The sequence below is a fragment of the Pleurodeles waltl genome, chromosome 6 (genome assembly GCF_031143425.1).
Source record: "Pleurodeles waltl isolate 20211129_DDA chromosome 6, aPleWal1.hap1.20221129, whole genome shotgun sequence".
Taxonomy (NCBI): Eukaryota; Metazoa; Chordata; class Amphibia; order Caudata; family Salamandridae; genus Pleurodeles; species Pleurodeles waltl.
The window spans coordinates 1,520,374,552-1,520,518,730 of record NC_090445.1 but is presented as its reverse complement, the minus strand read 5'-3'; positions in this window follow the sequence as shown (position 1 = coordinate 1,520,518,730).

Here is a 144,179-nt window from a genome sequence, read left to right as displayed (position 1 = left end):
TCTTGTTCTCTCTTGCTCCAAGGGATCTTCAGGCTCAGAGTATCCCTGGCCTCCAGCACTTTATCCTGTCAAGAACAGTCTCCTCTCTTCTGCTCCAGCAACGTGGGACTCCTCTCCAGGTGTGCTGACTGCAACTTACTGTGCCTGCTACCAGTGGGCTGCCTGTGGGGGTTACGACGGTCAGCCCGGACTCCCCTCCGAGGGCCGAGTGCCCTGGACCTTGCTGGTCCTCTTTAGCCTTGCAACTCTTGCCTCCTCTTGCATTTGCCAAAGCTTGTTGGTGGTTCTCCTAACCACTGACCATCTGCATCCAGACGACCCACATGGGGCACCATCTGCACTGCCCCAAGGACTCCTCTGCAGCACCTGGACTCCACAGCTGGTCTTGTTTCCCCCGTTGACCTGGATCTCCAGACACAGAAGGATGGGTAGTGGCTCCTGCCAGACTGGACCATCCATCATGAACTGGCCTCAGAATCCACCTTTGGTTTCCTCTGGTCTGGTCCTGTTCTTGCACAATTCATTTTCTAAGTCCTCTTGTTAGTCCTTGGAAAAACCAGGTACTTACCTCTGCTCTCCTGGTCGCCTGGGGCCACTAAGGTACTCACCTCTTTGGGTACTGAGGTCTCCCAGCTCCCCTCTAACTACTCCATACCTTTGGGTGGGGGCACTTCACATTCCACTACTTTAGTATATGGTTTGTCCCACCCCTTGGGCCCTCACTATTTTCTACAATTCCTGCCAATGCTTGTTGTTGCTATGCTAATTTTCTAATTGGGCTGTGTCTGACATTCCTAATATTAATTTTAATTCCAATTTCAGTCCATGCACATTCACTGATCTTTCTCTGGGGTCTCTTCTGTTCTCTCATTGCAGTTTGGTTCCTGAAGGTGCAACAGATATAACAAATTGTTTAACCATTCATTTAGCTGCAGTGAAACCTCGAACTCACAGGATTATTTTACAGTATTTCTGCTCTTGAAGAACCTACAGTCTGCTGACTCAGAGTATTAAGAATAGTCATGCTCTCTGGTGTGTTAAATGGTACTCCTGCTTGTGGAGTACTGCAATTAACGTTCGGGATCTGCTCAGGTCACAAAATAGGGTGAGAAGCTGTCTGAGGAAACCTCACATCAGGGTAAATCCTGTCTGACTTTTCATTGAGGTTGGGGCTGCAATTTGTTTAGGGGGTAATGATCTCAGTAGAGAACCTGTTCACTCCTTCTCTGAGTTGTTAGAATATACTGATCTCTGCATACCAATTGCTGACATCCCAGCAGATGTAACTGATGTACCAGGAATTGTCTGAGCACTTCATGGATGTGCATTGCTTCTAGACATACCTGGAGCATACAGGGAACAACAGGACCTATAGTCACTGGAAATGTTAATGCATTTGGACCAATATGATTATGTGGAATTATCATTCCTGCACTATGTCTTGTTAAAAGAGTACTGAAACTTTGTCCTGTTTGGGTTGGCAAAACATTTGGTATTGACTGACCTGAACATTTGCACAGGCTGATTCTCTATGAAATTCGGCACAGGCATATTTGCATAAGGTGTCTGCACTATCTGATTCGCAATAGGACTTGGCACAGACTGAATTGTGTTAAAGCTCTGATCTGATTGGTTCACTTCAGGAATTTATGGTACTGAATTTGCTGACATACCTATTACTATCTGATTCGGGGTTTGACCAACTGGAGCAGCAGGCACACTCGGGTTACATTTTGAGAAGCTTCACTTCTTACTCCTGCCTCAACTGAATGGTACGGAGGCAGACGATTCAACAAGCTATGATTTATAAAATCATCATCGGAATCACTTTCAGATGTCACAGCCTTTTTACCCTCAGTATGTGTAGCCTGCTTCATTTTTCCTTTCTTTTTTAATCTTGGGTTCAGTGCTTTCTCCATCTTCGCTAGAAATAGCTGGATACATTCTAACTCCTTCAATTATGTTTGCTCTCCAAGCCTTCTGCTTTTCAACCAATCCTCAGTTTTTTTCTCTAAAGCTTTCTGTTCTCTTGTCACATACTTGTTTTTCCAATTTCTGACTTGCTATGTGTTCCCAAATAAGTGCTTCAAATTGTGCAGGTATAGAAGGTGGTTTCATCTCATAATGCACTTGCCTCTCACTGTCTAGAATTCTTAGATTAAAAACTCTATAATGGGAAAATGCTAATGCACCTTCTTTTTCAGTAATCTTGCACCATTGTTCAAGTCACACATAAGAATTAAAACCTGTTTCAGATGCTACATAGTGACCTTGAGTACTTTCGAGTGGGGCTTCTATTCTCCTTCTAACTTTGAACTTTTTAGTGCTTCAAAGAACTTAGGCCCTCATTACAACCCTGCCGGTCGGTGATAAAGCAGCGGTAATACCGCCAACAGCCTGGCGAAAAAAAAAATTGAATCACAACCATGGCGGAAACTGCCAACATAGACAGCCACTTCAACACTCCGACCGCCACAGCGGTAGAAACAAACACCACAGAGGTAACCGCCAACAGACAGGCGGAGGACAAAGTACCGCCCACACTATTACAAGAGGCCAATCCGCCACCTTTTCCGGGGCGGTACCAACGCTATCAAAAGCATGGCGGAAACAGTACACAGAAGGGAAACCACTCACCTCTCGACACCCAACGAGGAACCAGGACGCCATAGAGCCCGAACTACAGGTCCTGCCCATGCTGATCTTCCTCCTTCTGTATCAGGAGCAGGAAAGACGCCGTCGACGACCACGGTGAGTACTGTACCTACAACACAGGGGAGGGTGGGAGGAAAAAGAGAGTGACACACACATGCAACACGCAATGCCCCCACCCCCACCCTCACCTACAACACCATACACACAAATACATACAGCAACATTACATATACTCCCTGTCACCCCCTGGAAGAACGCAAGGACAAAAGAAAATGATTGTAATGATTGTAATCTATTAAATATCAGATAGTGCATTTTCAAAAATCAGTATATACAAATAGGTACACCAGCTACACAAGTCTGGATATTACTCAAACATCGTCCGTGAATCAGGGTCCCAAAATGCATGGGCAAAGCCCACACAAGATACCTGACTTGAAACAGAGAGAACACTGCAGGGGCATCACCCTGCTGCAACTTCGCCTGCCACCTGCAGGTACAAACAGTGCTGAGAGTCATGCCTCATGGACGCTGGGCAGGGTCCAGGACTTCTGCAGCCTAGGGACGGCTGCCCACTGGGGATGATTGCCATGTCAGCTATGGTGGCACTGTCTGAGTACGTCGCAAGGCTGGTGCCGGTGCTTGTGGCGGAGGTGGTGGCGGTGGTGCATGTGTCTGCACCTGTTGAGGGACACAGTGGGACGTCTCCTGCAGCCTCGGACAGCTGCCCATTGGGGATGATGCTGGGGACTGTTGCTGAGGCAGCAGACGTGCAGGTGGGGGTGCTGGTGGCGGTGCTGGTGGCTGTGTCCACTGCCGTACAGGTTGGTGTAGTGGTTGACAGAAGGTTTGACTCTTGTCCCTCAGTCGGAGCCACCGTGCCCTGTCCTGACCTGCTCTTCGGCTTGTGTCCCTTCCCCACCTTTGATGTTGCTGCTGGTGTCTTGCCACTGTCCCCTTTTGGATTGGAGGAGCCCTTGCTTGCTGGTAGGTGCGGCTTCTCCCTCCGGCATGTGGGAACCTTCTTCACCTTGGCAGGTGGCAGAATGGCCTGCTCCTTGGCCTCGCTAGGTGGCACACTGGCAGCCCTGATGGGTGGCGCCTGCGATGAGACCGGAGTTGCTGGGACCACTGTGCTTGGGGATTTGGTGGCTGAGGTGCTGGGCTGGGACCTGGAAAGCCTGGCCCTAGGGGAAGGATGGGGTGGAGGTGTAGGTCAATGTTAGCCAGGAAAAGTTTCTTAGACACACTGGGACGGAAAGATGGAGGGGGTTTGGGATTTGAGGAAGAAGTAGTGGTTGTAGGACGTGTACGTTTGCTGAATTTGGGTGAAGGTACATGGGCCGGAGGCTGTTGTGAGGTAGATGGCTGTTGGGTGGGTGTGTGCCTACATTTGTGTACTTTGGGAGGAGGGCTCACAGACACACTGGGAGAGGACACAGGGGATGTGTGAATGGTAGTGGAGGTGGTGAGTGCACATGAGCAGTGTGTGGTGATGGGAGTGCTGGTGATGGAGGTAGTGGCTGAGGATGTAGTGCATGCAGGTGTGAGTGGAGACGAGACAGGGAGGGAGGAGGAGGATGTGGAGGAGGGGGACACAGTGGAGGCAGTGGATGTTGGCGTGTCTGCATGGGGCTGGTGCTTGTGTGAGTGTCTGTGGGATGTGTGGTGCTTATGTTTGCCATGTCCACTCTTGTGTGTTGATGAGTGTGCATGCTGGTCTGATGGTGTGCTTGGGATAGGCTGAGGTACAGGGGATTTGGTCTGGGTGGAGGAAGTTGGAGGGGGGAGCCTGGACACAGGGACAATGGCTGCCATCAGTGCTGAGGCCAAAGCCTGAAATGCTCTCTATTGGGCCGCCTGCCCAGAATGAAGGCCCTCCAGGTATGCATTTGTTTGCTGCAAATGCCTCTCAACACCCTGGATGGCAGTCAAAATGGTAGACTGCCCAACAGTGAGGGATCTCAGGAGGTCAATGGCCTCCTCACTGAGGGCAGCAGGGCTGACTGGGGCAGGGCCTGAGGTGCCTGGGGTGAAGGAGATGCCCACCCTCCTGGGTGAGCGGGCACGAGACCCACGCTGAGGGGCTGCTGGGAGGGCGGTGTTGGTAGGGGTGGTGGTGGCTGTACCTGTTGATGCGGTGGGCACAGAGGTGCCCGCCACCACAAGGGAGCTCCCATCAGAGGAGGAGTCGCTGTCGCTGGTGTATGCTCCTATCCCCGTTGTGGAGCTCCCCTCGCCCCCGTCCCACTGGTGCCTTCAGACTCCGTACATTCACCCTCCAGGGCCATGTGGGATGCAGCTCCCTCCTGCTCCGGTGCCACTGCTCCTCCGCCAGATGATGCTAATGCACGCAAGAACAGGGTGACAAAACAAAAAGGGGGGGAAAGACAGAAGGGACACATGGTCAGTGCATGCAACACAACTACCGTTGGCAGACACAACACACAGGGAGCAGCCCTATGCACTAAGCCATGCACTAACAGTGCAGGGGAAAAGCACATGCCCAACGGGGACCCGTTTCTCGACCCATTTAATGCACAGCTGGCACCCATGGGAGCCTGACTAGGTGTAGAGGACAAATACCACCTTTGGGGCTGGATTGGGAATGAGGCTGCAAAACAATGGATCTACCTTTGCACGTATGCCCTTGCCCAGGGGAACCCCCAGGCCACCACCCCCACCCAGACACCTCGTGAAGCGCGCAGAGTCAGCTGAATGAGAATGTACTCACCCCCTTGAGGCTGCTGTGATGCCCTCAAGCGCCCATCCAACTCCGGATAGGCCACCGCCAGGATCCGGTACATCAGTGGGGTCATAGTGTGATGGGCACCCCTTCCACGTTGGGAGGCCATCCCCAGCTGGGCCTCCGCCGTCTTCTTGCTCCAGCCGTGCAGGTCCTCCCATCTTTTCCGGCAGTGGGTGCTCCGTCTATGGTAGACCACCAGGGTCCGCACTTCCTTGGCGATGGCACGCCAAATACCCTTCTTCTGGTGGGTGCTGACCTAGAGGAAAAGTGAAGTAAGAATGGATGTTACTAAACCGTACTGTTCTTCTCACACATTGCCTACAAACCTCCCACCCTGGCCCAGACATACATACACATACACTATCCTCACATGCTGGCCTGTCCCCCTCCCCTCCCTCTTCCATTCACGACACTCCATACAATCATGTGCCATCTACCATGCTCACAGTGTACTCACCTGTTTGTCTGGAGGACCGTACAGTTGTGTGTACTGGGGGAGGACCCCATCCACTAGCTTCTCCAACTCCTCCGAAGTGAAGGCAGGGGCCCTTTTCCCAGACCCTGTAGCCATCGTCGCTTCCAGTCACAGGTCACAGCAGCACATGCAGTGTAGGTCCTCTCCTGTTGAAGGTCAGGTATCAAGTGAGTGAACAGTTAGAAAATGGCGGCCATGTCCGCTGCGGTGCGTACCGTCACCGCCGGCGTACATCGTCATTGGCTCCTGGAACCCATAGGGCCCAATGTTAACCAATGCTGAATTGCGCCGTGGTCTTCGACCTCCTACCGCGACGGTGTACAACGCCTCATTTCCCCTTGTCCCACCTTACAGGTCAGGCAGCCGCCATTTCAGGGGGCCACATGGCAGGCCAAATAACCGCGTCACACCTATTTAGGCCAGGAATACGGACAGACAAAGGCACATGGAGAAATTGTAACGTTTTTGCAAAAAACACTTTGTGATACGTAAGTGTTGTATGACCCTCAGCTCACCGTTCTCCTCCATAGGGCACGTCCGCTGGGGCAGGTGATGAGATGGCGGCATCCTCCGGTATACAGACCCCTGGTGGGCCTGTCGACAATGGAAGAGAGACACATAATTATCACTTACAGACTAGATCGTGCAACAATCCAGGAACTGTGTTCCCAGTTGGGGCCAGACCTGATTTCAGCTATCCGCCATCCCACAGGAATACCCCCTCTAGTGCAGGTCCTCTAGTGCAGGTCCTGTCTGTAGTCCATTTCCTGGGCAGTGGGTCTTTTCAAACAACAGTGGCCATGGCATCAGGGATGTCCCAGCCAATGTTCTCTAACGTGTTGTCCAGAGTGTTATCTGCCCTGCTGAAACACATGCGCAGCTACATTGTTTTCCCTCAAGTGGAGGATTTGCCCACAGTGAAAGGTGACTTTTATGCCCTGGGACATATCCCCAACATCATTGGTGCCATTGATGGTACACATGTGGCATTTGTTCCCCCCCCCCACAGGAATGAACATGTGTACAGAAACCAGAAAAGCTACCATTCAGTGAATGTGCAGATGGTGTGTTTGGCAGACCAGTACATGTCCGATGTGAATGCCAAGTATCCTGGCTCAGTGCATGACGCTTACATTTTGAGAAATAGCAGCATCCCTTATGTGATGGGGCACCTCCAGAGGCACTGTGTGTGGCCAATAGGTGAGCCTAAAGTTCCCACACAGTTTCATATGGTGTCTGGTATGGGAGATTCCCTAATGTTTGGAGGATGTCTAACAGTTGTCCCTCAATATTTGCAGGTGACTCTGGTTACCCCAACCTGTCATGGCTACTGACCCCAGTGAGGAATCCCAGGACAAGGGTAGAGGAACGCTACAAAGAGGCACATGGGTGAACTAGGAGGATAATAGAGCGCACCTTTGGCCTCCTGAAGGCCATTTTCCGGTGCCTCCATCTGACAGGTGGATCCCTATACCACTCACCGAAGAAGGTGTGCCAGATCATCGTGGCCTGCTGGATGTTGCCTTTTCTGCAGGAGGATGGGCCTGATGTTGGTCTTGGGGCAGCTGTGGAGCCTGGGGACAGTGAAGAAGAGGAGGCAGAAGAAGAAGATGTAGACAACCGAAACAACATCATCATGCAATACTTCCAGTGAGACACAGGTAAGAAGATGGAACTGCTTCCCACATCTCATACTATTGCAGGAGCTAACATGAGTCTGCCTTTTTCACTCTGTGTATGGACCCTGACACCTAATGCAAAAATATTGAAAGAAAAATAAATCAACAACTACACTACATGATAGGAACTCAAACACTTCAATGCAGAACAGAGATACGCTTTCTGACTATAGATTTCACAAATACACAAAGAGTGAAACTTGACCAGCAAATCTCACTCTAGTTGCCTCAGATCCTCCATGGGCCCTCAAGAGTCACGTATTACCAACCACAACCAACAATAACTACAGGGAAACTATTAGCACTGTCAACAACGTCTCATGACCTCACTGCAGACAATAAATTAACCAAGTATCTTCTACACTTGTGAGTTACCCTGGGATCTTAGGCCATGATGGACCCGTCAACAGCAGCCGCTGACATTTTTAGCATAAAGCACCTCAATCACTTGAGTGCAACGACTCTGCCAAACACTTCACAAAATCATACTTTACTGCATTCTTCAGGCCAAAAGCAATGCAAGTGCATAACCCTATTAATACTCACAAATCCGTCTCTCACCAGAACAACTCTAGAACTTCATCAGTCTTCTAAATGGACCATGGGACAGAATTCGGGCCAAACACAATTTAAACTGGGCAATCGCATGAGACCAATCTCATCTCCTTAACACTATACTAAAATGGTCATCACCCCTTGTGGTACATGCCATCACTCTGCTGCCAGATTTGCTGGAGCATTTCTTCCTTCACAGGACTCAAAGCCTGACTAGGTCAATGGATCTTTGGACCCAGCATGAGACTGTGGAGAACAAAACAATACATTTCAGTGCAAGCCAATTCAATTACACAGCATGACCAATGTGGCCATACAAGGAAAACTCCTGTCGGGAATAAAGTTAAGGGGTTTTATTACAAATCTAAGCTCAAAGTCCTGTAGATAATTCTCAAGACAAAGTTATAAAGATACAGTATGACTATGGGTTGACCAAAGCAATGTAATAGGTTCAGGTGAACTAGCATTAAGAGAACGAGGCACACTACACATATGATACAAAACATCATCAGAATTACCTGATGAACAGAAAACATACATTGTTCAGTTTTGATAAACACTAGGGCAATTCAAAGCTCCAAGGATTAGCTTAATTTGAACAAGTGAATACCCTAGAGATTAGTTAATCAAGGATTAACATGCGGGCAAAAGACAAAAATAACAAAAAGGCCAAAAAAGAATTTGGGAAAAGTTAATCTCTGAAAATAAGTTGCTTACTAAGGTAGTGTACTGCCATTTGGCTTAGTTTTGTTTTGACCAATGACTTTGTGTTTCACCACTGCGCATATTAGTTGCTCAATGTTCACATTGTATGTTTTGTTCAGTTTAGCCGCCTATGGGCTTTGACATTGCATTAGCCATTACTTTCTGTATTCAGTTTAGCCGCCTATGGGCTTTGACATTGCATTAGTCATTACATTCTGTATTCTGCCTATTGACTTTGACATGCTATTAGATATTCCGCTGCCTATTGGCTTTGACATGATATTATACATTGCATTTTGTTTTCAGCTCAGCTGCCTATTGGCTTTGACATGACACTAGACATTGCATTAGATATTTAGGTTAGCTGCCTATTGCCTTTAACGTGGAGTTAGACATTGCAGTTGAGAATCCAAGCTGTATTTTTCCAAGCTGTGTTTTTGCACCAGATGAACCAAGATGTTTTTCTCACAGTAGACTAGACCTGATAAGAGAGGGTACATGGGTGTTGTTTTTCTTCGCTTGAGCTTGGGAACAGGAGTAGTCTTGGAGACCTGGCCAGTCTCCAAAAGGCTTGCTCAGTTTCCCAGGTCTGAGAGGAGGGGGCACACCTTTGTAACGAATGTAACAGGCTGCAGAGAGTCAGATTCGAATCTGCCGGACCTCGTGCTGGAGCTTGGCGCCAGCTGCCAGCAATCCCGTGTGGATAGATGAATCTCTTTCTCGCGGCTGACAGGGGGTCATCAGCTTGCAGACCTTAGAAAGATGAAGCTGTAAATAGTTTCCCACACGGTGAAGTATTTGTTTTGCTTTGCATTCAATATCTTATAAATATAACCTGCTGTGTATATTGCAAACTGATATATTTTGTTTGATTAACGCGGGCTTGAAAGCTACTAATTCGTCATACATAAAAATTGTGGTTGGGGAAGAATTAACAACAATAAAAGTCTTCTTTGACCTCAGAAGTGCATTTCTGGTGTGTTATGTTAGTGCTTAGAAACTAGATAAGAGGAAAGCACTACAATTGGTACCAGAAGTGGGGTCGGTCATTAAGAGGTGATTAAGAGGGTGTTGACGAGTTGGTAGATTTCTAAGTGCACACTTTAAAAGTGTAATTGTTTTTTTGTTGTTTGGAGAATTCCAGAAAATGTTTTTTTGTTTGGAGAATCACAGTAGCACGGCAGACCATGTCTGGGAATGCATGTGTTGTTAAACTGCCTGATAGTGCTTGGATAAATAATTCCTGTTGTACATATGTAGAAAATGTGTCTTTTGGAAGTAATGATGACAGAAAGGTCTGGATACCTTTATCTGCTTACAGAGAAATGCAGGAGAAATGTAGGAAGCTGGAACATGAAAATAGGAATTTACGTGAGCAAATTAGCCAGGATACAATAATTCAAAATAATTCTGAAAGTTATAAAACTGCTGTTGTAGAAGAATCTTTCTTTTCCCATTCCAGTAATGAGGGGGTTAAGACAGCTCCGAGCTGCTTTGAGCCGTGTGAGCCAGGGTTTTTGGCAGTGAAAGCGCATTCCTTAACTGATAACACGAAGAGAGACCAGAATGTGATTTACGAGTTACCGTTGCAAAATGCACAAGTAAAACGAAGGATTTTAGAGCAAGACACCCCGAGTTTCATTAGCTTGTTTGATTTTTGGAAAAAGAATAGCCCTCATTTAAGAGAAATCCTAACACTTTTGTATATGGTCACTGTGAAAAATTATATGCAGTTGCGCGCTTGTGATTTGGCAAATGAAATAATGCAGACTTTAGGTTTCTGCGCAGTGCAAGAAGGAAATATTTATGTACATGTAATTCAAGAACAAGGGAAGAAAATAGTGCCCCTAGCTAGAATCATACAATGGATCTGGTACTTGCAAGACAGGGCTAGAGTACCACAGGTAAAAGAGTTATCAATGAAGTTGTGTGCACCATTTGAATTCGTGTCTACTGAAGATAAAAAGCATGTTTGTTTTACTAATGATTCATTGACTGAAATGTTGCTTTCTGGCACAGTAGAAGGAACAGCGTTGTATAATGTGTGTCAGATTTTAAAGCAAGAGCTACGTGAGATGTGTCATTTTTACGCTGATTTTTGGTTCATTGCTAATGTTTTAGCACCTAACTGGTTCAATTACCTTGCAGATGTTAATGAGAAAAATTCAGAGAGAGAAGTGTACACCCAGAATTCTGCCTTAGTGGGGATGGCTAAGTGGGTGCCCCAGAAATGTGAACAGCTGAGAGAAAAAGCCATTTACAGGTGGGCAGAGATGAGAGAGATGCAAATTCCCCTAGATTTGATAAAAACTGTGCAGTACGCCCAAAAGCAATTTGTCATGCAAGCAGTCACAGAGCAGTTGGGGAGAGGAAAGTTACCAGGACAGAAATGGCAAATTGATCAGGTTTTAGGGAAAGTGATTGCTGCAGATTACCAAGGAAAAATCGAAATTATGCTGATACTTAGAAAAGAATCTGATTTATTCATACAAATTGGAGACAGAATGGCCCAAATTGACAAAAATGCAGTGAATGGAGGTTTGGTAAAGAAGGAGTCTGCCCCAGCCCTTCTGACAGTGCAAGAAAAGGGAAACTGTGGTGCAGCAGATAAAAACCTCAGTGCTGATGTGTGGGCTGACCCCCAAGTGATCCTCCAAAACCTGCAGAAATTATAACAAAGGGCCCCAAAAACGTCCTGCTGATTATAAAACAGGGAAAGAAAGAGGAAGGGTGCAGTTTAAATGAAAAATGTTATTTGCAAGAAAAGTCATACTTGTTTCTTTTGCAGATCCTACCACGTTTCGCCACTGTCCCTGAGTGTGCTGTGTGGTCCCCCTTCCGGTGTGTGCATGTGGGGTCGGGGAAGGGACCGAATCCCCAACCTGAACCTGGCTGAGTAAAGTGCCAGCACCATGGATCCATTTTGCGCAAACTGCGCCTTCAGTTCAAGTTCAACTTGTTTGATTGCATTCTTCCACTGGAACTAAGCTGTGTTTTTTTTTTTTCCCTTCTCGTATGGAACTCTGACTTTTGCTTACCTTCCAGCAAACCTTTCAGGTGGACCGTGCATCTTTTACATGAGTAGAACTCATGCCACATCAAATTGCTAACACTGTTGAATTAGAGACTCATTCAGAGTATAAAAATTGCCCAGTCTTTTCTATGTAGATGTATCTGATGTGAAAGGTTATGAAATCAATGTGTTAATTCACTTCTATTGCTTTACAGGGATTGCTTTGATCATTCAAATCTGACTTGCTGATAATTTTTTTTTTTTGTTCTGATGTTTTTTTTGTTTTTGTTTGAAACAAGAGATATGTGAAACAAAAATTCATTGGTCAAAGGGCGGAATGTACTGCCATTTGGCTTAGTTTTGTTTTGACCAATGACTTTGTGTTTCACCACTGCGCATATTAGTTGCTCAATGTTCACATTGTATGTTTTGTTCAGTTTAGCCGCCTATGGGCTTTGACATTGCATTAGCCATTACTTTCTGTATTCAGTTTAGCCGCCTATGGGCTTTGACATTGCATTAGTCATTACATTCTGTATTCTGCCTATTGACTTTGACATGCTATTAGATATTCCGCTGCCTATTGGCTTTGACATGATATTATACATTGCATTTTGTATTCAGCTCAGCTGCCTATTGGCTTTGACATGCCACTAGACATTGCATTAGATATTTAGGTTAGCTGCCTATTGCCTTTAACGTGGAGTTAGACATTGCAGTTGAGAATCCAAGCTGTATTTTTCCAAGCTGTGTTTTTGCACCAGATGAACCAAGATGTTTTTCTCACAGTAGACTAGACCTGATAAGAGAGGGTACATGGGTGTTGTTTTTCTTCGCTTGAGCTTGGGAACAGGAGTAGTCTTGGAGACCTGGCCAGTCTCCAAAAGGCTTGCTCAGTTTCCCAGGTCTGAGAGGAGGGGGCACACCTTTGTAACGAATGTAACAGGCTGCAGAGAGTCAGATTCGAATCTGCCGGACCTCGTGCTGGAGCTTGGCGCCAGCTGCCAGCAATCCCGTGTGGGTAGATGAATCTCTTTCTCGCGGCTGACAGGGGGTCATCAGCTTGCAGACCTTAGAAAGATGAAGCTGTAAATAGTTTCCCACACGGTGAAGTATTTGTTTTGCTTTGCATTCAATATCTTATAAATATAACCTGCTGTGTATATTGCAAACTGATATATTTTGTTTGATTAACGGGGGCTTGAAAGCTACTAATTCGTCATACATAAAAATTGTGGTTGGGGAAGAATTAACAACAATAAAAGTCTTCTTTGACCTCAGAAGTGCATTTCTGGTGTGTTATGTTAGTGCTTAGAAACTAGATAAGAGGAAAGCACTACAGGTAGGGAAAAAATAAGTAAAAAGGGAAGGCGTCAGCATTCAGCAATCTCTAAGTCACAGCATGGCATTTCAAATGGCAAGGGCAGAGAGGGCAAAACCTCTCAGGGTCCAAGGGACTCAGCAAGCAGTATTGGATGGGGTAAACGGCTAGGACAGAACAGCTCTTCTCCTGCATTTGGCCATTCTTCTCCTGGTTCTGCTCTTTCAGGAAGCAGATTCTGACCAACGTCCAGCTGGGGATCAGTATATTAAAGTGCAAAGGACAAAATGATTCATCAGCCCACCTGATGTTGCAGGGGCAATATCCAATAGACACCAATTATGTGACAACTTGAAATATTGGCGTGGTTTCTCAGGTTTGTCATGCGAACAGTATCCATCTGTACTCTTTGTTGCAAGATTGCAACATTTGGATCAATTGTCAGTCCACAGTCCTAAATGTTCCATCCTGAAGGACCACTTCTTAAACTATGCGTAAAACAATAGACATCTGTTACCAAACTAGCATTCTCATGTGAACTAAATCTGGAAGAAAGGTTCATGTTAGCAAGATGACTAGACATTTTCTGCACAGTCATGAATGCAGGGCCTAACAGGCCTCACTTAGGCTAATGTAAGTGAATTAAAAAAGGACATTAATCATTCAAACAAAACACATTTTAATATGCAAACTAAAGTCAGCATTAATAAACTTCCATTAGCATCCAGGTCACAGTAATTTTAGACAAAATAACTCTGTTAATACATTTACATTCATGTGACGCAGAACTGCATTTTAATGCAGAATATTAGTTTAGACTAAAATATAACATAATGACAGATTCATTCTTCAAACATGTAATTTACTCTCAATACCACAACCACCTAGGATTCGGTAACTAGGTGATTTCTCACTATCATGGCTTCTCAGTGCATCATACTACAATAAAACTATTAGTACTTTGATCATCATAATGCATGAGCTGCCACGTATAGATGATCCGTGTGGCATGAGGGACAGTACTAATATTTCTGTTACCTCAGGTTCCTTGCTACTTTTAGTAGGATTGTGCTACACATGATACCGAAAGTGAATGAAAGCCAGTCATTGTTATAATAATTAAGATTGTTATTATTTTCCTAATGGCCAAGGATCATGTCTTCCTTATATCAGTTTGTGTAGCTCACTGCAAGGTCACTTTCCCATTTTGTTGCACAGGAGTACATAGGGAAGATGTTTTTTGTTTGTCTTGTTGGGTATGGTTTTATTTTGTGAACCAGAGAGCAGGCAAAAAAAAGTATACAGATTAAGATACAATCTATTTGTTATGTATATGTTTACAGATTTCCATTAGCAGGTCACCATAAATGAGTCTTTCAGTTTATGTACTAAATCTGAAACTTTACATATGCAGTCTAGTTTATTCGTTTGGGCTTCCTTGCTATTTTTAGCAGGATTAGGCTACATATGAAGGCCAAAGTAAATGAAGGCAATCATTGTTATGACAATTGTGATTATTATTTATTTCCCAGTGGTCAATTGTCACTTCCTCCAAATAGTAGACTTACTGCCAGGTCATGTTTCTATATTTTGTGCACAGGGGTGCATAAGAAAGATGGTTTTTGGTTGACTTGTTGAGCCAGTTTTATTTTGTGAGGCAGAAAGCATGCAAAGAAAATGTATGTAGATTAAGATGTATTCTATTCATTATGTATTTGTTTATAGGTTTCAACTTGCATGCAACTATAAAGTGATCTTTTAATTGTTCATGTAGTAAATCTGAAACCTTACATATGAAGCCTAGTTTATTTTTCGGGCTTCCTTACCACCTTTAGTAGTATTGTGCTGCAAGACATCACTAAGTTGAAAAACCTTATAACTTACGAAATACTTACTGTACTCACTTGCAGTACCCAAAATAATCACCTGGTCATCCTCATATCTAATGCAGTGAAATTTAAGCAAAATACGACTTGCTGCTTTTGTGCTACATGAAATACAAAAACTATGTAAAATGCATTGGATTTTAAGCCCATTTTGGGACCCCCCTCTTTTCTTTACACCCCCTTGGCCAAACACTGCAATACTTTCAATACTCTGACAATGAAATGGGGCAGAAAGTCTGCAAAGTTTCACAGTCATGCGTCAAACAGGTGCAAAGTCATCAAGAGACAAAAATTTTAAAACATCCCTATTTCTGATTACCCTAACTGTAACTACAGAGTGGCTATTGCCACTCTGTAATATATCAGTAGTTGCTCTGAGGATTCCCAGAGATATGATTTTTTTTTCATTTTTGCTACCATTTGACAAATCTCCATAAAACGTAGCAGAACTGTCCCTTTTTCTAAATTGCAAAGTTTTGTTGTGAATGGTGATTCATTAAGGGAGTGAAAAGAAAAAAAAGGCAGGTCCCAAAATGCGTTTTTCCACTAATAATTAATCTTTGACTTTTTACACAGATGTAGCAACAAAATTGTTGAACGGATTTTAATGAAATTGGTCATTAATATAGATTATGGCTTGGAAAGGACCATTCAGTAGTTTTGCAAGAAGAAGAGATTCAAATTAAAGGATTTATTGGCCTGCAGTATATCCATGTACCTTCCTGGTATACTGTGGTGCAGAGCAATGACTAAAATGATAACACTATTTTATTGGGCAAGGATAGCCTTTACAAAATAATAATGAAACCATATTGTTATGAACACACTTCAGCTTTTTTGTGGGTTTCTACATAGGATATAGCTTATTAGTATGTTTTTAAAATATTTAATAAGATGAGTCAACTTAAAATAGTGTGTGAAGGTAGGTACATTTTTTAAAATTGCTTTTTATTTAAAGCAAAATTGAAGTAACAAAGTGCTCCCTCAAAAGTATTGCTGTACTTAGAAATGTTTAACAAAATAAGGGATACAAGAAGAGGGGTGCTTTATATAACACACCAATGTACCACTTCACTGTATGCCGCAGCATTGTACATTATTGAAGTACAATGGTGTACAGAGGATATCTCAGCACATCTTGCATAGAAACCCACTAAACAGCTAAAATGTGGTTTTAACAATATGGCTGCCTTTTTAGGTCATTGTACACCACTGTATTGTATGCCACTGCAGTCCAAGCCACTGCACATGAGTGCACTCTACACCATTAAACTGTATGCCACTGAACTCCATTGTACTGTACACTACTGCACTGTATGCCATTGTATACTGTGGACTACTACACTATGCCTCTTCACTTTACTCTAGGGCACTGCACTCTATGCCTCTCTTCTATACACCACTCAACTTCACCAGTCCACACTATTCCACTCTACGCAGCTCTGCTGTACACAACTTGATTCCACTGTACAACACTCTATGCTCTCCACCGTACGGACAGCCACTCTATGGCACTTTACTCTACCCCACTCAGTATCTGTTCCCTGAAGAGATAAAGAATGAACCTCTGCAACTGGAAATGGAAATGTTTGATCCTTATTGGTTCTCTACAAGGAAACCACAGAGAATTGTTTTTCAGTGTGAAGATTTATATGTTTCAAGCCTATATGTGAGGGTGTTGGCCAATGGCCGACAACCACACCACCTCCCCAGTGTGTGTATTTGCCAATACTGGGGAGGCACCTAAAGTCCCCTCTGGTGCTTAGCACCAGTGGGAGTCCTTTATTTATTTTTTTAAATCAGGCTGCTCGGGAAGAGCTTACAGAGCACCATGATTTTCTTTTTTTACTAAACTGACGAATGACATGCAGGGACCGCTGACATCATTGTAGTAAGAGGAAAATTAGCAAATACTTTCACTGAGTCAGTGTTCAGGTGGGCTATCTCAGCTCCCCCCAGCACTGATTATGATGGGAGAGGTATTGTTGGAAAAGGGAGAATGTCCTCTTTCCAAAAGGTACCTCTGCCCAGTAGAGAGTGATTCCTAAGCAGGGATCCACGTACTAGCCAATAGGGATGGAGGAGTGACCCTTTGGACAAGGGCTTCTGCGTCCCCTGGCTTTAATTTTATAATACAGTCTTTCTGCCTCCTCCCCCCAAGGAGGGCAGATGGGACAATAACCCCATGATCTGCGTCCCCCCACCAAGCAGGCAGAAAGACCATTATACATAGAAATATAGGGGTGCCCATCATGGGCACGGTAATGCCCCTACCCAAAAAAGGTGAACACTCTTTCTGCCCCCTCATCTCATCTCCCGGGGCAGTGGGGGTTATTACCCGTGATCTGTACTCCGGGGCCAGAATGTCCACTAGAACTGATCCCCTGATCAACTGTCCAAGTTCTCACGTCCTAGATTTTTCTTTTCTTCCTTTTTCCTCCCCTCCTTAAGAACTGCATATCTAATGTTTTGTATAGTTCTGAAAAGAAGACATCTGGGGATTCCATTTCCCAACTCACAATGCCCTGCAAACCTCAAATGTTGACTAAAAACACACATTTTCCTCACATTTCTGTGAAGAAAATTTCCACAATCTGTGAGGAGCCACAAATGTCCTACTACACAGCATTCCCCAAGTCACCTGATAAAAATGGTACCTCAGTTGTGTGGATGGGCCAAGAGACCTTGACACCAAAGACCCTAAAGTGGAATGTGGAGAGATCAGCTATAAGGGTAGTTGCTGGATTTGGGGCAATGCTCAGCTGCCAATCATGGAAACCTGGCAAATGCTGTGTGGTAGGACATTTGTGGCTCCAAAAGATTCCAGGAGTTTCCATCACAGAAATGAGAGGAAAATCTGTTTTAGGCCCAACTTCCACAGCAAATCTTGAAAATTGCCTTCTATGGCATTTTATCAGGTCAAGCTCGCTATTTTCAGGACTTACTGGCCCCTTCTGGGAAGTTGACAAAGAACAGGTGTTCTGTTCAGTAAGAACATGCAGTATCAATAAAGATGCCCTTGTCACATTAGCTCTGTGTTCAGAAACAGAGGTCAAAAGTCAGTTTCTGTCTCAATTAATTTTCCTTCAAAGTTGTTTCTCTTACAATTAATTTTCCTTCTGACTGCAGAGTCCCTGGATTTTGTAAGGCTAACACTCTGACCTGCTGTAGAAAGCTTATTTAAATATTGTGTGTGAAAGCATTTCAAAATATATGTCAGTAGTTGTGAAAGCCCATTTTTGTACTTGTGTGAAGAAACAAATATTTGGTTAAATATGGAAACAAATCACAACACTTTGCTTGGTGATTTGAAAATGAGAAATATGTTTTCTGAAACTAATTTTTTACAGATTGTTAATACACTATACAGTTTTATCAGTAAAGCTGCAAGTTAGTGGAATGGTTTTTGGATATTTCTTGGAAATGTACTGTCTGTAAATAACAGTGTGCTGCCACATCATGCTTTAGTAATATATTTATGTATTAAAAGTGAGCATTTAAACTGAGAAACAATCCTGCATTGCTGGCAATGCTATTAGTCAAATAAGAGGCAAGTCAAGGGTCATATATCCCCTATATGTGGGCTAGATTCTTACATATGAAGCAAACATTTAGGGGGTTATTCCAACTTTGGAGGAGGTGTTAATCCGCCCCAAAAGTGATGGTAAAGTGACGGATATACCACCAGCCGTATTAAGAGTCCATTATATCCTATGGAACACGTAATACGGCTGGTGGTATATCCCTAACTTTACCGTCACTTTTGGGACGGATTAACACCTCCTCCAAAGTTGGAATAACCCCCTTAGTCTGTTTCACCAAACAAAAGAGTATGTTTGTACAGCAGAAATGCTAAGCTCACATATTCGAAGGTGCACTCATATGTGAGAATGAAGAAAAAGGCAAATCTGTAAACTAAAATATTTGCCTACAGTCACACAATTTGAGATCCATTTACGGGTCAAGTACATTATAATCAGGTTGAGTAGATTATTCAAGTTATTGGACCTGCAGGTCTAGTGACATTTTAAAAAATTTTGAGGCTTGCACAGCTAACAACATTGCAAAAAACAGGTCTGTTTTGAGTGGGAAAACGTGATGTGCCCATATTGCGTTTTGGCCCTTTTCCTATTGCGGGAACTTGGCCTACCCACACAAGTGAGGCCATCATTTTAAATCAGAAGATACCATGGTTTCCGCCAGTCAGCCCAGTGGGAAAGTCATATTAGGCGGTTGGGGAGACTGCCACTTTGATGGCGGTCTCCTAACCACTGATCTGCCGATCAGCAAAGCTGACCGCCAAACTCGTAATCATGCCCTAAGTTTCTTTGGGAAAACCTTTAGGGATCTACATATATGACCACTTGCTGAATTTAGAACTGTGTCCACTTTTCAGAAATATACAACTTTCCTGGATCACCTATGAGTTTCACACTTGTTTCCACCACAAACTGGTAGTAGGTTGAAAGCACAAAATAATTGTCCAACCACTTTGTAAAATGCCAAAACTGTGGTATAGAATAAAAAATAGTTTTTTTTATTCAGCTCTCCGTGTTCCTGAAAGATGGTGACTCTAGCACAGCAAACCATTTGTTGATCCCATATTTTAAGAAAATGAGCAGACATTGTTATCTAGAGTACGTTTTTACCAAGTCCCAGCCCCCCCCCCCAAAAAAATAGCTAGGTTTTGGGTATTTTTTCAGTCCTCTCCAGAAGAATCCGCAAACCATGGGTGCCTTTAGAATCCCCAGGATGCTGGTAAACAGGGACACAAATTTGCCATGGATACCTTATGTGGACAAAAAGCTATGGAAGCCCAAAAAGAAACAACCCCAATAACCAAACAAAGAGCTCATCACTTGAAGGCCCAGCAGCTAATGGGTTATTTATGCATGGCCGGGCCAGTAAGATTCAGATGCCCCTTCCATCAAATGATTAGATGCTCTTCATTGCCATTTCCCGATAGAGTTAGGCTCTTAGACATATCCATTCTCACTTACCTGACTGAATCATTATTTGATTCTACCTATAGCGACTTTCTTGCTGACAATTTAAGACTTTTCTCACAAATTTCCCAATGTTCTCAATGGCAACTGTCAATAGTATTTTATATACCAGGTCATGATGGAAAGTTGTTGGTCTCTCAAAGTCTGCTTTGTTGGTGGTGGGAATCCAAGGCAATAGTGTTTTTCATACTGGGTCAATAGTAAAATACAGCTTCCTTGGCAGTGAGCGTTTGGTGAAACATCATCAGCAAAATAGTTAATTCCAGGTTTCAATTAACTCCTAAAACAGCAAGACGTAAATAGTAATAACCATAACACATCTGAAAGGAAAAGATGACAGCAAAACATCCTATCTAGCATAATGCACAGGGTACATAAAAATAGAAGCGCTTTCATAAAAAATAAAAAGAATAATCTTTCCTTCTATGCATTAGTTAAAGTGCTTGTGCTTCTAATAATCAATCAGTGCGATATTATAAACATTACCTAAATGTTGCAATAAAGTTAAAACAATCCAAAAATAGAAGTGATAAAATCAAGACCACTATAAAGTAAGTACTTAACACTAATTAAAGTAATAAGGAAATAAGACCCAACTTTCAAGTTTCATGGGTCTTTGAAGCACACAGATAATCAAATCGGAACAATGAGGTAGCTATTTAAAGTGGTATACCTAAACGTTTTCTTATGAACCAAACTGCATATAAGTATGAGCTAAGAGCAAATATAAACCCTTCAGTATTTGATCTTATTATCCTTGAGGCTGATTGGTAGCTTATTAGCCTAAAGTTATTGCAGGATGTGATCCATTTGCCAAAAGGATATTTGTACAGGGGAAAAAAATACAAAAGATGATCAGTGTCCTGACAGTTTATCCACACAGACAATACCTGGGTGTGGCAATCTGGAAGTTGGTCCAGTTGTTGGTATGGTGGCCAATCTGTAGTACACCTAGTCCAAATTTAGCATAAAGGGTCCTCGCTTGGCCAGATTTTATTTCGTCCAGGGAATGCTCAAAGGCTGGCCTGGGTTTGAGCTGAAGGAACGCAGATGTCAACAAACTCTATCCACTGTTACACTGATACTGCTCCAACACATAGAACCAATATGCTTTTTTAACAGCTAATATAGCACCAGTAGTAATTGCAAACAGGGCTATCCAAAGATGGCTCATAGTTATTGCTAGAAGGGTCTTTATGTGCTGAAGTCACTTTATGCAATCAATATTAGGGATAATCATAATCTCAGATAGCTCATTATGGTAATTTGCTGGGTGGGCCACAGCCGTACCCACAATAACAGTGGGCTAAGGTCTGCAATGTTGACGATCCACTTAAGGCCAGTTTCAAAATCTAAAGGGATAGTGGGTTGTTCTGTGGAAAATTTGTCAAGGATCTAAGATACAAGTTTTCCTTGCTGATCAACTCCTTTTTCCGCCCCCAGATGTCCCCATGTCTCTACTTCATACAATGCTGCACTCTGGATCTTGGTGTGATATATTTCAATCGCCGGAGACACATATTTTGGAGTTGTGCTTTTATAGCCTAAGAATCCATGAGCTCCATGTAGAAGGGAAGTATTTATTTTATCCAAATGGGATACCTAGGATCCCGATTTCACAACTGAGATACCCAAGTAAACAAATTTAACCTCCCTTTGAAGGGGGATCCCTTCCATCTAAAAATCACCTCTATAGGATCTATGGGGGTTGATTAATTATGCTGGCAGCAAGGCCTCTCTGCCTCCAGTGCCTCGACTTCACATGAAACCCTGATGGGTGTATACATATCTAATTTACGCCAGTGTCAAGAAACTTTTCATCACTTTATAATTTAGTGTTTGTCTTTATTTAATTGCATCTGTAAATCCTCTACTGAATATACATTAGAAGGATCCAACAGCTTTTTCAAAATCTGCTCATGATATAATTCACACTGTATTGTGAAATAAATAGTGGTCAAAACATTCTCAGACTCCCATCCCAATGCATTTCAGGTAGAGGCAACCCCTCCTCAGTGATATCAGAAACTACAACAATAACCAGAAACAGTCTCACCGCACTGGATACGCCTTAGAGCTGACCATAACATGTGTTCAGAGTGCAACATTAAAAAAAAAAATGTTGGTGAGCGGGGTTGATTTAAATTAACATACCTATGGACCGGTGGTTCAATGTCCTACGCGAGTGTATCCACGAAGCGACTATAGCCAATACAAAAAAAACATAAGCATGAATTAACCTGGCATGCTTGTGGGTCAATAATGCATTGCGTTAACCAAATGCAGTGTTGACACACCAAAAAAGTGTGGTGTCATGTCTCCAACTGTTGTAATTTCATTATATAGGTACTCAATGCATTTCTCTGCCATGTAATTGGTACAACGTGTTGACTCAGAGGGTGAATTCCCAGTCCCAAGCGTGATCCCCACCGGTAAAATAGAAATAGTACAAGCCCTTGGCGACCACTCAAATACACTAATATCCGAACGCAACCGGGATGTGATGACGTAAAAAGCGGTTTCTATCACCCAGAACATGCAAACAACACTTACTCTGGAAAGTGTTTACCCTAGGGAATCGGATTAACCACCCAACACCTTGCTCATAATGAAACGAGTATGTGTAAAGACGCCAGTGTTCGCTCAGTTTTGCTTAATACACAGGTACCCGAAGTGCTTTACAAAAGTGAACGCCCAGTCCTATGTAGTGGGAAACTTAAAGGAGCCATGTTTCACTCCCTAAATGTCTGCCATCAACGAGTATGTGGCCTTCGAAGTGCAACAAGAATGTTTGTGAGGATTATAAAAGGTATATCTTCCTTATGCAAATCCATTAAAATGAAACAATGCAGTCCTAAAGTCGGTTAAGTAATAAATGAAATTAAACACGAAACGGTAAAAATGTCATAAGTACCCCACTGAACACTAACATTATCTTACATTAGGAGGTATAAAGTAGCACCTCTACCACAAACATAACAAATAATATGTGATGATTAAAATACCAAGGTCCTCATTAAGAGTTTGGTGGTCTTTTGGAAAGACAGCTGCGGTGGCGGCTGCCAAAAGGCTGCCATGTTGGCGGTAATGCGACCGCCGTATTATGACTCACTCTGTGAAGACTGCCAAAAAAACAGCCAAAATTCTGAAACCGCTAGGTCAATGGAGTACGGAAAAGAGGCCATCCCACCACCAGCACCGCCAGCCTGACAAAAATCCACCCATCAGATTACGAGCCGCAAATCACCACAGCAGTTCTTCCTTGGCGGAAAACCATTGGCGGTGCGAACCGAGGAGGTCCCAACTCACTTCAGTCAGAACAGCACACCACATTGGATAGTTTAAATACCCCACACTTGACACATATCCACACACCCTACACACCTACTCACTGTACTATGTAATATACCCCTACACAACCCACAATCCGCAAGAAGCACAAAAGAGAAGATTTCGGACTTTTACACTATAGGCATACATACACATCACTCAGCACACACTCCACATCAGCACAACTATCACTGTACACACATCACTAGCACACAATCAACAACTACCATCTCCAAATCACATTGCAGCCCCCACACCTCACAAATTACCTAACACTGCACCTTTACTCTCACAACACTATCACACACCGTCTACACAACCACTACCATGTCCCCCAAAAAATATCTACGTTTCACTGATGACGAGTTGAAGGCCATGGTGGATGAAATTGTCAGGGTAGAGCCACACCTATTCAGAGCACAGGTCCAACAAACATCTATTGCTAGGAAAATGGAGTTGTAGCAAAGGATAGTCGACGGTCAATTCTGTAGGTAGTCATCCACACACAAGGGAGGACATCAGGAAGAGGTAGAATGACCTACGGGAGAAGGTGCATTTCATGGCATCTAGGTACCAGATAGCCGTGCAGAAGACTGGTGGTGGGCCCCACCTCCTCTCTGACAGTTCACGTCTTGGGAGAAGAAGGTCTTGGACATACTGCATCCTGAGGGCCTGACTGGAATACCAGGGGGAGGTGTAGTCTGGTAAGAACCCACAACATTCATGTCTCACAATTGACTAGTCCTGCATGCTTCTTTACCACCCCAATCCTCCCTAACTCATCTAGCCACTACACCTCTCACATAATCACCTAATGCTTCTCCCTTGCATGCCACCATTCCTCTGTTAGCCCAACTGTCCAGACAGCCTTTCCAAGTGGCACGTTCACTATAGGCTGATCAGATCACTATAACTCCCAGAAATCACCCACCCATCATTGTGAAAACCTAGGTAGTGCTCATCACGTGTTATGCATGTATAACCAAGGTACTGGCTACACCATCTAGATTGCCATGTGCTGGTCTTCACTAGAAGAATGACAACAATGCAAGGGCACACCCACAACAGCAACCAAAGCAAAATACAGCTACAGCTCAGTGACCATTCCCAATGGCCACAGATACCAATGCAGAGGTAGCCAGACCTGGGTTGGAAAGGAAGAAGGCAGAGTCAATGCACGTGTACATCACATAATTACAGGAAAATTACTCCTGCATACTCACATGCTGTGTTCCCACAAAGACAACATTGTGCATTATGAAGCTATAATGTGTGACATCTGGCAAGCCTGTCTCTACACTAGGTAAGATAGCAGAACAGTCATGTCACATATCAGACATCATCAGATTGCATCTGCACTAGAATTTGTACACAATTAGTTTGACCGCTCCCAACATGAAGTGAGGGAAATAAGTCACCAACTCATATGCACAACTAAGGTATGCTGTGCAGCAGCTGTCAATGTCATTGCAGGGATCCATGTCAAGCCACTGTTTGCATCTCACTCATTGGCACATGGTTAACTATCTACAAAGCTGGGGCACACAGATAGGGCTTCTGTATAACCACGTAGAGGCTCTTCACTCACATATCCCATGGAACACACAAAAAACGTAACAGAGGAACCCAGTACTGAAAACATACACTAACATTGGCTCCATACCTGTAGGACTGTCATCCACCTATGTGTAGTTACATGCACATTGGACTGCAAAGTTAGAACACAAACACAGCTAGGTTCCATGACATTCACAAAGTACTCCATCCATTGTGAAGCGAGAGGCCACGATCAAACCTTCACATATGTTCCAGAAACGTCACCTGACATGTTATACACCATTCTACATCCTCCTCAACCCCACAGGTAAAAGAAAAGGACTAAGCATGTATCACCCCACTTTTATGAAGAATAAAATAACAAGGTACTACCCCACTCAAACTCATCTTATGTTACTTTTTGTCTGTCAGATACACCTCTCATGTCTGTCAGCAATGACTATTGGTTACTTACACAGAATACCTCAAGCCTAGGTTGCAGAGCAAAAACAGGATCTAGCTAAATCAGTGAGTGGAAGGAAAAGATGATAAGAGATTGCAAGAAACATACCACAAATATAAGAGGTTTTTACCAGAAGTGTATGTTAGCATCTGCTGTAACAATACATGAAAAAGCAGAACAATCTGTCCTGTACACATTACAATCTATCAGTCTGCATCCACAACTCACACAAAGGCATTAATGTCATTATACCCCCACTGATGAAGCAAGAAAGGAGGTGTAATAACAGCCATCTACTTCTTGTTGTACACATTCATCACAACAAAAAGGCCACTTCACATACCTGTATGTAAGCTGAAGTACTGATTGATGAGCTCTGCCCTAGCGCCACATGCTCCTTCATCACTTGCTATATCAGCATTTCCAGCCACAGGTCCAGCTGCATCCCCCTCATCTGCTATCATTGGTATCTGTCTTCTCAGGGCTAGATTGTGGAGCGTGCAGCAGGCAACGATGATTTGGCAGACCTTGTGGGGCGAGTAGAGGAGGGCTCCTCCAGATAAGTCCAGGCACCTAAATTTTGCCTTCAGGAGTCCAAATGTTTGCTCTGTAACACACATTGCCCTCCCGTGGGTCTCATTGTAATGGAGTTCCCCTGGCATGGTTGGGTACCTCACTGGTGTCAACAGCGAAGGAAGGTTGGGATAGCTGTGTCACCTGTGAACACAATGGTTGAACACCACAAACATGTATGTTGGACTTGCTATTTTGTGATCACAAGAGACAAACCACAAACACACTCTACAATGGAAACTTACCTAACAGCCTGTGTGTGCGGAGTTGTGTCATAAGCTGTCTGAAATTGCTGTTCTGCATGATGTAGGAATCATGCACAGATCTAGGATACTTGGCTATGATTTTCGAGATGTACTGGTCTGCCAGACACACCACCTGAATGTTGATAGAGTGGTAGTTTTTCCTGTTCCTATACACCTGCTCACTGGCACTGGGAGGGACAGAGGCTTCATGGGTTCAGTCAGTGGCTCCTACCACATGAGGAACGTGTCCCATCTCATAAAAGTCTGCCTTCACATAGGCCAAATCCACTCGGTGGGGAAATGTAGTGTAGCTGTCCAGGTGTCTCAACAATGCACACAGTACTTCCTTCAAAACCAGACTGAACATGGGCTGAGACATCCCTGCTTTTAAAGCCACTGTATTCTGAAAGGAGCCTCTGGTCAGGAAGTGTAGCACTGACAAGACTTGAACGATGGGAGGTATGCCATAAGGATTGAGAATCTCAGGCAGCAGATCTGGCCCCGACTGTGTACAAAGATCCATGATGGTCTGACAATCTGTCTGGATGACATGCCTTTCCTCCATGGTGTCCCGGTCTACTAGTGGATGGTACACTAGTGGTTGTTTCACTCTCCTGATGGCAGAATAACTGTGTGAAGACAAGTGAAAATAGTCTGAGTTATGCAGTAGCCACACATTATGTACACCTTGTTTATTTCCTCATACCTGACATCTGTATAAAACACCTAGCACATCTGACATATACAGTGTAGCCCACAGATATGCATAAGATTTCACCATCCTTAGTGCACATTGCCAACTATGACAATGGGATTGTACATATGATACTGTTAGAGTATGTGTGTGTAAGACTTGGCTGTCCTGCACTAATCACACATCTTTTTGGATGCGATCTAAAATTGTCTGTGAACTAAGAACCTCTGAGTAGCTGTACATAGATATCACCATATTTTCTCATTCAATACAGCTTTTACTTCACATATGCACAATATGTGATGCAAACATAATGACACTACATACAGATATAGAGCACTTTAGAGGAGTAAGTGAATGTTGCAGATTACTAAACACTCATCTATTAAATGTGCCTAAAATGGCAGGCACCAGACCTACTGTACGGGACTGGTGAAAATGACCTAAGTCCGCCGGCGTAGTCATCATGGAGGTAGGAGGTCGCAACCACCATGTAACTTGCCATTGGAAAACATAGATGCCTTTGGCGGACTTTGGCTAATAGCAAAGTCTGCCAGTGGTGACAGTCAGGTAAGTGGTGGCCTTAAACGCCATCTTCTGCACTATTGTTCACTTGACTCCTGACACTGTTGCCAGCAAGACCTCCATGACGTGAGCTGCTGTGTACTGCCTCTGGGAGCCATCACGCAAAGTCCTGCAAGTGATAGGACTCCTGCCGTCACCCTGGAAGAGCTTGAAAGGCTAGTGGAGGAGATCCTACCCCTGGGTGGACAGCTATATGGGACACCAGAGGAACAGGTGAGTCCAATGTCTTAGCTATGTGTGATAGGTGTACTGTGTGACGTTGCACCGGGCATGTGAACTTGTGAGGGTGAGGGAGTGTAGCCTATATAATCCATATTAACATAAAATGATTATGAAATAATGTGTGATAATGCTGCATAGAAACTGTAATAGTAATTTTGCTTAAAACGTGCACCTAAATTGTGACCACGGGGAGTGGCCACCAATGTATACGTGGACTAATAAAAATGACTAAAATGTTTATATTATGTCTAAATAAGTTTGTATCAATGATTACGTTATTGAATCTGTGCTGAAATCCTTATAGGCCTTAAGTTAGCATGAGCCAAAGCTTAGCTGCTTGGCTCTCATATTAAATGCATTTTTCTATTTTGCAGTGTGCTGACTCACAAAAGGACACGACCCCGTATGTTCTTTTTCTTCAAACTAAAAGATGAATGTAACCATGTTAGATCCGTTCTCATAGCCTTTCCTTGCTTGCAGAATAAATGTTAGAAATTAAAATGAAACAGTGTAGATTAATGAAATGTACAAGGTCATTCAAACCGGTGAAAACAATGGAGTTACTGACCAAAAGATGTTACAGAAGGATGAAATCATACCGGACGTGCCATCTCTGAAGACGTCAATTATGGAGACCAATCAAAGACATGTAAAATAATATGGGGTGAAGAGTTAGGTGACCTAATGTATTTTTTGATAGGTTAAAGATAGTGGGGTATAACAAATGTCCAATAGAATTTTGGGGGAATGTACAACGAAAAAGGATAAAAACCCATGTCACGGGGAGTCACTTAGGGGGGTTAGGGAATGCTATTGATTTTATCCAGAAACTCTGTCACTCTGTTTGGTGACTGGTTGGTTTACTTAAAACCATCCTCGCTCTTAGACTGTCCATTTTACACTTTACCTCCTTATGAGGGAAGTGCCCTTTTTGCCCCGGAGCTAAGTTCTGACTGATGGCGATTTGACTGATGTCCTGAAGACGAAGACTGAACCTGGGTGCTGATCTAATCCTTGGAGGGTAATTATGACACTGCATTTGTAATTTGTCTGTTTGCTTTTCCTTTCTAGGTACCAACTGCTTACTTTTGACAGAGACCTTAGAAAGATGTTTTCCAAATTGGTGTTCTAAATTGTTTTGCATAAAGCCCAACATGCGGATGCTAATCAGTGGTTAGGACAGGTGTTCACCAAACTGACGCAAATAGACAAACGACCGAATCTATGCTTTGTTGAACTGACGCATTATTGACACTCTGCTAAATTTGACCTATGTTCACGCCGTGTTATGTTCTGATGTTTGTGATTCTCGCCTTAATGAAATCTTACCAAAGTTGCCACATCGTGACTATGCTATTATGTTTCTTGGCGTTGAGATTAACGCATCTGCTTTTAGATTGTAACTAATATGGAATAAACCTTATAAACTTCTACTAAACCGGTGTGGTTATTCATGGATGCAAGGTCATGGTAGAATCTTGAATTGATTAATGACTTTGACTGAAGTGAAATGTATTGTTGTGATAAATCTTGATGAAATCATAGATGTATTGATTAACGGATTGATTAGCTATCTCGTCCTAAGGTGTCTCTCAACTGGGTCAAAAGATTCATTGGCCTAAAACGAGTCCTGATGAGTAATAAATTATCATAAAGGGACGTGTTAATAAGGGTGTAGATGCATGTAGATGGCATATTGTCAAGGCGTGTGTGCAGAGACGATGGGTGTGTGTGCCTACTTGCTGTGACTGATGTGTACTGACCACTTCTCTTGGTATAGCATGTGTCCATGACTTTCTCCTTTTGTCTGCGTCATCCATGCAAGTGGATCAGATGCAGATGCAGTCCACCCATCAGAAGAAGGGGATTTGGTGTGCTATCACCAAGCACGTACAGAGCCTGGGGATCCACAGCTGGCGGAGCACCCATTGCAGAAAGCAGCGGGAGGACCTGGGCCGCTGGGCCCGGAAGACCGCTGAGGCCCAGCTAAAGATGTTCCCCCAACAAGGGAGGGGTGCCCATCAGACCCGGACCCCCCCTAATGGTCCGCATTTTGGCAGTGGCCTACCCCGTGGTGGACGGCTGTTTGAGGGCAGCACAGCAGCAACAAGGGGGTAAGTACCGACTGACTCCTTGTACCTTCCTCTGGCAGTTAGGCATTTTCTGTCACAATTTAGCAGCTGTGACACTGTAGTTGGTGTTCCAAGTATGTTGACTACTGGCAATACATAGTACTCACGTTGCCTGACTAAAAGATGGAGATCTGACCTTAGGTTTGTACATGCGGATGTTTAGATCACTTGTGTCAAGGAATTTCTATGACTGCATGTGGAGATGCACACTTGACAGTGCCACATGTGTGCCTGTACCCTGCCATATATATGCCTGTAAGCTGCTGTAGCATTCGACCCATCTAGTATTTCCAAGTCTATTAATCAGATTACATGATAATGTAGCTCTAAGGTGTCAGACCACTCCCATTTGTAAAGATCAGCTGTATTTGCTACATAGGACCTGACATTAGGTACAGGGCCTAGTTAGCTTGTGTCCTGGTACAGGTGTTGACTCCATGTGAGGCTGGCATCTCAATCAGTCAATAAGTATGGCCAGTACTGGACTGTTAAAATGGGTTAGTGGAGGTGTCCCCATTGTTCCTTCATATTCACACTTTGGCATATAGGTGGTCATTCTGACCCTGGCGGTCTTTGACCGCCAGGGCGGAGGACCGCGGGAGCACCGCCAACAGGCCGGCGGTGCTCCAATGGGGATTCCGACCGCGGCGGTAAAGCCGCGGTCGGACCGGCACCACTGGCGGGCTCCCGCCAGTGTACCACAGCCCCATTGAATCCTCCACGGCGGCGCAGCTTGCTGCACCGCCGCGGGGATTCCGACCCCCCCTACCGCCATCCAGATCCGCCGGGATCCGGATGGCGGTAGGGGGGGTCGCGGGGCCCCTGGGGGCCCCTGCGGTGCCCATGCCACTGGCATGGGCATTGCAGGGGCCCCCGTAAGAGGGCCCCTACATGTATTTCACTGTCTGCTGCGCAGACAGTGAAATACGCGACGGGTGCAACTGCACCCGTCGCACAGCTTCCACTCCGCCGGCTCGATTCCGAGCCGGCTTCATCGTGGAAGCCTCTTTCCCGCTGGGCTGGCGGGCGGTCTGAAGGCGACCGCCCGCCAGCCCAGCGGGAAAGTCAGAATGACCGCCGCGGTCTTTCGACCGCGGAACGGTAATCTGACGGCGGGACTTGAGGGCCATAGTAAGGATGTTACAGAAGGACAACTAACTGTAGGGCTCTGATTTTGTCTATTTGCCCTTACCATGCATTCCCATGCCATTGACATGTGGAAGAATCACTTTTATTCTACTGCCTTTGTTGTAGAGGAGGTAAGTGTCTAAGCTGTCCTACCCATTGACCATGTGCAATGTTCATGCTAGATGTGCCAATGCCCTACCCAATAAGAGTGCAACATATGGTATTAGCTACCTACATCATGTCTCAATGGATACTTGCGGGCAGATCGTGTAGAGTGGGACAATCGTTGCTACCCTCACTCTAGCTGATGTTGGAATTTTTATCAGGAATTGGTATTGGCTCACCTCATATTTCAAGATGTTATGGTTTAGCTGTACTACAATTTCTCAGACAGGTGTTGTTGTTGTGGGATGTGTTTTCAGTGCAATGGCAGTCATACAGGTCCATTTGTACATTGTGTTCACATGTCTTTTCAGTAGGATGTGTGTGTTGTCTGGACTTAGGGCCAGATGTAGCACCCGGTTTGCATGTCGCAAACTGCGAAAAACGCAGTTTGTGACATGCAAAACGGCCATTGTGATGCAGAGTCACATTTTGCGAGTCGGTACAGACTCGCAAAATGTGATTCCGACTCGCAAATAGGAAGGGGTGTTCCCTTTCTATTTGCGACCGCATCGCCATGCTGAGTTGCTTTGTGACCGCGAAAGCGGTCGCAAACCAACTCGCAGTTACCACCCACTTGAAGTGGGTGGTAACGCATTCGCAAACGGGAAGGGGTCCCCATGGGACCCCTTCCCCTTTGTGAATGTCGCTGAAAATATTTTCACAGGGCAGGCAGTGGTCCAATGGACCACTGCCTACTCTGAAAAAATGAAACCAAATGGTTTCATTATTTTTTTGAATTGCAACTCGTTTTCCTTAAAGGAAAACGGGCTGCAATAAAAAAATTTAAAAAAACTGCTTTATCAAAAAAAGCAGTCACAGACATGGAGGTCTGCTGTCTCCAGCAGGCCACCATCCCTGTGAGTGCATGGACTCGCTATGGGGTCGCAATTTGCGACCCACCTCATAAATATTCATGAGGTGGGTCTTTGCTACCCCATAGCGAGTCGCAGAAGGTGTCTGAGACACCTTTCTGCATGCACTTTTGCGAGTTGCAATTTGCGAGTCGGTATGACTCGCAATTTGCAAGTCGCAAAAAATTTTCTTGCTACATCTGGCCCTTAACTACTGGAAATCACACAGGAATGCTGAGACTGATGTTTGTATACTCATATTGTAATGTCGTGGTTCTGAATCAGCATTTCAGTTGGAATGTAATGTGCACTCCTAGGATTTAGTTGGCTGACCTTTGTTTAGAAGTTGTAACTATGCTCTCTGTGATTGTCACTGGATGTCTGGTAGGCCACAGTAGCAGTACATGCATTTATGGTGTGATGTTGAATATCTGTGAATAGTGACTGCACCTATTCCTCTAACATTTGGTACATGTAGTGACATAGCTGTTCTCCAACATGAAATGTAAACATGTAATGGCAACTGTAAGGCACTGCCATATGTTTTGTTGTCATCAGGGATTGTTGCCATTGTGTCTTATGTACAGGAGAATCAGCTAGGAATGTGATTGGAATGGCAAGTGCTGTGTGGTTTTTGCCTTTAATTGCATAGAACATAACTTAAGTTCAGGGACTGGCCAGGTGTAGATTCGGATTAGGCATGATATGGTGGTATCAGTCAACTTCATCTCCTTAAAGTGATAAGAATATGGAAAGTATGGAGCTGGAATAGAATTATATATTAGCTTTAGCCAGGGCACGATGGGCATGCTGACTTTGATTTACAGGTGATTTAATTGGATGCTCCTGTTGTGCTCCCTTACATGGATTATTATGTCTGTGAGAGAGAAGACAAATTGGGTAGATAGAATAACAGGTTTTTAAATGATGTATGATATGAGGGTTTGAATATGGGATTACCTTGCCATGAGATGTATACCTACAGTTGTGCATGTTGTAATGTGTGTATGTGAAGGAAGTGATATTCCTCTCTCTCCCTCTCTATCTCTCCCTCCCTCTCTCTCTGTTAGTGTGCATCAGCATCAGCAGGCGAGGGAGACAGGACACAGGCGAGTGTGGATGCTGCGGGCCACAGGATCTGGAGTGCTGATACCACTGACAGCGAGGGACCCAGTGGCCCGGAGAGTGAGGGGAGTACCACAGGGTAGACTGGATCCAGCACATCATTTTCATAATCCTCCTCCAATGGACACTACCTGGTGGTGGTGGACCGATCTGGGACCACCCCAGCACCATCTTTGACTGCCAGCCCCCCCCCGTTTCTACCACCACCCGCCCTGTAGCTCTCCACCCAGTTGTCAGTGCCTGCTCATTCAATAGGGTAGGCGTCTCTTCTGTCGCAGGCACCTCTGCACCTGCCCCTGTCAGCCCTGCTGCCCTCAGTGAGGAGGCTATTGACCTCCTGAGGTCGATCTCTGTGGGTCAGTCAATCATTGTGAATGTCATCCGGGGACTGGCAACTCAGGTACAACGGAGTAATGCGTTCCTGGAGGGCATTCATGGTGCACTGGCTGGTCTACAAAGATCCTTTCAGGCTTTGGCCTCCACACTGATGGCAGCCAGTCATCCTTTGTCTTCTGTCCCCTCTCCACCTTCCTCTTTCCAATCCCAAACCCCTCTTTCTGACCCAACCACAGCATACAAACAGACAAGCATGCATCCATCTCAACATCCAAGGGTAACACTGACAAACAAGCACCACAAGACCCACCACAGGCATGAACACAAGAAACATTCACCTGCAGATACATCAACAGTCACTACCTCCCCTGACACCCCCACCACCACATACACCACACCTGACACACCTGCAGTCACCACACCAACATTCACTGATAAAGCCACAACACCTATCCCACAATCAGCACAATATCAGACCCTCAGACATCCACCCCAGTCACCACATCCAACACAACCACAGACACACCTACATGCAGCACATCCACCATGCCTACAGTCACCACTTCAACAGAGTCACCCATCCACCACAGCATCTCTCAGCACCTCTACCTCCACCTATGACACAAATGCCCACACTCACCCACTGAAAAGACACCCAGCACCCACACGCATACCTTGCACACAAATGCACCCAAGATATTCAACAAAACACCTCAGATAACCACTCTCTCTCCTGCCACACTCAAACCCTTTTGCTACGACTGTCTCCGTGTGTCAAAGAAAGGTTTCCTCTTGGAGTTATACATTTTTCTACTCCTCTCCCCCTGTGTGACTCCAAAAAGCTCTGTGTGCCTCCCCAATTCCAGCCCTTCCACCTCCACCACCTCACCTGTCCCCTCTGCAAGTACCCATGCCCCTCCCTGCCAAGAAGTCTGCCCCACCCAAGAGTTCCTAACCTTCCCCTAAGCCCCCCTCCCAAACACAAATATCCCTATCCCAACGCTAACCCCAACCACCCCACCTAAATCCCCCCAATCCCCAAGGTGCCTCTGCCCCCTTGAGGCCCCTACCTGTGGAGGTTACAAGGCAGTCAGGAGCCAAGTTAGGGGCACATACGAGTGCATTATGTGCATGTTGCACTTGTCATTTTGGACTGGCCTAGGGCCTTCATCTTTGTGTGTGTATCTATATATATATATATATATATATATATATATATATATATATATATATATATATATATATATGTATATATATATATATAGATAGATATCAATACATTTTTACAGGGTCAACCTGTTGCTGGTTCAAAGGTTACATATTTGTCCTGCTTTTATTTTATTAGGGCAGTTTTGGTCTTGGCTGATTTTGTTTCTGTGAGTACTTTTGTGTGAGTGGTGGTTGTGCTACCAGTTGTGTCTGGGCTGCAGGTTCACTTGCGTGCTTAGCATTAGTCCCAGAGTGATGGGTGTGTATTGCATGATGGACATGTATATGTTGGGGACATGTTGCTGTGTTGGTATTGTGTGGTGTTTGTGTTGACATGTGGTATTTGCAGTGTTGTGTGCCTTTGTGTGGTTGTACTGTGTGCGTGAGTTTGTGTGGAGATTGGTATGTCAGATCCGTTGAGGTGTGTGTTTGCAGGGTATGATGTATTCTGCGCTGTTTGGATGCGTGATTGTGGGTTTTCTCTCTGAGGTTTGTACGTTGTGTTGTATGTATGATTTGTCAGGTGGTGGTGTCTATTGTGGGTGCTTGATGCATTTTTGGTGGGTTTGCAGTTGTGGTGTAGTTGTGTCTTTTGGTGGTGTTGTGTGTTGTGTGCGACTGTGCCAGTGCTGTGTATTTGGGGGTTGGTGTTTGTTTCAGTTGTCTGTGTGTGTTGCCTGTAGTGCGAATACTATGTACGTGGCTGTGTGTGAGTGTGCATGTTGGAGTGGGGTTACATGTGATGTCACCACCCGTTCTCGATTGATATGTTGTGTGTGCGTAGGTACTTTGAAATATTACAACAGTGACAGGTAAGTGTGTACACTCACGGTTGCTGTCATCGTCGGTTCCCAAGTCGCTGGGCGACCAGGAGCAGTGGGAAGACATGTAGTTCTGGTTCCATGGCGACTCCAGAAGGGTACGGCTTGCTGAAGGTGAGTGTGTCCCTTATACTGTTGGTTTCCTCCAGGGTTTCCGTGGTGCTGCCACCATGGCAGAAAACTTGCCGATGTGCAGCCTCGTAATACGTCCAATGGGAACATGGTCCCTGCTGGCCTGCAGCTGGCTACTGTCGACCGTGGTGGCCTGACTGCACTGGTGGTGCCGGCAGGGGTTTGGCTGTATGTTGTTGGGAATACACTCATGGACATGATTTGGCAGTCTTCTCCACCAACCTGTTGGCGGTACGACTGCCACCACCAACTTGGCGGTCCTGACACGCCCAAACTCTTAATGACCCTCCAAGAATCAATTAAATGTCATCCCATGACCTTAGTGCTCCTAAACTCAAAAATAACAAAGTTGTAATTTAATCACGAATGAAATATTGTTAAAATGCTGTATCACCAAGAAATGACAATCAATATTAAAGAAATTACAACCAATATTAAAGAAAGCATGTCAGTTCCAACTTGCCATTCATGCCTTTAGGTTACCTGCTGTTAATTTTTTTAATCCAAAAAAGTTCTCTTTGCGACGGCTTCTTAACCTGAAATGTTAATTGTGAGATATTATAACTTGCTCCCTTGGAATGGACAGCAACATTTGAGGAGGAGACATTATTCCGTATATTGCTTTTATGTTCGGACATTCACACTTTAATCTTTCTTTCAGTTTTTCCAACATATACTTTCCCACAAGGGCACTTTTGAGCATATATCAAATTTTTCCTGTTGCAGTCTGCAGAATGTCTCAACTTAATGTGAGTTCTATTCATTGGATGTGTGATGATATTCCTAAAATCACATTATTACAAGGCACACAGTTCAAACACTTAAAGGTACCTTTAAATTATTGAGATTGTTTATGGTTATTCCTTGCTAAAATTGCTTTCACGTTTTGCAAACGGCTGTGTGCAAATAGGGGTTTTTGACGGAATAATCCATGGACATCTGGTTCACTTGTTAGAAGTTCCCATCTCTTGGTAATAATTATCTTAATTGATTGTGCTTTAGTTGAATATTTTAGTACGCATCCCAGTCTATCTGAATTTTCTGTGGACGATTTTTTTTAAAGGAGATCCTCTCTTTTATATTGGTTTGTAATTAGTAATTGTTGAGGGTACTTTCTGGCCATAAATTTAATCTTGAACTGTTCATGTGAGCTGGATAATTCAACATGTTTGAGATAATTCCTTTTAACCTGATGAACTGTGAAAAAGGTAAATGTTTTTTCAAATCCGGCGGATGAAAACTTCGGTAATGCAAACTATTGCTTCCGTCAGTAAGTTTAGTGTAAAATTTGTTTGAATTCCCTCAGTAGTAATTTCTGTTGTCACATCCAGGAATGTAATTGTCGACTTATGTATCTCGTGAGTGAACGTGCTATGCTCATTTCTTGTATTCAAAATTCCTGTTTCCCTCAAGTGTAGCATGGCTGTTGCTCCACGATGATAATATAATCAGTACACCGTTTATAGATCACTAATTAGTTGGGCCATCTGTCATCATGTAAAATCTACTCAAGTTCAAATTTTGCCCTAAAAATATTTTCATACGAGTATGCTCCAAGGAATCCCATGGATGTCCCATTTCTTTGAAGGAAGAATTTGTCCTGCCTTTGGAACTAACTATGGTGTAATGAAAAGTGTGGAAGTTCCATGAGAAAGATTTTGCTTGCTCCCGCTTGGTCCATTTGCAGTAATGACCACTCCATCGCATCCAGTCTTTCATTGTGTGTCATTTAAGTATTTAATGAGTTGACATCTATAGTGCATAACCACAAATTGTCAGTGTCATGAAAAGATACTGCATGGATTGTATTCAAGAAATATATTTTCGTCTTAATATAAATCGGCCACTTTTGAACAAATAGTTGTAAGAAAAAATCTAGATAACGCCCAACTGGTTCATATATTGATCCATACACTGACACGATTGGTCTAAACGGAGGATCCACAGGCTCTATATGTATTTTTGGCAGCATATACAATTTTGGTCTCCTTGGATATTGTGTAGACAAGTAAGCCTTGGTGCGCTCACTAATCCATTGCATCCTCACCGCTTTTTCCTAATCTCTCTCAGAATTACTGGGATCTGCATCCAGTGGCATATAGATGTTGTTATCCTCCACGTGTTAATGCATACTGTACATTATCATAGGAAATTCAATTAACACTAATGCACCCCCTTTATCAGCCTACTGGAATGTAATGATGGTGTTGTTTGCCATGGCGTGTAAGGAAGACCATTCCTCATGTGACATGTTTGTTTTGGTATTTAATTTTTTTATGTCCTACTTTACAAGTCTCTCAAAGGAATATGAAGTTTTATGAGTAATATGTGACATATAGGAACTCTTAGGTTTGAGCTCCACAAACTACAAAGAGTGCTTAGTTGAGACTTAGCACTTCCCTAGGCAGCACAGCAAATTACAGCTTGATTAGATCAGTCTTGTATTACATAAGAATATAGGTGTGTGTGGATTTAACATCTTGGATCTTTTGGGATTGAAGCACATATTTAGTTTTAGTGGTATTGAATTCAAGACCCATTTCATCACAAAAGAGTATGAATTGATTCAAACGATTTTGGAGGCTAATGGGTGTGAGCACTATCAATAGTGTGTTGTTGACAAATATGAACCCTGGTATAATCTTATCACATATTCTAGGGGAATCACAGGTCAATACTTGAGTACATCATTGATGTATAATGAAAAGAGAGTAGAGGCAAGCATGCAGGCCTGGCGAACTCTGAATTTGATGTTAATACGTTTGGTTAATTTCCCTTTGGGGCCCCATCACACCTGCACATAATTTGATTCATGTAATCCAATTAATAGATGTAATTTTGTAGGGTACATCCCTATCTGTTCTAGCACTTGGCTTAAATTGGACCTTGGTACCAGGTCAAAAGCTGTTTTGAGGTCCACGAATGCTACATACAAGTGTTTTTATTTGTGTGTTTTTCAAAACAAATATAATGTTCTACTTGTTAATCCCTTCGCTGCCAGGCCTTTTCCCCCTCAGGTGCCAGGCCTTTTTTTGGCTAGGGAGGGTAGTTTGCGCTTAGGCCCTCATTACTTTTTGTCCACATCAGCTACCCACTCCAAATTTGTGTCCTTTTTTCCAACATCCTAGGGAATCTAGAGGTACCCAGAGTTTGTGGGTTCCCCTGAAGGAGACCAAGAAAGTAGCCAAAATACAGCAAAAAAATAGTTTTTTTCAAAAGAATGGGAAAAAAGGGCTACAGACGAGGCTTGTGGTTTTTCCCATGAAAATGGCATCAACAAAGGGTTTGCAGTGCTAAAATCACCATCTTCCCAGCTTTCAGGAACAGGCAGACTTGAATCAGAAAACCCAAATTTTTAACACAATTTTGGCATTTTACTGGGACATACCCCATTTTTAAAATTTTTTGTGCTTCTAGCCTCCTTCTAGTTAGTGACAGAAATTTATGTGAAACCAGTGCTGAATCCCAGAAAGCTAAATATTTCTGAAAAGTAGACACAATTCTAAATTCAGCAAGGGGTAATTTGTGTAGATCCTACAAGGTTTTCCTGCAGAAAATAACAGTTGAAATAAAAAAATATTGAAATTGAGGGAAAAAAACAGCCTTTTTTCTCCACGTTTTACTATGTAACTTTTGCCTGCGATGCCAGATTTTTGAAAGCAATATATCATTACGTCTGCTGGACTCTTCTGGTTGCGGGGATATATATATAGGGCTTGTAGATTCATCAAGAACCCTAGGTACCCAGAGCCCATAAATGAGCTGCACCTTGCAATGGGTTTTCATTCTATACCGGGTATACAGCAATTAATTTGCTGGAATATAAAGAGTGAAAAATAGGTGTCAAGAAGACCTTTTTGTTTCCAGAATGGGCACAAGACAAGGTGTTGAGAGGCAGTGGTTATTTGCACGTCTCTGAATTCCGGGATGCCCATACTAGCATGTGAATTACAGGGCATTTCTCAAATAGATGTCTTTTTTTACACACTGTCTTACATTTGGAAGGAAAAAACATAGGGAAAGACAAGGGGCACTTGTTTTGCTATTCAGTGTTCCCCCAAGTCTCCCGATACAAATGGTACCTCACTTGCGTAGGTAGGTCTAATGCTCGCGATAGGAAACACAACATGGACACATCACATTTTTACATTGAAATCTGACGTGTTTTTTTTGCAAAGTGCCTAGCTGTAGATTTTGGCCTCCACCTCAGCTGGCACCTAGGGAAACCTACCAAACCTGTGCTTTTGTGAAAACTAGACACCTAGGGAAATCCAGGATGGGGTGACTTGTGGTGCTCTCACCAGGTTAAGTTACCCAGAATCCGTTGCACACCTAAAAATTTGGCCAAAAAAACACTTTTTCCTCACATTTCGGTGACAGAAAGTTCTGGAAAATGAGAGGAGCCACAAATTTCCTTTTACCCTGTGTTCCCTCCAAGTCTCCTGATAAAAATGGTACCTCACTTGTGTGGGTAGGCCTAGTGCCCATGAAAGGAAATGCCCCAAAACACTATGTGGACACATAACAATTATCAAATACTAAACTACCTGTTTTTGCGGGGGGACCTGCGTTTTTGGTCCTGGGCTCAGCAGCCATCTGGGAAATCTACCAAACCCAAATATTTCTGAAAACTAGACACCTGTCGGAATCCAGGGAGGTGTGACTTGCGTGGATCCCCCAATGTTTTCTTACCCAGAATCCTCAGCAAACATCAAATTTAGCTAAAAAAAAAAACTCACATTTTTCCTACATTTCTGAGTGGGATCACCATACCGGGACACATTTTCTACCACCCAAAGTTCCTCTCAGTCTCCCGGAAAAATGGTACCTCACTTGTGTAGGTGGGCCAAGTGCCTGTGACAGGAAAGAGCCGAAATTGAGGGGGAACCAAAGCGGGTCACAAGGGCAGTTTGAAGCAAAACATTTTTAGGGTGACAAGTGGGGCAGAATTTTTATCGGTATAGAGGAGACCATGCTGGGTGGTAGGAATTTTGTGGATTCCTGCAGATTCCGGAATGTTCCATCACAAATAATGTGGGGAAAATATGTGATTTCCAGCAAAGTTGGAGGTTTGCAGGGCATTGTGGGTAAGAAAATGGTGCATGCGAAGTGCACTATCCTGGATTCACGCAGATGTTTCGTTTTCAGATGTGTCTAGGTCTTGTGGATTTTTCTACATGGCAGCATCCCAAAGTCCAAAAAGTGCAACCCTCACCATTCCAAGTGGGACAAATTTGAGAGTTAGCCAAGCTCTCATGGGCCAAATGTAAAACCAAAACCCAAAATAATCAAATGTCCTCTTGCTTGCCGTGGGCTAAGATGTTTTAGCGTGCGGGAGGAGAGCTGAAAGACTGTTACCCCCCTCAGTTAGGGTGGGGGCAAAACCATGCCCATACTGCCACAACTACATTTTTTTTTTTATTCCCTGCCATCTAGTAGACTTTCTGCCCCCCGGGGTGTGGATCGGGGGTAAGTTGCCCCATCAGACCACTGGTGGGCAGAACAACTGTGTCCCCATTTATTTGGGGTGGGGATATGGCCATATCCCCAACCTCTTATTTAAAAAAAAAAAAACTTCCCTGGTCTCTGGTGGTCTTTCTGCCCCCCTTGGGGGTAGATGAGCCTTCCAAAAATAGGCAGAAATGGCCTGAAATAAAGTTGTCCCCCAGGGGAACAACCCTTGCCTAAGGGGTCGCTCCCCTTGCGTGAAAGTGACGCAAACAAATAAAAATCCCTGGTGTCTAGTGGTTTCTGCCCCACTTGGAGGTAGATTGGCCTAGGGGGGCAGAAATGGATCCGAATACAATTTGCCCCTCGGGGGTGACTCTTGCCTAAGGAGTCGCCCCCATATATAAAAATCAAAAGTAAACATAAACAAAAATACATCCCTGCTGTCTAGGGGTTTCTGCCTCCCCCCGGGGACAGATTGGCCTAATTATATAGGCCGTTCTGCCCCCAGGGGGGGCAGAAAATGGCTAAAAATATTTTGCCCACCTGGGGAGCGGCCCTTGCTCAAGGGGCCGCTCCCCTTATGCGCAAGTATAAAACAAAAATCCCTGGTGTCTAGTGGTTTCTGCCCCCCTTTGGGGGCAGTACGGTCTAATAAAAATAGGCCAATCTGCCCCCAAGGGGGTGGGGGGCAGAAATGGGCTAAATAAAATTTCCCCCCCAGGGGATCACTCCCCATACATAAAAACATAAAGTAAAAGAAAAAAATATATATATCCCTGATGTCTAGAGGGTCTGGGCAGAACGGCCTAATTATAATAGGCCGATCTGCCCGCTGGGGGGGGCAGAAAATGCCTAAAAATATTTTGCTCCCCTGGGGAGCGGCCCTTGCCCAAAAGTATTTTTGTTTTTTGCTCCCCTTATGCTTACGTATATATTTTAAAAAAATCCCTGGTGTCTAGGGGTTTCTGCCTCCCCCTGGCAGATTGGCCTAATTATACTAGGCCGATCTACCCCCAGGGGGGGCAGAAATGGCCTCCAAATAATTTGCCCCCCTCCTGGGAGTGACCCTTGCCTAGGGGGTTGCTCCCCACATATAATAAAAAAAAATATATCCCTGGTGTCTAGGGGGTTTCTGCCTTCAGCCCTTCAATATTCCAAGACAGAGCGGACAATTCAGATGATGGATCTTTGTGGGGCAGGGATTTGAGTGTTTATTGGGGGTGAAATACTTTCACTGTCATGATACTTAACGTGGGTAAATCAGATTTCCCTAGATTAAGTAGAATGAACAATGAGGGGTGTAGGTAGATCCTTTGCTACTATGCTGGTTTCGTCATTGGACCTCACTGTCGAGCTGCCCCTTACCGGTGCCTTGGGCTTGAACTGAATGTGAGTTGGGACTGGTGATATTTTTCTTGCCTCCATGTTTACCAACCACCTCACTTAAGGTTTACTTTATATTATCCAGGTTAGGAATTGCCCCACTCCCCGCTCATGCTGCTGCAATAAATGTCCTTTTAGAGTATGGTCCAACAGTGTTGTTTGGAAGTAATGCAGTAGATTGATTTATTGATAAGAGAGCCCATATTCTCCTTTGGCCAGTTGTCAATTTGGGCACATTGATCATAAAAATGTCAGATCTCGCTTCACAGAGCGAGGTAGAGGGAAGTAGCATACCACTTCTATCCATCCTGGCTGTCCTGTGACCCACAGCTGGGAGGTTTTGAAAGTTCTCAAAGTAGTTGCTAGCTCTCAGGATTAGGTGCCTGCATGCAGGTGTTATACAATACCTCTCTACATAGCTTGGGGAGAACGGAATATGGATTAGAGCTTTGCATTAATGAGTCGCAATTGCCAGTGTGCTGTGGTTGCCAAGAGTAGGAGGCATGTGACAACCATAATACTACTACTATTGGAACGGATGAGATAATTACTAGTCATCCCTTCGAGGTATTGTAGGTGGAGGTCCTCTTGAATCAGACTGTTTTATGCTAGGGGGAAAGGTGCTAAAGTTACTAAAGGTGCTGGTTCATAGCAGAGTTTGAGACAGTAATGGACTCTTGTACAGACCTTGGCATAGTGCTTAATCAGGTAATTGACTCTTAAGTTTGGGAGAACTTTTTTTTTTTTCTAAGACGACAACTAGGGCACGCAGCTACCAGAGAATTAAAGCACCCGCTTGATGGCAAACCATTGGGGATAGCACCTTTATCCCCTAAGAAGTTGTATTTGTTAGGATGGATTGCTAAACTGGCACGGGCTTGTAGGTCAATGAATTTTGTCAACTGGTCATCAGAAGACCTACCCACATGTTTTGAGCAGTCAACAACCTAACGAGGGACTCAGGCAAATTCAGAAAGACCTTTATTAGAAGATGCTGAAATCAGTTTAGGACTCTTCCTTAGATCGCACATTTTGCAGTCTAAAATGTGATCTATCCCTGGAGCTTTGATAAATTTGTCCGAGTAGAAGTGAGTGGTTTTGTTTTCTTCAGTTGATTTAGCAGGTTTTTTCTTATCCAGCCTTAACATCCCGTCCACTTCAACAATTAAATTATCTATCTCGCTTAAAGTACAGTTCTCCGCAGTTGGCGTTTAGCCACTTTCCCACTGGGACACTGGGGTGTTCACCCCCTTTATCTTCCCCATGGTTGAGTCGGGAGTCCTGTTTAGCCCTAATTGCCAGTTACCACTTATCATATTCAAGTTCTTTCTTTCTTCCCCCTCCTTTATAGAGTTATTTAGCTGTATGAAAAAGAATCAGCCTACCGGGAAGTGGACGTGAAGTAAACAGCACATACCCCGGGAGTCTAAAGATGCAGGGCCAAGAAGGTTGCCCTGCCCTATCTCCTGTCACTGGTGGGCGCGTCCGGTGCAGCCAGCTCAGTCGAAGTGCTATTCAGGGCAGGAAGTAGTCCAGGTGTGGCAGATTACGGTGCCGCCTCGCAGGAATTCTGGGGCAGGTAGTCCCAAAATGATATGCGCGTGATTTTCATCTTGTGCATTGGGCTCAGTCAAAGCACTTACATAGCAGGGGAGGTGGCCCGGGTGTGGCAGATTACAGGGCTACCTCACAGGAATTTGGGGGAAGGTGGACCAGAGGTGACATAATCGTGATATTCGTCCCGCTCAGCGGGCTTGATCAAAGCGCTATATAGTGTGGAAAGTAGTTAAGGTGATCACCCGTCCGTAAATTTCACAGACTGCCCATAATTTTGCCCTGCCGTCCGTTGTCCATGATGAAAGGCTTAAACCCCTCCAGACGGCCCATTCCCGTAAATATAAGTAGTACATGACTCTGTTATTGGTTTGGGAAATGTTGGCTGCAGTTTATTTAAAATTGATTTACAACCTGTTTGCCCTGCTTTTATAAGGGCCATAAATCATTCCGTCATTTCACATGTATGTGCAAAATGGGGTAATGCGCTGTCATAAATAATCTTATCACCCATGAGGTTAAAAGCCCCTGGGTTATGCTTACATTGTTAGGGTTTGTCATTACACACTTTGCATCTTAACAGCCCCCATATATTTTAATATCTACATGTCATATGTCCATCAATAATTTGCCACCAATCACTCTTGCATTTAGTTTTTTGTGTATCCTGCCCCTTGGCGTTGGTGTTATTCTTTTTCTATATATAGGAGGGTACTCATTTCGTTTTAGGCATAATTCGCTACCTTGTTTAGTCATTGTATCCTGCTCTCTGGGGGACCTGGGCTGCGAGTGCTGTGTTTCGAGTATCTCCCCTGACTGACTTACCATGCTGTGAGGCATCCCAAGGTAAGTAGCCCTGCCACCCCTCTGAGTTCGATGTGGCCTTCGTTGTTCTTTCGTTGTCCTTCTCCGCTCTCCTTTGCCCCCAGCCTGCAACGATCTGGGTACTTGGTTTTAGGTGTGGGTGGGTGGGTGTCCTTGATCTGTCGCTGCCCGGCCGCCCCGAAGAAGATGAGGGGTTACGGTCCAGGCAGCCTTTTTTAAGGCCTTAGCCTTGCCTCAGGGGTGTAAGGGGAATTTCAAACAAAGCAGATGCCACCCCATTGGACCACATAAAGTTTATTGCCCTCTCCTTCCGCTTCCACCCGGAGCGAGGTGGGGGAGCCATGAGGGGAGAACACTCTCGGCCCCCCACCATTGTTTGCATGCCACGGTGGGGTTTCTGCTCTGACCCCTCGAGCCCCCTCGGTTGCGGGCCTTGTACCAAAAGGACAATGGAGGCAGGTCGAAATTACGGGCAGATCAGTTTCCCCAGCTGGATTGAAAGGCAGGGGGGCTCCTGTGCTCGGAGGGAGTAATTGGTAGACAGATAAGAAAAGGCCATCTTGCCAGGGTGTCTCCTTCCCTAAAGAAATGCAAATGTGGGCAACTCGTAAATCTGCAAATGCAAAGGGGCTTGAAAACCTGCATTGACTTTAATAAAATAAGTCACTTTAAGCTTTTTGATGGCAAAGATATTTTCTTTTAGAGAGGTAATGTAATGGTGTTCCAAGGTGAGCTGTGGAGTGTGTGGTTTTAATGGAGAGTTATAAAAAATGTTTAGTACTAGGTATAAACTGTATATTATTCAAATCTGTATTTGAGAAGCACTTTTTTTTATTTAACTGAAATGTATTTGCGCATTTTGTAGCAGCCTATATTATGATGTAAATGTTTTTATATAGCGCTTACTACCCCTAAAGAGGCGTCAGATGCATTTTTAAAATAAGGACTTACACATTCACAGTTCTTTCAGGGACCTCGGTACCTCATAGTACTAACAAACATTGGCAAAGCCAATAGGTCTCGTCTACATAAGACTTATTGGCTTTGCCAATGTGTTTTAGCCATGTTATACACCAGAGTGGCTGCTGTTCAGCATGGCTAATAGTTAGTGGCATAGTGGTGTTGAGTGGAGTAGAGTGGCATAGGAGCAGTGGCGTAGAGCCCAGTGGTGCAGAGTACAGTGCAGTGGGGTGCAGTGCAGTTGTTAAGAGTGCATTGGCATAGAGTGCAGTGGTTTAGAGAGTAGAGTGACATTGAGTGCAGTGCAGTAGAGTGGCATACAATACAGAGGAAGAGAGTGCAGTAGTGTAGAGTGGTGCAGTGGCACAGAGTACAGAGTAGACTCACGTGGCAGAGAGTGCAGTGGCATAGTGTAGAGTGGTGCAGTGCAGAGTAGAGTATAGTGCTGTAGAGTGCAGTTGTGTAGAGTGGAGTGATGCAGAGTAGAGTGGCATAGAGTGCAGTGGCGTAGAATGTAGTAGTATAGAGCAGATTGTTGTACAGTACAGTGGCGGATAGTGCAATGTTGCAGAGTAGAGTGTCAGTGCAGTGATGTAGAGTGGAGTAGAGTGGCACAGAGAGCAGTGGCATAGAGTACAGTGGTGCAGAGTAAAGGGCAGTGGCATACAGTGCATTTGTTTAGAGTTTACTGGAGTAGAGTGCAGTGGCATAGAGTGGCATGGGGCAGAGTGCAGTGGAATAGAGTGTATTGGTGCAGAATGTAGTAGTATAGAGTAGAGTGGTGTAGAGTATAGTGGCAGCCAGTGCAGTGTTGCAGAGTAGAGTATCAGCGTGCAGTGGTGTAGAGTGCATTGAACTAGAGTGCAGTGGTCAGAGTGGATTGTTTCAGAGTAGAGTGCAGTTGCATAGAGTGGAGAGGTGCAGGGTAGAGTGCAGTGACATAAAATGCAGTGGCAAAGAGTGCAGTGACATAAAGTAGGTTGTTTCACAGTAGAGTGAAGTGGCTTAGAGTGGAGAGGTGCAGGGTAGAATGGAGTTGCATAGAGTGGTATAGAGTGTGATGGCATAAAGTAAAGTGGTGTAGAGTGCCATGCCATAGAGTGCAGAGGTGCAGAGTAGATTAGAGTGATGTACAGTGCATTGATGTAGAGTGCAGGGGCATAGAGTTGAGTGTTACAGAGTAAAGTGCACTAGCATAGAGTATAGTAGCTTAGAGTGCAGTGGTGTAGAGTGCAGTGTTGCAGAGTGGCATGGAGTGGAGTTGTGCGGACTAGGTTGGTGTTGCCTAGACTGTAGTGGTATAGAGTGCAGAGGAGCAGAGCGCAGTGGTGTAGAGAGGCATAAAGTGCATTGACATAGAGTAGAGTGGTACAGAGTAGGGTAGAGAGGCATAGAGTGAAGTAGCATAGAGTGCAGTGGCACAATGTGGAGTGGTTCAGAATGGAGAAGAGTGTAGTGCAGTGGCATGGAGTTGTGTAAAGTGGAGTGATACATAGTAGGGTGCAGTGGTGTGGAGTGGTGCAGAGCAGCGTGGAGTGGAGTATGCATGGTGTGTCATTACAGACAACACATTTTTGATTGAAATGACTATGACATTTGCACAGGCATACAGTTTTTCAAATAAAACTATACTGTGCACAGACGATGATGGGTGGAAATTGCATCACCTGATGCAATGATTTGTTTTAATCAAATAAAGGTATTTGTTTCCAGGACAGTTCAGAATTAACAAAAATGTGCTTCATTTGTACTCCTAATTCTGATGTATTCTGAAGTTTCTTTAAATGTTGTCATGTGATAGAAAAAACTCTTTCCTAACCCCAGTATCCAGCAAGATTGTTGAATAACTCCTCTCACTTTGAAGTCAAAGAAAGAAAACACTAAGGGCCAGATGTAGGTAGGTAAAATTTTGCGAATCGGAAATAGCGACTCCATGCGAATCGCTATTTCCGACTCGCAAAATCAAATTCAAGAAATGTTTGTGATACCAATTTGCGAGTCGCATAGGTGTCGCACCGCAATTTGCGACTTCGCTAAAAGCGAGATCGCAATTTGCGAGAAGGGTGTCGCAAATTGCGACTGACTCGCAAATTGCCTGCAGGTGCAGCACAATAGTTTGGAAACCCACTTCCTGGCTCTTGGTGATGACATCAGAACCAGGAAGTCATCAAATACACCTGGGAAGAGGGAGGACCACACCCATTTCAAACTGCTGTGCCACACCCAGGAGAGAGGAGCTGCAGCAACAGTGGAGGAGACAGGCAGTGCTGGCAGGAGGAGGAAAGTGAAGTTTTCCGACAAAGAGTTGGAGGTGCTGACTGACGAATGCTGCCTGCACCACGATTAACTTTTAGGGAAGGCAGCAATGAGTATCCCAGACACTCTAAAGAAAAGGATATGGCAGCAGATCCAAGACAAGATCAATGCCATAGGGGTGAGACACCGCACCCTTGAGGAAATTCGGAAACGGTGGTACGACCTGCGCTCCAGGATGAAGGAGAGGGTTGCGGAGCGCATGAGGGAGATGAGGGGCACCGGAGGAGGCCCATCCACCATCCCACCACCACAGCCCTAGAAAGCATTGTTGAGCAGACCCTGGAGCCAGAGGCTGTCATTGGCATGGGAGAACTGGACAATTCAGCGCCAGGGACATCCAAAAGTGAGTACCATGATATATGCTTTGACACCCACAAATGCAGGATACACACGATCCCAGTACACAGCAGCAGGCACCACCAGACTCGCTCCATTCCAGTCTAGCAACCTCTAGAATAGTGCATTATGGGCAATGTAGTACAGTAGACAGAATATAGGCAAATGTTTATTATGAGGCATAAAACAGATGTGAGAGACTGACAGTGTATCCCCTATGTCCCACAGGTCTCCCACAAGACACCCCCAGCAGCGACATCAGGCAGGGAGGAGAACATGGGCCAAAGACACTGCAGGAGGCTGCTGGTGAAATTGCAGGGCCCAGCAGGACACCACCAGGGTCGATAGAAAAACAACCGCAGGACATGGGGGCAGCTGAAACAACACCAGGGCCCAGCCCCACTGAGAGGCACACAGAGCCAGCAGCTGGACGAATGCAGAGACGCCAGCACAGAGTTCAGTCGGTGCCCCAGGAGGAGGTAGGGGAAGCAGTCTTTGCGGGCTTGGAGGCATCGCTCATCCATGGTCAGTGCCTACAAAACAGACAATTAAGGACCATCACCAGAACCCTCAATGGAATGCAGAGCAGCATGACACATGGGCTGGCGAATGTGAACAGTCAGTTCAACCGAATGAGTGAACATTTGGGGGATTTAACATAGGCCATTCAAAATCTGGTGACTGAACTAGTGGCAGACCGAGGACATGCAAGGCACAGGGAGTGCCACAAAGCGGCACGTTTTGACCACCCGGCTGCATCGATTGGGCGTCTTGCCACAAATACTACAGGCCTCTTAAGACGGACAGTCAGCCTACAGGTGGAACTTGGGCACTTCTCTGGCGATGTGGCGCGAGGACTTGGCCGCATCAGCCATGCGGTGGACCTTATGGAGAGTAGGCAGGCTGCAAGGGGCACAGGGGAGACTCCTCAGGACAGCGAGGAGGGGTCAACCATCAGTAGTGTGCCTGCCAGCGAGTCCCGTGTGCTACGGAGTGGTAGTGCACGGTAGGGGTCAGGGGACCCACCAGGGATATGCCATGGTGGCCGCTCTAGGAGGAGGGTGTGAGCCACCAGACAGCACTGTACATGAGGCACATGAATTATAATGTGTCTTCATTGCAATTGGACAATTACAGACTGTGACATACATCACTATTCTTTTTCCATATAGTTTAGTAATAAAAAGGTTTTGTTTGTTTCACTACACAACTGGGCTATGTGTGTCTGACATTAGTGAGTATGGTGACAGTTGCCACGTACCTGCCAAAGTATTGGGTTGCAATGTGGTTCCGTCTCTGTCTGCCTTCATTTGTGATGCTTCTATCCTCAGGCTGTTGGTGTGGTAGCTCTTGCTCCTCATCCCTGTGTCTGTGTCTTCAGGGGTGAGATGTAGCCCACTTCTGGTGGCAATGTTGTGTAGGATTGCACAGGCGTTGACAATCTTGCATGCTGTTTCTGGGACATACTGGAGTGCACCTCCACTTTTGTGGAGGCACCTGAATCTTGCCTTTAACAAGCCAAAGGTCCTCTCAATGACAGTTCTGGTCCGCCGATGTGCACTGTTAAATCGCCTCTTGTTCTCATTGCCAGGTGTTAGGTACGGGGTAAGTATCCATGTTTTCAGGGCATATGCACTGTCACCTGTTTGACAAAAATAAAAATAAGCAATTTTAGCAGGGCATGAATGGTTTCCACAGTGACCTGTATGTAAGGCTTCAGGGTATAGTCAGCAATACCTAATAGATATACGTCTCCAAACTCCCCACGTTCTAGGTGTTGGTATATCCCACTGTGCCTGAATATGTGTGAGTCATGTGTACTCCCTGGATATTTAGCTACAATGTCAGTAATGACATTATGTGCATCACATACCACCTGGATGTTGAGAGAGTGAGTACATTTCCTATTGCGGAACACATATTCCAGATTTGCAGGAGGGTAGGTTTGTATATGTGTCCCGTCCACACACCCTATAACATGGGGGAAGTTGGCAATTCTGTAGAAGTCCAACTTGGTGCTGTTAATTTCTGCCTCATTCCTGGGTAGGTATATATATCTGGACATGTGTGTAAGTATGGCATCTAGGAATGATCTGAAGAATCGTGAGAGTGAACTTTGGGATACCCCACCTGTCACAGCAATCACCCCCTGATAGCTACCCGAGGCCAAGAGGTGCAGTGAGCATAGCACTTACACATGTGTAGGGATGGCGCTGCTGCGCATTGCCTGTTGTTCAAGCTGAGGACTAAGTAGTTCAATTAATTCTAAAATTGCAGCACTGCTCAGTCTATATTTGTCATAAATCTCCTCCTCAGTTTGTTTAAATAGTGTCTGCCTGGTTCGGTATATCCTCTCCTGTCTCTGCCTCCTCTGATGGGTGGCTTGGACTCTCCTCCTCCATGCTATCACGTACAGTTCAGCCATTTTGAGTCACCCAGATGCCTTCTGGGTCTCCTTTTATAATTTGGTTCTGGTTACCACCTGCTCTGAATCAGTGGTAATCTGGATGTGCAAAATGGGCTTTTTGCAACTAGTCGCAATTTGCGACTGGCTTTTGCATATGGTTTGCGACTCGCAATTTGCGACTTCCTTTTTGCGGGTCGCAAATTTTGCGAGTCGCTAATGGCTCGCATCGCTATTTTCATTTCGGAAATGGGATTTTTGCATCCCGTTTTGGATTTTGCGAGGTCGCAAATAGCTAATCGGGCCATTTGCGGCTCGCAAATGTTTGCTACATCTGGCCCTAAGTTCCCACCGAAGACAGAGCCTAACATTTGACTTTGTTCTTTGATTGCCCAGCAAATCTGTTGAGATAAGAAGATGATTTACAGGCCTGTTTACAGAAAGAGAGAACTCAGAAGGGTACTGCAAATAAGGTTTGGGTAAGGGAAGGGATGAACTCCAGCTGCACAGCCTAAAACAAATAAAGCCAGCAAATTGAAAGCAACAAAATGTGAGTTACAAACCACAAGGCCAGTGGCAAGCAACAGGCGGAATGCATTACCAAGGAAGCACTATGAATGTACTTAAAGTGACATGCCATGGGATACTTTGTGGGGAAAATTCAGTATTTTAGTCCAGTCTGTATCTAAGAGAGGTTTGGCCAAATCAATCACCCAGGTAGTATGACGAAAAGACCTGGAGTGGTTTCCATGTTGCAGGAAAGGTCTGTACACACATTTTATCAGTTTGCCACCAGTTATTATGGTGTAGAGCTTCAGACACACCTCTTGTAGGGATAGTGCTAGGTGGCAGACATGAAATAGGGCATGTCATGATTATTTAATGTGGTTGTAAGTAAGGAGTTGACCTGGGTAAAGATGGTAGTCTGCCACAAGGGTTTGGAAATTTAGTAGCTCGCTGTCCAGAAACAAATCCCCCAATTTTAAGATATCTGCAGCATGCCACTGATGGAGTTGCTCTGAGCACAGCCGTCCTGTGCGAGTGGGAAGGCTTAGAAAAGGGAGTGCAGGAACACAGGGTTTCTTTGTGTCAGTGAGTTTACAGGTTCTAGCAAGGCAAGAGAAAGTTGTACATAATAACTCCGGATGGTGATCTGTAGAATGGTCAGTAGGAAACAATGAGCAGTATGTTAAGCCTTCCTTAAAAGTCTTTACTGATAAACCCTATCTCATGCAGGGAGGTGGGCAGAAAGCCAGCGAGCCACCCATTGAACCCGTGCAGCTGAATAATAACATTCTAAGTCCAGAAGACCTAACCCACCCGCAGTCACAGGTAGCTTTAGAGTGGAAAGAGCTACCCGATGGCACCACAGCGACCAAATCAGATGTGTGGCATGTCCAAAGAAGGAATGAAGGATGAGCAGGGGAAAGTTTGAAAAATAATACTATCATTAGGGTAGCACACCATCTTCACTAGTGCCACGTAGCCCACCATAGAAATCAGAAGAGAAAACCAAAAAGCAAACTGGGTTTGGAGGGACCGTAACGCTCTGCCGAGATTTCCATCCTGCAAATCAGTGAGATGAAGGTAAGTATTAATCACTAGGTATTGGAAGGTAACTGGTTCCCAGTTCAATCTGAGATCTAATTGTAAATAAAGGGGAAAACAGTGCCATGTGTTACAGAAACACTAATTACATTTTAAAATGTTTACATTTTGTTTGTGCAATTTACATCCCAAATATTTTAAAGATTCTATCTGTACTTGACACTTAGGGATAAACCAGATCACTAGTTTGGCTTTTGCTCAATTTCAAAACCATTTAAAGAGATGGACAAAGTGGGCAATTGCCTTGCACAACTTTGCAAGGGGTCTGGCCCCTGCTCACCCTTCACAAGCACAAACAGCAGATCATTGAGTTTCCCAAGGTGGATGAGTGTTGCTTGTTCAGCCACTTGACAGTGCCTCTTCTGTTTCCCTCCTGTGTGCAGAGACAACTCCCCAGGTACCCAATACTTTCCGATAATCTTGGTGGACCCATCTTATCTGATTTCAGGAATTTTCCCACCTTGTTCTTCTGTTCCTTATTTATCCAGTTCTGAGCAACAACCCTTTGAATCACTTTGAATCACTTGCCGTGGATCTCCTATTTGATCTCGATTTGATCCTCCTCTTTTATTATCTTTGATTGGTAGTCCGGCTCCCATTTCTGAGATAAATGTAGAGTCCCAGTCATACACTCTAGTGCTGTGAGACTACATACAAGTTGTGGATACCTCACATCCTGACATTAGGTGTGAGACTGTCGCCCACACCATCTGCTCTGCCTCTTTAAAACAAATGATGTTGAAAGTCCATGGGCGGTTGGGGTAAGCCAGATGTTTTTGTTCAATTTAAACTAGCATAAGGTTAGTTACCTTAATGTTTCCCAAACTGTTTGCCAGGGGTTTTAAAATGTTCAGAAACATAATCAAAATGTTGCTGTTACTTTCTCTTCAAGAAAGATTGGGTAGATTTTGGGAGGTGTGATGGCCTTGACGCAGTACTGAAGGACATTAATTTACTACTGAAAAAGGATGTAATGTGACACCTGAATGTAGCATACCAGAAGGCAATCACAAAAACACCACGGTGAATAAATAGTGCTATGTTAAAAAAGAGTAAATAAATGCACTCACAACATAGTGAGGCATGGCCTCTCTTGTGTGTGTCTGTAAAACTGACGTTTGTTCTTGAATTTTTCTCCTGAATTTTGACCCTTGTCCTTAATTTTTTACAGACCTGTCCAGAATTTACCTCAATGCCAGGTGGTCACCCTAAAAGTAATCCAGGTGTGGCAGATTACGTGGCGGCCTCCAAGGCCTCGCAGGAATTCTGCGGCAGGTAGTCCCAAAATGATATGCCTGTGATTTTTGTGTCAGTGGGCAGTAAATCAGGCTGGTGCAGCAATGCCTTCTTTCAGAGCTTGGTTAATGAGATTTAAAAGCTAGCAAGGCATTGTCTTTGCATGTGAGTTTATGGGGTGTTTAATTTACATGGTGGGCAATGTGGATACTAGTATGCAAGCAATGTGCACTTTATACGCATATGTTTCAAGAACTTAATTGTAACCTGATGCACATATCTGATGGGACAAGATGTGGGCCGTGGCTTGCTGGAAAGGGACAAGATATGATGTGTGGAGGCTAACTTCCAATGATTAGGCCACTGCAACTAGTTTAGGAACAAGGAAATAAAGGAGCGAAGCACGTTTCCCAGTGATTGTGGTCTTTTCTTTGAAGTGCCTCCAAAATTCCTGACCTGTCCGGCTCAAGGGATTCATTAATCTGGCAAAGAAGAAATTAACCCTAACACATAGAATGCAGGTAAACCAAGAGCAGTGAAAAATTAGGCCTGGGCAGAATTTTGTTTATGCTGGAGTACTCTGAGCAATTTCAGTAATTCTGCATTACTCTTTGATGTTGAATTACCGATATTTATACAATTACCTCTACTCACATAATTAAGAGTAATTTGAGGGGAAAACCCCTACAGGAGCACATTTAGCAAGTATGAGTGGTCGCTATTTTTGTTCTTCTGCATTTAGCACTGTTTCTTACTGCAAAATGCATCCACATGTCCATTGTGGGTGGGAGGGTGCATTTTGCACTAAGAAAATATGACTAAGAGCCGATTGTAAGTTGGGAGAAAATCCTACCCAAAGAGCACACTTGGTGAGTATGGGCAGCTGCTTATGCTCGCATTCATGTTCTGTTGTACTTAGAGCCGTTTCTCAGTGCAAAATGCAACCTTGTGTCTATTTTGGACGTGAGGGTGCATTTTGCGCAAAGAAATATATATATATGGCTAAATACCAGTAGTAAATTGGGGGAAAAAACTATCCAAGAGCACATTTAGTGGGTGTGAGCAGCTGCTCAAACTAATTATTCATGTTCTGTTGCACTTAGCTCAAAATCCATTCTCGGGTCCATTTTGGTTGCAAGGGGACATTTGTGCACTAGGAAATAGCACTAATGGCAGAATTACTCTTCCTGTGTACATCAAATGGAATCTTGCACAATCTGTATTCTGTGGGTTTACGCTGCACGGCATTACACAAAGTACACTCCCATCTACGCAAAACAGAAGACCTGGCACAAATCACCCTTATACATCTTTCACAACAGTTCAGGCTACAATAAAATTCTTAAACAAACTGTGACTGCTTTATGAGCAAAAAATGAACGATTAGCAACCTGCGAGTGGCACGCATATGGCGAAGAGCAAACATGATCACACTGTCCCAGAAATATCTGGCTTTCAACAATAAACATTGAATTCATATGTTCCAAGAGGAAACCCATTGAGGAAGTTTATGGGGTGGTTATCGTGAAGTTATCCGTTCCAAGAAAACCACTAAAGTGTAATGGGCGGCCATATGGAAGCCAAGGGGTCCTAAGAAAAGCATTCAAGCTTACGGAAAAGCTGTTTTAAAGTCAGATACACATTGGAAAGAAGTGAAAATATGGCTATAGAACTAGTAGAATCAACACCAACTGACAGACACAAACCGCAGAACCTAAACAGTGCCATGAGAAGCAAAACAAGCACTTAAAAATCAAATCAAAGCCAAAGAACAGAATGAACACTGTCAACAGAGAGGACCAGGTCAGCACCATATCTCTGACCCTCGAATCAGCTACTCTCTTGTCAAGAACCATGATGGGGCCAAATTGGAAGAGTGACTTGAAGACTTTGAGGAGTCATAAATGGCTCTGGGGGGAAAAGATGAGAAAAAAGTCCTAGCCACAATGAAGATTCCCATTGGAAATGAGTAATTTGAGAGTTTTCGCCCAATCGGTTACAAACCTACTCATCCATATGTGATGCATTAGATGCAAAATTCCTACCCAAGAAGAAAGTTGACTATGAGCTGTAAATGTTCAACCCTGCATGTCAAGAAAAGGGAGAGTCAATGGGTGATTTCATCACAAGACTACATCAGCTGGTCAAATATTGCAAATCCAACAAATTTGGAGATAAAGATGTGAGTCATCTACGCATCAAAGAAGGATGTCTGTCAGTCACTGTGACATCGACTATTGTGGAAGGGATGTACCCTAGTCAAAAATGAAGAGATGACAATACCAATTGACCAGGCCGAAGCACAAGCAAAAAGGAGTGAAGACGGAAAAGCCGAAATGATAGAACAGGCATTCTGGCTGCAAAGTAAATTTTAAAAAATGCCTTGAGATATTACTGAAGAAACACGAAATCAGTGGACTGACACAAACAAAAAGACAAGCAAAACAGTGAGTAAAGGAAGAAAGAATGACATCACTGTGGAAAATCATACCCATGACAGAACTTGTATGACAATGCGACAAGAATGTCACAAATGTGGAAGGATAATCACTTTGAACAAAATGTGCAAAGGATCATGGTAAATGACAACCTGGCATTCACAAGATCATAAAACTAGACATCATGCAGTAAAAGACACCAGCAGCAGCACATGAAGATTCTTCACATCATGTATGATGCCCCAGACAAGCGGTCACCATCCAGGTCATCAACAGAAAACTAAACATCATCCTCAGTCTCTTTTAAAGGTGACAAATATCTTCTAAAGTTAACCCATGATGAAAAGGGAAAGAACACGTACTCACGCATCCAAATCACCATGGGAAATCACTGCACCAACTTCATTCTAGACAGCTGTACATCACTAAACTACATATGTGCATCAGAATACAGGAAGATGAAACCAAAACCAAATCTGTATGTTGCTAAAGTACAAATATACACATGGACAGTGAAAAGAACTGTACCATGCCTAGGGAAATTCACATTGACGCTCACAGTCAAGGATCGAACCACAGAAGCAGACATAAATGTAATGAACGGGTCGGGGCCAGCAGAATGTCTACTGAGCCTATCCACCACTGAACAACTCAAATTAATTGCACTTCTGTACATGGTAGAAGTCATACCAACAGCGGTGTACCGGCATCTAAAATTATTCACAGGGCTGGGAAAAATGAAAGACTTTGCGGTGTGTTTGCACATCAATAAAAAGGTCAAGCCGGTAGCTCAAAACCAAAGAAAGATACCATTTCACTAACAGAAAACAGTCGACGAGAAACTCCAGGAGCTCGTAAAGGCAGGCACAAGGACCAAGGCTCTGAGCACCTGCATTAGTAATGGTACCCAAATGGAACACCAAAGGACCAGTTTGCCTATGATTAGACATGAGAATACCCAACACCACAGTTCAGCGAGAGTGACACCTAGGACTGCACCTATTGGACATGATAGCGCTCCATAATGGAGCTCGGATATTTTCATAGCTGCCTCTAAACAAAGAATACCACCAGTTAGAATTACAAGAAGATTCGAGATGCATCACAACATGCACCACACACCTAGGTTTGTTGTGATACAAATAAGTCAGCCCTGAAGTGTCAACAGTGGCTGAGATTTTTCAAGAGGTCATCAGGCGAGCCATCAGTTCAGTTGTTCGTGCACTAAATTACAGTGACATAATCCTAATATTTAGAACAACAACAGAAGAACATGACTAAGCTTTAAACCAAGTTTGCAAAAAAGGCAATTTGATGTTAAATCTGGCCAGGTGTGGTTTCACAAGACCTAGCAAATATTTTATGGACACTTAGGGCCATATGTATGGCTAAGTCATGCAGTACAGTGCAGCAAGTCACCTTGGTTCAATGCACTGAATGACAGGGGAAGGGCAGGAATGTGCTCTTTTTAAGGAAGTCCTCATCTTCGGCTCCACCCCCTCCGCATGGGATGACTCCTGGTGGCCTGCCACTCTCGGAGCCGCTCCGACTCCCACCGACCATGCACGCATCATCTTGGACTCCTCATTATCCATGACCCAGCAAGTCAACGCCATCTTCTCCCTCCTGCTTCAACACCCTCCGCATGCTCCGAAAGATCTACAAATGGATACCCACCGAAACCATCAGAACAGTCACCCAAGCCCTTGTAAGCAGCAAACTGGACTAAGGCAATGCCTCTACACAGGAACCACAGCCAAACTCCAGAAGAGGCTGCAACGCATCCAGAACGCCTCCGCACACCTCATCCTGGACATTCCCCGCCACTGCCATACCACAGACCACCTGAGAAACCTGCACTGGCTCCCAGTCAACCAGAGAATCAGCTTCAAACTCCTCACCCATGCTCACAAAGCACTGCACAACACCGGACCAGAATACCTCAACAGACGGCTCTCCTTCTACATCCCGACACAGCATCTCCGCTCCGCCGACCTCGCCCTCGCAACCACCCCACGCGTCCGCAGAACTACAACCGGTGGTAGATCATTCTCGCACCTCGCCGCCAAAACATGGAACACTCTTCCCACCCACCTGCGCCAGACCAAAGACATCCATACCTTCAGGAAACTTCTCAAGACCTGGCTGTTCGAGCAGTAGCAGCACCCCCACCCCTTTTTCCCATCCCATCCTCAGCGCCTTGAGACCCTCACGGGTAAGTAGTGTGCTTTACAAATTCCTGATCGATTGATTGATTGTGCTGGCAAACAATGGGCTGTCTAGGACTAACGTAGGCAGGCACAAGGGTGTATGCGTTGCATGAAGGATTGTTTTTGTGCAGAAAGAGGCACCTTACCGCACAAAAACCATCCCCTGAGGCTTTTCCCTCTTTCTATGTTTGCAGCAGGAAAAAACGAGAAGAAATAAAAGCAGTTCTCCTCGGTAAGCCTCTTCTGGTGAGGCGTATCTTTTTGATGCATTCCCATGTTTACCTGTTCTTGAAAATCTGGGAATGAGTCAACATCCAAGGATGCTGCATGGGAACCCCCACGCAACTCCCATTGAAATGCCTGCCAGGGGCAAAGTAATGCAACACAGCGATTTGCGCTGTGTTACATTACTCAGTGCTTATGAAGCCATACTTCGCCATGCATCTTGGGATTGCATGGCTTCATAAATCTAATTTTTCAGTTGTGTCACTCTTGCACCACGCAACATGGTGCAAAAGCAACACAAAGGGGCTCATAAAAATGCCCCCTTTTTTGAGTCCTGATCTAGACAAACGCAAGGCACAAAATAAGACAGCAGCCCCCAAGGAAGTAGGCAATGCCAGATCATTCCTAGGGATAGCAAGCTATTGTTCGGACTGCCCGACAAAAACCACTGCCTTAAGGAAAGTGACATGAAAAGATGACAAGTTCAACTGGACTCCGGAATATGAAACAGCCTTCCAAGAAATCACAAAGAGGGTCAGCAGTGTCACCAACATGAGCAACATGGCATATTTGGACCCAACATGGCATAAAGAACTCACTGTGGACCAAGCCGAGTAGGCAAAGGAGCCAGTCTGGCACAGCAATGAAAGGATGAAGAGGGACACATAGTGTTAAATGTGAGTCGCATCTTGTCAGCTGTGCAACAGTCTTACTCCCAAGCAGACAAGGAGAGCCTTGCTGTAGTCTGGGCCTGTGAGCACTATCACATCTTTTTCTTTGGAAAACATTTAAAAAATAATAACAGATCACCAAGATGATATTCAGCACCCCAGCAAAATAGAGTGATGAGGAATCCATCTACAAAAAAAACTATTACTCCATCTACCACAAACCAGAAAAGTCAACAACCCAGTGGACAACATGTCTCGCCACCCAATCCAAAGGAAGCAAAACATACCCTCTTGCAGATGGAAATCTGAACTTTGTGATGAGACACTCATTACTGCGATCACTGTCTTTCAACATGACTGAAGTGGCTACTCAAGGTGACTTGACCCTGAGAGAGGTAGATTCAACAGGGGCAATGGAGACACTTTGAAGCAAAATTAGTAGGACAGGGAATGAACATGAAAGTCATGCTCATTCAAGCAGGTACACGAAAAACTAACTGTGACCACTCAAGGAAAAATAACAAGAGACACCAGGTTAGTTGTTGAGTGTATGACTCCCAGGAATGGATCAGTTATTTGAGGACACGCTCAAAGATTGCTACCTATGTCAAGTGGCTTGCGAGCTGTCAAGATCCCCACCACTTCAGTCGTCAGCCTTACTGAAACACAGTACACCATGGCAATTCACTTTTTTGGACCGTTAGCATTGGACAAGTACATTTTGTTTTTGATGGATTATTACTCAAGATTTCCCACCACAAAACAGACCTCTTCCAACAGTGCAAAATCAGTGATCCCCAAATGAGATATTGGTAGAATGTGACATTCCAAAGATCATCAAAACTGACAGTGGACCCCTGTTCTATAGGCAAAACCTTTACCGAGCTCACTGTGCACCTAGATTTCAGACACCTAAAGATCATGCACCTCTGGCCACAGAGCAATGGCATGGTGGAGGGTTTTATAAGAACTTGGAAGAAAGTAACAGGACAAGCTGAAAAGGATCAGGCAATCCTACGACAAACTCCCAACACAGTCCTAAGAGTTTATTGCACTATTACACATAATACAAAGGGAAAATATCCTGCCAGGGTCATGTGTGGCCGAGAACTTCGGACCAGAATACCAAGCTGGAATCACCATCTGAACCAAAAAATTACTGACAAAGTACACACCGAAATACAAGCTAGAAACGCAAAACCAAATGAGAAGCTGAAAGAACATGTGGATGTCAGAGACGGGCTAAAGAGACTCTAACATTCATAGCAGTGACTGGGTGTTGGTGAGCGAACACCAAGCTAAAAAGACGGACACAAGATATGACCCTTCCCATTTTCAAGTGGTGCAGAGGAAGGGGGCAGTCACTGTCAAAAACTGATACAAGCAAATACCCAGGAATAAGTCCTATTTCAGATCATACTATGGCCCGACAGGTGACAGGAGTGAGAGTCTCAAAACTGATGCCGATTAGGAAAGCAAAGACGAACTCACCAACAAACTACAGTAGGCAACAGTAATCATCGCAACACCTACAAGTCGAAGAGACTGACCAGGAAGCCCAAAACACTCACTGAATAAATTGATTAAACTTAAAGTGGGAGGGGGTGTAATGCCCTTCATAATAGACACAATGCACAGGAAGTTAGCAGTATAGCTGTCCTCTAACTGGAACTTCCTGGGCAAATACCTAAGGGATAGGAAGAGGGTAGTGGCCTGAAGGAAAGGGACGAGATAACGCATGTTGAGGCAAACTCCTCATGAGTAAGCCCCTGTAGCAAGTATATGATTAAGAAAATAAAGGAATCGAGCACAACGCCCAGTGACTGCCATCTGGTCTTTAAAGCATCTTAGAAATCCCTGGCCAGTCCTTAAGAGGAATATATTGCAGTACCTATCCTGTGTGGTAGAATCCTTTCCTTGTAAGTACCACAGCATATTTCATATGACAATCATGCCTTTGCCTAGTACAAGAGAAACCTCTTAGATTACACATTTTTGTGAAGCACCAATAGGTATGCATTGTAAGTATGAGAATGTTAAAACCGTAGCAACCGACTTATTGTAGTAATCTAACAATGCAGAGCAACTCTATCAACCTTATACTCGTGTGCGAGCTGAGCACTTCAGATTTGAAACCCTCGGGTCTCCCAATGACCAACAGGTAAAAAAAAACACGTGGAGGAATGGCATGCAGAGCTCCCAAGATGACGACATGCCTGCCTCTTTATCTCACTCCTGCAAGTTCTGTTTCATTCCTGTGTTATCACCATGTCACAGTTTTTCTCTATTTCTCTTCCTTCTTCCCTCCTCTCCCTCCTGTTTTTCTATCTCTTGTTTGGGGTCATAGACTGATGAGATAAAAAAAACAAGCATTTGCAATGCAATAGGTCTCGCGTTTGCTCGAGTTAGAGCCATTAGCTTTGTAAATTCCTAGCTGTACTTTTCTTGCCACGTAAATTTAAAATGAAAAGTGAAACAGTTGACATAAGCCAGCGGATTCAAAGAGCCAGGGCTGCAGAAGCGTGAAGGAGACACAGAAGGATAAGGAAATTTGCTCGCAGTCAAACGTTTCCGCAAAAGTGCAATTATCCATTTAACAGGGTAGATGGCCTTAACAAAACTGTCCCACGAGGGACAAACGTAAAGCATTTACCAAGGATAACAGAGTATGTTTAAAAGGCAAGCCCAACAAGGAGTGACAGCGGTGGGCGTGGTTAAAAGCCCACAGATAGATTACAACATGTCAGAGTGCTGCCACAATTCCGGTGGACTCCAGCTGGAGCCAGCGAATCAAATTAAGCACTGGAAATATCCATGTTGGGGGAATGTACCGGGTAGAAAGAGCAAGAGAATTCAGATGTCACTATATAAAAAGATGTATCTTGCTGTCGAAAGCTGTGCATAGCAGTATATTTTCCCGCACATCTTTCCCAGCGCCCTGACAATTATTACCTGCAGACCAACAGCCTCTGACTTTCTGTCGCATAATTTTAACGGGGTTTCAGCCCTTTGGATGCGAGTCAGACCGTCTGAAAAACGACAGGCCTTTTGAATAATGCATGCGCCCGCGCGGCTTGATGCTTTAAAAAGCACTTATGTTTCTCTCCCAGGGGTAACATAAAAAAACAGCCTTGAAATGATTACTTTATGGAAATGAAAGGCAGGCACCGCAAGGGCTAGTAGCCATGCTTCACAGGTGGAACGACAGAGGACAGGAGACACTGACAGATTTAAAGAGTTTTATGTTTTTTTTTTAAAACACCCAATTTAAGAAAGATGGGCGTGCAGAATCTTAAACCCACCTATCCATACACTGCAGCACCATTAATTACCACGCTTGCCTTCGGATGTGATTCCCAGTAAGTTTTCTTCGGGCTGGTTGTGATTTCGTGCAGCGGATCCCCAACAGCGAGCGCTGAACCACCCGAGCTATTACAGGTTCTTCATAAGACCTCTCATACTGCTGCAGATCCTGAATCTCCTTTCCAACATAAGATGCCAGATGTCTAAACGCCGCCACAGCCCAGTACTTGTCATTCATTTACCGACACTGCGCATTCTGGCCGTTGCGGTCCATTGTTGTCATACCGAGATCAAATTGAAAATAGCGCCTGATGACAATGATTTGTAACACTGGAGCATCTGCGGTATTATGTCTTTGGTTACACGTCGTCACCTAGGGACCTTCTGTCTCTGATGCCAAAAAGTGATCTCACCAGAAGAAATATTTGGCATCATTTCCTAGTGTTGGCATAATTGATTGTGGGAGGGGCAGTCCTTTAACAATCTACCCATATAGCAGCTGATCCCAGCATGCTCAACCAGAGAAGCGTCACATCGAGTGTGATGTTACTAACATCACAGAGTAAGGGGGCGGCGTCATAACATTATGCGCGTCTCTTATTTTGTGGTCACTGTAGTAAGAACATTTCAACGTCCAATGTAAATAATGTAGCAAAACTCCCAGCGTGAGGTCACCGTAGTAAGTAAATTTCCCAGTGTGACAACCACACATAAAATGCTTCTCACACTGAGACGTCAGGATGCATGATGAGGCATCTTTTGACATGGTGACCTCAGGATGCGTGACATCACATCTTTCGACATGGCGAAGTATACCTCTAGAGTAGTTCTCTACCTGTCATTCCACCAAGGGCGTCAATAATGCAATGTCTGACACTGGCTGATGCACGAGATCGAAATACTGTTTCAAAAAGATACTGCAGAAAAACATTTCATCACAAAATGGAGAAGTGGAAATGTGTTCTTACCACGAAATATTGAGGCAGAGACCCGCAGACGCAAACCTCCACCCAACCTAGCTCTCAGGCGTGCCCACACACGGGTTAATGGGAAAACAAAGCATCATGATTACAGTCTATCAAAATTACTACATTTCCGTCTTGAAGATTGGATGGTTTATTAATTCATGTACTCATTTTTGTATTTTCTTATTTATCCTCACCAAAGGATAGAAACCTGTATTTATGTATTTACTAACTTATTTAGGTATCGTTTTATTCAGCACAAACTCAATTCCGCCGGTATTCTCTGCGGCGCACATTGTGTAAAGGAGTCAGACATTTATTGGCTATGGCGGATTGAATTACCTGGCATAAATGCATACAAGGTTAGTAATGTTGCTGCAGATTTTTGTCTTAGGATAGCATTTTATCATTTGTGTCACACATTCCACAAGGGTAGTCTCATTGTATTCTATACATGTGCACAGATCAGCAGAGGAGACAGAACATAATAGAGTCTTCATACATTGGGGGCAGTGAGGGGAAGGGTGGGAGTATATAGATGGATATACCCCCTTTCGGCCCTGCACCATTTACTATGGTCATAAGCCTCTCAAGACTTTCTCATCGCCCCTCTCCTCTTCATCATCTACCTCGGTGCACCACTGGAGCCCATCACCTCCTTCAGTGCCAAATGGTGCATCATGCAATAATGCTAACGTCACCTAAATTAAAATACAACTGAAACCCCATCTAACCTTGATTTCCGTGCCTTGTAGGTGTTACACTATAATTAGCTCATGTCTCCCAACATTACCACCTCCTCTTCCCCGCACCTATAACTCATGTGGAGGCCGATCTAAACCAGCACCTCTCAACCAGGAACTAACGAGAAGTTCAAGAACTCAATGTAAATCGGGGTGTTTTGTGACCTCATCTTAAGTGTGAGGATACATAAGTGTTACAATGCACTACAGAAGGAAGTGACCGCAAAAGGGTTATGGCAGGGTTACATTCTCAAAATTTCTCTAAGGATGCTCTTAGCAGTTTGATACAGAAAACCAATCTATGTTGATTGTGACATATTCAGTTAAGGGGAGGAATATAGCGCACATCTCCACCACCTAGGTATCATGGTGCTGCACACTGTATGCTGAGAACAAAAAGGTAATGCTTTATAGTAGGTAGTAGTATGTAGTCACACTTTTCATTAATTATGAAAATAAAGTTGATGTTTGGATGCGGATCGTAAGTACACACGTTTTAGAAGGGTCAAGAAGCAATAGGATTTATAGGAGGGGCAAGGATGGATAGTAAATACACGAGCCCACAACAAGCTGTGCTTTCATGTGGCTTCTGCTGCTATCCATGTTCTAAAATAATGCTCTAAGAAATAAAGAAAAAAAACATTAACTTTTTTTGTAAAACAGGAGATGAACAGAGATACCCATCTAGTGGTGAATGGCACAATGTGAAATCAGAAAACGTGTAATTTTTTCCAGCTTCCTCGCTTGCCCCAAATTTGTGATCTTCGTCAAATATTTCAGTTCACTGTGCTTCATCTTTCCGTATCGCATTTGAGCGCGCTTTTGAATTACGTAAGTTCAGGGGGCGTGCCATACAAGCACCTCTCTTGTGTTTGGCTTAGATTTTAATGTTTCTCAATGCAAGAATCTAGGCCAGATAAAGGGTGAAAATGACAACTGCCTTGCCCCCTAATTCACTGAGACTGCAAGGGTTGGGAGGCGTGAATATTTTCAAGATCGTGTAAAAAATTTGACATTTTTAAGAATGTCTTTTTTGAATTTTGAAGTCACATCATCATATTTTGGCATGGTGTTTGCGGTGCACTTTATGTGCTAAACACTTTTAGGGCTCGCCCTGTTCATTTTTTGGCTTGCCCACCTCTATAATACAGTCATTTGAACGTTTTTCTCAAGAAGTGAGTTCTCTAAGAATTCGTTTTCTAAGGATCAGCAAAGATCAGAGAAAGTAGGGCATTTCGTACATCAAGAGGGAGTGTTTTCTAGATACCGAAGCCATTGTTTCTCAAGGTTTTGCGTTGCCTTGCACCACGCAAAGGGAACCAAGGTGAGCACAAAACCTAAGTGAGATATAGCAAGCAACGCAAGGCCACCTTGCATGGCCCTGCATGGCTTGCTAAATCTAGAGCAGTGGTTTCCAACCTTTTGACTTCTTTGGACTCCCACTTTATCATTACTGGAACCCGGGGACCACCAATGAATCATTATTGGAATGCGAGGACCCTCCACTGAGTCATTACTGGAATCCAGGGACCATACATTGTGAATGATTTGAACCGTAAAACAATACACAAAAAAAACAGAACCAGGCTTTCCATCAAACACATAGACAAATGATAACATATTTGATTTAATTTCAAAAAATTAATATATATATATATATATATATATATATATATATTTGATTTAATAGGAAGGTTGGTGCTTTTCTAAATTCAATTAAAGCCACACATCGTCTATACTATATTCTGTTTGATGCATCTGCACTGCTCCAACAAATGAATTTGAGGATCCTAATTTAATTTTTAGTCTCCAATATCAAATTCCTTGGCATTTACAGTATGTTTTACATTTTCAATTGTACATTTAGCCACTTTATTTATAAACACTTTAGGGCTTGCTGCTTTGCACTGCGTGAAAGATTGATAAATCTGCTCCTCAGTGCGTTAACCAAGAAGGATTTATGTACTGTGGCTTTTTTGGAAGGAGTGGAGAGGTCTCTTTCACTTTTGAAATGCATGTTATATCAGTCTCCAGACATAGCTAAGGCAGAAGTGATGAGATTTTAGAGTTCTTTAAGTGTAAAGCATTGCTCATGTGTCATTGTGCCATAACTGGGAGCCATTAGGAAAGGCAAGGAAGAAGTGATATAATCATGTTTTTTTGTGTGCGTCAGAAACCTGATAGCAGTATGGATAACAACTGTTAGTGTGGCACTTTTTTTCTGGTTTTCCAGCGAGGAATGCCAAACCATTACCTAGTTGGAAACTTACATTGGCCCCAACTGCTAGTTTGTGATTCTCTGCAGAGAATAGTGTTTTCAGTTTGTAAACTTATGTTGAAATCTAACAGATTTAGCCGGGGCATGGATCAGTTCTTTCGTGTGTGAGTATTTGTCAAGCTTGAACCTCATGAAATTTGCACAGTTAGCAAGTTAGTTGTTTCATTTCAATGATCTTCATTATCTGGGACAGATTTCTGATAGGAACAAGAAAATCATACTTTAAGAAATTGCATTTAATGTTTATGTTCCATGTATTGATGAATGGAATGGAGGGATATTTGGAGAAAACTGTGTGCAAGTCCAATTTATGATAGGATTGTCACTCGCACACTGATGAAAAGAGGCAACAAGATTTTTAGGTAATTCACTCAGTGGTTTAACGTGGAGATGGAAAAGGATGGGTAATAGAATCAAGTTCTGAGGGTACTTCAATTTAATCATGTAGGATCATATAGGCATATAGACTTTACCTAGTCTTAATAGCTAGGTGTAATCAGAAAGTTAAGACTGAAACAATATATTGACAGTTCCCTCTATCCCCGTTCTATTTTTATAGTGTCTTCTGGAACGTAATTGTCTACTGTGTTGAAGGCCACTGTTAGCTCTAGGAGAGAGGGGTGACCTTCATCAAAGATGTAGAGTATATGGTATTGTATTATAGTATTTGTATAGTTTTGTATATACTAACCCTTTTAGGACTATGCTTAGGCTGTGTGGTTGTGGCGCTGGGAGAGAGGCGTCTGTGCTTAGAGCCTACGTGGAAAGCGTTTCCCTGTGATGACCACAGAAGTGCAATTTTGTGTTATTGGATGCAGCACTTTGCAGTGTGATAGATGAGAAGGTGTGAGACAGGTGCGCATTTTGAAAATATGTGTTATGCTGGTAGCATTGAATAGCTCTTCTGACCCCTTTATCACGCTGGTGGCTTATCCATTTCGTTCTGAATCTATTTTATGGCAGCTACGGCATATCCATAAATGTCACACATTCTGTACTGTGATTGGCAATGAAAACAGAGCAAAAACATGTAAAGAAGGTTACTTTTGGAAAGGTGGTATATGACGTATTTTTTGATGACCTTTGATCAAAAAGGGAGCCCAGAGAGGAGGTGTTACTTCTCAAAATTTCAAGGGTCAAGGTTGATTTTATAAGGAGAGGTTTGATGTCTGTGGCTTTGAGACAGTGCTGTTCAAAACAACTTTGATGAAAGGAGTGTGACGATCAGGCCTCCTCACCCCTCATTAGCCACATAGGTTGGATTCCTAAGACTCCAGTGCAAGGACTTACTCTAATGTGCCAATACAAATTCGAAATCCAGTTGGACTGTAACCCGTACATAACCCACTGATGAGTACTGTGTAGGAAGTATTTTCTAGTCATGATCAGTCCATTAGATGAGTTTAGGGACACTGTGTAATTTAAAACCCTCTTTCATTATTGAATAACATTCAAAATAGCACTAAACCACAGGGGATTTACTTTAAAATATTTAATTCTAAAACTCAGATCTGGTACATAAAATATGAACAGTAACCACACAGAATGTGAAAATAACTGCAGTAATGTATGACATAGCCTTCAAAAACAACATTGACATTCCAAGCATGATTAGTGAGTTCCAAGCACCATAACACCATACTGCTACTTCTAAGCACTATGCTAAATGTTAGCAGAAGCAATAAAAAGCACCCATATAAATCACGTTTTTTTAAAGATAGATCACATACCTTCTCCTGGTAAAAATAGTTGTTTAGTTATTCTCTGTCGCAGCTTTTGCCCTGGAAGAGTAAGCAGCCCAAGGCTGAAGGGTGCTTCTCTGCACCGCACCAGTAGATGCCTCCCACCAAGGCTGGCTGTCCCTGCAAAGCAGCTTGGCTTCTGACATGATAGTCCTAGCATGAAGTCCCTCCTACGTATGGTCAGATTCTTGGGTTTTTGTAGTATCCATTTGACAATTTTATCTCATATTTATAAAATAAAACACTACTTGCAGAAAAAACATCAACAAGGCTAAACACATATGGCCATAAATGTGTCATCTTGCTTTACTTATAGAATCTATGCTCCTGTAACTAAAACAATAAAATCATGTAATCTTCCACAGTAAGTGTCCCTGATGATATAGCAACGTCCTAACAGAAACAATAAAAATATGTCAGTCTAGATAGAAGACAGACATTATACTAACACTTAATGCTTGTGTCCTAAGCACCACCCTTTCGACTAAATGAGATAAAAGTATCTCCAAGCAGGCATATAGTGAAAAAAGAAGAGGTCTAAATGGAACTTGTCACAGTGGTAGTGAGATCCATCCAGTGTGGAAGAAATGCTTGAGCAAGTACTTTGGCCAGCCAAGAGGGTCTGGATTATTAGAATATAAGAACAGCATTCTGTCTAAGGCAGGGTATCTAATGAGATGAGAGTGGAAGGGAGTTTGTCCTTAATTATATCAAATGTATTAGATACTCATGTTCTCTCTACTGTAGTTTATTTTAACATAGAAAAATGAGGTAAACTTTTTCATCACAGACAGAAGTAAGGGAGTTTTTCCTAGAAGTGTTGTTGTTTTCAAATAGTTTCTTAGTCCGAAAGTGGATAAAAATCCATGCTCATTCAAGGTCCTATTGTTTGGTATAATGCATCCTCCCAGTAGGCCTGGGTGGAGTTTGCAGAGTTGCGTTACGTGGAGCTTTGCAAAGTGGCAAAAAAACTCCGCTACGCAGAGTTACGCGAGCTGGTGGAGTTTCTTGCTGCGCCCATTCGCGTGACGTAACTGGCAACCAGAAATGCGAACTTGCAGTGGAATTCTTGTGCGAATGGCACGACGCGGTTCGCACAGGCACGGCCATCTTGATTTTTGCTTTGTTATGGTGCTGGGGCCTACTTTTATCCTTTTTCAATCTCTTCCATCCTACACTTTTAAAACTTATTTTCCCCTAATTTTTATATCCTACCTTTTCTCTTTGTGTTTTTCTCTTTAGTTTTTTTTCAAATGTTTTGTGTATTTTCGTGACTTTTGTACTTTTTAAGTTTTTTGCTTTACTTTCTTATTTTTTTCCTTCTATCCTTTTTCCTTTCTTCTATGTGCCCAGTGCCATGGCAGAGCAGGGGAGTGACAGTGCCAGTCCTCCCAAACTACCACCGGCAGCCGCCTTCCCTGCGGGTGGCAGCGCTGCAAAGGGGTGCATCCCTGCGCCATTTTTTTCAGGTGCAGGTGGCAGCATTGGTATTTTATGTGCAACGCCACCTTCCCTCCACCCTGGCAGCAGGCCCTGGAGTGGGTATGGCCTCCGGGAGCCCAGGCAGCACTGGGAGAGGGTGTGCCAGACTGTGCGCCATAGGTCTGGGGTCCGGTGCACCCACCAACAGCTTACACAAAGGTGGGCCAACATCCTGGATCGGGAGAAAGACCTGTTGGTTTTGCTAGGTGTGGAGGTTGCGGGGTTCGGTAAGTAATGATTATCAGTTGTGTTCTATGCTAATATTTTTTCCCAAATACCAAGCATGCTGCTCACATGCTGGTAAATTAACTGTATGTTACAAATATTATGTGATCATCATCTAGACAGATGCTCAGTGCTATCTTATCGTACTTGTTGTTAACGCTCGCTTAGGCTGATTATTTGAGAAGTAATGCAAAGACTTCTCCTGTGTCCTGTCACTAAGATATTAATAGTTATTAGTATTATTAAGTTAGCAGTAGCACATTCTGTCACTTCCCTTTGTCTTTATTTTTTGTAGCTCGTACAGTACTAAGCAAATTCCCACTGATATGTAGCTATGCATTCATGCATCCATCTATGCACTAAAAAATGCAGACTGAGTTAGCCCGTCAAAGGGTGTTGAGAGATTGATAATGAGATGAGAAGCAAAAATCATTATTTGCAATTTATTAGTAATTCCAAAATGTAAGTTAGGAAATTAGGAATAGGTTTTGGAAATTTGGAATGGGATAGTCCATGATACTAGCAAAATACAGGTGCTTTGATTTAGAAAACTTCAATGTTCCTGCGTTTGCCTTTTCCTTTATAAAACAATTTTTGAAGCGCTTATTATTAACTGTACCACAAATCTTTTTTTCATTTTTTTTCATTTATGTCTTACATCATTCAGCATCCAGGGGCAAGAAGAGGGCTAGTTAGGCGATAAGGGAGCTGTAGGTGCACCCTCCACAAGTGCCGGGGCATATGGCTCTGCTGGTCGCAGTCAATCCTCCTGTTGTTAATATTGATATTTATTTCCCTAACCTTTACCGCTCCACATTTAGAATTATTTTTTACCTTTTTATTGTGCCTGTCTCCTAATTTCTTTTTAACTCCTCATCAATTTATCTGTTTCCTAAATTCTTCTTATCCCTGCAGTATCCTATTTACTCATTTTCTATATTTCAAGTTTCTGTATTTTACTTCAAACTGTCTATCTGTACTAGTCTGTCTGTACTAGCTTCCTTTCTTCTGGTTTGTCAGTCATCTTTCCCTCTCCCCTTATATATCTTGAGGACCTATGGTACTGCAAGGTTTGGAGAACCCATGTACTCTACTGTGAAGAATGCATGCCCGAGTAAGGTATTCTATGCATGTTTGTTGAGAAGGCTTTCTTTTTCTTGCTCCAGCTCAATCAGTAAAAAAAAAGAGTGTTTGAACATGGTCATGTAAGTGGACCCTCCAATGTTGTGTATGTATTATATCATTATAGTATACCAGCAGTTGATGACCGTGCACCATGGCTGGCGGTATGAGGAGGATGGCCCCATTGCATTTGCCAACTAAGATCATATGTACTTCGTTGCACCCTTTTCTTTCTCTTCAAAAAATTCAGATTCATCAATAGCTCTACCTCTCCATTACAAAATAACGTTTTTGTTTGGAATGACAACCTGGCTTTTCAAAAATTGCCAAACAACAAAATGCCTACCTTATATTGTGATAGAAGATAAGTCTGTAACCGAATTGTAGTGATGTCTTGTTGTTGTAATTTGCTATTTACAAAAACATTAGGGGGAGGCGTGAATGGCGTTTCAAATGTGTAATGTTTTTTCTGGCCGCACCGACCACCAGTGCCGGGGCCAGCAGCGACAGCACCAGCACAGACGCAGCAGCGCCATTGGTCACAAGGGGAGTATCAGTGGCGGCAGTGGTGGGCAGTGGTAAGACATATTGCTTGCTTATTGTCAATTAGTAATATACTCACTGCAAGGGTGTACTAGTGTTGTAAACTCGCTTGTGAACACCTTGCTTTAACAGATACAGCAGGAGTTAAGTATTAATGACCTCTTCTATCTGCAACTCATCAGACAAAGCTTCATGATGAACTATAACTATGATGGTTGATGGCAAATTGAAAGAAGGATGGAAGGAGAAAGTATGTTTGAAATATAATATGAGTGAAAGGATGTGTGGGCAAAAGGGTGCATAATAATCTTATAGGTGGGTGATAGGATTAATGGGTGGGTATGAAGGATAGATGAAAGGGTACATGATTGAAAGGATGCCTGCCCAGGTGAGTAAAAGAGTATGGGTGAAAGAATGCCTGCCTGGATGGGTGAAAGGAATTCTCAGGTGGGTTGGATCTTTGATGGGTGAATGGGTGAAAGGATGCATGGATGGGTATTGGGTAAATGGATGTTGATTAAAGGTTTGCTAAGAGCCAGGTTTGGAATTTGGAGGGTTTTCAATGGTGAAAGACTGGATGAGAGAATGCAAAGCTTAAACTGTGTGTATCAAATCCAAGAGTGAAGAATAAGACTACTAGAACAACAATTCAAAGATGAATGGATAAGCTCTTGTAATTATGAAACAAGAGAGCTCTTCTGGATAGGGGCGTTCTTCTCACCTACTTTACTTCGCTTGGAATGGTTTTATCTTTGATTCAAAGAGTTGGGGTTGTATTTCTGACTATTCCCCTGACTCACAGTATTTTTCAAGTGAGGAAGATAATATGTATGCCATCATCATTAATCATTACCTCCCTCCCTACCAATGGCATTTCACCATTGCCACTCATGATGACCGAACAGCTGTTTGGTTCAATTCGACAGAATACGCACTGCAATGTTGGCTGTGCAATGTGCGTCTGCTTAAGTTAAGTTAATGTGTCATTTATGTTCAAAGTTTCCAATGCAATGCAATTCAAAAACAAGGGGTGTTCCCCTCCCCCCAGTACCCATTAACTCAGTCACTTACTAGTACTTCACTGCTTTATTCTTTCTTAAGGTCTGCCCCAGCCATCTGAAAAAATTGAAAAATCCATTCTTTGCTCGTGTCACATTTTTCTAGCCAAGTGATGTATTTCATTATGGCCTCTGTTGGACCTGGCCCTTTTTGCAGGTTCTTCCCCTGACTTTTTGCCTCCTTCCTCCTATTTTTTCTGACCTCTCACTGTTGGCTTTAGGACTCTGAGCACTTTATCACTGCTGATCAGTTCTGAAGTGCAGGTGCTTTCCCTTCTAAATTTGGTATGATTGGCTTATACCTAATTGGTATATTTAATTCACCTGTAAATCCCTTGTACAGTGGTATCGCTATACACAGGGCCTGTAAATTAAATGCTACTAGTGGGCTTACAGCGCTGCTTGCACCACCCACTGAAGTAGCCTTTTCAAACCTGTCTCAGGCCTGCTAGCGCAGGGCCTGCAAGCGCATTTTTCTGCCATCTAAATTTACTTGCCAGGCCCAGAACACCCCTTTTACTACGTATAAGTCACCCCTAAGGTAGGCCCTAGCTAGCCCTATGGGCAGGGTGCTATGTATGTAGAAGGCAGAACATGTGCCTAGTAGCATGGCCTGTCCTGGTAGTGACAAACAGCGTATTTGGTTTCTCACAGCTGTGAGTGCTGCCTTCTCATAGGATTGCATTGGACATGCCCTGCCTTCTGTGTAGGGGGTATTGTCTGATTTATGAGGGGTAGTGTAGGCATGTTTGGTTTGGTTGTATTGGTAGTGAGAAATGCTGCTTACTCATGTAAGTCGATTTTTTATTACAAATGTAGAAATGCCACTTCTAGAAAGTGAGCATTTCTCCGTGCTTAGGACTCTGGTGCTTGACTCCAATCCACGTCTGGGCAGAGTGACAGTTGGGCTTTGTGCATATGTTTCAAACAACCTGTACACAGGGAGGGTGGAGGTGTCACAGAGGTGCATCTGCATTTTGAATAGTCTTCCTGGGCTGAGTGAAGGGGGATGCGGGGCACACATGCACCTGTAAAGGCTGTGACTTGCCTCACACAAAAGGGTCGTTTACACCCAACTGATGTTTGGAGCCTGAGATGGAGGAGAGAGGGGGCACTTCCAGAACCAGTTGTAACTGGTTGGAACCTCCTCTCCCCTTCTTTGTTATCTTTGGAAAACTGAGTTTAAGTATGGAGGTTTTTTCCCCACAATTTGAAACACTTGGAGACACTTTGGATTGCAACTTACCTATAGCTGGACACAGAATGCTGCTGGAAGGACTCATTAGGAATTGCCTTGGACTGATGCTTCTGTGCTGACATGTGACCTGCCTGGTCACCTGGAGGAACTGCCAACTGCCTGAAACCCTTTGTGCTGGCCTGCTGCTGGGCCCTGCCGCCCTGTTCTCCATCTGTTGCGTCCCCCAGGGGCAGGGTGCTGTGGCCCCTGACTCCTGCAACTGCCTGAAGTGCCTGAGGAGCACTTCCCTTTTCCTGCTATAGCACCTGGAAGAGCGCTTTCTATCTATTCAAAAGTGCTTTGGAAGCACTTTTAATTGGTGCTATTTAGCGCCTTGAGAGTGCCTTACTGCTCTCCACCACGACCCGGGCGTTGTGCGCTTAATAGCGCTGTGCCGATTTCCAAAATAACTGCCCCAGCCCAGGCGGGCCATTTTTCTTAAGCGCAATTCATGCTGCTCAGTGACCCTGGGGCATGAAGATGGGATATCGGGAGCGGTGCCCCCGGAGCAAAGTGCACTCCGAGAAGCACCTTCGGGGCAGCAGAAGGCCCTCACTTAGGACTGATCACCACTGCAGCCCGGGCAAATCTACTGTGGAGATCGGGTGGGGAATGAAGCCTCACCGGAGGCCCCCTGCCACAATGGAGTCCCTTGTTTGTGCTTTAGTTGAGCGGGGAATGAAGCCTCACCGGAGGCTCCCCGCCCCACCAGAGCCCCTTGTTTGTGCTTTAGTCGGGCAGGGAAGGAAGCCTTACCGGTGGCTCCCCGCCCCACCAAGCCCCTTGTTTGTTTAGTTGAGACAGGCGGGGAAGGAAGCCTCATCAGAGGCTCCCTGCCCCCCGGAGCCCTGATTGTGTTTTTAAAGACCGCAGCCCATATTGTTTGTTCAGCATTGCCCCCTCCTTTGGAGGGCCAGTTGTGGTCTGGGGGGGGGGCAAGAGATCATAGGCCCCAGGAGGTGCAAAAATAATGGAGGGGGTGCGTGCCACCCCACTCCCCCCAACATCACCACGAGGCCCCTGTTCTGAGCAAAGGAGCGCCGGGGGCCCCCTTGTTGTCCTTCGTAGCACTAGAGGTGCCCTCATCATCCCAAAACAGGTACTTTTAATTGAGATATGTTTTCTAAATGTTCCTAGTATGGAGATTATGAACTAGTATGTTCACCTGTTTTTCTTGTATGATGGGACATATAGGCCCTCATTCTGACCTTGGCGGGCGGCGGAGGCCGCCCGCCAAAGTCCCGCCGTCAGGTTACCGTTCCGCGGTCGAAAGACCGCGGCGGTAATTCTGACTTTCCCGCTGGGCTGGCGGGCGGTCTCCTTCAGACCGCCAGCCAGCCCAGCGGGAAAGAGGCTTCCACGATGAAGCCGGCTCGGAATCGAGCCGGCGGAGTGGAAGCTGTGCGACGGGTGCAGTTGCACCCGTCGCGTATTTCACTGTCTGCGCAGCAGACAGTGAAATACATGTAGGGGCCCTCTTACGGGGGCCCCTGCAATGCCCATGCCAGTGGCATGAGCACTGCAGGGGCCCCCAGGGGCCCCGTGACCCCCCCTACCGCCATCCGGATCTCGGCGGTCCGACCGCCGGGATCTGGATGGCGGTAGGGGGGGTCGGAATCCCCGCGGCGGTGCAGCAAGCTGCACCGCCGCGGAGGATTCAATGGGGCCGCGGTACACTGGCGGGACCCCGCCAGTGGTGCCGGTCCGACCGCGGCTTTACCGCCGCGGTCGGAATCCCCATTGGAGCACCGCCGGCCTGTCGGCGGTGCTCCCGCGGTCCTCCGCCCTGGCGGTCAAAGACCGCCAGGGTCAGAATGAGGGCCATAGTGCTGATGTTCGTTTTATGGTCATGACCTGCTGATATGTTTTTATGACTTCCCATATGCTTTCTAATGTTCCTGGAATGGGCACTAATGCTGTTTTTTGCAGAGTAACTATTGTGTAATGTTCTGACAACTGCTTGGGTAGCAGGGTATTACTTACATGTTGTGTTTGGTCTAAACACAACATGTGTACAGTACAGTTATTTTTATGTAACTTGGTGTTGTGTTTCCTCTGTGGTGGGGATAGTGTGTCACGTTTGTTGTATGTGAGATGCAAATGCTTTACACATTGCCTCTGGGATAAGCCTGACTGCTCGTGCCAAGCTACCAAAGGGGGTGAGCAGGGGTTATCTTGGACCTGAACTCCCTTGCCCTTACTAGAGTGGGTGGGCGCTGCCTGGCTTAGGTGCACACTCTAGCCAACCAGAAACCCAATTTCTAACTGCTTCCATAACAGATTTATGTCTGTTCAAAGTTTTCCCTTTCAAAATTTGCCAACCACAGTGACTTACACTACCAGCCAAACGTTAGGCACATGATGATGATGATGAATTGATCAGTAAAGTGTCTACTCTAGCTACCCAACCTAATCCCCTCTAACTTACCCTGCAGTAGACTAAGTTAAGATTCCTTTTGTTACTGGCAAGCAAATGTATTTTGTTAAAAAAATAAATTATTACAAAGTGTGGCAAAGGAAGGTGATGAGGACAGGGAGTAATGTGGGACTAAGTAAGTGCTTTGATTTTTGTGGATGGAATAGTCTGTGATGATTGTAACAAATACAATCTACATGTCCCATTCCGTAATCCTTCCCCTGTACTGCAGTACATCGCTTTTCTCAACATCTACGTACAGCAGACAAAATGTCTGCATGATTGACATTATTATAGTATGTGGCATGTATCATTCTTAGTATTCATCTGCCTAGTAGTCAGGGTAAAATTGAAAGGCATTTTGGAGAAGGGCATGGCCACTGGAATAAGATAATTGTCTATTACAGCTGCTCCAGCTGCAGACAGTAACGAGTATGACTAGGACGCCAGCTGAGCAAACATGCCTCCATTAATTTAACACAACAGGAGAGAGATGTATACTTGTACCCCATAGTGCATAAAGGCTATGATTCTAATCACATCACAATCGGATGACCTGAGGTGACCAGCAATTGTACTGCTACTGTGCCACTACATGATTTTAAATGAGTGTTTTGCACAGAACAGTGTTTACATTTTTTTTTTCTTTCTTGATATAGCTATTCCAGCTGGTCCACCATCACAATGGGATATAGCAGCCTGGCTGGAGGCCATCAGGGCTGAACATCGGTGGCTGGTGGTGTTGGAGGAAGAGGCAGCCCAGGGCCCCAGCCAGCCCCAAGCACCTCCAGCCTCTCACTCTCAATACCGGCGCTGCAGTTCACTGGCAGCCGCCCGCCACCATTCCTTCACTGCTGCCCCTCTCAGACACCGCTTTTCATAACCACGTCCTTTGATGGCCGGAGTGAATAGAAGCCAGGCAGGCATGCACGGAGGGGCTCCTCAAACAATTCCTGGCTGCTGATAGTGACCTCTTCTGCCTCTTTGTTAACCATTGTTTTGGTGGGTGGGACTTGTTGTGGGTGGAGAGGCTGGGAATGGGTTTTTGGGACCGGGTCCAGGACTGTTGGACTTTGTTTTCTTTATTTCATGTTCAGGTTTTTTTTTTACATTGGTTGGGGACCAGGAGATTTGTTTGGGGAAAGGGGTGGGCAAGTTGTGGGTGGAAGAGGTAGGTTTATATCCTTCCTGTTAGGGTTAATAAATATCTATTTAATGATAGTTGTGTCTCAAATCTTTTTTGGGGCGTTTTACTTCACACTACTGCATTTTAGCACAGCGTTTTTTAAAATCTGCTGATAGTCTCTGCACTGTGGTCTGCAACTATAATTGACCCCTAAGGAGTGGGGGGAGAGATTTGCTATTGCCTATTATATTGCCTAAATATTCAACAATGCTCCATAGTTCTCTTACCTGAATAGATGAAGTGAGGTTTGTATGGTTTCCCAAGGTACCATAGTGGTGGTAGTAATAGTATACTAGCGCACTAACAGTAAAGGCATAGGATTTAGGTGAACTCAAATGAAGATCCTGCACCCTGAGTTTGTGTTACTTCCACCACATCTGCCCCAGCAAGTGTGTGATTGATTAATGGTGTAAATTATTAAGTCACACCTCAATAAATCACACAGCCTATGGGAAGAGGATTAAGGATTTGATGAATGGATGGGAAAGGGGATTTAGAGAAAGGTATGACAAAAATACAAACACCATACAAACACTATATTTATCTGGGAAATAATCAGCAGCCTGTTGTGGGAGAAATATAAATGAATGATTATGACACTGTTAACTTAAATGGATTGCAAACATTCCGTCAGCCCTAGAAAGACCCTAGGTATTATAATATATATCTAAATGTTCTGTCACCTAGGTTTGCAAAATACAATACAAATAATGTTGGAGTGAAGCTAGCACACACAGTTCTAAAAAAAGATTATTAAAAGAAAAATAATACTAGTTTGTATTGCCAAATTGGGTGGTGCATCTGCATTCTTCTTGGATTGCCCCGTCAATCTTGAGTGCCTGTCTGGCTGAAGCGGTCCTATAAGGTAAGCATGAGTGTTATGATACTTTTGCTTTTTGTGCAGGAGAAAAGAAGGCCTACGGATTGTAAAAGTAAACAGAAATGATTTTCATGATATTGTAGAATCAAGAAGGATAGAATGAAAGGTAAGCTTCAAGAAGAGTAGTTTACCAAGAAGACTCTGAGGAGGCAGAGCAAGAGCATAGTCCTTTCCAATCATTCAATTTATGACTGATGTGCGATCAATTAAGTGAGAGCAACTACAACAACCAACAATCACAGACAAGTGGCTGCATGTATATCGGGATGGTAAAACTCGCAACTGTCATGATCATCATCACCATCATAATAACATTTAGCCTAGAGCACGGGCATAATGTGATGATGTAACATCATCTATCACATGTCTGTGTTCTCCAGTTACTTACAAGAACAGGCCCTCCACCAAACCACATAGTTTCAAATTTGAGCCAGCTAGCACACACGCACAGCAGCATTGCATTTCCCAGATCAAGTAATCAGCGCACCTCTCACAAGTCCACAAAGTTGAGTAGGCCTCTTAGACTCGTTATCCATGTTAATGTCCATTAAATTGATAACTTCCTACTTCTGACAGTTGTCAATTCATGCTCTGAGCCCTTCCATGATCATCTTCCTGACTCTGATTACATCCAACTCCATACCAACTCCTCCAGAGAGTCCCGGTCTCCCGACCCAATTAAGATAGAGCGACTTGTAGCGCATATCTATGTTTAAGAACAAGAGAAACATTGAGTCATATTTTTTGTGTAGACTAGATATGTGTTTGTTAGCTAAATGGACTGATCAGGCCTTTTACGAATGTGAACCAGGAAACAAAGCAGTGTGAAACAGGTAAACAAATCTCACTAAGTGTCAAAGGGATTTTGGGGGTGGCATGGGGCTTCTTCTCTTCACACTATTCCAACTTCAATCTGGCCATTCATGTGTCTAAAATGGTGGCAGTTCTTTAGTCAGTGAGACCCAAACAAACAAAATAATGTTCCCCCAGATAGCTATATCCTTTTTTCTTTTTTTTTCTCAAACCAATTTGTCGATAGAAAGAAGAATGTTCTAAGGTGGTCCAGGTCTACTCAGTAGTCAGGGAAGTAGAGTTCATCCTCAAACTTAGGTGGTTCACCCAGAAGTTGGTCAGCTAACACACTACCATGACCTGAGTCTGACCAATCACCCTCATCGACCTCCTGTTGTACGTCAGGTATGCTGTAATTCAGGGGTATAAAGTGCCGATTCATTTTGATCGTCGTCAATCTCTTGACGTTTTAGGGTGAGAGACTGGTCCTTCTTACTATGACAACTGCACCAGCTGCACTTATCACATGCTCAGCAGACACACTGGCTACAGGGCAAGCCAGGCACTTTATTGCCAGCCTGCTGAGCACTGGTCATTGGCGCCTCTTCTCATACCAATACACCAATGGGTTTTGATCAAGATAGACCTCCGTTGGGTCATCCAGGTAGGCCTGGACAATCCACTGAATAGTAATTGGTGATCCACCTTGCTCGACCTCTTTTGCCTTTGACTCTGCAGTGGACTTAAGCCCTGCCTTTAGCAATCAATCAGATGCAGATTTTGGGGCTGCTGCTCCTGTTCATGTTGTTGCTGGTGTTGGGTTTGGCTGCTGTTAGTCAACAGCACTGCCCACAGGCTCTGTGTAAGTTGTAGGCTGCACCCCAGAACTTCTGCCCATCAATGGGCCTCTAATTCTCAGCTGTTCTTTTTCTAGGTCGCTGGCTTGCTCAGCAATCCAAGTCTTGTAGGTTGAAACATCCCCATCTGAAAAAGGAATGAAAGTGGCCAGTGATTGTTTGTACCGTGGGTCAAGAATTATGGCACAGATGTAATGTTTGGATGACACTATGGCCCTCATTATGATCCTGGCGGTCCGTGATAAAGTGGCGGTAATACCGCCAACGGGCTGGCGGTAACTACCACCAAATTATGACCATGACGGGAAGATCTCTGAAAGACTGGCAAAGTACCACACCGACTGCCAGGCGGAAACAACAAGCACCACAGCGATAGCCGACTATAGGCAGGTGGAAGTCAATGTTCTGCCCACCATATTAAGACCCTGCAAACCACCACCTGATCTGCGGTTGTACCAATGACATCAAAAGCCTGGCAGAAACTGAGCTCAGAAGTGAAAGGACTCACCATTGGAGACACAGAGAAGAACCACGCCGCCATGGAACCAGAACTGCATGTTTTCTTATGATATTCTACGTTCTGCTCCACCACAAACACCAATGCCTATGAAGACAACAACGGTGAGTACAGCAGCCTAGCACACAAGGGTGGGGAGGAGGAAAAAGAGAGTGACACACACAAGCACAACACACACCCCACACGCACCATACACACAACCAGATGCATTAAAAAACAATATGACCCCGTAACTCGGCTGAATAATGCAAGGACAAAACGATTTCGCAAAAGTGTTTGTAATAAGATCAACACAGTATAAATAATAAGTTAGGCACAATAATAGATTTATACATATTTACAGAAAAAGGGACACAGCCCAGTCCTCAATTTGCGTGGGCCACATGTCCACAGGCCAAAGTCCAAGGCCACACATGTCACCTGCTTCAACACAGAGAGAACACTGCAAGGGCATCAGTTGGTAAAAATGCAGGCACCTCAGGGGGACGGGGGACGGAGAACGGTGGGGGCACCTCAGCTGGGCGATGTAACAAGACCACTGATTCTGGAGGGGGCAACATGCCCTGTGCTTGGTCCTGGGGAGTGATAGGCCACAGTCTCTCAGGTGGATGTCTTATCCACTGGTTCTGGAGGGGGCAATCTGCCCTGTGCTTGATCCTGGGGAGTGATGGGCCACAGTCTCCCAGGTGGGTGTTTTACCCACTAGTTCTGGAGGGGGCAACGTCCACTGGTTCTGGAGGGGGCAATCTGCCCTGTGCTAGATCCTGGGGAGTGATGGGCCACAGTCTCTCGGGTGGGTGTCTGACCCACTGGTTCTGGAGGGGGCAACGTGCCCTGTACTTGGTCCTGGGGAGTGATAGGCCACAGTCCCTCAGGTGCCCTGTGCTTGGTCCTGGGGAGTGATGGGCCACAGTCTCTCAGATGGGTGTCTTACCCACTGGTTCTGGAGGGGGCAACGTGCCCTGTGCTTGATCCTGGGGAGTGATGGGCCACTGTCTCTCAGGTGGGAGTCTTACCCACTGGTTCTGAGGGAGGCAACGTGCCCTGTGCTTGATCCTGGGGAGTGATGGGCCACAGTCTCTCAGGTGGGTGTCTTACCCACTGGTTCTGGAGTGGACATGCCACACAGCGGCCCATGGAGGCAGGATTACATACCGTCTGCCGGCGGTGACAGCTGCACAGTGGTGGTGCCGCTGGTGGGGGGAGGCTCCTGCCCATTCCCTGCATCCTCAGACGTCTGCACAGGGGTGGTGCCGCTGGTGGGGGGAGGCTCCTGCCCATCCCCTGCACCCTCAGATGGATGGACAACCATGGTTGGTGGTGGGGGCTCTGTCATAGTTCCTTGTCCAGGCTCCTTGCCCTTCCTGCCTGTTGGTGCAGGCTCCTTGCTCTTCCTGCCTGCTGGTGCGGGCTCCTTGCTCTTCCTGCCTGCTGGGTGCAGGCTCTTTACTTTTCCTGCCTGCTGGGGCAGACTCCTTGGCCTTTCTGGTGGCAGGTGTAGGCTCCCTGCCCATTTTCCCGGCTGGGGCAGTCTCCCTCCCCTTTAGGGTGGCTGGTGCGGGTTCCTTCCCCTTCAGTACATGTGGCCTGAATCCCTTTCCACCACAAAGGGGTGCGGTTAGGACTGGGCGCCGTGGGCTGTGTGGCTGAGGTGCTTGGCTGGGTTTGTGATACCATGGCCCTCGGGACCTCCGCACCAACAGACACCGCTACAGTGCAAGCGACCTCCACGCCCTCAATCCAGGACGCTCCTCAGCCTGCTTCCAGTCCACACCGAGGAACACCAAGGGACCCTTCTCCTGCCAAGCTTGCCACTACACCTGCACCCCGAAGTGCCACAACAGACCTGCCGACAATCACCTCAACTGCATTCTACTCAACACCCACTCCATCTACAAACACGCTATCGAACTCCGGGACCTGCTGAGCTCCACATCACTGGACATCGCCTTCCTCACCGAAACCTGGACGAACTCAGCCTCTGAACCTGACATAGCCACTGCCATCCCTAAAGGCTACAAGATCACCAGGAGAGACCGCACCAATAAACCAGGAGGAGGAATCGCCATAGTCCACAAAAGCACCATTGAAGTCTCGACCAGCACCCACGACACCCTCAACCTCACCGAACACCTCCACTTCATCATCTACGTCAACGCCAACACCGATCCCCAGGCCCCCGAGCACAATTCTGCGACACCATCGCTGACATCGTCAGCGCCCAGGCCCTCGCCTCAGCAGACTACATCCTCCTCGGTGATCTGAACTTCCATCTAGAAAACAACAACCACGTCAACACCAGCCCCCTGCTGGACAACCTGGCAAACCTCGGCCTCAAAAAACTCGTCACATCGCCCACTCATACAGCAGGCCACACACTCGACCCCATCTTCTCTGCCAGCAGCCACGTCTCATTCAGCCAGACCACCGAACTCGGCTGGACAGACCACCGCTGCATCCACTTCTCCTACCAGAAACCAGCCACTCACCACCACCGCACACAACCCCCCCGATGCAACTTGAGCAAAATCTCAGCAGAACAACTGATCAACTGATCTCCACCCTCCCCCAGGCACTGCCGCCAGGAACCCCAGGCCCGACGCAGCCGCCACCAACCTGCATCGCTGGATAGGAGACTGCGCCAACACCTTAGCGCCGCTCAAAAAACCATCAAACACCCTCCACAGCGCCAAGCCAGCTGGTTCACCCCAGACCTACAGAACTCCAAAACGAGAATGCCACAGAATGGATAAGACCTGGCGCCAGAATCCTAGTGAAGCAAACCACATCGCACTCAAGAAGTCCATCCGCAAGCATCACTAGTTGATCCACACCACAAAAAGAACACTTCAAAAGCCGCATAGACAACAACGCTCACAACAGTAACGGACTCTTCGACATCGTCAAAGAGCTCTCAAACCCCAGGACCTGCTCCAACGAACCCCCGCCTTTGCAGGAGCTCTGCAACGCCCTCACCACCCATTTTCACTGCAAGATAGAAGAAATCCACAACAGCTTCAACCCCAAGACCCACCTACAGACCACAGGCACCCTCGAACTCAACGCCCCAAGCACCACCAACCTCCTCCACACCTGGACCCTCGTCAACAAAGAAGACATCGTCAACACCATTGCCTCCATACAATCCGGATCCCCATCGGACCCTTGCCCGCACCACATCTTCAATAAAGCAAGTAACATCATTGCTCCCCACCTCTGCAACTCCATCAACAGCTCCTTCGAGTCAGCCACCTTCCCGGGAATCTGTAAACACGCAGAAGTCAACGCTCTACTGAAGAAACCCAAGGCGGACCCAGATGACCTGAAGAACTACCGACCGATCTCCCTCCTTCCCTTCCCAGTCAAGGTCATCGAAAAAATCATCAACTCCCAACTTTCCCATTTCCTGGATGACATGAAGTTGCTTGACACCACCCAATCCGGATTCCGAAAAAAATCACAGCACCAAGACTGCACTCATCGCTGCCACGGATGACAATCAGGACCATGCTCGACGAAGGTAAACCGACAGCACTCATCCTCCTGGACCTATCTGCAGCCTTCGACACGGTTTGTCATCACACCCTCCGTACATGACTCCACAACACCGGAATCCGCAACAAAGCTCTTGACTGGATCTCGTCATTTCTCACCGACAGAACCCAGAGAATCTGCCTTCCGCCGTTCCTGTCAGAAGCCTCCGAGATCATCTGTGGTGTCCCCCAGGGATCATCCCTCAGCCCAACACTCTTCAATGTTTACATGGCCCCACTCGCCAACATTGCACGGACCCACCACATCAACATAGTTTCCTACGCAGACGACACTCAGCTAATCCTCTCCATCACGAAAGACCCTACAACTTCAAAAATTCACCTCCACAATGGACTTCAAGCCATCTCCAGCTGGATGGGATCAAGCCGCCTTAAGCTAAACACTGATAAAACAGAGATCCTTATCTTTGGCTCCGACCCCTCAGCGTGGAATGACTCCTGGTGGCCCAGGTCCCTATGTACCGCACCTTCACCCACCACCCACGCACGCAACCTGGGTTTCATTTTGGACTCCACTCTCAGCATGACACAGCAGGTCAACGCAATCTCCACTTCCTGCTACAACACTCTCCACATGCTCTGCAAGATCTTCAAGTGGATTCCCGTTGAGATCAGGAAACTGTCACCCACTCCCTGGTCAGCAGCAGATTGGACTACGGTAACGCTCTGTATGCAAGGACAACGGCTAAGCTGCAAACGAAGCTGCAACGGATCCAGAACGCATCTGCCTGCCTCATTCTCGATGTCCCACGCTGCAACCACATCTCCCCCCACCTCAGAGACCTGCACCTGCTACCCGTATCGAAGAGGATAACCTTCAAGCTCCTGACCCACGCACACAAAGCTCTCCACAACACAGGTCCAGCCTACCTCAACGACAGACTAACCTTCCACGCTCCCACCCACCTTCTTCCCTCTGCCAGCCTCGCCCTTGCCACCGTCCCCCGCATCCGCCGCACAACCACCAGAGGAAGATCCTTCTCACACCTCGCAGCCAAGACCTGGAACTCCTTACCGCTCCACCTACGCCAAACCCAGGACCTCCTGATGTTCTGGAAACACCTCAAGACGTGGCTCTTCGACCAGTAGCGCCCCCCTCTCCAGCGCCTTGAGACCCTATTGGCTGAGTAGTGCGCTTTATAAATGGATTGATTGATTGATGTTGTGGAGGTGTCTGCCAGTGAGGTGTGTGTTCTGCTTGGTGTGGTATTGATGCTGGTAGTGGATGATGATGTAGTGCATGTAGATGTGAGTGTAGACATGGCTGTGAGGGAGGTGGTGAAGGGGGAGGAGGGGGAGACAGTGGAAATAGTGGATGTTGTTTTGACTGCAAAGGGATGGTGTTTGTATGAGTGCCTGTGGGATGAAGTGTGGTGCTTGTGTTTGCCTATGATACTCTTGGGTGTTGTCTTGTGTGCATACTCATCTGTATGTGTGCTTGGGATAGGTTGGGGTTGAGGTGAATGGGACTGGGCAGTGGAAGTTGGAGTGGGGGACAGTAGAAACAGGTACAATGGCTGTCATCAGAGAGAAGGCCAGAGCCTGAATCGATTTCTGTTGGGCCGCCAATCCAGTGTGAATGCCCTCCAGGAATGCATTAGATAGTTGCATCTGGGCTGCCAGCCCCTGGTTGGCATTCACAATGGTTGACTGCCCTACCGAGTTGGATCTCAGGAGGTCAATAGCCTCCTCACTCAGGGCAGCAGGGCTAACTGGGGCAGGGCCTGAGGTGCCTGGGGCGAAGGAGATGTCATCCTCCTGGGTGAGCAGGCACGGGCAACTCAATGAGGGGCTGCTGGGAGGGTGGTGCTGGTCCAGGGGGTGGCGGCTGTACCTGTAGCTGGGGTGGTCACAGAAGTGTCCACCACTACCAGGGAGCTTCCATCGAAGGAGGTATCTGTGCCAGAACTGTCCCCTCCAGCCTCCGCCGTGGTGCTCTCCTCGTTCTCTGTCCCACTGGTGCCCTCAGCGTCGGTGGACTCTGCCTCCTGGGTACAGTGTGATGCAGCTCCCTCCGTTGTCAGTGCCTCTGCTCCTCCGCCAGATGATGCTAATGCACATAACGACAGGATGACAAAACAAGAAGGTGGGGAAGAGACAAAGGCGTACACAGCACCCTCTCACACTGGGAACAGGCCTATGCAATATGCATTGCACTACCAGAGAAATAGTTAGCCACCAAGGCATGGGGAGGGGCACACACCGCCAAATGCAGCACACCTGGGACCCACGCAGCCCTGACCAGTAGTGGATGCCTATGAGCTAGGTAGCAAAAATTTCCCTTCTGAACCCTAGCCACCAGGGGACCTACGCTGCAATGTCAGGCCTGGCCTAAGGGCACGCACTGACACACATCCCCCACCCGGATACCACCCTACCATGAGTAAGTTGTAATGATGGGCACTGTAATCACCCCCTTGTGGCTGCTATGATGCCCTCAAGCGCCCATCCAGCTCAGGATAGGCCACCCGCAGTATGCAGGCCATCAGGAGGGTCAGGGTTCGACAGGCACCCCTTTCTCGTTAGGAGGCCATCCCCAGCTGGGTTCCATGCCCAGCATCAAAGTTCCTCCCACCGTTTACGACAGTGGGTGCTCCGCCTGCCATAGACCCCCAGTGTCCGCACCTCCTTGTCGATGGCAAGCCATATACCCTTCTTTTGATGGGCGCTGACCTGCAGAGGGAATACACACAGGAAAATAGAATTAGACAAACAGTCCTGCCTGTTACACATATGGTCCACCATAACCCTTTACATCACCATTTAAACACACTTGACCCAGCACACAACCTGTATGCAGCCAAGAAGACATCCACCCACCCCCCTTACACGAGGCTTTCACACACACAACTCCATGCATTCATGCCACATGCACTGTGCTCACAGTGCACTCACCTGTTGGTCTGGAGACCCATACAGCAGTCTGTACTGGGGTAGGACCCCATCCACCAGTTTCTCTAACTCCCCTGAAGTGAAGGCTAGGGCCCATTCCCCAGTCACACGGGCCATGGTAGGTTCCAGACACAGGTCACGGCAGCACATGCAGTGTAGGTCCTCTCCTATGGGTGGTCAGGTAACAAGTGAGGAATCAGATAGAAAATGGCGGTCACTTCTGCGGCAGTGCATACCGTCACTGCTGGCATAGATCACCATTGGCCACTGTAACCCATAGGGACAAATGTTAGCTATGAGGAGTTGCATGGTGGTTCCCAACCACCTCCTGCAACGGCACACAACATCAGCGGAATTACCTCTCTTCCACCTGTCCCTTCATACAGGACAGGCGGATGCCAATTCAGGGGGGGGGGGCAGGCCTTGGAATAATGCTGTGTCACAGGAGATATTTGCACATACTGGACAAATCACAATGATCCATTTCATGTTTACAGGATTCAAAGTTCTGTTGTAGTTCCATTGTTCAGTTTGTGGCCGGATCATCACTTTTTGTCCCTTAGAGTCGTACCATTGCGGATGAATACGAGATGGAGAAATACCCCCGTGTACAGACCGCTGGTGGACTTGGCAACACTGGAGGACAGGCACATTATCCTCACCTATAGAATTGACAGGGCCACAATCACAGAGCTGTGTGCCCAACTGGAGCCTGACCTGATCTATCCGTCACCCCACTGGGATCCCCCCTCTTGTGCAAGTACTATCTGTACTCCATATCCTGGCAACTGGTTCTTTCCAAGTGACAGTGGGCTTGATAGCAGGAATGCCACATCCAATGTAATCAATAGTGCTGACAAGAGTGTTATCTGCCCTAATAAAACACATGTGCAGCTACATTGTTTCCTCCCAGGTAGAAGATTTGGCCACAGTGAAGTCTGAGTTTTATGCAATTGGACATATCCCCAACATAATTGGGGCGATTGATGGAACACATATTGCATTTGTGCTCCCCGCCAGAATGAACAGGTTTTCAGGAATCATAAGAGTTTCCATTCTATGAATTGTCAGATGGTGTGCTTGGTGGACTAGTACATCTCCCACGTCAATGCTAAGTATCCAGGGTCAATGTATGATGCCTTTGTCCTGAGGAATAGCAGCATCCCAAATGTGATGGCCCAACTACAGAGGCACAGGGTGTGGCTAATAGGTGAGCCCTGGGTCCCACCCAGTATCTGTTTGTGTATGGGTATGGTGTGGGCCTTATAGGATAGTGTGTGGCCAAGTATTGTCCCTCAATATTTGCAGGTGACTCTGGTTACCCAAACCTACCATGGCTGCTGACCCCTGTGAGGAATGTCAGGACAAGGGCAGAAGAAGGTTATAATGAGGCACATGTGCGAACCAGAAGAATAATTGAAAGGACCTTTGGCCTCCTGAAGGCCAGGTTCTGGTGCCTCCATCTAACGGGTGGATCCCTGTACTACCCACCAAAGAAGGTCTGCCAGATAGTGGTGGCATACTGCATGTTTCATAACCTGGCCCTCAGATGGCATGTCCCATTCCTGCAGGAGGAGGAGGCTAGGGATGCCCGTGTGGCAGCAGTAGACCCTGTGGACACTGAGGATGAGGAGGCAGAGGATGAGGATGAGGACAAAAGAACATATGTGATCCGACAATACTTCAAATGACACAGAGGTAGGACAGTGTTATTTCACATTTCAATGACATATGTTTTAATTTGTGTGGCAATGGCATGCTGATATTTTCCACTTCTATGCCCCCCTCACTGTTCCCTCTGACAATTCATTTAGCAGATGTTGGTGACCTGACATACACTCCTGGTGTGATCACTACAGCCAGCTACAGGTCATTAAACTATGCTCATTCTCTGTACAGCTGATTTGCAATGTTTGTACCTGTTACAATGAATACATACTTGATATATATGACATGCTCCAAAATAGTGTTTTGTCAAAGGGTGTTTATTGAATTGCTAATATATGTAAGGGCAAGTGCTATGGGATGGGGTGATGATGGAAGAAAATCCATGGTTCTGTTCCAGTCTGTTTGTAGCACAGGTGCATTGTCCATGGGGACAAAGGAAGGGGAGCAATGGCAGTTCAAGACAGAGTGACAGAGTGGGACACAAAGGTGACAATCAGTAAAGTTTCGTTTCCTGGCGGGGGTCTTGACAAGTGCCTCTGGCTTCTGTTTGGATCAAAGGGAACGTTTGTTGGGTGGTTCACCTTCTGCAGTGTAGAGGGGTGCTGGTGGCTTGTGAGTCCTGTTGCGGGGCCTCCTGGCCACTAGTGGCAGCGGAAGTGGAAGGCTGTTCATTTGTATGGCTTGTGGCAGGGGCCCATTGGTGTGAGACTGCTTCCCTCATAATGTTGGCTATGACTGCCAGCACCCCTGCAATGGAGATCAGGGTGTTGTTAATGGCCTGCACATCCTCACTGATCCCCTGGTACTGTCCCTCCTGCAGCCACCTGTTCTCTTGCACATTGTCCAGGATCTGGCCCATTGTGTCCTGGGAATGTTGATAAGCTCCCATGATCTCTGTGAGAGCCTTCTGGAGAGTCGATTCCCTTGACCTGTCCTCCCCCGGTGCACAGCAGTCCTCCCAGTGTCCCTGTTGGCCTGTGCCTCTGTCCCCTGAACCGTGTGCCCACTGCCACTGACCCCAGGTCCCTGGTTGTCTTGTGGACGAGGTGTGCCCTGGGGTCCCGGTAGAGGTGGACACACTGCTGACTGACGTGTCCTGGGGACAGAGGTATGAGTACGCTGGGTGGGTGCTGCGGTGGTGTTTCCTGATGGGGGAAGCTCTGTGGTGGTGCATGACTGGGCCTGGGTAACTGGCTGTCCAGTGGTCCCTGATGGGCCAGGTAGGTCATCCCGATCTTGAAGACCAGAGTTGCTGTCATCACTGTGGGCCTTTTCAGTTGGGGAACTAGCTATTGCTGTCACCTCCTCTCCGCTGACATTGGCTGGGATACATGTAGGATGTAAATAATGTGTTATGGTTTCTGTGTCTGACATATTGTACATCCGTGGCTTCCCCTCTTTGGTTGGATTTGCCCTGGCAGCTTTCACTTGTGTATGTTAGTGTATGCTGGGATTGTTAATTCTCTATGGTGTGCATGCTTTAGTGTCCATGCAGGGCTCTGAGGGGTGGCCATGCATTGGTAGAACATGCAGGACTTGCCATTGGGATGAGTGAGATGTGATGGTGGGGTGTGTGGGAAGTAGTGGAGTGATGAGAGTGAGGTTGAGGGTATGTGATGGCATGCAGGTAGGGGGTGATAGTAGTAGAGAGTTGACTTACCAGAGTACAATCCTCCTCCGACTCTGGCCAGGCCCTCAGGATTCAGTATTGCCAAGACTTGCTCCTCCCATGCTGTGAGTTGTGGGGGAGGATGTGGAGGTCCACCGCCAGTCCTCTGGATCGCAAGCTAGTGTCTTGCTGCAATGGAACGCACCTTTCCCCATAGGTCGTTCTACCTCTTCCTGATGTCATCCCTAGTTCTTGGGTGCTGTCCCACGGCGTTGACCCTGTCCACATTTCTCTGCCATAGCTCCATCTTCCTAGTTATAGATATCTGCTGCACCTGTGCTCCAAACAGCTGTGGCTCTACCCTGACAATTTCCTCCACCATGACCTTTAGCTCCTCCTCTGTGAAACGGGGGTGTCTTTGTGGTGCCATGGGTGTTATGCGAGGTGTGTTGGTGAGGGTGTGTTGGGTAATGTGTTGGTGTGTGTGATGTGTAGTGCGTGAGTGGTGTTTAGGTGTGAATAGTGTGTGGCTTGAGTTGTGTCAGTGGTCTTGGTGTCAATCTCCTAGCAGTAATTGTTGTTTGTAAAGGGTTGTGGTAATGTCGGTGAGTGTTTTATAATAGTGTGGGTGTGGTGTGTGTCTGGCTGTCAGGTGTGTGTTGTTTGAATTGTCCAATGTGGTGTTGTTTTGTATATGGGTGTCCATTGTGAGTGTGGCGTATGTACTGCCGATGGTTTACTGCTGTTAAATGTCCACCATGGTGATTCGTGGGTCCTGGGGCCAAATGTAGCAAGATAACATTTTGCAAGTTGCAAATTGCGAGTCATACCGACTAGCAATTTGCAACTCGCAAAATTGTATGCAGAAAGGTGTCTCAGACACCTTCTGCGACTCGCTATGACCCACCTCATGAATATTAATGAGGTGGGTCGCATTTTGCGACCCCATAGCGAGTCCATTCATTGACAGGGATGGTGGCCTGCTGAAGACAACAGACCTCCATATCTGTGACTGCTTTTTAATAAAGCAGTTTTTTGTATTTTTTATTGCAGCCCGTTTTCCTTAAAGGAAAACAAGCTGCAATACAAAAAAATAATTAAACCGTTTTGGTTCATTTTTTCAGAGTAGGCAGTGGTCCATTGGACCACTGCCTGCTCTGAAAAATTATTTTTAGCGACATTCACAAAGGGGAAGGGGTCCAATGGGGGCCCCTTCCCGTTTGCGAATGAGTTACCACCCACTTCAAGTGGGTGTTAACTGCGAATTGCTTTGCGACCGCTTTCGTGGTCACAAAGCAATTCTGCATCGCGGTGCGAGTCGCAAATAGGAAGGGAACACCCCTTTCTATTTGCGAGTCAGATTCACATTTTGCGGTGTCAGTACCGACTCGCAAAATGTGAATCAGCATCACAATGGCCGTTTTGCAAGGTGCAAACTGCGTTTTTTGCAGTTTGCGACATGCAAACCGGTTGCTACATCTGGCCCATAATGTGGTAGGCATTGTTCTATTGGCGTAATGGTGTGGGCTTTGATACCACCAGTTTATCACTGACCTTTGGTGTGACGGATTTGTGTATGTGGCTGAATACTGATGGATTGGTGTGTGTGTGTCATAATATGGTGAACGGATATCCTCCACGGCGGCGGTAAGTTGACGGCCGTCAGCTTGGTGGTGTCTGGGATTTACCGCCAGTGTCATAATGAGGGCCTATGTCTCTTTGTAGCCTTCTATTAAGAGACAAGCAAAGGCTTAAGCTGTCCACCAATTCCTGCAAATCTGTTTTTTCATCCACATCTGTGTATATTTCAGACATCTCCTTTTGCTGTTTCTGCAAACTATGCAACAATGGGATAGCTTGGCCCATGATACATTCCTCCTTGCTGATTTCCCGTATGAACATTTCAAAAGGAAGAAACATCTCTAGCAGGCATTTGACCAGACCCCATTGGCCCATATCAATGATCATGCCTTTCACAGTTGTACCGCCTCTTTGCATGACATATTCATTGATTGGTCTGTACTGTTCAAACACACGTTGCAACATGTAATACGTTAAATTCCAATGTGTTGGCACTTCCTTTATGAGTGCTTTAACTGGCATTCTATTATCATGCTAGATAATCCTCAACAGCTTCCAGGGTTTAAAAAAATGGCTGAAATGAGTGCAGATTCTTCTGCATGTGGACAGTAAGTTGCTGACTCAGGGTTATTTTTTTTGAAAATCCTATACAATGATGTTGATGCGGTGTGCCAAACACAGGACCCTGAAATAATCACAATCTGACATGACCTCAACTCTATTACTGCCATCATCCATGGCACAAATGTGGTGTTGTTTTGTATATGGGTGTCCACTGTGAGTGTGGCGTATGTACTGCCGATGGTTTACTGCTGTTAAATGTCCACCATGGTGATTCGTGGGTCCTGGGGCCAGATGAAGCAAGATAAAATTTTGCGAGTTGCAAATTGCGAGTCATACCGACTCGCAATTTGCAACTCGCAAGATTGTAGGCAGAAAGGTGTCTCAGACACCTTCTGCGACTCGCTATGGGGTCGCAAATACCCACCTCATGAATATTAATGAGATGGGTCGCATTTTGCGACCCCATAGCGAGTCCATGCATTCACAGGGATGGTGGCCTGCTGAAGACAGCAGACCTCCATGTCTGTGACTGCTTTTTTAATAAAGCAGTTTTTTTTTTTAATTGCAGCCTGTTTTCCTTAAAGGAAAACAAGTTGCAATACAAAAAAATAATGAAACCGTTTGTGTGGTGATTGCTCAAATGGGTTGCTTGGCGTCTGGTACCATAGTTTGTACCAAGCTTACCCCGACTAACAATTGCTCGGCAAATGGAGCATATGGCAGTGGTTGGCTCCTTTTCACTAACTGTAAAGAAGTACCAAACTGGGGAGGTCCACTTTCTAACACTGGTGCCACTGCCAATGTTAGAAAAAGTGGTGATAGGTGAGTGTTTTGATGACGTTTGCAGTGCCTACTTCTAGTGAGGTAGCTGTGAACTGTAGGTTTCAGCCGGGGCCTTGTTATAAATATGGAAGGTGGCAGTAGTGGTGGTATCCGTACCACATCCCTCAGAGCAGGTGTAAAAGATGGGATAATGGCAAACTCCAATGGGACTGGGCTCACATCCATGAGGACTGGCTCATCGTCAGACTCGTCATCCTCCTCTTCATCGTTAACTCGAAGGCTTTTAGGAACCTTCCTTTTCACTCCTTGCCTCTGTTGGCGTGTCTCAGAGTGAGGTGGCATCCAAGGGAAGTCTTGCTCATCAGAAGGGGAGCTTGAAGAAGAAGGTGGCGGAGATCCAGAAGACAGTGGATCTTGTGAAAGAGGGGCTTCCTCAACTTCCTCAGCATGAAGCTCACTATCCTCCTGGTGTGCTCCTACTTTGGGAGGAACTACTATTGCTGGCTGCTGCTGTTGTTGTCCACTGAGCTGAGTTTCCAGCAACAATTGGGTACTACTTTTGAGAAAGAGAGAAGTCCAATTCAGCGTCACTGCTCATCAGCATTGCCATGATTAGAGAAGCTGCCTCTGTGCCAGACAAGGATGTAGGCCTAGTTTGGAGTGGGCTGCAGATGTGAGAGGGCTGCTCTCAGCTTGCTCACCAGATGCCGGTGCAACAGGCAAACGTTTTTGCCCCAAAAATGTCTGAGGCGACTAACCAGTGGTGGGAAGCTCCTTCTTATCACTGGCTGCTTTCTTGGTAGCACCTTTCTTTCGGGCCATATTGAAGCTGTCAGTTGGCAGTAGCACTTAGGGCCTGATTTAAGGAAATTGGAGCTGCACCCAGTGCAGCACCACTTTCCTTGCTCCACTTAGCTCCCCCTAACACCACCATGTGTGCGCCATATCTATGATACGGCGCACCATGGCGGTAGTTAGGGAACTAGCGTCATAATTTTCTATGCTAGTTTGGAGCTTTGCAGGAATAGTGTCAAAAATGTTGACACTAATCCTGCAAAGCCCATTGAAAACAATGGTGTGCCTCCTTTTAACGCCTACTCTGAGCAGGCGTTAAAAGTGACGAAAATAATGATACAAAGAAATCTCTTAGATTTCTTTGCGTCATTTTTTCGGCCCTCCCTAACTGGGGAACGCCCCCATTGCATACATTATGCCTGACGCAGGCATTTTGAAGCGCAAAGGGGTACAAAATGGCGCAAAGCATGTATTGCGCCACTTTGTAAATTTGGCACACGATTTTGGCCTCGGACCACATTAGTGTAAAAGAAAAAAATGAGGCTAATGTGGAGCAAGGAGGCACTAGAGGCTCTTAAATCAGCCCCTTAGATCACAAGCTGAAAAGATGTCCGTGTCATGAGTGTGGTCACGTCGTGCACAAGCCTTCTGTCTGGCAGTACTGTGGGTGACGTCTTTTTATCTTTGTGCACCTAAAAGTAAACATGCAAGAAGAACATCAGTGAAACGTGGCATTGTTGCAGTTGAATTAGTAGTAGAAACAATATCATTAAGTGGTTACTTAAATAATAAATAATTAACAATACAGTGTATCCATTCGTAAAACCACACCAACAGTATTTTTCATCATCATGTACACTCAGGAAGGATCAGAAAGAGCAGCAACTAAAACATACAAAATGTAACTGTTAGCTTTATGTGCGACAAGTTGACATGTGACACTCAGGGGGCTGCTGGTGACAGATGGAATAATCCTTGATTAATGTTGTGCAGCTGTGCGCCTACGGCAAACATAGGGCTGATGGTGGAAATGGAAAACAATTAAAAATAATAAAAACTAATTAAAACATTTTTTTAAATGAAATAGAAAGTTTGAACTTTTTTAATTCTAAAATTAAAAGAGTAATTAATTATTAATTATTTTTATGATTATTAAATGAAATTAAATAAAGTTTGTAAAATGAATTATATATTTTTTTAATAAACTACAATTGCTGAAAGATACTATCATGAAAAAACACTGGGATTTGGGAGGCAAGGAGTGGTGCAGGTCAAAAATGCAAAAAAGTATATAACATAATATAAAAGCATTTTTTATGCAGTACATTTAGTAATGATCATTGACCTACTAGGCCTCAAGCATAATACACAAAATTTCCACCAGCCACATGGTTAAACAACAACCAGCAAAGAGGCATGGCCACCACAACAAAGAAGAACACATGCAGGCCCACTACCTGCACAAAATGGCCACCAGCTACATGGTCAAACAGCAACAACCAGCAAGGAGGCATGGCCACAACAAAGAACACATGCAGGCCTAAAAGCACACTGGCTGCCTAAAATGGCCTCCAGCCACATGATCAAACAGCAACAACCAGCAAGGAGGCATGGGCACAACAAAGGACACATCCAGGCCTAAAAACACACTGGCTGTCTACACAATATGGCTGCCAGCCACATGGTCAAACAGCAACAACCTGCAAGGAGGCATGGGCCCCACAAAAAACACATGCAAGCCTAAAAGCACAAAGGCTGCCTACACAAAATGGCCACCAGCCACATGATCAAACAGCAACAACCATCAAGGAGACATGGCCACAACAAAGATTGTGCAGGCCCATGTCAAAAGCACACTGTTTGCCTACACAAAACGCCCATGGTCAAACAACAAACAGAATGAATCGAAAACAAAAAACATATGTAGGACTATAATTGACTATACAAAAAGGGCCCCTGGCCACACGTCATGGGGAACAAAGACAAATGGTAGCCTATGGCAAACACTCTCACACACTGGCCAGACAAAGGAGGCATTCGTGCAGGAGAAAAAAAGCATTAAGTCAGCAATTCCAAAAATGAAAATTAAATGGGCTCAAAAAGTACATTTTGAAACAACAACCCACATCATACAAAGGCATCAGTTATATTACCCTACCATACACTGGTTGCAGAAAACAAAAATGAAATACCGCCTAACAACATTTTGTAATTATTTAATCCAATGTCATCCATGGGCTAAATTATGTTTCAGTTCAACAGACACCACAAACAGCTGTTGTATCATGCACCTGTGACTAGTACTGGCCTGGGCCTACATCTGGAAGGCCTATTCCATTAGCACACTAGGCCACATAACATAGGGAATTAAATGAATATTGCAAATTTACAAAACATGGAGAAAATGTACTGAATTGTGAAGCATATTCCTTTAAAGAAGAAAAAAATACAAGTAAAACAATAACCAGGCCCCTACTGAAACTGAAGGCTACCCACCACAATACATTTTAAAAATCAAATAAAAGTACAGATAACTCCTGGTGCATGCCCTTTATCAGACAAACAAGTTGTACAACACCCTCATACAAGTGTTTTTGAATTTACTTGTGAAATCTTAAATACAACAAACTCCTTAAATCTAGTGGTACATCCAGGACACAAAAAGAGTGATCCTTCCAGCTCGAAGTAAAAGTAAAAAGTGACCAGGAGATGGACAAAGCACTGGGAGGAGCCTGCTGGACAGGAACAGGAAGTTGGAGTTTCTGGGACACTTCCTCTTGTTGGAAAAAAAAGTTAATTAAAAAAGTACTCTTCAGACAAAAATAATCAATGCAAGTGGTCCATTAGAGAAGGTTTTTAACTCAAAATTGTCTTTTTGAGGAGATTTGAGCTGCTTGAGCTTCTCCAGGTTGCAGCTGTGGTCAATTGTACTCACTCGCGCTTGCCTACGTCACAAAAAGACGAGCAGGAAGCCGCTGACGCAATGCAAAATCTCACGGGAACTTGCAAATCTCATTTGTGCTCGTGAGTGCCCGGAGTCTCTCGTCATGCTTCCACATGCGAAAGGACATCAAGCGTGTGCCAACGAGGGAAAATCTCTGCTCCGTTGCGGAGTTCGGAATCTATTGGCAACTCCATGTTCTCCATGGAACAGGGATTTGCCGAATTCCACAAACTCTGTGAGCGGAACAGAGTTTTATGCTCAGGATTACCTCGCAGTCAATTAGCCTTAGGAAGAATAATCATCAGTAATCTCAAAATGTAACAGCCAATTAGCCAGGAGTAACATATGTGAGCTCCATAGTAATGCGCATCCTCATTATACACCAGGCTCTACAAACAACTATTGCACGAATGCTTAGAAGCCAACAGGTGCCAAGTAGACAGTAAACAGGGATTATAAATTATGGGGCATATTTACATGTCCCTCATTTTTTGTGACGCTCCAGTGGTGCTGTACACTGGGCCATATTTACAAGGCATTGTTAAGCCACTTTTTGTAAATATGGCCCCTTCACACGCAGCACTTTGCGTGGAAGGTGGCCTGCAATTGGTGTTGCTGTGGGTGTTCCACGGCAACACCCATTGCATTTTGAGCTGCCCCAGATTTACAGGATTTCATAAATCTGAGGAAGCACCATTTCTAGTATATATGCCCCTTAATCTTTCCCAAGCACCCACTTAGTGGCTTTCCTTTTGGTGTCAGAGTATGTAACAAAATGTAACAACCCATTAGCCAGGAGTAAGGTATATGAGCTCCACAGCGATGCATATCCTCATTGTGCACCAAACTTCACAAACAATCATCTCAGGAATGTTTGGAAGCCAATAGGTTCCAAGAAAACATTGAGTAGGGGTGATAAACTGAGTCTTGTATGTAATTGTATGGGTGCCTGTGTCTGACACAAACAATATACCCTAGAGCAGTGTATTAAGTCCACAAGAAAACACATTCGATGGTCCTTCAAACCCCCACAGAACGCAATCCTGATAGGCCAAGAGATGGCCTGTGGTTTTCCTAACTCACATACCATCTCCAATTATTTCACAGAGATACTGGGTGACAGGAAATTAACAAGCAAAGTATCAAAGACAGCACCTGTTCAATTTGATAAGACTTCCGGACATTCCCTTCAAGCAAGGCAATCCTCAGGCATATCAATTAATAAACTACACTTGCTGGAAACCATACCAGATCCACAAATGTATCACTGAAGTTACTGCTTTACAAGACAAATTAGACTCTGGTCTGCATTGTTATCCCCTAACCAAGGCTGAAAGATGCCTGGAATTCAGCTGCACTGCAAGGCCATTATAACAGTAGAAGTACTGTTAGGAGACATACCAGAATCAAAACCTGAGTTGTATTCTGGGGTCCACCAGAACCAGCCAGTACGTAAAAGTGGAATATTCACCATCTGATCAACCAATCCACCTGAGGTGCTGTCTGAGTGAGTTTCATCTACTAGTGGACCCCAGTAACCCCTCAACATTTGTATTGTATCACTATTGCCCTCTTGAAGATTAGCGCGGTAATTCTGGTAGGAAGTGATAACAGGAGTTATTGGCCCCATCATAATTAGGCCCATATTTATACTTTATTAGCACCGCATTTGCGTCATTTTTTTATGCAAAAGCAGCGCAAACTTACAAAATAGAATTACATTTTGCAAGTTTGCACCGCTTTTGCGTCAAAAAATGGTGCAAATGTGGCACTTAAAAAGGTATAAATATGGGCCTTAGTACTTCTGTGGGAATACTACAGTTCTGTGGCATTTCACCCGTAGAGTTCACCTGATGCAATCAAAGTGTCATGGTGAAACATTGAGCAGAACATGCAGGAATTTACACAGTAAATCTAATTTCCCCAGGTTGGTCCCCAAAAATTGTAATACACATTATTTCTCCTCTCACAAAATTACTGGGATCCATGGTAGTTCCAGGACAGGGCAATATCAGGGATCTTTCAGGCCACTCCTAATTAGTGACTAAATGTTCTACTTTAGCTTTTGCTAAGGGACAGAAGAATATTAAAGAAGGGAATATTGCTTTGGATTTTTTGGGGGTTTTAGAAGTGTTCTTTTTGAAAATGTTGGTGGAAAACGCATATTATTTTTTAGTGTTACGAATTGAGTTAGGATTCCATTTACCCTCCTAACAAGGATTTTGCCCTTTACAATGCAGTAAGTAACATTATCTTTTGGAGATATTGGTACTTTTGTAGGGTTTAGCAGATGGCATTCCATCCATCATGGTGGTGGAGGACATTACCTTTGACACCCTGATGCACTGCTGTCTGCCAGATATAAAAATGACATCTGGCACAATGGTTATCTTTGTACATTGAAAGAGGGATGTCTTAAGGATTTTGGGGACGCTGGGCCAAAATTATTTTGGGGGCCCCTGTTCGGAAAACCTGTGAATTTATGATCCATCTTCAGCTCTTTCATGCCGTCTTTGGTCAGGTCACTAAAAATGCACAGGCACACTGTTCCAAATTCTGAATGTGTTTACGTCTAATATTCAGGGATAGTGATGTGTGTTTTCAATACTGTAACACAGCACCAGCTCACTAATGTTATTGCAAAGAATCTCTGTGGCACACTCACATTACTCATGCGTGCGGTCCGGTTTTGATCTAAAATATTTTTTTTATAAAAGTCGCATGAAACATAAACACAACATTTCTCTGCAAAATGTCTGTATTAGACTCTGACATATCACCCACATTAAAAATAAATTAAAGGAAAACAGTATTTAAAAAAATCTCTTTAAGAATTATTCAAGGGCTTCTGGGCAAGACTCTCAGCAGAACAGAGCTGGTTCTATTTGGCCCCCCAGAAAGGATGGCCAGAGCCCACTTTGCTTCTGCCATAAAACATCTCTGCATTGCTCGTTGACCCACAGAGGTGCGTTAAAACATTTTTTTTGTCACAGCAGCATGTGTGTTTTCAGGCTGTTTTTGTTGCCCTGTTGTTGTTATGTTGTTGGGTAGCCAGGTTGTTGCCTTGCTAACATTCCTCGGCTGTTACTGCTTTGCCCTGTCCTGCCACAATGTGTTGTTGCTTTGCCCCCCGCATTGTTACATTGCCAGGTCCTCTTAGCCCCCTCTCATGTGTTTTTGCTTTGCCCCATCACTCCACCCATTGCCGTCCCATCAGAAAAACAAGCATTGGCAAAGTCACCCACATAAGAGCTATTGGCTTTGTCAATGATTTTTGGCCAGGGCCACTGGATATATGCGAAATATTGGATTGTGTGCACACAGCATTTTTCACATTATTATGGTTTTGCAGCCTTAGCCACATTATCCATAATACACTGCATAATCTGCAGATTTTTACAAAAAAGATTGTTTCTAGCTAAAACGGTTCAAAAGTTACTAAAAATGCAGAGACATGTTGCTGCAAGGAAGAAGGACTTTTACAAAGGTTGACTGGTCACCTTTCTGCTGCTTATTGCTATATTTAGGTGTTAAATTGGTAACAATGAGGTGCAACTTATGCCCGGACAGTGTTAACAAGAGTAAAAATGACAAAATAATGAAATAATACTATCACAAAATGTGCCACATTATGCCACATAATTTGCCTTTTCTTGTTGCATAATTCAATCAACTCTGCTACATAATTCAGCCCTTCCCAATTCCAGTGGCCCTGTTTCTAGACCTACTGTACGGCAGTACAGCTGCTGTGCAGCATGGCTGGAAGTAAAGAAAAAAAGTGCTACAATGCAGTCAGCGCTGGCTGCGTCATAGCACTTTTTATGTCGAGGGGCAAACGCTTTGACGTGTTGTATGTATTGTGGGCTTTTAACCATGCCTCCAGCATGCTCATCACACACACTCGTTTGTGAGCTTGCCTTTCAGAAAACCTATGTCATCATTGTTAAATGCTTTATGTTTTGTTACCGCCTTGCAGACTGACCCTGTTACAAGGATAAGTGCACAATTGCCGGTATGTTTGACTGTGAGCGAACTTCTGTTTCCTTTTGTGTCTCTCCTTTGCGCTCATGCTCATATCGGCCATGGCGCTTTGAATCAGCTCTCTTATGTAAAATAATTATTTTTCATTTTCAATTTATGTGGCAAGAAAAGTCCAGTTAGGAATTTACAATGCCAATAGCTCTAACTGGAACTCTAACAGGAGCAAATGCCACACCCATTGCATTGCAAATGCTTGTTTTCTTTACTTTCAGCCATGCTGTACAACATAGCTAAACAAAATACTGGCAAAGTCAATATCTCTTGTGTCGGAGAGACCTATTGACTTGGCCAATGATTCTTTTCTCTCTAAAATGTGCCTGCGGCAATGCCAGTGTGTTGTTCTCCGCTTCGGTGCTTGGCACACAATCCCAAAATCTATCCTTGCTGAGGCGCCCAGAAGAGAAGCAACTCCACCACTGCTGCCAGAGGGCAGTTTTTAACAGCTAATCCTGTAGGAGCCAGTATGAGTGACCAAGCGCCAAAAACCTCATCTGTCTGTCCTCCAGCACCCCCCTGGGGCACACTGCAGCGACTGGCAGGCAGACACTCTTTCCAATCTACTGAAATATCAGATGCAAAAAGACAGGCTTTTAATTTTTTCGATGATTAAACAGACAGTCGCCTTCAGGCTAGTCTACTGACTGAACTGTGAATGTTGTATTTATCAAAAGTTTTATTGGATCAGCAAAGTGAGCAGAAATGGAACATGATGCTTTAAAGTCATTTTGTTTTACTCCATTTTTTATTTGAACTTTGCCTGGTTTTTTATTTTCCTCTTTATTTCTGGCACAGTTATTATACCCACCTTATAACAAGCACCAATCCCCAAACCACAAGCAACAACATACTGTGAAGTTGATGTGACTGATGCACTGCCAGATAGTAACAACATACTCCACAGTCAAATCTACTATTCTTGCCATAAAACAAAAGGTATAAATCTTTCAAGCATATGTGAGTTATAGTAAAGACCATGCTTAATACAGCACAAACAGCAACTACTTAAGCTTAAGCTATCTCCCCACCACATCCACAATGCCAGAAAGAAAAGTTGTTTCCGGACCCCAAGTTCAACTTTACAACTAAAAGTACATTGAAGCTTCAGACCACCATGCCTTGCTTTATTGACTATCCTAATAAATTGGAAACTTGATTCAATTGAAGGTTTTCGCCTTAATTAAATGCAGTCAACGTAGCTCAGGGTAGCGCCAATTGAGGAAAGGGTTAAATTTCAACAAATAGAAAATATAGTTTAATTTGCATAATGTATGACAGAGCCTGCCACCTTTTGAGTTGGGCCCCATACTGTGAACCTTGAATCGGAAGTCATATCCCTGATGAGACATCCTCAACTAGATTTCTATAGCCTGTCATGGAAGTGACTGTTCAGAAAGTGAATTATCTTGCCTCTTAGTAGCTATTCCACACCCACACTCATTCTCACCCCAATAACAGAAGTTTCAACAAGTGACATCAATGAAAGTGAGAACTCAGGAAATGATGCGTTTTTATGTTCTACATTCAATCCAATTAGGCTAAAGCCACACAATGCCACGTTTTCGGCATTTGTTGAACGTGGATTCAGAGGTTGTTTCCACACGCTTCCTGATTGGAACAACCTTGAGATAAAATATACAAAATCTAGGTAGGAGGTGCCTTCAGTGAAAATTTTGTTGGCAAAGACAGATACAGTCTTCATCAGGTTTCCTTCACTACATGTGTCCATAGGCACCACTTCACCGCCAGGGGTGCCACTCCAGCGTTTACAGCAGTAAAAAATTGTGGGGGACAAACAATAATATACTTTTTATACAAGGCACACATTGTTCCTTCTGTGTGCAAGCACTGTCGCGCCAACTAGAGTACCAGGAGCCACACTGGAAGCCCAGAAGGACCAGGTGGCAGCCAATAGATGCAGACATTCATTATCATCCAAATTCAGCAGGAAAAGGGAGTTAAGGAGAAAACAAGCCCACGAAGGAAGAAAACAATACAAGAAAAAAAAACAATAAAGTTGAGGCAATGCCACAAGCTGTTGCCAAACTCTCAAACAGCGAAAACCCTAAAGCCAAGTTGTCAGGCACCCACGGAGAGTTTATCATTCTACTTATCAGGACCCAGAAGCAATGTGTGAAGGCAGCATTGTGTGAAACCAGGTCTGCCTTGACATTACATGTGTCATGAACCCTCAGCCACAGTGAGCCATTCTGTCCCAACCAATCTGTCCATAGACGTTTTGTCGCACTGGCAAAGTGGGCAATTGCCCAGGGCCATCACATTCAAGGGAACCTCTGGTAGGAGGTGGGGCGGTCCAAATTCCTGTTATAATAATGTTGGCCATAAAAACCAGCTTCTATTTCGAATCTGACGGATGAGCATGCTTAATAGAAAGTTAAGCCCGCATTTACTCAGGCTTTGTGTAGAGGCAGTCACTCAAGGTTTCGCAAAGCACGCTAACTCTTAAAAGAGCATTTTCTTTTTGTGCTGTATATGTGTCATTTTCTTGTCCTCTGGTACTTCTTTTGTGACCCCAGGTGTATATGGTGGAAAATGAAAAGACAAAAACAGAAGATAAACAGCGAAGTTCTGTGCACTGTTAACTTTCTGCAGCTCAGACTGTGACATTGGGTATTAAACACTGTGGAGCTCATTTACAGGCCCATTGCGTCGCCGTAGCATCATTGGTTTTTTTTACACTACGGTGGTGCCAACAATCCCCCATACAGCACCACATTTACTAACCTGCACAATGGGACGATTGCGCCAGTTTGTAAAGCCTTGTGCCACATTATACTTGCACGAGGTATAATGTACGCAAGGTAGGCTTTCCACCACAAAAGTCTAGCAGAAATGATTTCACTGCGCCATTCTGCGCCTTCCCAGCATCATATTTTTTTTTAACGCCTGCTCAGGGCAGGCGTTAAAGTGACACTTGCTGTTTACAATGCCCCCTCCCCCCCACCAAGTATTGGACGCTAGTTCGACAATGTTAAGGATTAGCGCCACAACTGAGTTCGGAATTTCTGACATAGCTGTGGGCACTGTGGGCCAAGGAGCACTGTATTGAAAATACATCGCTACCATGGGGTCATTAGGGGGACGCAGGGTGGCACCAGTTTCTTGTAAATGGGGATTTGTTCTGTAACACAATTAGCTAAGACAGTGCAATGTATTCTCTACTAAATAAAATAAACAAAACCTGACCTCTGTACTTTGAATGAAAAATTAACAATGCTAAGGAGTCATTTAAGTCAATAACATGACCCACATTCAGTATAGGGATACATCAAGTAATACATGTGGACAAATTCATCTTTCTGTTGGTCTGTAAGTATTTTACCAGTACAATTTATGTTTTGGGCATACAATAGGGAAACATTCAGTGATGACATTGTTATAAATAATTTAGCTTCTCTGTGCTGTTTTGTGATTTGTTTGTGGTAGTGTAGTCTCCTCTTCCAACAGTTACATTATTTTGCACATAATAAAAAAGAGTAATGTGTAAAGTTCCTATAATGCCAGCATCCAATTTAAAATGTAGCTGAACGTTTATCTAGGTTAGTAACTGTTGCGTTATTATATAGTTACGCATGGGTCTCAGAATGAGCTCCTATCATTTTTTTGTTTCAGTTTATAAATGTCATAACTAATTGCTAAGACATAGCAAAAGTTGATAGCAAGACTTGTTACCCACTATTGCTGCCCCTTTAGGACCTTTCAGGCCAGATAACGCAGCGCCTGAGAGATTGTCAGTGCAGCGACTCTTGTCTGCTTTGTCTGGAAGCAGAAAGCACAGCTGCTGGAGGGTGAAGGAATGTGGGGAAAGTAGTGGGGTTTTTCAAGGAAGCTAGGTAGGGTTTTTTTTACCTTTAGGACGGGGATAGATAACAGAAGCCACGTTATAGCTCCCAATTATTTCTCTGCCATTGACCAGCAGGTGAAACCAGGGGCAGATTATTTTGAGGGCCAAATATAACATAAAAGTATGTGTGGGTAAAATGTGAACTACAGGAATGTTTTTCACCTCAGGGCTTCTTAGTGACACTATGGACAACTCAAGCTTTGCTCTCCTTGTCTATTTAATGTCACTCATAATCCCTTTGGTGAAAAACATAACCCTGGTATCAGCATGTAAGGGTAATTTTAGGGTTTAAATGAGGGGAAGGGGGTAATGTAATAATAAGAGTAAAATAAAAGCCTGGAGGGTTTAAATGTTTCCACCTCAAAAAGATATATATATATATATATATATATATATATATATATATATATATATGGGTTTGGGGTTACCCCACAATTCTTTTTATAAATTAAGTTATTTAAACAATTAGATATACTTACCTTACATATACTTATAATAATGTGTGGTAAAGTCATCTGCATGGTAAAGGCTTCAAGGAAAAGGCATGTTTGGTAATTGCATGCTTTGTACTGTGTAGTCGTGCTTACCAAACTCTAAACACTGTTTTAATGAAATTATTCCCCATATTTGAATATTTATTTATGGCCATTTAAGGAATAATTTTTTTAATCGGTTATATTTTCACAAAAGCTGCACAGCCCTACAAAAGGTGGCTACATGTCCTATTTTTAATATGAATGAATACATTAAATAGAGCAAGGCCTCAGGAATATGTCCTGAGACACTCAGAGTTACATTCACAGATTATTATACATTTGTCACAGCTCACTGGAGGGATGCAAAGGCTCAGTACGTTGTTAATGGGACACTGGCTTTAGCTCACTTTAGCAGCAGTGGAGTCTACAAACATCCTAAATCCTCACATTGACTTTGCAGGTACCATCTATTGGTGTACAGTGGTGGCAATGACTTGGTTGTGCTGATCAGCATTGGAGATATGCTGCAATAATTCTGCCCTAAGATGATTTCCACTATGTTGGCAGCCTTAGAGATAGGGTTGCCAGATCAATTCATTTTGAGAAGGCACTTTGGACCTGATTCACAAAGGTAAACTTATATTTTAGTGTAAGTTTATGTTTTTTTTTCAATTCAAAAAGGAATTTTAAGAGTAGTATATTTACGAGTGCAGATTCTCTGCACTCATGGCGGAGATTCCGCCTATAACAAGATAGGCAGTCGTAAAAATCCTACTCATAAAATTCCTTTGTGAATTGCAAAAAAATGTAAACTTACACTAAAGTGCAAATTTACCTTTGTGAAATAGGCCCTATGTTTGCAGTTCTGTACCTAAATTTAACTAAACAGCACAGACTGTGAATGGTATTCGCAAATGAAACTAGTTGGACTAACACAGCCAAGAATGATTTGTAAAGGAAAATTGGTGCCATGCCTGCATGCAGCAATATGGCGGTCCTGAGTAGTGAGCTTAGGATGGCATGGGCCACACAAGTCTGTTTAGATGGAACCTGCCTCTGGCAGCATATCTGTTATGCTTAGCTGTGGCCCAATATGATGAAAAGCATAAATTCATGATGCGACATTGAGGTGTGCAGTCCGTTTGCAAGGCTGCACGATTTAGACAGTACCTACAATGGTAATAACTGTCTGGCACAGTAGGTCTGTGTTGCATTGCTCTCGTTCTGATATCTCGAGTCATGTCCTGTGACAAGAGATACGTGAGAATGTTCTGCATTTCAGAGTAGAATGCAGAGAAAGGGAGAGACAGACGACTAGGGGAACAGTAGGGAGCTGGCCCGCAGCACCCTCTTCATTTCTAATACAACTTAGAATAAAATATATTTGAGAGTACCTCCTGTGTGTGGTCATCATTTCTTCACTGGTGACAAGGATGGCCAAATGAAGAGGAGAGCGTACTGTGAAGGGAGTTGGCAGTATCCTGCATTCAAGCTGCATCCTGCTGGGATTGTGGCGGCATGAAGTGGTGTAAAAGCTTCGGCTGGGATCGGGCTATCAAAGGAGGTGTCCTCTACATTCCAGCGGCTGAGCCAAGGTTAGTGCCAATGCAAGGAGACCCAGGTCATGGCCATTGACAGCTGGTGGGCACGTTGCGCCCTTTCTCTGGCGTATGGCGTCACATGAGGGAGCACACAATCAGCTGCACATTTTGCTTGGCAACCTCTTCCCTGTAGCCTGTCTTGGGCTATACCAGTGACGCATGGCAACGTTGACAATTTTTCAAGAACGGTGGTGAGCACACCTTTTATTTTCCTAGTAATAAACAAAGAATTGTGCAGTGATGCACACACCAGAAACAAATACAATTATTCAGATTAACCTTTGTTAGTAAGTGTGCATTTCAGAGAATACTTTGCAGAGAATTTACAAATATAGGCGGTCATTATGAACATGGCGGTTTGGCCTGCCATGCTGGCGTTGGTGGGTGAAACCGCCAGCCGGCATGGCGGGCCAAACCGCCACATAATTAACTAGGTGAGGGCCGCCATCGGCTACCCTCACTCACCACCAGGCAACCTGGCGGCAGGTGGAAACATTATCTGACAGGGCAGCGGTGCTGCCCCTCGGATAATGTTTCCTCAGCTTCCAGCCTTTCCCTGGTGGGTTACCCCGCCACGGAAAGGCTGGTGGAAGGGGTGCACCGGGGCACCCCTGGGGGCCCCTGCACTGCCCATGCACTTGGCATGGGCAGTGCAGGGGCCCGGTGTAGTGCCCCGTCACGCAGGTCACTGCTCGTTTTTCGGGCAATGATCTCTCGCGACGGGTGCAGCTGCACCCACCGCACAGAGGTATTGGCGGTGGCTCCATGTGGAGCCGCTGTCAATGCCCCGGTCAGGCCTTCCTGGGGGCCGGCGGGCAGAAACAATGTTTCTGCCCGCCGGCCCACAGGAAAGTTCTTTATGCAGCTGTCAGGGATTCAGGCATGCTGGCAGTCAGTGTTTTGACCGCCAGCATGAACACGGCAGTTGTTACCGCAGTGTTCATTAAGAGGGCCTTAGTATCTACAAGCAAAATGCAAGGCATGACTTCACCCACCCAATTTTTAAATATGCCTGGTGAGGCAGTGATTTTATGGGAAGGTTGTAAGTAGGGTTTTCAGGCATATGCTGAAGCTGTTGATGGTGACGACTTGCAAACTAGCCATGTTATGTTAAAACTTTGTTAAGGGGAAGTATTGTGTCTTAAAACATCTGCCACCAGCGCCAGACAAAGATGAAGGAGATTCAGACAGTGACAATTTTTAAATAGCTTAAAAAAAGATTAGATCTGAACAATGGTAAAAAAATGAGGTGGAGGCGGGGGCCAACCAACATGGTCGATCGGACGTGAGCTTCAGCGGCTCCGTCAAAAACCCTCTAAGACCATGTGTAAAGGAGCGTCGTGGGGGAGCACCATGATCCCCCTGGCCTGGTGGAGAAGCCGTGACTCCTGAGGAGGGGACGGGCCACTGGGTGCCGTGAGATGTGGAGCGGGGAGTCCCGGCGGCCGGCCCTCCTCATGGTGTGGGCCAAGAGGTGGTTGGAGGAGCAGAGCCCGGGTGAGGCCAGGAACTGGGGCCCTGTTAAAGAGTTGGGGGCCACCAGCGCCGCTCGGTGAGGGGAGGAGCCGGCCCCCACTAGACGGACGAGGTGCTGCGGCGGGCTCTGCTGGAGGGACAGGAGCACGCGCGGCCAAGGAGCGTCGTGGCCGGGACCGGACGGCTCGGGCCCGGCGATGCTCAGGATTGTGGCCTGAATGAATCTGGAGGCCGCGGCCCAGTGAAGGAGTGGGGACCACGGGTGTCGCCATTCGGGAGGGGGTGCTTGAGTTATGGACATGTTCCCTTGGGCTCCCCTTCGGCTAAAGGGGCCCGCGCAGCAGTGAAGCGCGGCGGCCACGCCATGGAGGGTGCCGAGGCCAGAGGATGCTGAGGCCTGGGGAGACCGGCTGCTCAGAGTAGAGGACACCATCGCAAGCGAGGTGAGCCGGTGGAGCCCGGGCACAGCGAACTACAGCACGAGGGTGAGCTCACGGGCAGCTGGAGGAGAGGCCCTTAGACGATGGGTGCCGGGCCCTCAGGTTATCCCCAGGTGGCTGATCTGCAAGGGTGTCAACAGTGTCTTGAGGGGTAGAGGTGTCTATCTTCCCTCACTACGTGTGCAGGGGCCCTGGTGGGAACCCCCTCGCTGAGCTAAGGTGCCCCTGCGGGGGGAGCGAGACCGTGGACCAACGCGAGACGGTGGCAGTGTGCGTCTGTGAGCGATCAATCCCTGGGGGGAGTATATGCCTTAGTCGGAAGGCGCAGGCCAACAGGGTCTCCAATTATTTTGCACCAGTTGGAGCAGGAAGTGCCGTCTTGCCAAAGGAATGAGAGATGTCGCTCACGAAGGAGGACCTCCTGTCCTCCCTTTGCATCTTCAAGGCCGAACTCTGAGAGGAACTTACGGGCGACATTAAGGCGATGTTAGACACGTTCCAAGCTGACTGGGAAATTGTCCTCACTTCAGGCTGATGTGGATTCAGTTGGGGCCCGCACTCTGGATCTGGAAACGTAGGTGCAGGAAATGCAACACAAGTATTAAAATGCAACTTCACCTCGCCATGCTCAAGTGCGAAGATCTAGAAAATCGTGCTCGCAGGGACAACATCAGGGTGCGGGATCTGGAAGAGGGATACGAGGGAACGGACATGGATGTCTTTGTGGTTGGCCTTTTCTTCACCCTCTAGGAAGAGGATCAGCCGGAGGTTCAAGTGGAGAGGGTGCACAGAGTGGGCAACCGGGCCGCAAGCAAAGGGGTAAGGCCTAGAGACATTTTGGTAAAGTTGAACTCGGTTAGGTCAAGGAACGCATTTGATTACGGGTGCGACAACAGGACACTGTCTCCTTTCAGGGGGCACCCTGCACCCTCTATCAGGACATTGTGCTGGCGACGCTGGCCCTATGGCAGCAGTTCCGCCCTGTGACAGAAGCCTTGAGAGCGAAAAACATAAGGTACCATTGAACATTTCCCTTTAGTCTAGCTTTCGAACTCCATAACAAGGCTTGCCACTTTACGGCCGTTGACGAGGCGGTGGCTGCATTGGGTCTACAGGCAGAGAGAGCGGGTGGTGACCTCGCTGCCCCTGGGGACAAGCGCGGAGGGGATGCACCTTCCACTTCAGCGGAGCAATGGAAACAACAGAGGAGGGGGAGGAAAACTCCCAGGAAGGGACATTATCCAACTGTCCGGCATTTAAAATGGTTCCGGTGAGGTCCTGGGGGGCCTCTGGCGCGGCCCCAAGCAGGGGCGATATGGGAGGCCGGGTGGTGGGGAAGGCTCCCCCTCGTAGAGGACAGTTCGACTTTTAGGAGCCCGGTATTGACTCGCCTGCTGGTGGCCTGACCCGGCGTGACTCTGCTCCTGTCGCATTCGAGGGATGCGGGGTGTTCCTCCATTAACGCTGATTTGGATATGGTGAATGGTCTGGGGGGGAGGAGGCGGTTACGCACCCCATCCACGCAATGAAAAGTGTAAGGAGGTTTGCTATTCTGCATTTTCTTGTTGATGAGTTTGTTTCTCATATGAGATGTTTTTTCTGTTTAGTCATTGTCCATTATCCCTTTTTTCACAATAGGGCTTCGTGAGAGGCCCGGGGAACGCTTGGGGCGCAAGGTGGGAGAGGACGTGGGGAAGGGTGCGGGGAGTCGGGGATGATATGGAGCGCTTGTATGAGAACATTTGTGTTACTGTGGTGTAATGTTGGAATTGTTATCATGGAATGTTAAGGGGTTGAACTCACCCAATAAGCGGTAGCAGATGAGAAAGTACTTCGATGATCATCATTATGATATCGTGGCCTTACAGGAAACACTCTTAAGAGGGGGAGGGACACAGCTTACTCCATAAACAGTACCCTCAAATGTTTTTGGCTTCAGCGCTAACAAAACAGTGTGGGGAGGCCCTGTTGTTTCACAGGTCTATTCACTTCCGGGAACCGGGATCCAAGCAGGATAAGAAGGGCAGATACTTAATGGTCAAGGGCAGTCTGGGGGGAGAAGTTTCACATTAGCCACTCTTTACCCACCTAACAGTGGACAGACACAATTTCTTCTGAATTTCCTGGGAGAGCGGGAGGGTTTTGCAGAGGGCGAGATAATTTTATTGCATGATTTCAATCTGGTGTGGGATCCCGCTCTAGACACGACACACCTACAGACATCTCAGACAAGCGCTTTTGCCAGATCAGTGAAGTCCACCTCCTGCTGCTTAGGGATCTTTGACTCTTGGCGCGCCCTCGAACCCACGGAGATGGATAATACCTTCTTCTCACACTCTCATCGATCCTACTCAAGGATAGATGATATCTTTCTGAGTAGGCTGCTGGGGCAGACTCTTCGATCGGTGGCCGTTCATCTGATTATTATATCAGATCATGCCCCTGGGGAGGCTTGCCTGGAGTGGTCCCTTGCGCGCTCCAACATGAAGCGCTGGAATTTCCCTAATGTCCTGATCCATGACTCAGCTTCCAGTAACGATTTGCGGAGAGCTATCAGAGAGTATTTCCAACATAATAAGGTGGGGGACACCACCCCCCCATTCTGTGGGATGCCTTCAAAGCGGTCATCAGGGGCAGATGCATCTCCTTGGCGTCCGCGCTAAATCAGTAAAAGCTGAAGACCAGCGCCTCTTCAAAAACAAACTTAAAGCACCAGAACGGGCCCATAAGCTCTCCCTGACCTGGCAGGCCCAGAGGAGGGGGTCACCATTAAGGGTAAACTGCAATCGATCTATACGAATAGGGCAGAAATTGCACCGTTGAGGCTTCACAAAACTCATTACGAAAATGGCAATAAGATAGGCACTCCACTGGTGAGACAACTATGAGTCAAACAAGCTAAGGATTATATAGGGCAGGTTAATGACGAGCTCAGGGAACATTTCTCAGAGGAGGAGAAGGCACTGGCATTCAGACGGTTCTATGCCCGTCTCTATCAATCAGAACAACCACCTGCCCATACTCAGGAAAGCTATTTACAAAATACCGAGCTTCCACGGGTCCCCAGGGAGACAAATGATGTGGTGGAGGCACCATTTACAGTAGAAGAGGTCCAAGTGGCTATTGACTCCCCTCATCTGCATAAGGCTCCATGCCCCGATAGGTTTACAGCCCACTTTTACAAGTCCTTTAGTGTGGAGTTGTCAGAACATCTCACTGCACTGTTTAATTATGTAAGAGGAGAGGGGGTGGTGTCCCTCACTATTGGAGAGGCACTGGTCACACTTATTCCCAAGGTGGGGAAGGACCCTCAGCTATGTGCCTCTAAAAAGCCTATTGCCCTCCTTAACCTCAATGCCAAATTATACTCTAAAATTCTGGTGAGGACACTAGAGGATGTTATGCCGGAGTTGATACATCCGGATCAATTGGGCTTTATCAAGGGCTGCCAAACGCATGACAATTTGCGGCATCTAAGAAATGGGTGCGTGCACTTTTGTTGGCGCTCGATGCTGAAAAAGCATTCGACAGGGTGGAGTGGTCATTCCTGGTGGCGAAAATGAGGCGTTTCAGATTCGGGGAACAATATATAACAATGGCAATGAGCAATTACTCTTGCTCCCAGTCCCGCATTCTGGTGAATGGTGTGACCTCTCATTTTTTTGATTTGTCGTGGGGTAAGAGTCAGGGGTGTCCTCTTTCTCCGCTACTCTTTGCGCTCAATGTTGAACCCCTGACAGCACGAGTAAGGGAATGTCCAAATTTTTCGGGCATCAAGTTTGGCTCCGACCACCATAAAATCTCCCTGTTTGCGGATGACATTTTACTGTTGGTGACTGAACCCTGCATGTCTCTTCTAGCAATTCGGTAAGAGTTGACGCTTTTCGAGCAGGTGGCAGGCTTTAAAGTAAACACAGGGAAATCTTATATCCTCAACCTGACTGCACCTGCTGCTGAAATGACCCAGATAGCTTCCTTGTCTCCATTTCTTTGGGCCAAAAAAGAAATCACATATCTGGGTGTTCGGCTTGTCCCTAAAGTGTCTGATTTGTTTCGAGCCAACTACCCACCCCTTCTCAGATCATTGCAAGAGGACCTTAAGAGGTGGACATTGCTCTGGCTTTCCTTGCTGGGGCGCATCAATAGTATCAGGATGACGGTGCTTCCTCGCCTCCTATACCTCTTTCGACATCCCAACAGAATTTTTGTCGGAAATCCGAGCGATGTTCACAAGTTTTATTTGGCAGGGGTCAAGGGCTAGATTATCCCATAAGGTGCTTATGAGCCCCAAAGAGGAGGGCGGACTGGCACTCCTCGACCTCCTCTGGTATTTTAGAGCCGCACAACTGCGGGTTCTGGCTGAGTGGTCCCTCCAAGAGTCAGATAAGTTGTGGTTTCATTTGGACAGGGCGGTGACAGGAAGGACTTTGAGGGATGTCCCTTGGAGGCCCAGAGGGGCATGACCACAGAACCCATATCTTAGTACCCCCACTGCCACTTCCCTTAAGGTGTGGGACAAGGTGACAGGAGCTACTGAAATTTCATCCTTTCCTTTACAACATACACCCATCCATTTCAACAAGGCGGTGGAATAACTGGGGACCTTCAATAGATGGAGGGAGGAGGGGTGCTTGTGGATCGCAGATCTCTACCATGGAGACCAGCTGCATACTTCTGCTAACTGTTGCAGGGATTTTCATCTTCCAGCATCCAAACACTTCCTTTACACGCAGTTAGTGCATTGGGTCAGACAACCTCACATGTGGGAGGCGGCCACCAGGGAATGGAACATTTTGTGCAGCGGGGAGGAGTTGCGAGGGGCAGTATATCTATGTTGTACAACATATTGGCCTCAGCGCAACGGGCACTGACCCTTTGACACATCCTCTTTTGGGAACAGGTGCTGGGCATCTCTGTGGGTGAGGACCGTTCGCGACACCTATTTCATGACATATCCAAGCATAATCGCTCGATGGGCGTCAGGGAAGCACACTATAAACTACTCTACAATAGGTACCTCTACCTGGAGAAGCTTAAGAAAATATAGCCCCAGGCATCTGACCAGTCTTGGTGAGGCTGTGGCATGCTGGGGGATTTTAGGCATATTTGGTGGGACTGTCCTGCTATCCGCCCTTATTGGAACGAAATCCTCTCCCCCTTAAAAGAAATATTGGGCTACCCCATACCGACTTCTCCAGAGCATATCCTGTTGGGCTTTTGCGCACCGGAGCTAAAACATCAATCGCAGGGGGGCCGCGCCATTCTGTGGTTGGCGTTGGGGGCTGCAAAGACAACTTTAGCATCTTTCTGGAAGAAAGTGAACCCACCCCCAATATCCCTGTGGCTCACGAGGTTTGGGCGGGGCCTCGCTATGGAGCACCTAGCTGCCAAAATGGACTGCTCGCGCAGTGGTTTTTACTTTATCTGGGATCCCTTGGTCAGGTTCCTATCACAGTGCCTGCCCCTTACAGCATGTAGTCCTCGTCTTCGGGTGCTGCATCTTTTCTACGTATAGGAGCCAAATGCAGAGGGTAGTTGAGTGTGATTAGGATTGCTCTCTCTGGCTCAGGAGGGGGTTCTCAGCCCAATGGCCTCTTAATTCACTTCAGAAACATAAAAGGGATAGGACACTTGTGTTGTAAGGTTTTGTTCTTTATTTGTTTTCAGGTAACAGAAGCTAATGACTTTGTTCACCATTTTCAGGGTGAAAGCGATGGCTTAAGCATGTGTTTCTCTCTGATATTTGTTAAACTTGCCTTGGGTTGGGAGGGACAGGGGGAAGGCACAGACCATGGTGGGAAGCCTAAAGTCTTATGTACCTGGGCATGTTCACTTTATTGTACCAAAATATCAATAAAAATAATTTCACCCAAAAAAATAAACAATTAGGTAGTTGAGAAATTTCGATTCTTGCAAAGAGCATAAGGATAGTCAATTGATAATTTCATGGTAACATTGCAAAAATTGGGCGATTCGTTACACAGTGTTGTTGAGCAATGGAACTGTGTGGTACTACAAAAAAGTGATGAAGATGCCTGAAATGTTGTTGAAGGGAGGAGTGACCAAATATGACCAAGGAACCCAAGATGATGGGGCGGTGATAACGAGGCAGAGAACGATTCATGGTGCTCTGGAATGGTTAAATGGCTTCCTTATGGATCACTGATGAAGTCATTGGTTATCTGCTTTTCAAAAAGTTGTGTTCGTCTTATTGTTTTATTGCAATGTATATTAGCTGTATGTTTTTCTATTATAAGAATGACTAGCAGTTATTCTAGTTGATTATGAAATGAGGATGACCGTTCAACTTTGTATTTCTTTGGAAAGAGAGATGTGTTGCATTGCTCGGGTGCTGATATATCAAGTCACATCCCGTAACAGATACGGGAATGTTCTGCATTCCAGAGTAGAATGCAGGGAAAGGGAGGGGGTCGACAAGAGGAATGGTAACGATCTGGTCGGCAAATCCCTCTTCATTTCTGAATATATTTAAGAGTACATCCTGCGTGTGGTCATGTTTCTTCAGTCTGCTTGTGTATTATAATTAACCATGACACAACGTTGTTGTAATCCACTACTACTTCTGACACAGTATTTTTCCTGTCAACCACTGTTTCAGGATGAAGTAATGTCTGAAATTAAATCAAAGAAACTGGACAAAAAGAGCCTCATTCACAAATATTCTGATGTGGCTTACTCGTGTAGGAATCCTGAATTCAACGAGTGAGCCAGGAATACCTCAAAAAAAATTCACACTTACTCATACACCAAGTTTTGTGAATCGGGCCTTATGTTATTTGCAATAAAAATGTTCAAGTTTTTGTAACTACACAGATGGAATGCAACTGAGCCATTGCTGAAATAGTGAAATATTGAATTATTTCTTGAGGTAACCACCAGTTATATATTTTTTCAGTTTATGGGGAGGTTTTTATATGCAGGACTGGAAATGTCACATTTATCTCAACAGAATTATGCAACTATTTTCACAAATCCCTCAGGCAACAAATAGCAAGTGATATACCTCATTTTGACACATTTTCTAGGCTTCGAACATGCCGAACAGGAAGGACGCATTTGAAAAAGAGAAAGCTATAAAGAGGGAGAAAGCGTGCTAAAGAGATAGCGAGGACAGAGATGGGCAAATTCTGAAATTGTGATGAGACACTGCAGTTGCCCAGGCTTGTCTATGAAACAATCATCGTACGTTTTGACAGCAATTAAGGACTTGCACTATCTCAGAAAAAAGTTGCTGGTCCCTTGGTTGATTTCGTTACTTTGTTTCACAACCAGGCAATATTGAAGCAGCACGAGCTCTTTCTACCACGCCATTTTTGGTTATGACATCCTAAATGCTCAGCGTGACCTGGCACTCACACTCTACCGCAAGATTATTTAGACCACTTAGTACACTTGTTTACACGTAAGTATCAGATGGAGTTTCCACTACTTATATGTTTTAAGTGAAGTGACAGCCAGCACTCCCATTCTGCAGTTTGTTTCACCACCTCTGGACTGGACTTCTGTGGAGAGCCAAGGTGTATTTTTCTCAAAGCCCTCAGAGCTTTTTCCTTGGCAGGTGTTGAATTCCAGCCGTTATTCCTCATGACATTACCGTCGGAATATATCTGGGAGAAAGGTGCTCTCTCCACTTCACTTCAGCTGCAGGAGCTGCAGTGTTTCTTCTCTCCTCATCTTGTGTCTTCTGGTCTGTACTCAGTTATCCCCAGCGCACTGCAAGCAGGCCTTGAGATATGCCTTTGCAGCCCAAGCAGTTGGCTTAACCCCAAATGTGTTACGCATTGCAAAGCGGGCAGTGGCAAAGGGGCGGCTTCACTTCTGACTCTTACAACTAGTTTGACATTGAATCCTCACAGATAGTCCCAATTGTGTTCAATTTTCCTTGTGGGTCCATTTCTGGTAAGCACCATGAATGAATGAGCCCCTTTCTTAGTGCCTGCCGATAGATTTTTGCTGCAGGAGGGCTAGACGTTTTTTGTCTGCCATGTTGGTCGTCCAGTCACACGTCTGAGACTACTTTCAATATTAATAGAATTGAGTGGTTTAGTACAGCACACACCACAAAAAGAACGGGGTACTTTTGCAGTGGATATGGATCATTTGAAAGGTGGCCTTGGACAAGCTGACAGCAGCAGGTCCCTTAGGCAACCCATGCAATCGATGACCCCCATTTTGTTCATTTTCTTTAAGTTAATTTTTCTTCAGATTTGAAGCCCCACTTAGCTTGTTGCCCTAGACACCTGCATAATTTGTGTATTGTTATGGTACCCCTGGTTCACATGTACTAAATCACACATTTAGAAAAAATTGACATACACGACATAGCCACCATTGCCTCTGGTTGACAGTCACAGAACATTAATTATATGGGTAATGTTTTCAGCTGATTGATCAAACATGGCAAGGTATGTAGATGGTAAGAAGGTTAAGTGGAGTGGAGTGAACGCCTGTATGATCACGGCTGGTGCTGCTGTCTGCTTCCACATGCAAGATCACTCACATAACTCACAAAACATTATGTCCGTGTAACGAGTACCATCGAATTGGATAATAATCACACACTGGCCGAAAAAAACAATTCAATTTGGGATGTGAGGCATATAAATGTAATTTTGAATATTATTTAATGACATATAAATTAAGCAAAAACAAACAAAAAAACTCAAGTCTAATGAGTGTTTTGATACACTCTTCTGATCATTGTTCCACTCTCAGTAGAACTTTGTTGGTTCTGACTAATCAGTTGGGTGGGCTTCCCTTTGAGAAGAGAGAGGCCCGAGGTAGACAGGAAACTGGAACAGGAAGAACAAAAGGGAAACTTAGGGACATATTTACAAGCCCCTTTGAGCCACCAGAACTTCACTTTTAGTGATGGTCTGGTGATGCACTCTGCAGGGCCTTGTTTACAAGGCCACCTAAAGTGACCCTATGTGAGTTTTCATGGCCTTGTAAATATGGAAAGTTTCAACGCAGCGTAAAGTGCCCCAATGACTCACCCTGTGACAGGGAGGCATGTTACGGGCGTATGGTGGATGTTCCCACATAACAACCATATCATTTGCCACATTCCCAGATTTATGAGATTTTGTAAACCTGGGAATGCGTAAAAAACCCATGCCTCCCAGGGGATGTGCAACAATGAGGAATAGCTTTATTTCTCCTTGTTTTCCCTTTTTCTATGTGTGTTGTACTCTGTAGCACACATCAAAAGTACAGAACGCCTCTTGTGATTGTTTTTCTGCAGGAAAGTCTCATTCCTGCACAAAAGCAATCATCCCTTAATTGCAGAACACACTTGCACCATGGTGCAAGGCTGTCTGCATTGGTGACTGGCAGCCCATTGTCGGCCAGCACAGGAGAAAAGGACAGAGATGAGCTGTACCTTATAGGTACAAGGTATTCCTGAGCTTTTTCTTCGATGCAGGTGAGCACCGCAAGAAGTCTTAAGGGGCTGGTGAGATCTGAAGTGACAGAGGCATTAAAGACCAAGGGGAACTCTTTCACGTTGCGCAGAAAGCCACCTTGCTATGCTGCACTGCAAGAAAGGGAAAGGGCACGAATGTACGGTATTTAATAACATGACACATTCCTATCCTTTCCTAGCACTCACACACTTTTGGCTACCTAGTGCAAACACAGGCACCCTGGCATCATGTTGCAAGGGTGCCACGTTGAAGCAGGATTGTTTTTGTGCAGGAAAGGGCAGCTTCCTGAATTAAAAACAATCATGAGAGGCATTTTCCTCTTTCTATGTGTGCTGCAGAATACACCACACACAGAAAGAGTTCAAAATCAGGAGAAAGAAAGATATTTCTCCTCATTACGCCTCACCTGGGGAGGCATAGCATTCTGTCACATTCCCAGGACTACCACTAATGATATATGCCCCACAATCATTGGGTGGATGTGTGGCAACATGAAGGCTCCACCTATAGAACTCCTCCCTGATGCAGAGTAACACAACTCAGCGATTTGCACTGTCTTGCGTTACTCTAGATGAATCAAGCCATGAAAGGCCATACAAGGTGGCCTGCGTGGCTTACTAAATCTCACTTAATTTTTGTGTCACCCCTGCACCCCCTCGTGTGGCCCAAATGTGACACAAAACCTTGATAAATATGCCCCCAAGTGCGTTAATGTAACTGTTGCAGACATTTATAGGTAACAACTAGTCTGTTGGATTACAACACACGAGTTTTGGCTTAAACTGAAAAGGTGTTGGGAAAAGTGTAAATATTATGGGACTCATTTAATAGTTTGGTGATTGGGATAGTCCATTACAAACACTGTCAGATTCAATTCACAATATTACAAGTGCATTATATGCAATGGCATATGTAATATGGAGGGCAACCATAGGGGTAAGACAAGGATAATTAGAATGTTTGTAACATGCTCGGGAGGTGGAGGCCTAGGAGCATATTTGTTCATGCTCCTCATCCATATGTACTGATATTAACTGCAGGGTCTTTTACTGCTTGGGGCTTGGTTTACTAGTCTGGTGTAAGCACAGGTGTTTTTCTTAATTTGACTCGGTTTTTCACATTCTCGGTGATTGGGGCTTTAAAATACTAAGACTTCATGTCACATGCATATATTTTGTGCAATTGTTCCCCTTTTTTAAGGTGTTATGGAGAGGATCTAAGGCAGGCAGTCATTTTCCCTCTGTACCCATGCCTTATTTCTTTCCATGAGAAGGTTCTGCATTTGTGTGCGTGTGATGGCTGATGAGTAAATTTTCTGCCACTTTTTAAGGCCGTGTACAGTGGGCTTTTTGGAGCCCACCATTTTTTATTGCTGATTTTACACATTTTATATCCATTTGTTCTGTGGTAGTTTTTAGGACGATGTTATTATTCTTAATTTCAATAATGTTTACAGTCTTCATACTGTGATTTCATGCCACAATTTGTGAATGTAATTGCAGTTTTAACCTTTCTTGCGTTTGGTGGTCTTAGGGTGGTGGAGATTTTTCCCTGGGTCCTCATGCTGTCTTTCTTGCCATGTCATACTGCTCCATTTTGTGAACCCCTTAGTGTTTGCAAGCTCCACGTGTTATTTTTCAAGTATTTATTTTATTTTTCCACTCTTTCTGTGTCCTGGAGGTACCTGAGAACAATGTCTGGAATCCAGAGATTATTGATGATGGCGTGTAGGGGCATTGACTTGTTTGTTAACCGCAAATGTCATTTTTCTATCGATTTCAATAGTTTTCCAAGTGCCTATGTTTTTCTTAGGGCCATAGGTCTCTGACTGGCTTCGAGATATTATGATTTATGATATTCCAATTCCACTGCTTAAGTCTTCGGCGGGTGGGGCCTTATGTATTGAGTGTACCCTACATACATATATAATTTTTCCTGAATTCTAATTGATTTTTTTCATTCTCCATGTTGATTTCCTGGGGACAACGTAGATATTATTACCCTCAATTATATGCTGATTCCATAGCAACCCTGTGTGGAAGTACATTATTCTGTGTTGCGTGCAGGTGATATTATTTCTTATTTTGCTTCATTTTTTCAGCTTTCCAGTCGCTCTTCTGGGAGCCCCATGGGCTCTGGCTCCAAATGATTGCTAAATGTCACCATTTTCAATAATTTACTGTATATTGACCTGTGGTGTCGAGATCTGTTGTTGTGTGTAGGCTGCAGTCTTTATCTTTGCTGAATTTTATGTTTTTTTCAAGTTTCACTGATGCTTTTCTGGGATACGAGGGTCACTGGATGAACCCCGGATACTAATTATGAATTTCCACAAATATGGGAGATATTTCTTTTATTCATGAGTGATGTAGGTACTGTGGGTGTCTCCCTCTGTGTGTGTGCTGCTGTACTCCAGTAAGAGCCTGCAGGTTGTCAGTGCAGACAGGATTCTTCAATCTGCTACCTAATCCTTTTCCCTTTCCTTATAATGCGCTCTTGTAGCTCTTTCATCTATGCCCCTGGGTGTGTGGGGGTTATAGATCAGACCAAGAGATTACTAACATTCATGTTTTAAGTACTGGAACATATGAACACTTCTGTAATATCAACATTTCAGGAAGGGTCTAAGCCTAACTATTACATATCATATTATTGCTATGTCCTATTCCATGTATTCTAGTCTCTGCAATGTTTAAGTTTGACAGTTGCTTTTTCTATTTCTTCTCTCCTGCAAATAGAAAAAAACAGAGCTCAGAGAGAGAGACCAGACCTCCTCTGCTCATTAAAGTCATTACTCCTCACCTGTAGGCTAACCAAGAACAAGTGAACATGGCAACCAAAAAAATTGTTCTTGGCAAGAAAGTAATCAGTGAGAAGTCTGATACCTCTGTAAAGAGCACCAGTATTCAACAGCCTGATATAAAACCCACATCATTCGTTCAGTAAAATGTGCTTCAGGCAACACTGAATGCACTCCTGGAACCATTGCATTACCATCAAAAGTACTGGTCCCTCAGAGAGAAAAGCACCTTCTCTTAATGTGGTAGTGGCTGAAAGTGTGATAGAACCAGCCCAGCAAACAGAACAGAAACAACAGTCCATTTCATCTTGAGGTAGAAGCAGAGCAGCATGTTTTATTTTTGTCATCAACATCGACTTCAGCATTTCCTTATTCACAAAAAAGAAGGGCAAGTCCATAGGCTTCTCCAAGCCTCCCTTTAGAAGAAGATGATAAAGAGAGGGCCCTAAGTGCCCCCATGGGAGGCCCAGCAAAGTGAAGCTTCCAGAAAGACCGATTGAAAGTCATAACAGTAAGGAAGAGGAATCTATTAGTCTTCCCACCGAGTTCTTCAGACTGCTTCAGTATCAGCATCACTCTCCATCTTCATGCAAACAACACAAACAGCAGAAATAACACCCACCTTAGACCCAGCCTGCCCTAAACTCATAGGGCCAGATTTATGGAAAGTGACGCTGCACCAAGTGCAGCGCCTCTTTCCCTGCGCCCCTTAGCACCCCCCTACCGCCACCATGTGTGCACCGTATTTAAAATATGGTGCACCATGGTGCAGGGTTAGGGGCAATATCATAATTTTTCATGATTCTATTGATGTACTCTGCAGGAGTGGCGCTACTCCTGCAGAGTACATAGGGGCCCATTTTAGATCATGGAAGTCCTTGAACAGGCGTTAAAACTGCCATAAAAAATGGTGCAAGGAAATCTCATAGATTTCCTTGCACCATTTTTTGGGCCCCCCTAATGGGGGAACACCACCTTTGCATACATTATGCTTGTTGCAGGCATAATGTAGCACAAAAGGTTACAGCGTGGTGTAATGCATGCATTGCACCACTCTGTAAACACAGCATGGGGATTATGGCATTGTTGGGCCACAAAAACTTTAAAAATAATGACGCTAATATGGCACAAGGTGACGCTAGGGGATTATAAATATACCCCAGAGAGTCTAGCTCCATACCAATTTTTGGATTTTGCACCATAAAAATATCTCAGCACTGGTCTTAGAATTCCTGAACCAACAGGAAGAACTAGGAACACATTACACACTGGACAATCTGTCAAGTTGAAAGTGTTGGAGTGTGTCTTTTAAATCAATATTAAGGGGGCGTGTCCAAGATGGCGGAGCGCTAAGACGTGTTTTTCAGCGCTCCGCCGCCCGGCCCAGGAAAGTGCTTTGCGGGCCATTTGGGGGAAGCCTGGAGGCTCCCCCTGTATCGTGAGGCTCCCCCGGGGTCTAGTGCGGCCCGGCGGTGATCGGGCCTGGTCCGCGCCACTCCCTCGTGAGGAGCTGGTTTCGGCCCTGGGGCGGGCCTGCGGAGCGGCGCACGAGGAGGGCTGGGCCGCGGGGCGGGCCCCTCGTTGGTGGCCCTCCTGAATTTTAGAGAGAGGACTGGGGGGCCTGGGGGCTCATGCTGGGCCCCGGAACAGCAGACTGTCGCCGCGGGACCCAACGCCTAGTGACTTCAGCACCCTGAGGAAGAGGGGTGCTCCCTCATGCTCCATTGGACCGGGGGTCGCGAGCGGGGCCTCCCTGATCTGGCGCCACGGAGTGTGGCCCTGTGAGGTGCGGGACCCCGGTGGAAGGTAGGGGTCCAGTTGCCGGGCCTTTGAACTGTTTCACTCCACATTTAAATTTTTGACAATCGTGGTCCTGCATTCCATTGGGAAAAGGCGCCGGGAGCGGATATCTGCAGATGGTGGCTGCTGTGGCTGGGCCTGGTCGCGGCCCCGGACGGGGTGACATGTTCCGATTGGTCTCGGACGGAGACCCTGAGGGCCCTGCGGGATTGAACCGGCGAGGTGAGATTGAGCTGGCACGCCATGGCGACATCAAAAGCCAAATGTGAGCGCTCAGTGAGGGATATGCTTGCGGGAGCACGATCGATGTCCGGGACTGCGGCGGAGGACTTACCTGAGACGAGGGCCTTGGAGAGTCGGGTGGAGATGGATCCAGAGAAGAGTTCTCCCGTTACGAAAGGCTTTCTGTCCTCCCTGTTTGAGTCGCTCCGGGGCGATATCCAAGAGCTGCGTAGAGACATCTCAAGGTAAGTGAAGGAGCTACGAGGTGAGGTTACCTCCTTGGGTGAACGTGTATCGCAGCTAGAGGGCAGTGAGATCCCTCGTGGTGAAGAGGTTGTGGGCCTGCAACAGGAGGTCGTCCGCCTCCGAGAGCAGCAGGACCTCCTCCAGATGGCAGTGGAGGATTTGGAAAATCGCTAGAGGCGACAAAATATTCGTATTAGAGGGGCCCCGGTTGGTGCTGAAAAAGAGGACATTTGGGGCTACGTGGTGGACCTATTTCGCTCCCTACTTGGTGCAGATGAGCCGCAGGAGGTAGTCTTGAACCGGGTACATCAAGTTGGGTGCACCGGGGGCCCTGGAGACCGCCCCCTAGACATTTTAGCCTGCCTCCACAATTTTGTCCTTAAAAAAAAACAGCGGGCCCGCGGCCTCCAGAGTGTACGCGTTCGTGGGCATGAACTCCAGCTATTCCACGACCTATCTGTGCGGACCCTCCAGAGGATGAGAGAATTCAGACCGATCACAGATCACTTGAGAGAGCACAATGTGTCCTATTGCTGGGGCCATCCATTTCGCTTGGTCTTCCGCTGGGAGGATCAGCTCCGACAGGTGAAATCCATTTTGGAAGCTAGCCGCGTCCTGGGCCTGGAGGATGTGGCCCGGGAGGCGAGCGAGGGGGGGGCTCTGCCGGCCGGGGGGCCTCCTCGGTGGTGGAGAAATGAGAAGAAAAGGAGGCTTCAGCGCCCGACGGCCTCGGAGCTGAGATCGGAGAGAGAAGCCTCTTTGAACAGTGTGGCCGCAGGAACCTCAACCTAGTGTGGACACCCGGGGGCGCTAGGGATTGTCATCTGCCGCATTGCTAATAATATGTTGACTGTCGGAGAGGGTCGAGGTGGTGGGGGCAATGAACCTGGTTACCCGACATGGTTGGATATATTGCTCCGTGGAGATTGCACCTCGTGAGGTTGGACGACCGAGGACTTCTGTGTTCTATGCACCTGTTGTGCTTATTAGTTGTCTGTTGTTGGGTTTCCCTGCGATGCTGGCTCTTTGTAGAGATACCCTCAGGCCTGCGTTCTCTAAGAGGTCTGGGTACTAATATAAGGGAGGTTCCCTGTTGTGCTCCTGCCTCCTTTGCTTGTTCTCCTCAGTATAGGCTATTCCCATTAAATGTATAAGTTTAAATGTTAGGGGGCTTAATAACCCTACCAAGCGGCTACCTATCTTATCAGCGTTAGAGAGATCCGGGAGTCACATATGTCTTTTGCAGTAGACGCATTTTGTTTTAAAAGATACCTACTGTATGCGCTCTAAATGCTTCCCCAGGCAGTTCTGGTCCTCGTTGCCATCAAAACATGCAGGGGTGGCGATATTATTATCACACTCATTTCCAGGGGAAGTGATATCAAGATTGCATGAGGTTCCAGGGAGGCTTCTGGTCATGAGGCTTAGACTAGGAGGTTTTTCCTTTAAGAATGGTTCCTTATACGCACCTAATTCCCAACAAGAAACCTTCCTAAGACAGTCCTTGCCTCCGCTGCTCCAATCTCCTGATGGTTCTTTATTGCTGGGGGGTGATTTTAATCTGGTGATGGATGGGGACCTAGATCGCTCAGGCCATCGAAGTGGGCAGACGGGATCTTTGTCGGATGCAGGGCAGCAGTGGTTGAATGAATGTGGCCTGGTGGACGTGTGGAGGAGTGCGCACCCCTCGTTGAGGGACTACTCTTTTTTTCTCATCAGCTACCAAATCTTACGCTAGGTTGGACCTTTTTCTAGCATCTCAGGAGCTCCTCCCCAGGGTTAGAGATTCAGTGATTGAGCCGAGGGCCTTGTCAGATCATGCCCCGGTTACAGTTGAGATCCATATGGGCATGGAGAGGGTTAGTACACTGGTATGGAGATTTAGGGATTCGATGCTGCAGAATGGCGTGACGGTAGAGGCAATCCAAAGGGCAATAGCAGATTATCTTAGCTTTAACGATGATGGGTCAATAAGTATTGCAACACTGTGGGAGGCACTGAAGGCGGTCTTGAGGGGTGAGGTGATGTCGCTCTCTTCTAGGGACAATAAGGCAAAGAGCCGACTCAGTGCAGACCTGGCGCAGCGAGTGAGGGTGCTGGAGCATTCGCATAAGCACACTGGTGCTCCTAGAATATGGCGATAACTTGAGAAGGTGCGAAAGCAGCTGAGGAGGTTGGACTGGGACAGGGCAGAGTACGTGGTAGTCCGCCTTAAACAAAAATATTACGTGGGAAGTAACAAGTGCGGGAAGATACTGGCACATAGGTTGAGAGCGCAGCGTGCAGAGTCAATTATAAAAATGGTGAGTCTCCCTACTGGAGCAGAAGCTCACACGAGCGACCAAAGCGCGCAGGCTTTTGCGGAATTCTATCGCACTCTATACAGGGCTGAGGAGCCCGGTGCCTTAATGGAATCCTTTTTAGAAGGCATAGCAATTACTCCTTTATCTGAAAGAGAGGCCACCGCGTTAGATCAACCTATAAGGGCAGAGGAGGTTATATCAGCGATCGCTCAGCTGCAGACCGGGAAGTCCCCTGGCCCGATGGTTTCTCTGCACTTTTTTATAAATCCTTCTGCGTGGAACTTGTTTCTGTGCTTGTGCGACTCTTTAATTCCTTTTGCCAAACGGGTGTACTTACGCCTAGTATGTCAGACGCAACTATCGTAGTTATCCCGAAACCGGGGAAGGATCCAGAGGAATGCGCTTCATACAGGCCGATCTCCCTCCTGAATATTGAAGCCAAACTGTTCACTGGCATTTTGGCACACCGCCTCAACTATTATATGCCGGGGCTTGTCGACCCCGACCAAGCAGGATTTATACCGAATAGGCAGAGTAGCGATAATACCAAGCGATTGCTTCACCTCTTGGATAAAACCGAACGCTCTCGTAGGCCGGCTCTCTTCCTATCTATCGACGCTGAAAAGGCGTTCGACAGGGTTCATTGGCCATACCTGTTCAAGGTGCTCAAACGCTTCGGGCTGGGTACGGGCTTTATGGCATGGATCCGTTGCATTTATCAGGTGCCTCGGGCAGCGGTCAGTTAACGGGACACTTTCTCTGCCGTTCGCCGTCCAAAGAGGGACCAGGCAGGGGTGTCCGCTTTTGCCCCTCCTATTCGCGCTCTACATGGAGCCTATGGCGCAGGCGCTTCGGGACAACCCTCAGATCACAGGCGTGAAGTTTGGTAGGGGATTAATATCTTATATCGCTATACGCAGACAATGTCATCCTTACTCTGGTGGAGCCAATGACCTCACTATCAGCGCTAATGGGCGCATTAGAGGAGTTTGGACGGGTCTCGGGGTTCCGAATGCACATGCTTAAATCGCAGGCTATGGGCAAGTTTATCATCGCAGAACATGAAAGGGACCTGAGGGCCCGATTCTGCTTTATATGGACTTCTACGGGGCTTCCATACTTGGGGATCGAGCTGGGCTCTACAGCCGCCCCCACAGTGAAATTGAACTATGCAAAACTAACCCAGGAGGTGCAATGTGATCTAGATACGTGGGGGAAACTTAAATTGTCTTGGTTGGGCAGGGTTGCGGCAGTGAAAATGACCATCCCACCACGTATACTTTATTTGTTTCAGGCGCTCCCTCTGGAGCCCCCACCGCGAACGATAGCGACTCTCCAGTCGGCTATTCTAAGATTCATATGGGAAGGGAAAGTGGCGCGGTTACCGCGGCAGGTCCTGTATCGCTCTAAGAGGGAGGGGGGGGTTGGCGGTTCTATGCCTCCTCCGATACTTCCAAGCAGCAAAGCTGCGTTACCTCTTGGAATGGAGCCGACCGTCTTCTGAGAAGCATTGGTGTTTTATGGACCAGGCAGTGGCTGGCTCTCACGTATGGAAGTAACCCTGGCTCAAACTTCTGCACAGGGCGCAGGGGTTGTATATATCCCCGGTTAAGGAGGTCTCGATGAGAGTGTGGGGCCGGGTGGCCGGTAGGGTGGGTTTGACGACTTTCCCGTCCCCAATGACTCCCCTGTGAGCGAATCACGATTTTGGTCCGGGCCGACAGACTGAAGCACTGCGTCTGTGGTATGAGGGGGGTTGCAAAAGGGTGGGATATCTCTTCGATGAGCAAGGGCCTATCCCCTTTGATCAGCTGAGGGAGCTATATGGCCTAACCAAGGCTGACAGGATGATGTACTACCAAATAAGACACTGGGCCCTGCTTCCAGCCAATAGGATGTTGATGGATAGACCGTTAACACAGTTTGAAAAGTGGATTCAAATGAAAAAGGGCGATAAGCGCGTGGTTTCTGAGCTCTATGCCCTCTTGCGGGTGGAGGTCCGCCCACCCAAGACTAAGGGTCAATTGAGATGGGAAAAGGAACTGGGGAGGGAGCTATCGGAGGATGAATGGGAGAGTGTTTTTTATGGGGCGCACCACACAGCTTACAACGCAGCAGGTACAGAGACAGCCTATAAGGTAGCCTCCTCCTGGTATTACACCCCAACTAGAATCCATGCTTGGGATCACAACAAAACTAGTCTTTGCTGGAGGGGGTGCGGGGGAGGGGGCACGCTTGTGCATTTACTGTGGCATTGCCCCAAACTACACCGATATTGGAAGGACATAATAGACACTGTGGACATGGCTTTTGACACTCAGATCCCTAGATTTCCTGCGTATACTCTGTTGGGCCTCCCCAACCCTCTCACCTTTCCCCTGCGATCATTGAAGGGACGGCAGATGGCTATAACTTTGAATGCTGCAATACAGCTGTTGCTATCTGTGTGGGGGACCGAGCAGATTCCGACGATGACCTCATTGCTGCACAGGCTTTGGCTCACCCTGACCTCTCAGCAGCGGAGCGGGGACTTTAAAGAACTTTGGCAACCATTCTTACGTATTTTAGCCGGGGAATTTTCTGAGCTGACATGTCCAATGTACTTGAGGGTCCTGAATCTGATTTGAATAAGTAGTAGAGTACCTTCAAGGAGATGTATATATAGGTTCAGATTTATATGGTAATAAAGCCTGAGATTGTTTGATTATAGTACTGGCGGCCAGCAGTGGGGAAACATAGGGCCTCATTATGACCCTGGCGGGCGGCGGAGGCCGCCCGCCAGGATCCCGCCCTCCAAATTACTGCGCCGCGGTCAAAAGACCGCGGCGGGTATTACGAGTTTTCCCCTGGGCTGGCGGGCGGTTCCAGTTAAACCGCCCGCCAGCCCAGGGGAAAACGACCTTCCCACGAGGATGCCGGCTCGTAATCGAGCCGGCGGAGTGGGAAGGTGCGACGGGTGCTACTGCACCCGTCGCGTATTTCACTGTCTGCAAGGCAGACAGTGAAATACATTTTGGGGCCCTCTTACGGGGGCCCCTGCCGTGCCCATGCCATTGGCATGGGCACGGCAGGGGCCCCCAGGGGCCCCGCGACCCCCCCTACCGCCATCCTGTTCATGGCGGCTTTCCCACCATGAACTGGATGGCGGTAGGGGGGGTCAGAATCCTCATGGCTGCGGAGCGCGCTCCGCAGCCATGGAGGATTCCAATGAGCAGCGGAAAGTCAGCGGGAGACCGCTGACTTTCCGCTTCTGACCGCGGCTGAACCGCCGCGGTCAGAATGCTCATTGGAGCACCGCCAGCCTGTCGGCGGTGCTCCCGTGGTCGGTGGCCCTGGCGGCCACCGGCCGCCAGGGTCAGAATGACCCTCATAGTTGTTTTAGAAGTTTAATCATTTTTCCTTCTATTGTTTCGCATGGAGTAAGCTAACAGCGGACCTTTTGGCAACATTGTGATGTAATGCATATGCAATGTTTTATCATTGAAAACTCAATAAACAGATTTGATCCATAAAATCAATATTAACATGAAAAGCTTGCAATATACTGTGTAATGAAACTGCATAGAAAATGTGTTAACATAGAAAATAATGCACACGTTTGAAATGTACCCACGGGGATTGGCAACCAATATATACGAAGACTAATGAAACTTATTAATGATGAATTAATTATATACTAATGTTTTGAATTTGTATTAGCATATCACAATTAGAGTCATGTATTAGGAGTTTGTTCAATTAAGCATTAGGCCTTAGTTTAGCGAGGGTCTGGGCCAAGCTGCCTGTCTCATATTAAACTGTGTTTTTCTAACGTGCAATGTGTTATTTTCCTGAAGGACACGCAACTGTACTTTTCCAGAAGCTAGATATGTGTGTGTAGCTGTAGTAAATTGTTTCTCATGGGACCTGACTTGCTAAAGGAGACATTCTTGCTGAATGCAACAGTGTAATCCGTAACAGGTGCAAGGCTGCCTGGAGTAGGAGAAACAATGGAACTACTGACTGGAGCATAAAGTGTAACTTTTCTTACCTGACATTCCAACCGATGAAGACGTCAATAACGTGCGCCAATCAACGACATGAGAACTGTTTTGTGGGAAATTCTAGTGAGGTGCGTGGAGAATTATTGGACAGAGATAATGATGCACCAAATATTATCCAATGGGGAATTAAGGGCTAGTTCGACAGTTTTGATGTAACCGCATGACCTGAGGAGAAATCGGCCATTATTGGACATTCCACTCCAAGCTATACTTTGCCATTGTCCTTCATGAGACTTTGCCGTCTATTCTTCCTGATACTCTGTCCATCCCCAATCCAAATTCTTACCTGATACTTACTTCTCCTCCCTATGAGGGAAGAGCCTTATTCTTTGGCTATGCCATACTGAGACTTTGTCCTGCCCTATCTACGCTGATAGTGAATCGACTGATGTCCTGAGGACGGAGACTGACGCTGTTTTTTGATTAGTTGGATGGGTAACTATCTGATGCAAATTGTAATTGTCTGTTTGCCTTTTCTCTCTAGGTACCAACTGCTCTTTTGATAGAGGCCATAGTTAGATGTTTTCCAAATTTGTGTTTGCTAAATTGTTTTGCATGAAGCCCAATATGCTGATGCCTATTCGAGGTTAGTTAAGGCGTTCACAAATATCCTACACAAATAGACAAATGACTGAGTTCTTGCTTTGTTGAATCTTGCACTACTGAGACTTTGCTAAGCTGTTCCTTATTAATGATGTATTGATATTGACTGAATATTTTCTATGCATTGATTAATTGTGTTCTAATTACAATATCCAAAGAGTTACTAATGAAATGAATTGCTAATGAGACTAACAGGAATGACTTTAGATTGTAACTAATAGGGAAATAAATGTCTTAATATTCAACTACACTAGTGTGGTTATTCATGACTGAAAGGCCATGGTGGGTTTGACCTATTGATTCTTATCGAATGTTATTGATCAGCTTAATGATTAGTTATTGTGATTATTAATTGAGCCATTGATCTATTGATTTGTGATGTCAAAGAGCCACCTCGTACTGGGAAGTTTCCAAACGTGGTCCAAAGGTTCATCAACCTAGGCGTGTCTATGTATACTTATCAAGGCTCTGACGCGCTATCAAAAGGCACTGGGGTAGCTGGGCATACATCTTCAGACCGTGGTTTATCTGCCCATTTGAGAAACAAACATGCCAAAAACATAAAATTGTCTGCTGGTACTACTCCTGGACAAGAAGTGGCCAAAAAAGATGATGATAATGGAGATGAAGATGATACTGCATAATGCTGTCTAGCTCCAGAGGTCAGATCTCAAAGCTCTCCTACTTGTCGTCTGATTTCAGCATCTGTAACCTATAGTTAGCACAAGGAAAAGGGAACACACACCACAACTTCACAAAAGGTGATTCTGGTGGAGCTGTCACACAAAAATACAAAACAATATAACTGCTAACTTCAGGAAGTAAACAGTACCATTAAAGCCATCCATATTTGCATTTATGCAAAGGAAGCTGGCCAAAATATTAATACATGACGTCCTTGTGCTTTTTTTGTGTATTTGGGAGTGTGTGGTGACCATTTGACCGAAATAATAGATCCCAAGCTAGAATTATTTTTCAGTTGTTGCTGTGCCATAATTATAAAGGCAAATGGCATGATTGGTTCCTGAAACACTAAAGGAGAACGTTGTACACACCATGCTCCTCACAACAGACCTGAGTAATAATGGTTGTGCTATTGGTTACAAGAGCACAGTGGGTCACATTTAAGTGGATTAACCAAGGGTGTCAGCCATAGTACTGCTCTTCAATCAATGCAATGATTGTACTGTCCCAATGGAGAAACAACACACATCTGCTGAGTCTTGAAGGAGTTCACTGGCAGAGTCTTTGAGTGGCTTCAACTCACGTTTTTTAGGATTGGATTAGTTGCCACTGACACTGACAATTGTCTCAGTGCTCTGTATTGCCCATTTGATCAACTTGGGTATGCCGGACTTCTTCAAAAAGGAAACACTAGCCCCTGATAGGCTGGTCATCTCTTGCATGTTTTGTACACATTTAGAAACCCATTTAAAGCCCAAGAGCACTTTACACACTTTCAAGGGGTTAATAAAGGCTCTTTGATAGGCGGTTCCAGCTGGTACTCCAGATTTTACATGCTAGACTTATTTGCGCAGTGCAAGTTTCTCAATGAATGTGTGATGTGAAAGAAATGCAATGCATCTGATGAGTCCATTGGGGTTGATGTCTGAGATGTGAGGGAGAGGGCAATGCAGTACTTCTTCAAAATGCTTCCTCCTTTTGAGGTTTCGACTTTGGCAATCAGCAAGGATGATGGCACATTACGGCAAATCATCCAATAACTAAACTTGCTGCAGATGAATCGTTGATGATGAGGAGCCTGGTTTTGTCATCAGCATTCTTTGTTGTTTGGTGGAAAACTAATGGATGCTACACGATGTAATGTAAAGGATATATTTGTCGCTACTACAAATCCCCATTGTTAACATGGGCAGTCTACTTTTTTCAGGTCATTTCTGTGCAGGTTGCCTCTCAGTGTGGCAGATAGATTGGAAGCAGAGTGTCCGAACACGCAGATCAAAACCTGCAACATAAAAGGCAAATAAGAATTCAAGTGCTCCCTTCAGCGACCTCCGAAGAACGTAGTGGTGGCTACAGCGGAACCAGGGTGATATGACAACAGCAACCCCTACCGGTGCATTAAGCTAGAAGCATATTATCTTTGCACGGTCTAGTACAAAATTAGGCCTGTGCGAAGCTTTCAGATGTTCAGACTTAATGTTTGAATAATTATCACAATTTAGTGCTTTATAAATTATACAACATGTCGAAATCTACATCAGTTTGAGAAGTAAACGCCATGTAGGTCACAAGAGACATTTTCTCCCTGGACCAGTTCCCTCCTGGGTATCTCTACTGACCTTTCATCGGTATGCATTTGAGTTCATTTCTCCCTTGAGATACATCAAAGTGTTTTGCATAATTTAGGCAGAATTTTGAATAGTTTTTGAATAGTAATTTTGAGATTAAAAGTATAAAATTTTCCAAACACGTATACCAAATCAACACTACCATAACAGTTGAAACATTCTCTGTATTGGGTGCGTTTTAGATGTCAAAGGGCATACTTTAAGCTATCCATCCCAATAATTAAAGAGACCCAGGAATGAGCCATGACAATCGAGAATATGTCAAAGGGGTACTTGGATGACCAAATAACATTTGCATCAGATAATGAACCATTGTTACGTTGGCACAGGAAAATGGAAGAAAGGCTGGTAATAAAGTCTCATCTCCTGCAGAGTGCCTTTTATGAACAGGTTTTCAGTGCAGCTGGGTCGGGAAATTGTCACTGTCATAGATTCCAGGCTGTTTCCTCAAAATATAGATACACTGGCCATGATCAGAAGAAACACGACTTTCATAGTTAAAGATGACGAAATGTCATAATAAACACCAGGGGAAGAGGAGTATTCTTCAGGTATCATCATGACAAATCCTTCAGAAAGAGAGAAGTCTATCAGGACAAGCCCTGAGAGTGAAACATACCAGTAGTTATCAGCCAACAACAATAAAGGTGTAGGTACAGGCCTCTACAGAACACCTTCATAGTAGTATTAGGAACTGAATAAAAACACAGCATGAACAGTGTAAACACATACATACACATATATATCAATATCACAAAATAAAATGATGGACGGAGTGTTGAAACTTTTCAAACACTCACCCTCAGTTACAGATCTGGGTTTAATCCATCATTATTTTGCTCCCATGTTACCCGAGTTTGGACCCCGCCATATGCAAATCAGTCTTAACCCTGTTCCTCAAGTTAACAGTCCAGCCCGAACTGCTAGGCCAGGTCCTCCCTGGACAGGAAACAAGCATCCTGGGACCGGTTTCAGGGTATCGTTCTTCATCAGCCAGGCTAGCTTGAATCTACTGGTGCAGCGAACAAGGGACCCACGTCTGGGTATACCCATGCCCCTTAGTGTGTACAAAGCAACATCACAAAACAAAAGGGTCAGCACAACAAACCAGCAACACAAGCAACAATTCCAACAACTACTCAAAAATAAAAGGGTCCCTTGCCGCTTTGCCCATGTCCGTCCTCGCTCTACCCCACCCCTTCAACATCCTACTCAAGATAACATCCTTTGGCGGGTCGCAACCGAAAAACTATTTTCCATAAAAAGATGCCGGCCAGCTTGCCCCCAATCGTTGCTGGCGACAACCCTTTTTGAATCAAAAACAAAACAAAATGCAAAGTGCGAGACTACAGCATACCAGTATTCTGTACCCAAAAATCCATTCAAAACTCTGAAATTCCAAACATTCCAGTCGATAACTCCTCCTTCTGCTAAAGACATCTCCACCAGCCCAATGACCATCACCCCCCCATTCCCAAATGTTTTCCGGGATTGCTGTCTTGAGTTGCTCTGCTCCTGGAGCCAGGTTGCGAAAACGATGCCACTGTGAACGAGACAGGGAATCTGCAATAGCATTGTTCACCCCAGGAATGTGCGCTTCCTTAAATATAACATTTAATGATAAACATCTAAGCATAAAACATCTCAACAAATGCAACACCCTCAGGTCCTTAGCTCCTTGTCTGTTCTCCAGGTCCACTACTGTCATGTTGTCCACATGAAAAACTACCGTCCTGTTGGCGAGTTTGTCACCCCATACAGTCGATGCTACTAACAGAGGCAAGAATTACATAAAGGCAATACTCCTGCCTTGTGTCAGCAAACATGCTGGCCACTGCTCCGCGCACCACCTGCTGTCCCAAAAAAGGCCAAACCCTGAGGCCCGGCTGCATCTGAGATTTGTCCATGCCAGATCGTGTCCTCCTCTGGAAAATTCATGGAAACCCCATTGAAAGTTGGCAGGAAAGTCTCCCATATTCTGATGTCCTCCCGCATCCCCACCGACACACGGATCCTGCGGTGAGGGAGGGAGGCACCTGACATAGCGAGCCCCAGGCACCTGCAGAATGCCCTAACCCCTCTTACCATTCTACATGCAAAGTTGAGAAAACCTAAGAATTGCTAAGCCGTGCGCAAATCAATCTTATGCAAGCACCTCACCTGTCTCAAGAAGTCCAAAATCTCTGTCACCTTACCTGCTGGCAATCGTGCTACCAGTGCCTCTGTATCTAACTCAATTCCCAGAAATGTTAAAATACAACTAGGGCCTTCGGTCTTTTCGGGAGCCAAGGGAATCCCCATCTCTCTGGACAGTCCTTCAAACCCCCCTAATGCCATGCTACAAGACTGGGACCCAGCGCGTCCCACAAAAAGGAAATCGTCTAAGTAATGCGTCACCTCTCTATGCCCGCACACTTTTACAGATACCTACTGCAGGAACATACTGAAGGCCTCAAAAAGTGCACAGGAAATGGCACAGCCCATTGGAAGAACCCTATCCACATAGATTGCCCCAGCCAGCTGCATCCCTAGTAGCGAAAAATCCTCAGGATTGATGGGCAAGAGCCAAAAGGCTGCTGCCTTACTGTCACATTTAGCCAGCTCTACCCCTCTGCCACCCCCGAAAGAGCCGAATGGCATCGTCCACAGAAGCGTACACCACCCTTGTGTCTTCCTGTGCAATTAAATCTTACACTGATGCCCCTTCTGGCCAGGACAAATGATGGATAAGGCGAAACACACCCGTATTTTCCTTAGGCACCACACTGCGAGGGGAAATCATCAATGTGTCCAGAGGCCAGTCAAAGAATGGACCTGCCCTCCACTACTTCTTTCACCAATTTTTCTGCTACCACACGTGGCACTGCTTTAGTAGACCCCAAATTGTATGCCCACCTCCTCCGTCTTGGCCCTTGATAACCTATCCATAACCCTTCCATGAAACCCCACTCCAACTTGCATACTATGTCCCTGTCCAGCTACATATGCAACCATGGCAACAAGAACTCAAGCTTAATTGGCGCAGGTGCCTTTTGGCGCAGGAGCCCCTTGCGTCCCTCTACCCCTGGCTGACCTCCACAGTTCTGCTAGACTTGTGAGGGAAAAACACTGCATGACCGAGTGTCATCCCCCGCATTTCGAACACTCATGTTTGAACTTACAAGGATATCTCGCGCAGAACCCCTTGTTAAAGTTCCAGCATGCCCCAGAAGTAGACAGTTGTGGTCACTGTAGAGCACCCACCCCCCTTGGGCGGGTGCACCTGAAAGGGCTTGTACACTACCAGTAGGCCACTGGCGGTATGCGTGGATGCGGTCGAATGTGACAAAGCCATCCACTGCATCCACAATTCCGAGTCAACATCCCTCCGGGGTTTTTCTGGATTCACGCTGACCAGTGCCCTAAACTCTTCATCATAGTTCAACCATGCGAAGCCTCCAAAATGCATGTGTGCCTTGCGTATGATGTCCTTGTATTTTTAAAAGCGCAATGGCCCTGTCAGGAAACCTTTCACAATAGATACTGGCATATATAAAAAATGCAGACATCCAGTTATCCATCGTAATCGGCACCCTGAGCCTATGTGCTAGCTCCCATTCCTCCTCCTTGGTGCCCTCCTTAGCCTATTTGTCCCTGTGGAGTAATTTGAACACTTCTATGTATTGGTGACGCCAAATTCTGGATTTCGTCTTTTTCACCACGTGAGAACCCAAAGGCATCGCAAGACCCATATATGGGAGCTTCTTCCTAAGCCCCTCTCCGACCTTGTCTTCACCATCCTTTCCGTCACCCTTTGAGGTGTCCCCTATGTCACTTGCAGAAGCCACAGCCTGTACTGTCTGCGTACCATCCCCCACCTAGGCCGCACTAACTCCAGGTATGTCATGAATAAAATGATCACCCACGCTTACTGACTTGCTTGTATTTGTCACAACCTTCTTTTGACCATCGCCCCAAATGGATCACCATTCTCCCTTACCTTGAACCCTGGGAGCCTTCTCCTTAGCCGATGTCAGAGCTGGGAGAGCCCGTTCCTCCTCGCATAAGGTTGTTTTCACCTCTCTTCTGACTGCCTGCTCCTTTAATACAGAAATCAAAAAGGGGGTTGTGCTGTTCTTGCACCCTTCCCCTCCCACCTTCGCTTCTCACCTTGCTTTCACGTATCTCCCCCTCTTCCTATTCTCCCGACTCATCCCCGTAATCCAGATCCACCTCCACTTCATCATCCATCTCACACTCATCGTCCACACCTTTCTCAGCCAACGTCTCATTCCATTCATCACGAGCGGGTCCCTCATGGCATCCGCCATACTCACGCCCAGTATGGTCCTGCGGTGTAGAGAAGGCCTTAATAAGACCTCTCTAGCACTTCAGACCAACGTCCTGGGGCCGTGTTGTGCCCCATTGGCACCACCTTCCTTCCACCAGTCTCTTCGTCTGACATTGACTCTTCATGCGACTCATGGCCGTATGCGCCACTCGTGTCCGTCGCATGGCTGGTCCCCTCAGCCGCCCAAGCCTCTTGACTCACTTCCTGTGGAACCCACACCCAAGTGACCAACCCAGACTCATTGCCCTTTGGTCCCCCAACTTCCTCCTTGCCTGCCTTCCTTTTCAGGCATCGTTCCTTGTCTAGGGCCTCCTCCCTGCCCTTGCAGAGCTGGCCCCATCTTTCCTCCATCTCTTTGACCACCCTCCTCTCTTCCCTGATCCTTTCCTCTATATCCACCATGGACCAGTCCTGTGCCGCTGGCTGCCTGGTTGGCCTGCCAGAAAATGTTTCCCTGCACGGGCCCCTAGGGACCCTCAAAGTCCCTTGCCACTCCTCACCAGCTCCCCCCTCCAGTCTCCTGTTGCTGTCCACAGGACCTGCGCCCAGGCTACCTACACTCTTGGCCCTCTGTTTGGTGGGGGCCCCTTTGGCCCCAGCCTTCTTGGCCCCCACTTTGCCTGCCTTTAACACTGGGGGAGGACTGGCCTGGCTATAAGTCCCAGTCACCTGGCCTGCCTTGCTGTCATTGGGGGCTCCCTCCGTTGGTATACTGCTTCTGCCTTGGGGCCTGCTCCTGTCCCTTCCACAGTGTGGCCCTCCAACCCTTCCACCAAAGAGGCATCTATCAAGGGCCGCACCCCCACCCTTACGGAGGGAGCTGCACTAGAGGGCCCCACCCCCTAAGGGAGCTGCACTAGAGGGCCCCAACCCCCCCGCTCCCCACTGCCTGCTGAACCTTTCCTGTCCACCAAAGGGCTTCCATATAAACCAGGCCCCCTCCCACAACTGACTTCCTCTGTTTTGCCCTTTCGGGCGAGTGGCACGCGGCCACTACAGAGCTGGAGGCCATGCGCACAAGGCGCGTCATTCTGACCCAGGCCTGGCCTAACACGCCAGGCCTGACGAGGTCGGACCGGCGGGCTTCGCCGAGAAGGCGAAGCGCAGCCTTAACAGTAGCAGCGTCGTCGCTCTGAGCCATGGCGCTGCAATTACTACCTAACCCTTCCTGCCCCAGGGGACCGGCCAAACTTTCCAGCGCACGAACGTGCTAGCATGGAAGAGGCCGATCCCCATGCCCTTCTCCCTATATATACCCCTCCCACATCCCACCCTCATGCACTCCCCAACCAATCCTGCCCTCCCTCCGTCATTTCCCTCCCGAAAGCTCCTGTGGAGAGACTAGACTAAGGGCCTGATTACAACTTTGGAGGAGGTGTTAATCGTCCCAAAAGTGACGGTAAAGTGACGGATATACCACCAGCCGTATTACGAGTCCATTATATCCTATGGAACTCGTAATACGGCTGGTGGTATATCCGTCACCTTTGGGACGGATTAACACCTCCTCCAAAGTTGTAATCAGGCCCTAAATCTGCTCTCCACGGGGCCCTTCATTTCACTTCCCCTCCATAACTTCCCCATCCGCCTCTCTCCGACCCTGCCCCACAAAGGAGCCCCAACACACAATTACCACCTTCTCAGAACATGTGCTAGATTTGTACAATAAACTCACTGGAAAAGGAAATACACTGTGGAATACCGCAGAGTAAATCCGTGCCGGACGGTTATTCTCATTCTGAGGGGGTTAACTCGTAATCGCACAGCACTGGTCAGGCATAACGGCATGGTAAACATAATTACTGTGGAGTTGTGTGGCGTTTCAACCCAGCCAGTACGGTGCAACTCATAATAGGGGCACTGGTGTACCTACATGTCCTGATGGTTCTTAAGAACTTCTTTCGTTTTTTGACTACAGAAGGCAATGCCCTAAAAGTCTAAATACATCTGAGACAGAATGGAATAAGTTATTTTTTTGTTGTCTTTTAAATATTTTGCTGTAATTTTGAAGACAATTAGTATCGACTATCGTTTTACTTCAAAATTCAACTATGACAGGAGGGGAGTTGGAATTAAGAAGAATGCCAAACATTTTGTATCTCTTTTTAAGATGTGATAGCTGGAATCAAAATATTTATTTTGCAATAAAAACGGGCACTGAGCTACATGAAGGGAATGTGCGGAAAATGGACACACTTGTCATGACAGTAAATACCTTGAGACTACTACTGGAAGGAAATTGACGACGCCGGCAGGAAGTGACAACGCCGGCTGCGAGGATCGCGGGCTCCGAGCAGGGGAAGCGAGACAGTGACGAGGTGTGAAGGCAAAGACGGAGCAAAGACGGAGCAGAGCAAGGGGCTCTGTCGGTGTTTGTATACTGCCGAGACCAGGCTCTTTCGGTGTCTGTGCGGCGGGCTCAGTCGGTGTTTGTGTGCCGTCGAGAGCGAGCTCTGTCGGTGTCTGTGTACCGTCGAGACAGCCGCATAGAGTGAGGAAGCAGCCGAGGTGGGCGGCAAAGGACAGAGCGCTTTGGAGGCATCTCAATACCTGTGTCGCCGTAGTCCCTAGAGGGGGTGCGATTGTCGGAGGAGCTGGTGAAGCGCTACACGGGACTACAGCTCCCAGGAGCGCATGGGGAGTCTCAGCCGTGTACGTCCATCTGCCCATTGGTTGTTGACTCCCTATATTGCAGGTAGCCTACAGCTGCGCCCAGGACGAAGCCCGGATAAAGGGCGGACAGTTTGTGACGAGGTTCTGGTTTATACAGGCTGCTGACTTTTGTGACCTGTATACCTGTACACTGTGAGAGTTCATTAAGTGTTTTTTTTTTTTGGGACTGTATGTAGGTTGTGTATATCACATTTTGTTTTCAAGCAGCCCTTATTATCTATGTATTCGTGTGTAATTTGGAAAAGCCTTATTCGATTTTAAAGTGATAATTTGTGACTGTTAAGCATGTCAAAGCAAAAAGTCCCCTCTATACCCCAGACATTGGATAATTATTTAGTGAAGATTGTTAGTAAAATTAACTGCGAGAGGAGACAATCCCTAGGGCTTAGCAGCCCCCCCCATTACCTAGTGTGCAACTTTCACCTGCTCCATTGGCTCTGGATGACAGTAGTAGTGTCTGCACTAATTCCGGTGTTCCTGATAGGGAAATGATTATGCAGAATACTTCTACCTTAGCCGATCTAGAGGTTTCTACTGATCCCATAGTGCAACATCCACCCACCCCACTACCTAGAGTGGTTAGAGCATGTAGAAAGACCCAGACTAAACGTGGGGGTGCTCGGCCCGCAAAAAAAAGATTAGTTAGCCCCCTCAAGAATCCAGATAAGGATGAGGATAATACGGCAAATATCGACGACGTTAAACTAGATGTAGAAAAAACAAAAAAATTAGTAAGTATTATTGACTTAAAGATTAAGGGTATTGTCAAACCTCTTATGGTAAAAATTGATCAGCTAACCGCGGAGGTTAATAGATTAGGCGATCTCCTCAAAAAAACACTGGTGGAAGCAGATAGTGTGTCAGCCCCAATAACAATAAGCAATCATGATACTCAGGTTGCTCCTCCCGGTGATGTTACAGGTTTAGATATTAGTAGGAGTGTTGTACAGAACTACCCGACAGCACAGTCCTTAGCCTGTAATGATAGCCAGGTTGTTTTAATACCTGATAGAAAAGAGGATTGGACTGAGGTAAGGCGAAGGCGCGCCATTAATCTCCCTCCTGACTGCGCACCATATGTGGTAGTTTTAGCTAATGTTCCCCCTGTTGCAAAGGGGAATCATCAGGAAACCCACGAGTCTTTAAAAAATAAAACCGTTTCCTGGATGCACAGGTATTGTGGATTCCCAACTGAACTTTCAGATCAAGTTCTGACTACCAGAAGGGTAAATTGGATAGGGAGCTCTAAGAAAAGTTTTAGTGGTGACTGTGTCATTATAAACTTTAAACACCCTCAACATGCTGCCACTGTATTATTAAGAGCTGCCTTATTACCAATTACTGATAAAAATGTGTGTGCCCGCTCGCTTGCTTTCTTTTACAGCCATCATAATAATGCCCCTTATGGGAGTAGAGGAAGTAGATTATGCCCTGCTACACACAGGCTATACTCTGATATTTCAATGCAAAACCGGTTTCAACCCCTAAGTTCTCTGGATGCAAATTATTGACTTAATGAGGGAGGGCAGTTCTTACCCCAGGTGATTATTATTCCCTGTGTGGATATCGGTATAGACAATACCATGGCCCAAGAGATGCCCAACAACACAGAAATTGAATTGGCGGTGGATATAAGGGCACCGCCCGACTGTGGGGACATAAGCAATTCAAACCAGAATGCGAATTGGGGACGAAACAATGGTATGGTGCCTGATAGTAATTGTGTTAGGGGTAAGGATACTATTACTATTGTTTGTTGGAATGTGGCAGGGCTGAAATCGAAGGAGAGGGATCCGGGATGGTTAACGTTTGTTAATGCCCATGACATTTTATGTCTTCAAGAAACATGGTGTAAAGATGAAGTTAACTATGAGGGATTTGTTTCTTACAATTTACCGGCGTTGGGAGGTGGTATAGGTAGAGCGAAAGGCGGTCTCCTTATACTTGTAACGATCTGTCGTCCTATTGTGGTTAAAAAGTATATACCTGTAGGGGACCTTGTGCAGATCCTCTGGCTTGTGGATGACAAAGACCATAATGTTTTATTGATTAACTATTATAATAACATTTTTGATGTTACCCGGGTCAAAGTAGTAACAGACTTAGCCGGCGCTGTCGAAAATCTATGTCTGGAACAGAATGTTGTATTTGACTTCATCTGGGTAGGGGATTTCAATACTACTTTGTGCGATTTGTCTACACAAAGGGTTTGTGGGGTTACTAACAGTGCCGGCTGGGATGTCCCGCATTTTGGACATAATAGTTATGGGGAAGCACTGCATAAGTTCATGGGCTGCTATGACCTGGAAATAGTGGAGTGCTGTAAAGATGTTAATGGTTTACCCATTCCCACTTTTAAAAATTGGCACACCAGCTCGGTCATTGACCATGTGATCACATCTTCTAATATTAGTTCTTACTGTGATCCACCAAGAATTGAAGTAACTACCCTAAGTGACCACAACCGTATTATTCTGGACACTACCCTTTGGGCCGGTAGTTCGGTGGATGTGGGAATTATTATTTCTAATGTAGAACCACATAGGACTAACGGTGTAAGGCTAAGATGGATTGGTGAAAGAGCCGATGATTTAACTAGCTCCATAATTAATGAGAGCCTGCTGGACATTGCTTCTATTTTAAAAAATAGTTCTGACTCTGAGAGGGTTTTATATTGTTTTAACCAAATTAATAAAGCTATTGATGCCAAGTTTACCAGTCGCAATAGTAGGCAAAGTAGGAACGGACCGAGATGGTTTAATCACCTTTGCACTTCCGCACTAACTGGCCTCAAGCAGGCTTTAGCAGCGAGGCCCAGGGACAAAAAACTGGTAAATAAATTAAGAATGGAATATAAATGTGCGCTCAAACAGAGGAAGGGTGAACTGCAGCAACAGGCTTGGGATTCCCTCAACCAAGCTGCTGAATTATCAAATTGTACATTATTTTGGGCCACGGTCAACTCGCCTTTTCTAAGGGATGAAAAAACACCACAGTTGACTTCTAATGTTTCTAGCGAGGGTTGGATTGTACATTTCTCCAGCATTTTTGACTCTGATAAAGACAATGATCCTAGTCCCAATAAGTGGCCTACTCTGCCTTTGGATATATCCGTTAGTGAGGTCAAATATGGTATACGGGCTAGCAAAGGAGGGAAAGCTCAGGGCCCGGACGGGGTACCTATAGACGTTTATAAAGCTGCGCCAGATGTCTGGGCCCCCCTTTTAACCATTGTTTTCAATGTTGCCGTGTGTGCCGAGGCCCCTGTAACTTGGGGTGAATCAATCATTGTGCCAATTCATAAAAAGGGAAGTAGATCTGATGCTAAGAATTACCGCCCGATCTCTCTCCTTGACTCTTCAGTCAAGGTTATGAGTAGAGTGATGTTAGTAAGATTAGAGGAATGGGCTGAGCAGGATAGCATACTGGCTGATAGCCAGTATGGTTTTAGGAAGGGACGAGGTACGCTCGACCAGTGCATCAATCTTGATCTATTGATCGGGAAGTATACTGAAGCGAAACCCGGTTCCCTGTATCTTTGTTTTGCTGACCTGAGCAGCGCATTCGATATGGTAGATCATTCCATTTTATGGCCAACTCTGTTAAATTTAGGAGCCCCAGAAGGCATCATCTTTTTCCTCGCTAGGTTATACGATAAATTGAAAACCAACGTACGTTTTGGAACCAGAGGAGAATGTACTCCAAAAATCTGTGTTACACGAGGAATTAGACAGGGTTGTGTTTTGGCACCTCTCTTATTTATTTTATTTATTAATGGAATTGATGATATTTTAAAAAAGGTTAATGCTGATGCTCCTCAGATCAACGGTGTTCCGGTGCCGTTGTTACTATATGCCGACGACGCTGTTTTACTCTCTCGAACACCTGTCGGATTACAACGACTAATGGATAGTTTTTCCTCCTTTATTAAAGATAGAAAACTAGTAATTAATAAGGGAAAAACGCATACCATGACCTGCGGAGCTAAAGCCAAAACGTTAAATGCCTTCTTTATAGACGGCGAAAAGGTGCAACAGGTGGATAAATTTTGTTACCTAGGTATTACCTTCTCTAACGACAGGAAATGGAACAATGAATTTAATAACATCAAGAATAAAATGGCAAAAAAAGCTTATGGTATTTATAGATTTGCTGCAAAAGTTGGGGATCGTCGAACCAGGGATATGCTCAAGATTTACCAAGCTAGATGTGTGACTATTGCTCTGTATGGGGCAGGAGTATGGGGTTATAGCTGTACCTACAACTTACAGTTGGAGGAAAATATGTTTTTTAAAAAGCTCCTGTTTTTGCCCATCTCTGCCTCAACTGAATTAAGCCATCGCGAATTAGCCATTAATTATTTAACTGATCTGATATCACTTAAACCATTGATGGTCTGGCGGTCTTTTTGGCTTGGCGATGAGAAGCTACTTAACAGAACTATTGTTGAGGATTGCCTACGTTTGGATAAATATCGAGATATTCCCTGGGTTAAATATGTTGTTGTCTGTTTTTCAGACATTTTTAATCTGAATATTTTAAATAATCCTAGTGCAGCAAC